The following is a 144,179-nucleotide window of genomic DNA, read 5'->3' on the forward strand; positions in this document are numbered from 1 at the left end:
TTTCATAAATAAATAAAATGCACTACATGCGATTCTGATACCAGAGGTCCTTTGTTCACACTTTAAAACCTTGCTGTGGATAGTAGATAAGAACAATGTGTTACCATCACAGTGCATTTTTAACTTTATTTTTATATTCTTAGTTTTAACAGAAAGAAAACTTCCTCTAGAGAATTAGTGCCTTCTATTTACCAAGACTTTTTGTTAAATACTTTAGAGTTGTGCTTCTCCAAATTTTACATGCACACGAACCACTTGGAGAATCTTGTTAAAATATTCAGTAGTTCTAGAGTGGGATCCAAATTCTGCATTTCTGGAATGGATTTTATTTTTTTTAATGTTTTATTTATTTTTGAGAGAGAGAGAGAGAGAACGAGCAGGGAAGGGGCAGAGAGAGAAGGGGACAGAGGGTCCAAAGAGGGCTCTATGCCAACAGCAGAGAGCCCGACATGGGGCTCAAACTCACAAATCGTGAGATCATGACCTGAGTGAAGTTAGTCATTCAACTGACTGAGCCACCTTGGCACCCTCTGGAATGGATTTTATTTATTTATTTATTTTTTAATTTTTTTTCCAACGTTTATTTATTTATTTATTTATTTATTTATTTATTGGGACAGAGAGAGACAGAGCATGAACGGGGGAGGGGCAGAGAGAGAGGGAAACACAGAATCGGAAACAGGCTCTGAGCCATCAGCCCAGAGCCTGACGCGGAGCTCGAACTCACGGACCGCGAGATCGTGACCTGGCTGAAGTCGGACGCTTAACCGACTGCGCCACCCAGGCGCCCCTGGAATGGATTTTAAAAAGTATGATTCAGTACAGCCATTGTAGAAAACAATATGGAAGTTTCTCAAAATATTAAAAACAGAACTACCATATGATCCAGCAGTTACCTTTCTGGGTATATATCAGAAGGAAGTCAAATCACTATCTTGACATATCTCTACCCCCATGTTCATTGCAGCATTATTTACAAAAGCCAAGAAATGGAAGCAACCTAAAGGTCCATCAACAGAAGAATGAATAAAGAAAATGTGGTGTGTATTCACACACACACACACACACACACATACACACATGATGGAATATTATTCAGCCATAAAAAAGGAAGTCCTCACAAAAGGAAAAACCAATTTATGATGAGTCTTGAAGGAACTATACTAGATGAAATAAGTCAGACAGAGAAAGACAAATATTGTGTGATCTCATATGTGGAATCTAAAAAAATATTAATTGCTTTTCTACCCACTAACAATCAGGAAAGAAAATTAAGAAAACAATTCCATTATAATATTATCATAAAATACTTGGAAATAAACTTAGTCAAGGAAAGAAGACAGAAATGAATGAAAAGGCATTCTATGCTCATGGACTGGAAGACTTATAATATTATTAATATGACTGAAAATGATCTACAGATCTAAGAGGACTGAAAGTATTACTGAAAGTGAGCTACAGATTCAATGTAACCCGTATGAAAATCCCAATAACATTTTTTTGCATAAATAGGAAAACCCATCCTAAAAATCCTATAGAGTTTTAATAGCAAATAAAAAAACAATCTTTAAAAAGATAGCAAATAGCAAAAATAGCAAATAGCTGAACAATAGCAAAACAGTAGCAAAATGGGAAAGAGCAAAGATAATCTTGAAAATAGCAAAAACAATCTTGAAAAAGAACAAATTTGAAAGAGTCACACTTCCTGATTTCAAAATATTACACAGCTATAGTAATCAAAAGAATGTAGAACTAGCATAAAGACATATAGACCAATGGAATAAAGTAGCCCCAAAATAAGCTCTCACATATATGATAAAATGATATTCAACAAGGATGTCAAGACCATTCAGTGGAGAAAAACAGTGTTTTCAATAAATGGTGCTGGCAAAACTTGATATCTACATATAAAAGAATGAAGCTAGACCCTTTATTTTACACCATGTGGAAATATTAACTCAAAATGGATTAAAGATCTAAATGTAAGTGCTAAAACTATCAAACCTTTAGGAAAAAAAAACAGAAAAGCTTTATGACATTGGATTTAGTAATAATGTCTTGACTATGATACCAAAGCCCAGGCAATAAAAAGCAAAAATAGATAAATTTAACATCATCAAAATAAAAAACTTTTGTGCATCAAAGGCTACAATTACAAGACTGAAAAGACAACCCACAGAATGGGAGAGAGTATTTGCAAATCCTATAATCTGATAATGATTTAATATCCAGAATACATAAGGAACTACAAGTTAAGTATAAAAAAAATGTTTAATGGGCAGTGACTTAAATACACATTTCTTCAAAGAAGACATACAAATGGCTAATGAATACATTAAAAGATGCTTAATTTCAGTAGTCATTAGGGAAATGCAAATCAAAACCATAATGAGACCACTTTATACCTGTCAGGATTACTATTATCAATAAACTAGAAAATAAAAGTATTGGTGAAGATATGGAGAAACTGGAACTTTTGTGCTTTGCTGGGAGGAATGTAAAATGGTACAGCTACTGTGAAAAGCAATATGGCAGTTCCTCAAAAAGGTAAGCAGAATTGACATATGATCCACTATTTCCACTTCAATTCCAAAAGAATTGAAAGAGGGCTCCAATATTCATATACCAATGTTCATAGTAGCACTATTCACAATCACCAATAGGTGGAAACAATCCAAATGTCCATCAACAAATGAATGGGTAAACAAACTGTGGTATATGTACATATATACTATGCCTTAAAAAGGAAAGAAACTTTGGGGCACCGGGCTGGCTCATTCAGTTAAGCGTCCGACTTCATTTCGGCTCAGGTCATGAGCTCTCAGTTCATGAGATCAAGCCCCATGTTAGGCTCTACAGCTGCAGTGTGGTGCCTGCTTGAGATTCTCTCTCTCCCTCTCTCTCAAAATAAATAAATAAACTTAAAAAAAAAGGAATGAAACATTGATACATGACATATCATGGATGAAACTTGAAAACATGCTGAATGAAGTAAGCCTGACACAGAGGGAAAAATATTGGCACCATTCTACTTATCTGAGATGCCTAGAATAGGCAACTTCATAGAGACAGAAAGCAGAATGGTGGTGACTAGGGACTGGAGAAAAGAAAAAGTGGAAAGTTTTTTAATGGGTACAGAGTTTCAGTTTGGCATTATAAAAAATTTCTGTACTGGTGATGCTTGCACATTGTGTATGTATTTAATGCCACTGAATGGTAACTTAAACATGGTTAAAATTTCAAGTTTTATGTATATTCTGCCATAATTAAAAAAAATTAATTCTGCATGTCTAGTAAAGCCCCACGTGTTGCAGATGCTACTGGTCTTGGGACCACACTGAGCAGCAAGGACATAGGATAGAGAAAAAAGTGGAGGGGGGCATGTGAGTTCTTCAGGAGAAGGGAACATATGTTTTTAGTTGTATAAACTAGCAGCTGATACATAATGCAATCTTAATACCTTTTTCAAGGAATTTATGAAGGAGTAAGTAAAGAAATACAATCTAATAGGGTAACTAATAATTGTAATATAAGAATGTGTCAGTGGGGCGCCTGGGTGGCTCAGTCGGTTAAGCGTCCGACTTCAGCTCAGGTCGCAATCTCGCAGTCCGTGAGTCCGAGCCCCACGTCAGGATCCAGGCTGATGACTCAGAGCCTGGAGCCTGCTTCTGATTCTGTGTCTCCCTCTTTCTCTGCCCCTCCCCCGTTCATGCTCTGTCTCTGTCTCAAAAATAAACGTAAAAAAAAATTAAAAAAAAAAATAAGAATGTGTCCGTGAACATGATACAGATTTGAGAAAAGCACAAAAGAAAATTAAAGACACTACATCTTTAAAAAGTATTTCTTTGGCTCAGTGGGGGTGTTTTTTGCTCACTTTGTTTCCCATGTGCAGTATGGCATGAAGAACATTGTGTGCTTTACCTGGAAAGTCACCATTGTCATAATCAGATATTACAGCATGATCAGAAAATAAGCTTAGTAAAGCACAGTTTAAGAGTACACTTAGGTATTTGCTGAGGAGAGAAACCACACACAATTTTGGTTTAAATGAACAGATCATGTACTCACTGAGGTAAGCCCAAATTGTTTTGATTTCTTTTTATGAATTTGTAAGGTTTTTAGTATAGCTGTTAATTTCTGTAAAATTCAAATGATTGGTAGAGTCTATTTTATTATTTCCCTTACGTATATGTCAAATAACTGGAGATAATGTAAAGTCAAGTATGGCAGTTGTAAATATTTCTTATGTGAAATTATGACCATTGATTTATGAAAAAGGAAAAGTATGCCAATGTATTCATATCATGCTTTATTTATCAGCCACTAAAAATTGACTCATTGAGCCTTATTCCTTCATGGAGAAGCTTACTATTAAAAACGGTACTGTTTGTTTGTTTGCTTTTTTCAGACACTTGGGTAATATTTCATTAATTAGTAACTCTACTCTACAATTTAGATCCATACTATTTATAATTATATCAATATAGGTAATATGGTATATTTCCTAACAAGTAAGATTCAGTCAAAATATCTCTACATTTGCAATGAAATGAAAATTTATGTACATAATTCCAATCTTAAGACAGGCTAAGATTCTGAAGTATCGTCCCAAGGAAGTATACATTATTCTTAATATAATTTTAATGATGAATGGGTTTTCAAAATATTCTAATTTTTTGATAACTGTACATGAGAGAAGCTCTGACTTGCTTATATTTGGTAAGTTAGATACCGTATTCCTTCAAACTGGTGGCTAATATGGGTGCCTAGCTGGCTCAGTTGGTTAAGAGGCAGACTTTAGCCCAGGTTATGATCTCACGATTCATGAGTTTGAGCCCTGCATCCGGCTCTGTGCTGACAGCTCAGAGCCTGGAGCCTGCTTTGGCATCTGTGTCTCCTTCTCTGTCTCTGCCCCTACCCTGGCTTGCACACACTCTCTCTCCCTCCCTCCCATTCTCTCTCTCTCTCTCTCTCTCTCTCTCTCTCTCTCTCTCTCTCAAAGATAAATAAACATTAAAAACAAATTTCAAACTGCTGGCTAACAGAAACTGTTGCCTCAACTTTTTAAAAAATGTTTATTTATTTTGAGAGAAAGAGTGCTAGTGGGGGAGGAGCAGAGAGAGAGAGGGAGAGAGAGAATCCCAGGCAAGCTCCATGCAGTCAGCAGAGCCCAACGCGGGGCTCCATCTCATGAAATGTGAGACCATGACCTGAGCAGAAATCCAGAGTCGGTTGCTTAACTGACTGAGCCATCCAGGTGCCCCCTGTTGCATCAACTTTTTATAGAGAAAACTAAACATGAGATACATTTAAAAGTGTCATGAATTACAATCAAATCAGTGGCAGTGTAGGAATACAATCCAGTGTCCTGAAAAAACATGCATTGTGCACAGGATCTGGCTTTCCTTTTATTTCATTTCTAGAATTTTTATTAGCTTCAAATCTAAGCTGAGAATAAAGCAACAAAACTGTAAATTCAATGATAAAATCTGAATAAATGAGCTACCTAACCAGATACTTCAATTAGGGTGCAGAGTGGGATGGCAGGGTGAAACTCAGCATCATACTTTTTCAGAAGCTGTTAGGGATGTAAAGAATGCATGGTCATGATATATTTATTAATATTTCAGAAGAATTAAATTGTGAAAAGATGGCAAATTCTGAAAGAGCTGAAGAGATGCGAGAAAATTATCTGAGAAACGGGTAAGCTTTGTCTAGATTCTACTGAAAGCCTTCTGCAATTTCAGATATGCTTTATCCTTTTCAAAGTTATAGCAGAAATGTTTGTAATTTTTTCCAAAAATAGCAGTGCTATTTTTGTGCTGGAATTCAACATAATCAGTGAATTTCTTGTAGCTTACCAGTACAAGAGAAGAAATACCTGAATATTTTCAATTCAGTTCTCTAGGGATCCTTCAGTCCATGTGGTACATTTAATGCAGGAAAATACTGGATTCTGATTATTTTTTTCACTGAATAGATGTCTGTGTGTTTATGTATGTTTGTATGTTAGAAAAATTTCCTATACCTATAATCCATTAATTTACAGATTTAAAATTGAAATAGCTTAAAGTCTATTTGTTTCACTTTTATTATAATAATGCCCTTACATTTAGATGTATAAGCTGTAAAAGTCAAGAGGACCTCTTTTGATAGCTTGTTTCCTTAATGCAGGGCTACAAATAGCCAGAAAGGCAGTTCCCACCATATCTGCTCATGTACTATTTTCTGCTTTAAATTCTGGTAGAAAAGAGACTTTCAAAAGACTACCCAAACCCTCCTTCAGAGGCTTTTCATGAAGGTCAATGAAAGACAGAAATATTTCCCTGAAACAAATTTCAAAACAGAGCTTACTGAGTCTTAGCTAAAATCAGCATTTGTTGGGGGGATGTAGGGAGTTCATGGCTGGCTCAGTCAAGAGGAGCATGCCACTCTTGATCTCAGAGTCATGAGTTTGAACCCCATGTTGGAGGTAGAGATTACTTAAAAAATAAAATAAAAAACTTTCAAATCAGCATTTGAGGTAAAGGAAGGGCTTTACAATCTTAAAGCACTTGTTGTCATCTGTGAAACATCTCAGAACAAAATGGCCCAGTATTTAAATGAATTTTTAACCTCAGAGGGAATAAAATTAAGTGACTTGACATTTATCAAAGTTGATGGAGCTATGTTACAAAGCTGGAGAGGAGAGTCAGAAGTTCATCCTTCTGTGATGTCTTTTTTTGAAAACTTAATGTTGCCTTCCAGTCTTCCTTTAATGTATAAGAATGTTGTATGTGTATGTGTCTTTAATTGACAGATTTCTGTGAAAGCAATGAATAAAACCTATAGTTTTCATCTGGACTTGAAATGTGAGCTAAGAAAGGAAATTTTCAGTGGGGGACAAAATTCATGTTATACTTATTTAATGCATACTTAATAGTACTTCTTTCATTAAAAGTTTACATTTCCTCTTGTTACAAATCTTAAAAATTCCAATCTACCACCTTATACCCATTAAGATGTATGCTATTAAAAATAATAATTAAAAAACAAAATATAACATAGCAAGTATTGGTGAGGATGTAGAAAATCCTTGTGCATGGTTGATAGGAATATAAAACAGTGCAGCTGCTATGGAAAACAGTATGATGGTTCCTCAAAAAATTAAAAATAATCATGTGATCCAGCAATTTTGATCTTAGTTATTTACCCAAAAGAATTGAAAGTGGGGATTTGAAAAGATATTTGTATACCCATATTCATAGCAGCATTATTCATAGTAGGTAAAGAGTAGAAGCACTCTGAAAGTGTTCATTGACTGATGAGTGGATGGATGGATAAATAAAATATGTTATATACATGCAATGGAATAGTAATCAGCCTTAAAAAGGAGAAAAATTCTGACATGTGCTGCAACATAGATAAACACTGAAGGTATTTAACCCTACAGAATAAGGTGAATAAACCCTACAGAAAAGAACAAGATACTATATAGTCCTACTTACATGAGGCACCTAAGGTAGTCAGATTCATAGAGAGAGAAAATAGGATGGTAGTTGCCAGAAGCTAGGGCCAAGAGAGAAGAAGGGGAATTACTGTTTAATGGGTATAGAGTCAGTTTTTCAAGGTAAAAGTTCTGTGGATGGATGGTGGTGATGGGAGCACCATATGAATGTACTTAACCAACCGCAATTAAAAAATTTCTATTCCAGAGGTTTGCCTTCAGTTGTTATCCTAACTAATGTAGACATAGCCAGTGACAACTTAGTTTTCCCATTGATTATGATAAAAATCTTGTACTGTATATCCTTAAGCGTGTTTTTAAAATTTCATTGTTGATGTGGATTTGCTATCAAGAATGAGATTTGATAGTTAGGAACAATTTTAATTGGAAAAATCTGCAGTTATATTTACATTGTAACCTTTCCATCTTCAACATTTATTTTCCAGAAAACTACAAGAACTCCCCAAAGTAAGAAAACAAATTGTTGGACCTTTTGAGATAGTAAGTGAAATCAGTTAAAAAGTACATATATCATACAATTTTAGGGAATTGTCAGTAGTGCTTAAAATGATTGATAGTTCACATCTATTGTGGGGGGAAGAAGGGGAATTTAAAAGTAATTACAATATTACCTCTCATAGGAAAAAATACAATTAACCCAACGTTTCCATAATAAGGGATAAGAAAAAAAGCACAATATTTACACAATGATCCCAATTTTGCAAAAAAAAAAAAAAAGTGTGTGCATGTGTGTGTGATGCATACATTGATAAAAGTCGCTTGGTTATTTTCAAAGTGTATAAATTCTTTTAAATAAAAAATAATTATGTAAATATTTTTATAAAACATATACCTAAAAAAAGTATGTTAGCATATGTCTTTAGGATTATGTTCAAGGACCATTTTCAGGAATGTGTTCCCAAAACAATTCCTCTACCTACTCTAATCTGTATGTCATTCTGGCTATCAGTGTCATTAGAAATTCACACAAAACAGTACCTGCTTTTTCAAAAGTCAAATTCTAAAAAACCTGGGAAGTAGCAGAACATGACAAACTTTTCAAAGACATAACACACTGTTATGGAGGAAGGTGGATGAACAGATGCCCTCTTATCATCTGTAGTACCAAGTACAATGCTGTGGCAGTTACTCCATAAATATTTATTAGCTATCATATGAATAAATGGTAATACATTAAATTTTTTCAGTCTCCACTCATAAAATATGTACTAAGTTCCTCTTGCTGTTATACAAATCTAATTTCATTTCAATACCACTATACATTTTATCTTGACCTCTCAGTAAGATAAATAATCCATATTTTCAAGTTTTGTTCATGTTTTTGTTTTGGAATAGCATTGTTGGGATCTGCTATAGAATAGAATATAAAGCATTCAGTATTTGGCTTTCAATGATTTCTTTCTTCTTTTTTTCAGTTATCTTTTTCTTATTCCAAACAGACTTACAAATTATTATTATAAATAAGTTTATAGAATAGATACTGCCCCAGCTAGAAAAAAAATCAAAGGAATTTAAAATAAGAATGAAAAATATAATTTATTATATTTGGTGAACTAATTTTTACCACATGGTTACCGTTCACTGCACTTACTTTTATCATTGCTATGATGTTGATAAACCTAAAGAATTGAAGGTTTGAAGTTCAACTGTCCATAAGCCAAGATATTGTCATTGCAGTGTTTCAAAATATATTAATTTATTTTAGAATCAACCAAATGGAAGGAAGTTTCTGATTCATACCCACATCTATCTGACCTGTGTCACAGATGCATAATTTGTACAGATTTTGCTACTTTATTTTTTTTAATTTTTAAAAAATCTTTTAAATGTTTATTTTAGAGATAGACAGAGCTACTTTATAGCAACTTCTTCAACAACCAGCAACAACTTCTTCAAAATACATTGTTAATCGCTAATATCAGGGATCCTTTTTTTAATTTTATATATAAAATACTTTTCCATGATTTTATACATTTATTGAGTCTCTTAATTTATGAAATAACATTTACTTGATGGCAAAAACTGTAGGTTGGTTTTATTTTTGTTTTTTTACAGCTGTAATGCTACTATGTTTTGTTTTCCTCAGTTTCGCTTTGCTGACAGACTGGACATCACACTCATGATCCTGGGATTACTGGCATCACTGGTAAACGGAGCCTGTCTTCCTGTAATGTCACTGATTTTAGGAGAAATGAGTGATAACCTTATTAGTGGATGTCTAGTCAAAACCAATACAAGTGAGCACAGTATTTACTTTTCTATGTTTCTGGGGACTCAAAAGCATTAAATAAAACAAACAGAGAGCTCATAATACAGATTTGTATATTGTCAAACAATATCTACATGATATGTATATAAGTCCTTTATTCTTCCATATTGCCAGGGACTAAAGAACCAAAGTCTGTATTAGTATTTGTCAAAGAAACAGAACCAAAAGGATGTGAGTGCATGTGTATATATTTATAGAGAGAAAGAGAAAGAAATTTTTGTTAAGGAATTGGCTCATGCCATTATGGAAGCTGATATATACAAAATCTGCCAGGTGGGCCAGCAGGCTGAAGTCCCAGAAGAGAACCATTGTTGCAGTTCAAGTCCAAAAGCCATTTCCGTTCATAGTATATAAAAATCATCTGAGGGGCACCTGGGTGGTTCAGTTGGTTGAGCGCCCAACTCTGGATTTCGGCTTAGGCCATGATCCCAGGGTCATGGGATTGAGCCCCAAGTCAGGCTTTGTGCTGAGCGTGGAGCCTGCTTGAGATTCTCTGTCTCTCTCCCTCTGCCCCTCTCCCTCACTTGCTTTCTCTCTCAAAAAAAAAAAAAAAATCATCTGAGACTGAGTGTACCTCAACTTGTCTCTCCAGGAAATTAAATAATTTCCTATCAAAAGTGATCATCATATCGTGATTTAATCAAAGGCTTGAGCCATTTCAGGGCACTTATTTATAATACACACTTTATTATTTTTTTAATGTTTATTTTCGAGAGAGAGAGAGAGAGGAGAGAGAGCATGAGCAGGCGACAGGCAGAAAGAGCCAGAGACATGGAATCTGAAGCAAGCTCCAGGCTCTGAGCTGTCAGCACAGAGCCTGACAGGGGGCTCAAACTCACCAGTCATGAAATCATGACCTCAGGTGAAGTCAGACGCTTAACTGACTGAGCCACCCAGGAACCCCCATAATACACACTTTAAAAAGAAGAAATCAAAAGTGACAGAATCTCTCAGATAACTGCTTCGAGTTTCATTAATAGTATATAGACATGCATGAGATTGTAGAACATAATGCAGCAAGGAAGCCAAAATGAGCATGCAGAAAATTACGGTACTAGAGACAAATACCCTGAATAAAGATAGGAGGGAAATCTAATAATCAGGCATAGGGGAAAAGGTGTTTTTATATTTCCCATAGTTACAGATGTCTTTCATGTATCATTACCTTTGTAGTATCCTATTTCAGGGTCGTGTTCTTCAAGGTAACATTCTTTAGAGGTAAATCCAGTAATTTTATGCACTGACATAGTATCCATAGCCTTTTTTTTTATCTGAAGGATATTAAAAATATTAGTAATTTCCTGATTTTATGTTTTCCACAAATTATACAATAAGAAGCATCCTTGTAGCTGTTTATTATAACTGAGATAAATGTGTCATTAAAACTTGGACTGTCTTTTAGACATAAGCCTAGCTTTATGTACTGTACTCCCCCTCTCTGTCCTATTTAAATTTAAATACTAACATATATCCTCTTGTTTTCCATCTAAAGGCTAATCTTTTAAGTGTCCTAGTCTTGTTTGAGCAAGATAAAGCCATTGCTTCCACTTCTTTGTCTTTTCATGTGATGATCTCCTGTCTACACAATTAATTTTTAGTATTTTAATGATAGAAGCTAAATTAAGGATGCTATTCTGTTTGTTAAACAAATGAAGCCACCAATTCACTGAGTAAATATTTATTGACTGCCAACTGTGTCTCTCTCCAAATGAATGAGTGAAGGAAAGAAGGAGGGAAGGAACAATCTAGCAACCTAAGCCAATATGCTTAGGAATATTCATTTTGTTAGAGCTACTCTATAATTGATTCTCTTACCAGCTTTAGACAGGATGGGAAGAACATAACTACTGATATTGCTTTGAATTTTGACTTTTGATTTTGGTTAGGCCTTCTCCAGGTTTTTTAAATTTCATTGTGTTGTTTGTCAAATGTGATGAACATTTACCAAACCATACCAAAAGAGGTTTGGTAAAGGTTTAGATAAATACATGGATACTATTGGTACAACATATTATTAAAGAGAAGTGAGGACATTAAATTATATACTTTCAACTTAACATTGATTTTCTGGAGAAATGTAGAAGAGGATTATTTGCTCCAACAAATGAAAATATGAATAATAACTGTCACTGATCAAGGGCCCATTTTTGTGCCAGCACTTAACTTTTGCACATGCTACCTCTATTACTATAATCTCCAAAATGAGAATATGCCATTTTTATGTGATTTTAGGTACCATTTTTACAAACAATGTTTATTTTCTTAATTAGCTCAGTAAATTTCATTAAAACTTTCCTCTAGAGTTTAGTACTTCTGTATTAATTCTAATATGTGGAATAAATTGCTTTAAAATGTTTTCTTACCATAATTCCATAAATGGAATAAGGAAAAGATTATTGTTTGCATATAAAGATCATAGACATTATCATATGTGATGATGGTGCAGTTATGTAAAAGATGAACAGATGAGATGTCTAGAATTCATTTCAAATGTTTATTGAAAAAGTTTTAAGAAAGAAAATTATGATAGTGGATAGTGGATATTGACCACTGTTTTGTGCTGTTTGTGAAATCACAACCTTGATATAATAATTAATGTATGGTGTATTTTTTACCAGAAGATGTATAGAAAAGTGTACATGTAGAGGCGCCTGGGTGGCTCAATATTTTGGGCATCTGACTTTTGATTTCGGCTCAGGTCATGATTTCATGGTCATGGAATCGAGCCCTGTGTTGTGAATCCCGTGGGATTCTCTCACTGTCCCTCCTCTGCTCATTTTCCCTTCTCTCTCTCTCTCTCTCTCTCTCTCTCTCTCTCTCAAATAAATAAACTTTAAAAAAACTCTTAGAAGAGTTTACATATAAAATTTATAATCCAAAGATTATTTTAAATACTGTTTTATTATGTTGCTATCCTTGTTTCACCCAACATATTTCAATGAGCTTCACTTAAATTTTTACCATGACTGTTACTTCTAGAATTTTTCACATGTGTTCCTGCTTTTCTTGGACTTCCTAAATTATTCCCTGGGATATCTCAAACTGAATTCTAAATGCATAATCTCAGCAGGAAAGGTGAATTCTATTACTATTACTTACACAACTTTTGTCTGGAATCAGAGATGTCCTAAAGAATTTTTTCCAGATATGAGATACATAGTTAATATTTCCTTACAATTTTTCACATTGCATGAGTTCTTTTTGAGAGGAGCAATAATAGTTTCAAACTTTAGGTTAAAGAATAGAAAGTTAAGATGATCATAAACCGTAAGATATTAAGTCCATTTTCTTGAGAATGCATTATATTTCATTTGGAGGGCTATGTATGAAACAGTGTGGCCAATTATAAATTAATTGCCTTCATAATTTAAAAAACTGTGTTACAGCAAATCACCAGAATTGTACTCAGTCTCAAGAGAAGCTGAATGAAGATATTACTGTGTAAGTAATGTTAATGTGTTACTGTGTAAGTAATGTAAAATATCAGTATCATGTTTATTGCATGCTGCTTTATTCAGTACTTACAAGAAAAAAACTAAGGTTTCATCATTAATATTACATATAAGTGATTAAAGCAAATGTGTCCTTTTCTTTTTTTTTAATATTTATTTATTTTTGAAAGAGAGAGAGAGACAGACTGTGTGTGAGGGAGGGGTAGGGAGAGAGGGAGACACAGAATCCGAAGCAGGCTCCAGGCTCCGTGCCATCAGCAGAGAGCCCGATGCAGGGTTTGAACCCACAAACCATGATATCATGACCTGAGCCTAAGTCAGACGCTCAACAAACTGAGCCACCCAGGCACACCCCATAAATGTGTCCTTTTCTTTCATTGGATATACAAAATAGAGTTATTATATAATTTTTCTTCTATTTGAAAGTCACTAAGTTCATAAGCCTTAAATTGTATTTGACAGAATTGTCATCAGTAGAAAATTCATTTTGAGATTTGTATTTTTAGACCAATTTTGCCTTCTAGAACTAAAGGAACATATCCTAAAGACTAAAGAACTTATTTTTTTCTTTTTTTCAAATTACTTTCCTTACAAATCTTAGAGAAAAATGCTACTTCTGTAAACTTTAAACACCAAAAAGTCATGTGCAACAAATACTAAAAATAGTAAAATAATTGTTTAAATGTTTATTTATTTTGAGAGGGAGAAAGAGAGTGTAAGTGGGGGAGGGGCAGAGAGAGAGAGAGAGAGAGAGAGAGAGAGAGAGAGAATCCCAAGCAGGCTCCATGCTGTCAACACAGAGCCCAACGCAGGACTTGAACTCACGAACCATGAGATCATGACCTGAGCCAAAATCAGGAGTATGACACTTAATCAACTGAGCCACCCAGCTGCTCAAATAATGAAATAATTTCAAAAACAATAACAGTAAAGTTTCATTGACTAATTTTGGAGACTAATTATTGAGACTATTATGGTGATGTTGTATTCAAACTAAAAATTGTAAAGTCTGAAGTAAATAATTTATAAGGGCATTCAGTTTTTGTGTTTTATATATTAAATGGTATCATTTCCTCTGTTATGTGTTGAGTTTGTTAAAGCGAAGCTGTTTATTGAGTATATTCAATGGACTTAGTAGTGTCTCACTAAAATTATGAGAGTTTTTGCTACAGACCTAAGTGATCCCTCATTTTACTCCCAAAAGTGAATCCTACATGTTGCACAACCCAAGGGACACCTATCACATTGCAGTGAAACTCTCTGGGCCATAATCCTTGACCTGCCTTGTCCAATATGTTAGCCACAGCTAATGCCTATTTGAATTTGAATTAATTAAAATTGAATAAAATTACATATTTAGTTCCTCATTTTCAGTCACAGTTCAAATGTTCAGTAGCCACATTTGGCTGGTGTCATCTTGTCTATCACAGATATGGAATATTTTCTTTGACACAATAAATTGTATTGGACAGCATGCAGTGTAAATGTACCCCCTCCAGTTGTACTTTGCTGCAGCCTGAACTCTCTTTGAATGTTGATTCTGTTTTTTAGCAACTCTTACATAAAATGTCTTTATAGTGGGTCTTTTGAAAATTCCTTGTTGAGATCCAGTGTATTGCCTTTTACTGAATTCTATTCTTACAGTATTAAACTGAGGTTCTGATGTATAATGATGAGGTTTGAGCTTTTTACAAAGAATTTTGGAATTTTGAAAAATAGTAGCATCCATTTAAAGAACAGATAATAAAAGGGAGAATAAAATGAAGAGATATGTCTGCATACAGTTATTAAAAGATTTTGAAATTTACAAACATTCTTAACATTTTTGATCTGTTGTATTTGTTATGCTATTGTTCCTCAAACCGGTGTTCTGTTTTGGGATATTTGAGATACACGAAGAGAAAAGATTTCATGGTCAAACTGATTTTGACAATATCATATGACAACGTCCTTTTGTATATACACAGGACAGATAAGTGTAGTAAAGCTCCATTTATTCCCAGTTATTACTATTTGACTATAAAACCCATTTTTCTCCAAACACCTAGTAACATCCTGTGGAACTAATGTTTTGATGAACACATTTCTGAGAATCATTACTTTATATCCTCTTTTTTGGATGAGGATAAGGTAAAAATACTTCTTTCAGCTGTAATCATCAGGAACCAAAGAATTTTATTCTACCTATGTTATTATCTACAGATAATGACTCATAGCTTTATATAAGTTTAATGTTTTTGATGTTCAGCCTGTATCCTTATTTTATTTACCAAATATTCTGAAAATAATTGAATATTTTCTTGTCGAGTCCAAATCATAATGATTAAATAGTCCCAAGATGATTGATGGTAAGTATGATGCCCCCTCATCTGTCAAGGGTTAATTAATTAATTCTGTATGAACTTTTAAGCAAGTTGTTCCCTCCTTTTTGCTACTTCTAATATATCTTTCATAATCTACTTGAAAATGAAGGGGCAAACTAGATTACCAAGGCTGTGTTAGATTTACTTCAGTTGCATTTAATGTAAAACCCATGGTAATAGTTGTTTAACCATGATAGGAATTTATTTCTCTTACATGTAAATATCTGAAAGTTGGTAGTCTAAGGATGAAATATGGTTCAAAAGGCATTAGGGACTCAGCATCTTTCTGTCTTTGTTCTAGTCATAGGACCACATCCATTTTAGCTGGGCATATTGCCACTTCAAATAAAATGAAGGTTCTCTTATTTAGGAGGAAGATAAAATCGGATATTGGCTGATAGATTAAGTAGCTAGCAAATTCTGCTGCATCAAGTAAGGACCTAGAATAATTCCTAAATTGTGTAAAATGGGACTGTTAATATGTGGTACATTTTAAAAGGAGGTGAGTATTCATAGTTAATCGGTCTGAGACATCCTGCATTGAACAAAGTTAATATCTTTAGTTTTTGATTTCTTGATATGTTCACATGTTTCCAAGGAGGAATGACACTAGGTATACAGGGTTTCCTGAATCTATTTGAGAATGCTTTCTCCTCAGAAATATTGCTAGAGTGATTCAGATCATATATTCAGGATTCATATCATGGGTTCAGGATTAAGGTGATGGATTTTTAACCACTTTTTAACTATGGAACCTTTTGGGGATCTTCTGTAAGCTTCAGTTTCTTCATATGCAAAATGAAATGTTAATACTTCCTGAAGATTCAATGATACTCAGATATGTCAAGGGCCTGACATAATATTTAACACAAAATAAATGCTCAATAAATGAAGTTATTAAATCAGCCTTAATTTGCATGTGGTTTTGAATCAGAAGACTTAGACCATGAAAGTAGTTTCATTTACTGGTGCAAAATAAAGTACCTGGACTTTGGGACTACTGGGGCTTCTTCTTCTGGGTCCCAGGTAGTTTGGAAGTTTGATTACTCATAAATGAGAGGTAATAACTATAGTATCTTCAATTTGCAATAAATTGAATGTGTTATTTTCTTTGTTCTTAAGGAAAAGTCTATTAAAAAGTGAATCAGTGCTTCTGTAAAAATTATTTTAATTACCTTTTCTGATTAAATGCTTAATATTTTCATTGTACATAACATGAAAAGAAAAAATGCACAAAGAAAATTAAATCACTTATAATCCTGCCACTAATGGATAATAAACATTAGTTTTGTTTTTATTATTATAATCTTTTTACATGTATGAGTACACATACATAATTTTAATATAATTAGAATTATACTGTTTATATGATTTTAATAGCTTTATTGAGGCATAATTTACTTATCATAAAACTCACCAGTTTTAACTGTACACTTCAGTGATTTTTAGTAAACTGACAGTTGTGCAACCATCATGACAATCTATTTTTAGAACACTTCCATCATTCTGTAAAGATCCCTCCCTTACAGTCAGTCCCCATTCCCACACCCAGCCCCAGCCAACCACTTATCTGCTCTCTATCTCTAAAGATTTACATTTAAGACATTGCATGTGCATGGAAACATAATATGTAGGGCACCTGGCTTCTTTTATTTATTAGCATAGTGTTTTCTTTTAATGTTTACTTATATTTGAGAGAGAGAGAGAGAGGGAGGGTGACAATGCATAAACAGGGGGTGGGGGGTAGAGGGAGATGGAGACGCAGGATTCTGTGTCATTAAAAAAAAAAAAAAGGCTTGAGTCATTCCAGGGCACTTATCTATAATACACACTTCATTTTGTTTATTTTTTTAATGTTTATTTATTTTTGAGAGAGACAGAGAACAAGCAGGGGACAGCCAGAGAGAGCCAGAGACACAGAATCTGAAGGAAGCTCCAGGCTCTGAGCTGTCAGCACAGAGCTCCAAGCAGGGCTCGAACTCACAAGCCATGAGATCATGACCTGAGCCAAAGTCAAATGCTTAACCCACTGAGCCAGCATAGTGTTTTTGAGTTTCATCCATGTTGTAACATGTATTAGTAGTTTATTCCTTTTTATTGCTTAGTAGTAATCCATTTCAGGGGTACACATTTTTTTTATCTGTTTACCAGTTGATGGGCGCTTAGATTGTTTCTGGTTTTTTACTATTTTAAAAATAATGCTTCTATTAACATCAGTATAGTTATCTTTGTGTGTATATATGTTTTTATTTCTCTTGGGTGGTTACCTAGGTGGAATTGCTGGGCCATATGGTAAGTTTATGTTTATCTTTTAAAGAAACTGCCAAACCATTTTCCAAACTGGCTACACCATTTTGTTTTTTCACCAACAATGTATATGGATTCCAATTTCTCCACATCCTTGTCAACATTTGTTTATTGTCTGTCTTTTTTATTATAGCCTTGGTAATAGGTGTCAAGTGGTATCATATTGTGGCTTTAACTTGCATTTCTCTAGTGACTAATAATGAGAAGTTTTTTTCAATACATTTTAAGCATTCATATATTTTCTTTGGTTAAATGTTCAAATATTTAGACTATTTTTAATTGTGCCTTTTCTTATTGAATTATGAGAGTTCTATTTTATAAGTTCTGGGATACAAGTTTTTTGTCATATGTATGATTGGCAAGTTTTTTCTTCCAGTTTATGGCTAGCTTTTTCATTTTATTAAAGGTTTCTTTTGAAACACAAAAGTTTTAAGTTTTGATGATGAGGTACAATTTATCAAGTTTTTTTCTTTTATTGATTGTGCCTTTGGATTTGAGAATTCTTTGCCTAACCCAAGATCTTGAAGATATTCTCCTACGTTTTCTTCTAGGACTTTGAATATTTTAGCTTTTATACTTAGGTCTATGGTCCATTTTCAGTTTATTTTTGTGACTGTTATGAGGTAAGATTCTAACTTTTCTGCATGTGACTATATCCATTTGTCCCAAGCACTAAGTCCTTGAAAAACTTATCTATTCTCCTTTCTCAATTTCCTTGGCACCTTTGCTAAAAATCAGCTGTCCAAATGTAAAGGTTTCTGTTCTGTCAGTTTTGTTGCATTTATTGATATGTTTGTTCTTATACTAGTATCACACTGTTTTGATTAGTATAGTTTTAGAGAATGAATGGATAAATAAACAAACAAACAAATAAATAAAATCAGGAAATGTAAGTCCTCCAACTTTGTTCCTTTTAAAAATCATTTTGGCTCTTCTGAGTTCTCTTCATTTCTACATACATTTTAGGATCATCTTGCCAATTTCTGCCAAATAGCCTACTGGGATTTTTGAGATGGATTGCATTGATCAGTTGGATTGCATACATCAGTTTGGGGATATTGTCACCTTGAAAACATTTTTGAGTCTTCTAATCCATGAACATGGATCACCTCTCAATTTTTTTAGATCTTTAATTTTTCCAAACAATGTTTTATAATTTCCAGTGTGCAGATCTTGCATTTCTTCTTCTCATTTGTTTTTACAACCCATTTTTACTTATAATATTATAAACATTTTCCCCACAACAGTAAAAAAATTCAGTAAGGTGATTTTCATTAAACCTCTTGTGTTTTATGCTGTCCTTATAAAGCCTCTCTTATTAGAAAACATCCAGTTCTGTTTATTTGCAATATGTTTGTTTTATTAAAGTCACGAATACTGAATTAGAAATATTAAACTGTTGTTCCTAGGTTAAACACAGGGTTAATTAAGTTCCTGTGAGCCTCTGGTCACAACTTTTTCATCAGTCAACACATAACCTCATTTTGTGCGTATTAACGTTTAAAGACATCTTATCTAATATATACTGTTGACTCATTAACATTGAACTGATAGTCAATAGCAGTATAACTCATGCCTACACAACACTTATCTAACACATATATTTTCTCCATAGGACTCACCACAGCCTTCTTACACTTAGAAACACTAGATAGCCCTTCAGCATGCTGCTTAAGAGTCACTTTAAATAGTGAAATCATCAAGAAAAAATACAAAAATTAGAAAAACGTCGTACTACATATGCCACAAAAAATGACACTTGTTTACAATGTGAGAACTAAAACAAGCAGGCAGAGTGTTGCCTTGTTCAACTTCAGCTGGGATCATCTTTGTTGAGCAACTCAAATTTTTTGGCACTCTATGCATGTCCATGAGTAACAATGAAAACATCTGAGTATTCATTTCAGGGTTAAAAATAAGCCTTAGTGAGCACACAGATTTGCCAACACAGAATCTGGGAATAATGGGGATCAGTTGAATGTTTCTCTCTGTTTTCCTTAGTACTTCACTTTCTTGGCTTTCCACCTACCTCCTTGGCCACTCCTCAGCTTTCTTTGCAGGCTTTTTCTCTTCACCCCAAACTACCATGTTTGGAGAGTACCTGAGCTCATTCCTTGGTCCTCTTATCTTTTTTATCTGCATTTAACTCACTCACACACACACACACACACACTCTCTCTCTCTCCCTCTGTGGGTGGTCTCAGTCAATCCTTTAATTACCACTTGTAAGCTGATGCCTTTCAAATTTACATCTCTAGCCTAGACCCTGTTCCAAGTACTCCTAACTCTCATTTTCAGCTTCTTACTTGATCTCCACTTTGATGTTTACTAAGCATCTCAGTCTTAAAATATCTAAATCAAAACCCTTGATATCTCCTACAGATCTGTTCCATTCCCAGCCATCAATGGCTGTACATGGCACACCTTTCACCCAGTTGCTCAAATCAGAATCTAAGTAGTTATCCTTAATTTCTCCCCTTCCTACATTCCTCGCATCCAATACATTGGCAATTCCAGTTTGTTTTATTTCAAAAATGTAACTAGAATCTTTCCACTTCTTTATACTTAAGCTGCATCTTTATCCAAGGCCCTATCCTTCTCACGTTGGCCATTGCAATATCCTCCTAACTAAACTGCCTGCTTCCATTGCTTTCATTTCCATTCATTCTCCATAGAGGGGCCAGCTGATCTTTTTAAAAGTTGAACTGATAAGGTCATCCCATGCTTAGATCCTCCAATGGTCTACTTCTTCTCTTAAAATAAAATCTGTGCAATGCACCATGGTCACCCTACAATATTTGCTAAATTCTCTGGCCTAATCATTTCATACCACTTTGGAGTTCTTTTGTTCCTGGAACATGCTAAGCTTTTTTTCTGCCTCAGACCTTATTCTTCTTCTTTTCCCTAGAATACACTCTTCTTGCTATTTTTATGTGTGGCTCCATTTTACCTTTTGTATCCCAGCTCTAATATCACTTCCTCAAAAAATGTTTTCTTAACCGCTCTATTTGCACCAGCTCTCCCGACTCACCTTTACCCATTGGTTAGTCTGTGACTTATCACCCTGTTTATTTCCCTCATAGAACCACCTGAAATTATTTTTCTATATGTATTGTCTGTCTCCTCCCACCAGAATGTAAATTTTTCATGAATAGGGCCTTATCATCTTGCTCATGACTATATCTCTAAAACCTCACAGATAGAAGGTACCCAGTATACATTTTTTAAATGACTGCATTTATCTGGTCTACTGTTAGATTGTTTTCAGCTTTTCTTTATTGTTGTTAATGCTAACATGAGCATCCATCTAGATTAATCTTTTTTATATATTTCCTTATGGTAAATTCCTAAAGTTGAATTTTATATTTAATAGTATATATACATATATATATTAAATATTTTATACACTGTTTTTGACTACTTTCATTTCTTTATCTACCTGTTCCACATACAGCTATCTTAATTATGTCAATGTAACTTTTCAAATGAAAATTTTAAAAATTACTGAAAGAAGATATAAATAAATGTTTTAAAATACTAATTTCTACTAGTAATGTAAGAAAGACATATTCTAGACTAGGGAAACCTAAATTTTTATATTCAGTGTATTTTATTTCTTCTTATGGAGGTTTATTTTTAGTTATTTTATAGGCTAAAGCACAAATTCTCTCAATCAAATATTATGGTAGATTTCTTTTGTTGTTGTTGATAACAAAGGGAAAAAACTGCACTTGAGTCTCACTAATGTTTCCAATAATCTTTTTTCAGGTTGACCCTATATTATATTGGAATTGGAGTTACTGCCTTGGTTTTTGGCTACATGCAGATTTCCTTTTGGGTTATGACTGCAGCACGACAGACCAAAAGAATTCGAAAACAGTTTTTCCATTCAATTTTGGCACAGGACATCAGCTGGTTTGATGGTTGTGACATTGGTGAACTTAACACTCGTATGACTGAGTAAGAGGATGGATTTGTAGTATATCAACTTTGTTTCCATATATGATATATCAATGACTTAAATGCATTTATTTATTTGTTTCAGTGACATCAACAAAATCAATGATGGTATTGGAGACAAGATTGCTCTGTTGTTTCAAAACATGTCTACTTTTTCTATTGGCCTGGCGATTGGTTTGGTCAAGGGCTGGAAACTCACCCTGGTGACTCTCTCCACCTCACCTCTTATAATTGCTTCAGCAGCCATGTTTTCTAGGGTAGGCAAAATGGCTAATGCAGTGTTGACTGGAAGCAAGAATATGAACTAGGTTTTTTATCAAGTTTGTCAAAAAAGTCATTTCTATTCAGTTCCTATGTCTAAAAATAGGGATGTTATGCATCACAAATACTTTTGATTTTGTTCACTATTAATCACCCTTTTGTCTCCAAGTTATTTGGCTACAATAAGGTTAGTTACTAACATTAAAGAGGTTACTAACATTAAAAAACATTCCTCTTGGGGCACCTGGGTGGCTCAATTGGTTGAGTGTCTGACTCTTGATCTCAGCTCAGGTCTTGATCTCAGGGTCATGAGTTGAAGCCCCACATTGGACTATGCATGGGGTGTGGAGCCTACTTACAAAACAAAACAAAACAAAACAAAAGCATTCCTCTTCATTTGGTAGCCTACTGCAACTTCAAATGATAGCATGGATAAAGAATTACACCATTATACATTGGATTTTGGAAGAGCCTTATGTGTTCTAAATGTCCAGATAAATGTGTGCAATTCATTTCATTAAAACAGAATAAGAAACTGCTAAAACTGTAAACATTTTTTTATGTCAGCCATTTCAAGTTCATATTTTTATAAGACTTGAATTACATTGAAAATGTCTGCTTAATGTCTACTTTTATGTACTATATAAATCTGATACAATTTTTAAAATAAATTATGCATTTTCATGTTAAATTATGTTTCTAGTGCTGGTGTGAGCATAGCACAAGATATTAATCATGTATAGCCTGGATTTGAAAGCAGTGCTCTTTGTGAAGTCCAAAAGCAACACATAATGTCCCTAATATCTTTCTCTAAATCAAGCCTGACAATTCAACCAATGTATATATCCATCTCCTAGATTGGAGGCACCGTGTATTCTTAGGGATAGATGGGGTTTTTAATTTTGCAAAGCCAATTGTTCTTTATTGAAATCAAAGCCATAAAATTCAGAGTTTATTTGGTAGCAATATACAGATCCAATCAAACAAGAATTTACAGCAATAAAAATATTCTATAGTTGAATGATTTCTTGATAGACTTCAATGTTTAGACAAGAAATCTTTATTTAGTATGACTTTTAGGATTGACCTTGTAACCCTTGTCAAAATCTTCATCCCCAGCATATTTGAAATTAGGACCCACTCAGTAGGAAGATTACCCACTATGTGTTACTAAGATCAGAGCCTAAACTTAAAATTGCTCAGGGAAGCAAAGTGGACAAGAAGTTTCAAAGGAACAACAGTGGGAAATACAGTTCTGCTACTGTATGAACTGGTTGTAAGGAAGAAGCAAATAAGGTCAAAGTTATTCAAATGACTAAAGAAGCCAGGGTGGGTGGTTTCCAGCTTCCTTTGGTTCAATTTAATTTGGCAAACATTTATTAAACACCCACTATGTACAGTGGTTATTGCTAGGTGCTGCTTCCTCTCCAATGAGATAGGAATAATTATCTTTAAGTGAATTCAGAAAATAAGTATTATTCAGTTTATGCTACCTTCTGACTTTAACAACTGTCCAAGCATGTCTTACATAAAATCATCTCCAATTATTTGGAATGTGTTTTGAAAATGGATAGATTTGTTATTTGAGTAGGTAATAGTTTAAGACTCACAGCTCAGTGGACAATTCTCCTCCTATTCCATTTCATTGAACCATTGTGCTAATTACTAAATGAAATCTGTTACTAATTAAAGGAGTAGTAAGTGGAATGTATAATAGAGAAAAAAGCACATTCTGATTTTAAAATTTTGAAAAATTTTAAAACCTGCCTAATAACGATAAGAATGATATTCTCCTTCCTCTCTGTCTCTGAAATCTCACCTCTTAAGTGCTGGAGATATAGCACTTACTAGGTAGGCTGTGTTATGCAATAATAGTTTCAGGGGTCACACTCCAGACATATGCAGGATTATCTTCTTCTGCCTGGTACTGTGATCCATAGCCTCTGGAAGACTTGCTTTTTACATGATAATAAATCAAGTCAAATCAGGCTCACCAGTTTCCATAGTACACCTGAAAAGGTCTATGTCCCTAAAACCCATCTCCAAATCGTCTTTCCCAATTGTGTTAGCATAAGTACACATATTCTAAATTTTTAAAAATACAGAGAGAAAACAGGGAAGCTCTGCTTGTAGAAGACAGAGTAGAGATTTAGATTGAAGATTTTGTCACACTAAATTCTTTCACTGCTGTGAGACTTTAAAAAGTCACTTAATATCTCTGGCCATTGCTTTCCCCGTTTGCAAACTGAGAAAATTAGATTAAATGATACTAAGTACCTTTTCAATAATAAAATTCTGCTATTCTAGATTCCACCTGAATTAAGTTCTCTGCACATTGTTACTGCCTCAGGGTCATCTTTTGGTTAACTGTGGTCATGGTTTGTTACAGATAATGATCTCATTGTCCAGTAAGGAATTAAATGCCTATTCCAAAGCTGGGGCTGTGGCAGAAGAAGTCTTGTCATCCATCCGAACAGTTGTAGCTTTTGGAGCCCAGGAAAAAGAAATTCAAAGGTCTGTTCCTTTAATTATGATAATATTTTCGTGGTTTTATTTTCCCCAAAGTCTATTACATTGTGTCTTGTCTTTTTAAGGTATACACAGAATCTAAAAGATGCAAAGGATGTTGGCATAAGAAAGGCTATAGCTTCAAAACTCTCTCTTGGTGCAGTGTACTTCTTTATGAATGGAACCTATGGACTTGCTTTTTGGTATGGCACCTCTTTGATTCTTAGTGGAGAACCTGGTTATACCATCGGAACTGTTCTTGCTGTAAGTCTTATTTAAGAACAAAGGTAACTTGCCTATGTAATCTCTTCTTATCTAGAGTTTAGACAAAATCTGTCTTTGAATAATTATGAATATTCAAAGATGAATGTTTTTAACAAACAAATACTTGTTTCTTTCAAATTATCTGGGTATATCTTTAAATTATATCTATGAACTGGCAGGATTTAGTCATCCAGCATATCTTTAAAAGCATCATACTTTTAGAAGAATCATAACTGAACTCTCCCCTGGGATGTAGAGTTTTTTTTTTTTGTTTTTTTTTTTTAATTTTTTTTTCAATGTTTATTTATTTTTGGGACAGCGAGAGACAGAGCATGAACGGGGGAGGGGCAGAGAGAGAGGGAGACACAGAATCGGAAACAGGCTCCAGGCTCTGAGCCATCAGCCCAGAGCCTGACGCGGGGCTCGAACTCCCGGACCGCGAGATCGTGACCTGGCTGAAGTCAGACGCTTAACCGACTGCACCACCCAGGCGCCCCTAGAGTTTTCTTAATCCAGCAGTCAAAAAGGCCATTCTCTCGTGAGACTTTCTCCTTTCAAGCTTGCTGAGGTAAGACAAGACTCTACATTCACCTTGCTGAATGGCTTCCTCTGGTAATATTCTGGAGATAAAACTCTCCTGACCTTCCTCTGTCCTTTCAGCATATACTAATGTTAAAAACGGAATTATCATCTACAGTTCTCTCCAACATCACAATTTAGATTTTTTTTTTAACTCTTAGGGTTATGCATTGAATTTGAGTTTATTCGGTCATCCTCCCAAATTTCAACAATAAACAATTCAGTTCAGGATTAAAGACAGTTTGTCTTGCTGAACTGAGTTGATCTGGTCTATATACTTCAGTTCTCATTTGGCCTTCCCGTTTTATGTAGATTTCTGTCAACTAAAGTCATCTTTTAGATTTGAGACTTTCATAATTAAGACTTTTATATAAATGAAATTTGAGCATGAGGAATTTGGGGCACATCCTTACTCCTCAATTTATATGTGACTTTAGGCCAATGACTCGCTAAGCCTTAGCTTCCTCATTTGTAAAAATAGGGAAAAAGCACCTGGCTTATGGGATACTTTATTTATTTGATTTTTTGCCGAGATATATGTGTCTGAAACTGAAAGATGTCCAGTAATATAAGAATTCAGAAGTTTGGACAGAAATAGTACAATGTCTCTATGTAAGTGAAATGTATCCCATCCTTCTCTGTAAAGTTTAAGGAATTGACTGACCAGCAGGGAGGGAGTGCAGCTTACCTCCTCACTCAACCAGTGAGCCTTCCTCAGTAAACAGATTTTCGTGCTCAAGCTTCCCAGCAGGTGATAATGAGACTGTGAGACAATCAAAAGTTGTTCCACATTAAGAAAAAGCCATGTAAAATTGGATTAACTTGTGTTTCCTTTATGTTTGGCAGCAGCTTGCATTCTTTCCTACCTAATTTCTCTAATATATCTCTGAGTGTCAACCAAATATACACTTTATTCTATTGTGTCTCATATATTTGAGGAAGATTAAATATTATTTTCTTGTTCCTATAGGTTTTTTTTAGTGTAATCCATAGTAGCTACTGCATTGGAACAGCAGCCCCTAGCTTTGAAACCTTCACTATAGCCAAGGGAGCCGCCTTTAATATTTTCCAGGTTATTGACAAGGTAAGACTTCACATTGCTTTGAAAGATAACTACAATTACTGCAAGAAAGAAACCAAAAAAATACATACATTCATTTCATTAAAACAAAAGATGGGCAAAATCCACGTTGGATAATTAGATATGCAAAGAGATTGTTTTAACTCTTCTACAAGGGCATTGTGTTTTATTGAAACCTTTATGTCTAACTCAATGTAGTTTGGAAGCAGAAAAGAAAGCATTGTAAAAGTAAACCATCTTTAAATTGTTTTTAGGATGTAGAATGTCAACTTAGTCCCTTGAAGATTTGTAACATTCTCTTTGTTTTTCTAAGAAACCTGCTATAGATAATTTTTCAACAACAGGATATAAACCAGAATGCATAGAAGGAACTGTGGAATTTAAAAATGTTTCTTTCAGTTATCCATCAAGACCATCTATCAAGGTAGGTTAATTTAATTACAGAATTGTACAGTACTCTGATATTGTCTTTTATTGGCTAAGATCTCTTCTTAAGAGAGTATTTAGGATCATTTTGACCAAGATTTTGCTACTCTTCTTTGAAAAGAGAGAGGAGAAAGTAAGATAGAGAAAGGTGGGGAGGGAGGGAAAGAAGGAGGGAAGGAAGGAAAGGTAGATCAGTAATGGACAAATAACTCTGGAAGAGCTAATTACATTTCACAGCCTCTTTTTTACATTCAGCTTACTAAAACATTTTCAACTCCCTGAAATTCCTTCACTGCATTTGGGAGCACACCAAAATGTCTTGGATTGATGGCATCACCTATTGGTGGTCCCCAAATATTATCCCACTCAACAAAGGTAACTCATTTTAACCTCAGAGTCTCTAACCTGAGGAATTATGCATGTGTTGTGCCTTTTCCTTCTCCTTTTCCTAAGAGCTTTACTGGACCAGCATTTGTGTCTCAGGTACTTTCTTTCTCACTTTTAGATACATGCAGACAATCACACGTGTGCACAGGTGCACATGCAGCCCAGAGTTTATTACCCTCCATTGTTCAGTCTTTGACAAGTTCTTGTGAAAACGTTTGTCTCTTCTGTCCTCCTTTTTTCATGTTATTAGTATATTTATCCAAAAAAGTAGTTACAGTTAAAAATTGCAAAGAGTAATTACTAATAAAACACTTATTTTATACAAAAAGGACAATATTATTTTAAATGAAATTGATAAAAATTACTCTTGCCATCAACCTTTAATGCCTATAAAGTGCCCAAATGTCCCCTGCATAATTTGCATTCAGAAAAGATCTACCTACTCCTACTTCTTTATTTTTCCCTATGTCTTTGAAATTCTCTTTTCAAAGCTCTTTTTTGAAATCTTTGTTACTTAATCACCATTGTTGACATAGTGTTGCCTTCTACCATTTTTCTCAACAGAAACACACATTTGCAACTACATTTGGGTTGGCTCTTAGAGATTTAAGTACCAATTGTGCCATTATATTGCATGGTAAAGTGTTCTCTGGGTTTCAAACTATTTTTCAGTGAACATTTGAAATATATCCCTTTTTACTAAGCTAAAGAGTGAATAATTTCAAACAAAGAAATTCGTTACCACTTTAAATAAATAAAACATATTCTTCCAATGAAAGTACAGAAACCAACTCCAGGGTAAAAGTGGAGATGATAGAGGAGGTACTCCCACCAGGAGTCCTGAATTTCTCACCTCCTTCAAAGAATTCTTCTCTGCTTGACCCTTTGCAAGTTTTATGTTTAAGTTATTTAAAGGGTCTGTTTATTTACAAACAGGGAGATCAAAGTGAGAGCCCAAAGAGAGATTCCCATGTTTTTAAGCTGAGTACATAATAAATGCAAGCAAAGATAGATGAGAGTTTCTCAACGAGATTGCTGTTGTCATTTTGGTAGGGCTTCTGCCATTCTGTCATTATTTGTCAGGCTTCTCTCACACTGCAAGTCCTAGGACACTAAAAGCTGGTAGCAACCTCCAGGCATTGAGAAATATTTTAAAGTGCTACCCTGAGTTTCAATGTCCCCATGAGATCCAGCACTAGAAAAGGAGGGTTTCTAATAGTGGAATTCATTCATGGGAGCACCTAAGGAGTCTTGCCAGTTGTCTTACTTTGCTACAGGAAAACCTTGGATTGCAAGTAACTTGTTCTATGAGTGTTCCGCAAGACAAGCAAACCTTTGTAATAAATTTTAACTTGGTAAATGAGCAGTGTCTTGCAATACGAATAGTATGTGAGGCCAAATGTCACATGATCACAACGAAGCCAATGGTTTCTCTCTCTCTCTCTCTCTCTCTCTCTCTCTCTCTCTCTCTCTCTCTCTCTTTCTCTTGCGGGATGCGGGATTGTGGGTGACCATCTCCCATGCTTGGATGCTGAGTGTCAGGCTGTAGTGTTTGGCAGAAATCAGTGATTTTTCAGAACATGGGAAGGTGCTCACAACTGGCGCTAGTGTATTTTTTTGTCACCTCAAAGCCCCTATGGATAGCCCTTTGCTTTTTCATACAAGAGTAAGCTTAGGAATGCTTTGCTTCATTCTACGTCAGGCTGCCTGCAGATACAGACCCTTTCCTCTGCTGCCTTATTGCCAGTTACATTAAATACAGTATGACAAGAGTTTATTAATACTTTACTGTAGTCGACATCCGTGTAAGTGTAACAGTGACCCCCATGCAGAAAAAGATTCCATTGAGTCAATAGATAGCAGTGATTCCATTAGTGATAGTGAAAGTCGTCCTGCACAATAAGCCTCCTCTCTCTCATCTCCCCCACACCAGCCAGGTAAGTGCAGCTTAATTTGTTTATTTTTCTTTCTATTTTGTATTTACTTTGTTATTTTATATTATATTACAGTATTGTAATCATTTTCATATAAATATCTTTGGGGTGTGGAACGAATCATCTGAGTTTCCAGTATTTCTTATGGGGAAATTAGCTTTGATCAACAAGTACTTTGGATTACAAGCATGTTTCTGAAATGAATTATGCTCACAAGCCAAGGTTTTACTGTATTTTTCAATAATGTTAAATATATATTTTTTTAAGAAAGAACTTCCTTAAATAGCTCATGACGATATCTGGCAAGATTTCATTCAATTGTTGCAAATTAAAAGAAAAGAACTTTTACTAACTTAGTAGTCATGAAATTGATATAAAGTATTTTAGCCGAAAATGTGAACAGTTTGCTATGGCTAGTTAATATTCTTTGTGTACTTTTAATCTAGATCTCCTCTTTATAGAGAGAGATGGTAAGACATTTTTAAATATTATTTTCCAAAATTATGTAGACTTTTATTATACATGTACATGAAACAAAACAAGGTCTAAATTTGTTTTTAAGTGTCACAGAATTCTTTTTCTGTTTATAATTCTACATTAAATTTCTGAAAATATGTGAATCATATTCTCACTTATCCTAGTTATATAGAATTTTTCCCCCTACATCCCAATAGATCCTAAAAGGTCTGAATCTCAAAATTAAGTCTGGAGAGACAGTAGCCTTGGTTGGCCCCAACGGCAGTGGGAAGAGTACTGCAGTCCAGCTTCTTCAGAGGTTATATGATCCTGACAACGGCTTTGTAAGTGTACCTAGCAAAATGAAATTAGGAAATACCACCTACTATAGGGAACTTACAGCTATCTCAACTTTGATTTAACAGTGGACCTGAGAGAAGCCATATCATTTTCTTTCCTGCATATTCATTCATCCACCAAATATTTATTGAGCACCTATTGCTAGGCACTGTTCTGGGTACTAGGGAACATAGATGAGCAAAGCATAAAAACCTCTACCCTCATCGAGTTTACATTGTAATAAGTAGAGAACCACAAATAAGTAAATTATATAGTATTTTAGAAGGTGATGAAAGCTGTGGAGGAAAATGACATAATTTGTAGTACCCAGAATTTACAAGTTTTTCAATTTCTCAAAACATCCCAGCAGAATATCTGCAGAAAATATGCTCTCTCATTTTTTTCTGTCATCCATAATGTTGCACTTGACTTTGTTACCCTTGTAAATATCATAGAGAACAAGACTATGATAGTCACAGAAGCATAAATCTTAATGCTTCTATTCAAATTTTCAACTGTTATTTTTAAAAGAAAATCTATTCTCCTAGAGCCTGGTTCATTTAAATTTGACTTCCTAAGTTTTCATTTGGAGTATACTAGATTCATGTATCCATGTTAATATTAAATAAATAAATTATGGTTAAGCATTCCATATATAAAGCAGTTGCATAGAATACTCATGCCCAGAGAGAATTCCAGAGTTGGTGATAAAGAGAAGCTCCGGGAGTTATAATTATCAAACCTCGGCTTCTGTCATTGGAATATGTGGGGTAATGGGTAATGGCACTATTTATGGAGAAGACAGTATTCTTTTACTATTATTTATATGAAAGAATAGAAGACACTTTTGACTTTTGCAGCAGAGTGAGGTGTTGAAGAAAGGGTATTTCCTAGAAAAAGAATGCAAAGGTCACATCAGTCTTAAGTTAACAAAACTGAAGTTTGTTACATGTGTCTACATGACAACATTTGTGGCTCCTATAGCCAGGGATCTATGTAGCACCTAATTTGTGGATCTTAAAATAAGGATATTCAAGTGGTTTGGCAATATTTTAAGCCAGTGTTTTTTTTTTTTTTTTTGAGGTTTTATTGGTTCACATCTACCAGAAAAGGCTGTTGACAGTACACATGCTATAAATATTTTATCAAAAGAAGCCAATCGTTGATTCCTGAAATAGCCTGCTTCTCAGCTTACACTTTGAACTAAAGAAAAAGACTCTAAACCCAGTGCAGTGTAAGGTATCACCACATGATTTATTCCTTTGGATTGGCAGATCACAGTAGATGGGAATGACATCAGAACTTTAAATGTTCAGTATTATCGAGAACATATTGGAGTGGTCAGCCAAGAGCCTGTTTTGTTTGGGACCACCATTAATAATAATATTAAATATGGACGAGATGGTGTGACCGATGAAGAGATTGAGAAAGCAGCAAAGGAAGCAAATGCTTATGATTTTATAATGGAGTTTCCCAATGTAAGTACACTATGTAACCTGTGTCCTTATTTAGAGCTAAAGCAGTTCAATGTTCCAAAATAAGGTAACAAAACAATAACTTCTACAGAGTAGGAGGAGTGTGAATAACTGCTGAATTGTCCTAGATGAAACATCTATGAATGAGAAAGCATGGCAGCAACCAAAAGAAGAAATGCATCATTGAAGGTCAGTTTTTTAAAGCCATATTTAGTTCTTACTGGCTCTCACTGCAAATGGAAAAGAAAAATAAATGAAGGATATATTAAAATATAACAAAGAAATATGAAACAAATTCATCAGTCCAAGCTGAGAATTGATGTCTGCCAAATGTTGATTTGCAAGGCCATCTTGTGGCTAAGAGTGGGACTGTCACAGACAATGGTAAGGCAAAAGGAAAACTATGACCATTTTTAGAAGCACATAGATCCAATATTGGACAGGAAATGTATTATCATACTTGGAAAGAGATATAGTAAACTAAGATTCTTGATATTAGGACATATCATATCCTAAAAGGTATTTAAAATTGATAGCTATAAAGCCATTTATTTACATTTCCCAAAGTATTCATTCCTCAGTATCACGTGAAACTATTGTGGGGAGCACCCTGTAAAATATGAAAGGATGAGATTTGAAATAAAAGTACAGAATAAAATTCTACTATATCAAAAAGCAACAATAACAAAAAAACTTTATTTTAGTGTATATGTTTTATAAACCATACTCCATGGGTCATAATAATTTTTGCTCTTTCTTTTTCTTTTAATAAAAACTTTTGTTATATCAGTAATTACCTTTTATCCCCATTATTTATGGTCATAATTGGAATAGCAAACTCATTAATGGCTTAAGCTCATCCTTTGCCTTGTAGTTTGCGAAAACAAACTTCCTTTCTTTGACCTTTCTTTTGGCACTTTGAATGACTTCCCTTCGTCAAACACCAAAGATCTTTAGTTTCCCACTTGGAATTAGGAATTTTCTGGGACATCTTAAATCACACTCTGTAAGTTACTACTTGCCTTACTAAAAGTCCAGTATTTATACAGAGATGCCCCTTGCTATATAATTAATAATAAATCTTAAAAATATAATCCAAAGAACAAATTAAAGATACTGGCTCATGATGGAAACTAAATTTCACAGCCATGGTTGAGCAGAGAAATAATAGTAAGCACAGGAATAAATAAAAGTTCCAGACATCCCCAATGGAAAAATTGGGGAAATATGTGTTTAAATAAATGCCATTATTTCTATGATATACACATATTTTAAAATTAATGTATTAGGATTAACTGATACTTGCTAGCGTTTTCCCATCAACAACCAGAAAAGCATAGGATGTATGTTTCCAAGCATTGGACAAGAGGTAGCACAAAATTGTGATTCCAGAGAGAAAGGAAACTCATGAGGAAACTCCATGAATTTGCAGCAATTCTGCAGAGGAACACACCTCTGACCCCCATCTCTATGAACTAGAATCCAGACAGAACATGGCACTTCACTAAACTGAAAGACAGAGATAGAGTTTCAGGACAGCATAAGCAACTGGAGAGGCAATGAGAGACCTGTGGAGTGAGGTGTGGAGGTAGAAGTCCCTGTAAGCACCACTTGGAAATCCTTGTCTGAAGATAAGACTTCCCAAGGCTTACTAGAGAGCAGCTGCTACAAAGCTGAGAGTAGAATAAAGATACTGGACGTCTGTTGAAAGCACAGCCCAGCCAGAATGGAGAGATTACATTAACATTTTTTAATACCCCAGACATATAGCTGAGCCACCAAAAAAAGCCACACCTTAAGAGTAAAGCCATACCTTAGAGTAGGCTGACTCTAGGCCTACCCTAACAAAATCAAGCCATGACAAGATCCCCAGAGGAGACAGAACTTACCGGTTGGGTGCTGCCAAATTTTGAGACTTTCTACAGATTCCCTTAACAAAGCGTAAAACCAGAATTACACATGTTCAAGATGATCAGGCAATATTTGAATTGCTTACTAAAACAAAAATTAACTTTGTTTTCAGAAGAAAACAGAATTCAGAGTTTCTGCAACGTAACATTCACAGAATTCAGTGTACATTCTGCAACAATTAGATATACAAAGAAATAGGAAACTATGATCCATAAGCCAGAAATTATAATCTAAATGCTTAAGCACTTAAGAAAAGCTTCAAAATGCATGAAGCAAAAACTGCTGCTCCTGAAAGGAGAACCAGACAAACACACAATTTTAGTTGAAGCCTTCAGTACTTGGTAGAACAAGTAGGCAGAAAATCAGTACAGCTGTTGATGATCTGAACAATACTACTGACCATCTAGATCTCACTGACACTTATGGAACACTGCCCAATAGCAGCAGAATATATTCTACTCAAGTACACATGGAATGTTCACAGAAGTAAACAATATTCTGGGCCGTTAAAAAAACAACTTTGCAATTTCAAAGAAAACATACAATATATGTTCTCAAACCATAATAGAATTAAAGTATAGAAATCACTAAGAGAAATATATCTGGAAAATCCACAAATATTTGAAAATTAAATAACTCACTTCTAAATAATCTCTGGCTGAAAGAGGAAGTTTCAAGGAAAATTAATGACTTTTTTAACTAAATAAAAATGAAACTGCTGTGTATCAGTATTTGCTTTTAGAAAAGAAAAAAAGACCTAAAATCTATCAACTAACTTTCCAACTTGAGAAACTAGAGTAAGAAGAGCAAGTTGAACCCGAAGCAAGCAGAAGAAGGGAAATAATCAAGATTAGAATAAAAATCAGTGAAAGCAAAAAGAAAAATATTAGAAACAATCATTAAAATCAAAAGCTGTTTCCTTGAAAAGATTAATAAAATCAGTAAATGGTAGCAAGGCTGATGAAGAATCTGAAAACAGAAGAGAAATTACCGATGGGAAGAATGAAAGATAGTACATCACTATTAATCTTAAAGACATTAAAATGTTGTAGGAATACTATGAACAAGGCTATGCCTTTATATAAATTTGACAACTTAGCTGTGGGTCAGTTCATTGAAAGACACAAACTACCAAAAGTCACTCAAAAAGAAGTAATATTAGGAGCACCTGTGTGGCTTAATCAGTTAAGCATCCAATTTCAGCTCAGGTCATGATCTCACTGCTCGTGAGTTGAAACCCCATATGGGACTCTGTGCTGACAACTCAGAGCCTGGAGCCTGCTTTGAGTTCTCTGTCTCCCTCTCTCTGCCCCCCCCCCCAAGCTCTGTCTCCTCTCTCTCTCTCTCTCTCTCTCTCTCTCTCTCTCAAAAATAAACACTAAAAATTTTTTAAAACAGAAATAATCTTAGTAAGACCTATAACTATAAAAAAAAGTCAACTAGATCTCTAAATCATAGCAACAATTACAAATGAAATCAATTAAAAGCGGCATCTACAGAGCACCTGGGTGGCTTAGTTAGTTGAGTATCCACTCCTCATTTCGACACAGGTCATGATCCCAGGGTCATGGTATCAAGCCCCATGTCAGGCTCTGCCTGCTTAATATTCTCTCTCTCCCTCTGCCCTTCCCCTTCTCTCTCTCTCTCTCTCTCTCTCTCTCTCTCTCTCTCTCAAAAAAAGTGGCATTTACAATAGCATCAAAAAATATTAAAATAGACTAAATTTTATGTAAGGTGTAAATCTTCTGTATAAAAATTATGAAACATTGCTGAAAGAAATTAAAGATCTAAATAGAGTGTAACTTATTCATTGATTTAGAAATTCAGCATTTTTAAAGATACATGTTTTTCCAAAATTAATAAATTTGATGCTATATCAATCAAAATCCCAGAAGTCTTTTTTGTGTCTAGAAATCAACCTGCTAATTCCAAAATTTGTTTGAAAATTTAAAGGACTAAAAATAGACAAAACAGTTATGAAAAAAAAACCAGCAAAGCTGGAAGACCTACAATATATAATTTTAAGACAGCATTAAGAAAGTAGAAATGGCACAATGTAGATCAGTGGAAAAAATAGAGTCCAGAAAAAGACCCACACATATCTAGTGAAATTATTTTTGACAAGGCCATTGTTAATTTGTTGGGAGAAAGGAAAGTCTTTTCAACAAATGGTGCTGAGAAAATTGGATATCCTTCTGGAAAAACAAATAAAATGTGACCCTTCCCTCATACCATGTATACATATTAATGTGGCATGGATCTTAAATCAAATATAAAAACTGAAACTATCAAACTTCAAAAACAAAAACTTAAGTGAAAAACATTTGTGACCTTGATGTAACCAAGCCAAGGTAGCTTTTCTTAGGTAGAAAAGCATTTACTATTTAAAAAATGATAAACTGAACTTTATTGAAATCAAAACCTTTTAAAAGACACTATTTAGAAAGTAAAAAGGCCAAACACAGAGTGACAGAAAATATTTACAATACACAGGTCTGACAAAGGACATGCACTCAGAATATATACAGAACTTTTATAACAAACACAATAATAAAACATAAAAATGGACAAAAACTTGAACAGACATTTCATTTCACACACACAAAGAAATGAACAATATACCAATGAAAAATATTCAGCATTATTAGTCACCAGGCAAATGTGAAGTAAAACCACAATGAGATACCATTTCATACTTGTTAGAATGGACAAAATTAAAAATAATAGCAATAATAACTTCTGATGAGAATGTAAATCAATTAGATCTCTTATTCATTCTGAATAAAGTGAAATTGGTACAGTCATTTTAGAAAGAAATTTGACACTTTATTATAATGTTAACATAATAACCTTATAATACATTTATGACTCAGCATTCTATTCCCACATATTTTTCCAAAAGAAATGAAAATGTGACCACAAGAACATTCTGTACATGAATGTTCATAGCAGCTTTATTCATAATATTCAAAAATTGGAAATAATGCAAATGTTCAGCAGCAGCTGAATAGATAAATTGCAACTGATATAAAGTTGTTGGATAGAATACAAGATTTTCAGTTCATTTTGAATTTCACATAAACAATGAATAATTTTATCATAGGTATATCCCAAATATTATATGAAATGTACTTACACTAAGAAAAGTATTCACTGTTAACTGAAAATCAGAATTAACTGAGCTCTTTGGTTTTTTTGTGTTTTTATTTGTTTTTGCTGAAGTTGGTAGCTTAAGGTAGATTCACATTGTGTGAAGCACTACTCAGAAATAAATAGGAGTGAATTGCTGATACACACAATATGAATGAATCTGAAAACTATTATGCTAAGTAAAAGAAGACAGACCAAAAAATACCCACTGCAATTATAGCAAAGCTCCAGGATACAAAGTTAATATACAAAAATCAATCATTTTCCTATATATATGCAATGAACAAGTGGAATCTGACATTAAAAGCACAATGCCATTTACATTAACATCCAAAAAATGAATTACTTAGGTATAAATCTAACAGAATATGTACAAGATCTATATAAAGAATGAAATCAAAGAAGAATTTTTAAAATGCAGTGCTATTCCATGTTCATGGAAAGATAGACTCAGTATTGCCAGATGTTAGTTCTTCCCAACTTGATCTATAGATTCAGTGCAATTTCAATCAAAATCTCAGAAAGCTATTTTGTGGATATCAACAAACCAATTCTTTTTTTTTTAATTTTTTTAATGTTTATTTATTTTTGAAAGAGAAAGAGAAAAAGAAAGAGAGACAGAACACGAGCAGGGGAGGGCCAGAGAGAGAGGCAGACACAGAATCCAAAACAGACTCCAGGCTCTGAGCTGTCAGCACAGAGCCCAATGCAAGGCTCAAACTCACGAACCGTGAGATCATGACCTGAGCCGAAGTCGGAGGCTTACCGACTGAGCCACCCAGGTGCCCCATGTGTTTTTTTTAATGTAAAGGTCAAACTCTAGAAATCAAAGGTTTAGAAAACTATTTAAATTTATATCCTTGAAGAAATGAGCTTTGGGTCATGGACCTAACCCAATACAATATTACAACTATGCTTCATTAGTTCTAGAAATTACCTCCAACCTCAAATATCTCATTTGTTAAAGAGGTATATCCCAAAAAATAAAAAGTAAAGGAAATAAAACACAGGTCCAAAAGTGTCCCAAGACTGAAAAAAATTTTGAGAAGTTTGTTTTGCATTAATCTTTTCATACCTTTTTTCAGAATATCCAGGAAGGAAATTGTGAATAATATATTAAATTGCTGTTAAACATTTCAGATAGTTAAGAATGTGTTTGTATTACAGCAGTTCTTTTAAAGATATCAGTACATTTTAAATTGTCTTTAAAAACTTTCAAGATTGGTTCAAATATTATTAATCTCCCTAAAAATCCTGACTATCATACATTCTCATTTCTTTTAGTCCTAGCCAAATTTTCCTTTGGTCATCTCTTTATTGAACTCTTTTTTTTCCAACAGTTGTTTGTTTTCACAAAGGACAACTCAAAGGTCAAAAGCAGCCAGGCTGAAGTAGTGGTTAAGGTGGTATTAAAACACAACTGTTATTGCCTGTCATTGCCTATTCTAATAATTTGATCATGCTGCCTTCTGTTTCTGTGCTCTTTTCCTATTTTTCATTAGAAATTTAATACCTTGGTAGGAGAAAAAGGAGCACAAATGAGTGGAGGACAGAAACAGAGAATCGCAATTGCTTGAGCTTTAGTTAGAAACCCAAAGATCCTGATCTTAGATGAGGCTACATCTGCCCTAGATACAGAAAGTGAATCAGTTGTTCAAGCTGCATTGGAGAAGGTAAGTGAGCAGATCATTTCTTATTTCCATATTCCTGGCTCAACATTGTTTTTAAATACAAGAAAGTATGGCTCTGCACTGGATTATTTCTTGAGTTCAGAGCCCTCTTTAAGGTATTGATGCAGAATGTTCACCCTTGTAAAAACTTATACATGATAGTTATAGGAAGTGATTTGGATGAAAGAAGAAGATGCTATAGTTGGTGCTAAAAACATACAGGGCTGATATCCACGCAGTCATCCCATATATACTTCCTTTCCAATGGTCTACACTTTACACCTCCCCCTAGTAACCCCATACCACTACCACTATCACAGTTATAACCACATCCATTCTTGGCCTCTTGCATACATACCTGTAGGATTCTCTTCTCTGACCACTTTTTGTCTTTAGGGCAACCCCAAAGTACTCATTTTAACTCAATTTCATTTCCAGGGTGGAAGCATACAGTGTGGTTTGCCCTACCCTTGAATCATTCTCCTATAAGAGCCCTTGGCCCTCTAACTTCATACTAACCTCCTGCTTACTGCATGCTACTGACTTGCTTCAGGACTTCAATTCAGTGATGGTCCTTTATGAAACTGCATTGCATTTGGGACAGTAGTTGGTGGCAGTGACATGAAAAACCATGAATATTTTTTTCAATGGCCAACCCCTCTTTTAAATCATGGCCTTCAGGGATGCCTGGCTGGCTCAGTAGGTTAAGCATCTGACTCTTGATTTTGGCTCAGGTCATGATCCCATGGTCATGAGATCAAGCCCTGTGTTGGGCTCTGCACTGAGCATGGAGCCTGCTTGAGATTCTCTCTCTTTCTCCCTCTGCCCCTCTGCTCCACTTGCATGCATTCTCTCTCTCTCTCTCTCTCTCTCTCTCTCTCTCTCTCTCTCTCTCTCTCTCTCTCTCTCTCTCCCTCTCTCTTTCTCTCTCTCTCTCTCTCTCTCTTTAAAAAATCAATCAGTTGGGGCGCCTGGGTGGCGCAGTCGGTTAAGCGTCCGACTTCAGCCAGGTCACGATCTCGCGGTCCTTGAGTTCGAGCCCCGCGTCAGGCTCTGGGCTGATGGCTCAGAGCCTGGAGCCTGTTTCCCATTCTGTGTCTCCCTCTCTCTCTGCCCCTCCCCCGTTCATGGTCTGTTTCTCTCTGTCCCAAAAATAAATAAACGTTGGAAAAAAAAATTTAAAAAAAAAATCAATCAGTCAATCAATCATGGCCTTCAAACCTTTCAGAAGGCTTAATGACACAAATTACTTTGAACTTGTTTGAAAACATGTTGTGTTTTTGTGTCTAAGAAAATTACAGACTTTTCTTGTTAAATACTAATTTTGTGCAACCAGAAATGGATACTGACAGCCAGAGTGCACACTGCTTATTGAATAATCTGTTAGTTACTATTATCAACTTGCAAATTAAATTGTATATGTTTTTACCCTTGTTTTCATCCCACAATGAGAGTGCCACCTGTTGTTCGTGATATTTCTTATTTCCATAAAGTAAGGAAGTGATATGAAAGTCCATGTTTATTGTAGATACTTTGCCAGTTTGGTTAATTTTAGTGGAAAAGAAACAATGATTCCCTCAAGGGTATGGCTGATGCTTTACTCATTTTTTTAAATTTAGTAACTGGGACTGGGCTCTACAGAATGCACTCAAATTGTATTCGGTAATGGTGATGCTTAGTTACTTAGGGCTTGAATGTACCAAAAAATTATTACACTTAATATAACCAACCATCTTTTAACTTACATAAGATTTTTCTTTAATTTTCTTGAGATACAATTGACATATATATAAGATATTTAAAAACATTGTAATAGGTTCCAGAATTGTTAAAGGTTAAGTGTCTATTATCTTTTCAACCAATGTGTTAATCACTTCAGGTGATCAGAACTTGTTCAGACTTTTAAAGTAGTTGATTAGTGACATAATAAACTAATAAAAGGTTTTTTTACTAATGGTTAAAATTAAATCTGTATCATGATAAAAACAGAAGAACACAAATCGTTTGTAAACTATGATTACAATTATATATAATAGGTGTGCATGTGCACAAAAATGAAGACAACATATATGAAAATACCAGCAGTTGTGTGACAGAATTATGAGGGAATTTAAGTTTTTAAAAATGTATTTACTCTTATTATTTTTCACTTTTTAAAGGTGAGAGAATTATTGACATTGTAGAGACATATAGGTGTGAAACTGCTTTAAGTTTGGTTTGCTGGTCTTTTATGGGATGAAGGTAAATGGTAACAAAGGGGTGACAAGTAGCACAATAAACGGAATTAATTATATATGCATCAGTTTACTGGAAAGTGACTCATAGCAAAGAGGAGAGTTCAAAAAAGGCCAGGTAATGAAAGCTCCAGTGCCCTGAGAGTCCTCTGTACATTCCACACAGAGGGCGATTGTGGAATCAAACCTTTGGAGAGGTTCCTACCTAAGGAGGGTAGGGCACACAGCACATCTCATTTCTGCTCCTCTAAGAACTCTCAGACCTGCTGCATGATATGGCCTAACCCACTGCAGTTAACAGTTCCAGCTCAAAATATCTTCCAAACTACAAAACGAACAAAGAGGGAACAATAAAATATATCTCTTCTTATTGGTGAATGCTGTATCCACCCCCTCCATGCCCAGCCTTCACTTGTTCCTTTCCACCCCTCCTCTCCATTACTCCCATTGTCTTCCACTTATATTGAGTTCTAGAACCACTAAAACTAATCTATAGTGATTTTTAAAAAGAAATAAAATCAGTAGTTTCCTGGAGCAGAAGGTAGGTTTTGACTAAAATGAGCATAAGGGAACTATCACTCTTGTCCTCAGTTGGATTTTTTTTTTAACATTTATTTATTTTTGAGAGAGAGAGCACGAGAGAGGGAGGGACAGACAGAGAGGGCACAGAGCTTCTGAAGCAGGCTCTGCGCACAGCAGCCCAATGCGGGGCTTAAACTCAGGAACCGTGAGATCATGACCTGAGCCAAAGTCGGACGCTCAACTGACTGAGCCCCCCAGGCTCCCCTCCTCACTTGGAATATTGCAACAGTTACTCCCTGCTTCAGCCCATGCCCAATCAATCTGTTTTTATCACATCAGTCAGGTGATGCCACTAAAATGTAAATCTGATCCTCCAGTGGCTTTTTAACTCACTCTTCAATCTAAGTAAATACCAAATTCCTTACCAGGCACCTAGGTGGCTCAGTGGGTTAAGCGTCCAACTCTTGATTTCAGCTCAGGTCAGGATCGCATGGTGAGATTGAGCCCTGCATGGGTCTGCGTCAGGAGCCTGCTTGGGATTCTCTCTCTGCCCCTGCCCTGCATGCATGCAAGTGTGCTCACACTCACTCTCTAAACAAACAAACAAATAAACTTAAAAAAAAAAAGATCTTTACAGTAAGTGACAGGTTCTATGGAATCAGGCTCTAAGCTCCTGGAACCTCACACCCCATCATTCTCCTCCACATTTGCTGCTCCTTAAACATGCCATAGTACTTCTTATCAGCTCTCATACTGTGTATGTTTTTGTTTATTTTATTGTCTCTGTTCCCCTACTGGAATGTAAACTCAGTAGTGGCAAAGGCTTTGATTGGTTAACTGCAGTGTCCCCAGCACTAGAATGAGGCCTGGTCCTTAGACAGCCAGTAAGCATTTGTTAAATGCATTTTGGATGAGTTTGGTACAGAATAGTTCCAAGGTCTAAAGTTCTCTTTTCTGGAATTCTTAAGTTAGACTTACTGCAAACTAGTTTTGCTTCACTTATCTTATTCATGAGGAGGATCAAGTGTCAGTGGGTAAAGATTTATGCCACAGACTATGTGGTACCACTCTGCTACTGGTTTGGACCCAGCATGCCAATGCAGCAGGTTTCTATTCTGTCCCAGTACAGAAGGCATGGCAGTAAAGACCTGTAGGCCCCTGTGGAAGCAGGGGAAGCCCACACTGACTTTGGGATAAAGCCTGTGAACACTCTGAGATGTTAAAAGTGGTATGCTAATCTAGGCATAATTATTATTAAGGGAGGTTCAGCTACACCACATCAATGGAGAACCTTTAAAAAGACCCTTTGCTAATTATGAGGGAAGGGTTTCCATCACAGTTTTATTCTTTAAAGAGATAGAGCTGCTTTGTTGCAGGCTTCATGGGCTTTTCTTTATCATTACTACTCTTTCTCACTATGATGCATCCCGTTGATCTTCCTCAGAGGATCTTAACATACTTATATGACTTGAAGAATTGAACAATAAGAAAATTGGTATGCTGCATTAAGCTGTGGGCTACTTTATTAAGTTAAGCCCAAACAAGTGGTTATCCAAAGTTAGGTTAATTATTACACATTTTGGTGCGTCTATGACAATTAAATATTTTACTTTTTATATATGAAATTAGGGATTTATTCAATTTTTTCTTCTTTCTTTTCCTTTCTCTTTTTCTTTCTTTTGTTTTTTTTTTCTTTCTTTTCAAAACCATTTGTAGCAACATGATAATAGTTGAGAACAGAAAGGGAATTTCTGCAAGGGGATTTCCTTGGCTGGAATTTAGCCAGAAGAACAAAGGTAGCATAGAGACTATCTCATCCTAAAAGCATCATGGAACATTTTATAAGCCTGCCTAATCAAGCTCACATTTGTTAGGCTTGGTGTTAAATTATAGACCACTAATTTATTTTAGGGCAGTGCTTCTTCCCCTTTGATGGATCAGGGCCCCATCTAAGAATCTAAGAAAGGGAAAAATAAACCACTAACTTTTTCAGAAAAATCTACAAATGCTCTTATACACAAAAATTTACCTAAAACATTGAGAGGTTCATGGATCCCTCTAAAGCCATTCATGAGTCATTATTGTAGGCATAATAAAGGAACAAATGGGTGATAATAGCTAATCCTTATACGAACCCAGTGAGATCAGAACACTTATTTTCCTATTACACAGATTTGCACACTGAAGCACAGACAGGCCGAATAACAGCTAGGCAACAGTGAAGCCAGGATGTGGACCCAGACACATTTCTTGAGCTCATTCACATAACCACCATGCTATATTCCCCAAGATTATGCATCTGCTAGGGATTTAAGCTAAATCTGAAACTGGATCATTCTTCAAAACTAGCCTCTTCTTAAGGATAGTATTACCATATGATCCAGGATTCCACTTCTGGGTATATACCAAACAAAATTGCAAGAAGGAACTCAAACAGATATTTGTATACTAGAGTTCACAGCAGCATCATTCACAATAGCCAAAAGTTAGAAACAACCCAAATGTTCTCTGACAGATAAATAGATAAGCACATTATATGTGTGTACAGTTCATAGTATTCAATATTAAAAAGGAAGGAAATTCTGACACGTGCTACATGGAAAACCTTAGAAGATATTATGCTAACTAAAATAAGACAGATGCAAAAGGAAAAATATTATGTGATTACACTTATATGAGATACCTAGAATAGTCATCTTCATAGACAGAAAGTACATTGGATGTTACTGGGGCTAAGGAAAGGGGGAAATGGGAAGTTATGGTTCAGAGTGGTATAGAATTTCAGCACAGGATGAAGAAAAAGTTCTGGAGTTAGATAGTAGTGATGGTTGCACAAAAATATGAATGTACTTAATGCCACTAAATTCTACACTTTAAAATGGTTGAAACTGGTTAAAAGTTTATGTTATGATTATTTTACCACTAAAAAAAAAAGAATAGCAATGTAAGTCTGAGTATAAAATAATAGTGACACAGAAGGAATTGGCCTCTCTGATCCAGGAGAACACTAACCTTAAAAATGACTAGAATGATAAATCTCATGTTATGTATATTTTACCAGAATTAAAAGAAAAAAAAACACCATCCTTTTTCTAAAACCATATTGCCTCATTGGGAAAGAAACTCAAACCATACCCCACTGAAATTGAGGATCCCACGTAGGCTTGTAATAGACTCACTTTTGTCCCTTAAGCCACTTATTTTTATCCTATTGTATTTGTAGCTAGTGGGTTTTTCTTTCACGAATGGATTTAAATCATTATTAGTTAACAGGAAATTTCAGAGTCTTAAGAAAATACAAGAAAAGCCTCAAACATATGGTACAATATTTTTCCATTATACAAGGGTGGTTTCTTTTTTTTTCAATATATGAAATTTACTGTCAAATTGGTTTCCATACAACACCCAGTGCTCATCCCAAAAGGTGCCCTCCTCAATACCCATCACCCACCCTCCCCTCCCTCCCTCCCACCCCCCATCAACCCTCAGTTTGTTCTCAGTTTTTAAGAGTCTCTTATGCTTTGGCTCTCTCCCACTCTAACCTCCTTTTTTTTTTTCCTTCCCCTCCCCCATGGGTTTCTGTTAAGTTTCTCAGGATCCACATAAGAGTGAAAACATATGGTATCTGTCTTTCTCTGTATGGCTTGTTTCACTTAGCATAACACTCTCCAGTTCCATCCATGTTGCTACAAAGGGCCATATTTCATTCTTTCTCATTGCCACGTAGTACTCCATTGTGTATATAAACCACCATTTCTTTATCCATTCATCAGTTGATGGACATTTAGGCTCTTTCCATAATTTGGCTATTGTTGAGAGTGCTGCTATAAACATTGGGGTACAAGTGCCCCTATGCATCAGCACTCCTGTATCCCTCGGGTAAATTCCTAGCAGTGCTATTGCTGGGTCATAGGGTAAGTCTATCTTTAATTTTTTGAGGAACCTCCACACTGTTTTCCAGAGTGGCTGCACCAATTTGCATTCCCACCAACAGGGCAAGAGGGTTCCCGTTTCTCCACATCCTCTCCAGCATCTATAGTCTCCTGATGTGTTCATTTTGGCCACTCTGACTGGCGTGAGGTGATATCTGAGTGTGGTTTTGATTTGTATTTCCCTGATGAGGAGCGACGTTGAGCATCTTTTCATGTGCCTGTTGGCCATCTGGATGTCTTCTTTAGAGAAGTGTCTATTCATGTTTTCTGCCCATTTCTTCACTGGGTTATTTGTTTTTCGGGTGTGGAATTTGGTGAGTTCTTTATAGATTTTGGATACTAGCCCTTTGTCCGATATGTCATTTGCAAATATCTTTTCCCATTCCGTTGGTTGCCTTTTAGTTTTGTTGGTTGTTTCCTTTGCTGTGCACAAGCTTTTTATCTTCATAAGGTCCCAGTAGTTCATTTTTGCTTTTAATTCCCTTGCCTTTGGGGATGTGTCAAGTAAAAAATTGCTACGGCTGAGGTCAGAGAGGTCTTTTCCTGCTTTCTCCTCTAGGGTTTTGATGGTTTCCTGTCTCACATTCAGGTCCTTTATCCATTTTGAGTTTATTTTTGTGAATGGTGTAAAGTGGTCTAGTTTCAACCTTCTGCATGTTGCTGTCCAGTTCTCCCAGTACCATTTGTTAAAGAGACTGTCTTTTTTCCATTGGATGTTCTTTCCTGCTTTGTCAAAGATGAGTTGGCCATACGTTTGTGGGTCTAGTTCTGGGGTTTCTATTCTATTCCATTAGTCTACGTGTCTGTTTTTGTGCCAATACCATGCTGTCTTGATGATTACAGCTTTGTAGTAGAGGCTAAAGTCTGGGATTGTGATGCCTCCTGCTTTGGTCTTCTTCTTCAAAATTACTTTGGCTATTCAGGGCCTTTTGTGGTTCCATATGAATTTTAGGATTGCTTGTTCTAGTTTCGAGAAGGATGCTGGTGCAATTTTGATTGGGATTGCATTGAATGTGTAGATAGCTTTGGGTAGTATTGACATTTTGACAATATTTATTCTTCCAATCCATGAGCACGGAATGTTATTCCATTTCTTTATATCTTCTTCAATTTCCTTCATGAGCTTTCTATAGTTTTCAGCGTACAGATCTTTTACATCTTTGGTTAGATTTATTCCTAGGTATTTTACACTTCTTGGTGCAATTGTGAATGGGATCAGTTTCTTTATTTGTCTTTCTGTTGCTTCATTATTAGTGTATAAGAATGCAACTGATTTCGGTACACTGATTTTGTATCCTGCAACTTTGCTGAATTCATGCATCAGTTCTAGCAGACTTTTGGTGGAGTCTATCAGATTTTCCATGTATAATATCATGTCATCTACAAAAAGTGAAAGCTTAACTTCATCTTTGCCAATTTTGATGCCTTTGATTTCCTTTTGTGGTCTGATTGCTGATACTAGAACTTCCAACACTATGTTAAACAACAGTGGTGAGAGTGGGCATCCCTGTCGTGTTCCTGATCTCAGGGAAAAAGCTCTCAGTTTTTCCCCATTGAGGATGATGTTAGCTGTGGGCTTTTCATAAATGGCTTTTATGATCTTCAAGTATGTTCCTTCTATCCCGACTTTCTCGAGGGTTTTTATTAAGAAAGGGTGCTGGGTTTTGTCAAAGGCCTTTTCTGCATCGATTGACAGGGTCATATGGTTCTTATCTTTCCTTTTATTAATGTGCTCTATCACGTTGATTGATTTGTGAATGTTGAACCAGCCCTGCATCCCAGGAATGAATACCACTTGATCATGGTGAATAATTCTTTTTATATGCTGTTGAATTCGATTTGCTAGTATCTTATTGAGAATTTTTGCATCCATACTCATCAGGGATATTGGCCTGTAGTTCCCTTTCTTTTACTGGGTCTCTGTCTGGTTTAGGAATCAAAGTAATACTAGCTTCATAGAATGAGTCTGGAAGTTTTCCTTCCCTTTCTATTTTTTGGAATATCTTGAGAAGGATAGGTATTATCTCTGCTTTAAATGTCTGGTAGAACTCCCCTGGGAAGCCATCTGGTCCTGGACTCTTATTTGTTGGGAGATTTTTGACAACTGATTCAATTTCTTCGCTGGTTATGGGTCTGTTCAAGCTTTCTATTTCCTCCTGATTGAGTTTTGGAAGTGTGTGGGGGGTTAGGAATTTGTCCATTTCTTCCAGGTTGTCCAGTTTGTTGGCATATAATTTTTCATAGTATTCCCTGATAATTGCTTGTATCTCTGAGGGATTGGTTGTAATAATTCCATTTTCATTCATGTTTTATCTATTTGGGTCATCTCCCTTTTCTTTTTGAGAAGCCTGGCTAGGGGTTTATCAATTTTGTTTATTTTTTCAAAAAACCAATTCTTGGTTTTGTTGATCTGCTCTACACTTTTTTTAGATTCTATATTGTTTATTTCTGCTCTGATCTTTATTATTTCTCTTCTTCTGCTGGGTTTAGGCTGTCTTTGCTGTTCTGCTTCTATTTCCTTTAGGTGTTCTGTTAGATTTTGTACTTGGGATTTTTCTTGTTTCTTGAGATAGGCCTGGATTGCAACGTATTTTCCTCTCAGGACTGCCTTCGCTGCATCCCAAAGCGTTTGGATTGTTGTATTTTCATTTTCATTTGTTTCCATATATTTTTTAATTTCTTCTCTAATTGCCTAGTTGACCCATTCATTCTTTAGTAGGGTGTTCTTTAACCTCCATGCTTTTGGAGGTTTTCCAGACTTTTTTCCTGTGGTTGATTTCAAGCTTCATAGCATTGTGGTCTGAAAGTATGCATGGTATGATTTCAGTTCTTTTATACTTATGAAGGGCTCTTTTGTGATCTATCTTGGAGAATGTTCCATGTGCACTCAAGAAGAAAGTATATTCTGTTGCTTTGGGATGCAGAGTTCTAAATATATCTGTCAAGTCCATCTGATCCAATGTATCATTCAGGGCCCTTGTTTCTTTATTGACTGTGTGTCTAGATGATCTATCCATTTCTGTAAGTGGAGTGTTAAAGTCCCCTGCAATTACCACATTCTTACCAATAAGATTGCTTATGTTTGTGAGTAATTGTTTTATATATTTGGGGGCTCCTGTATTCAGCGCATAGACATTTATAATTGTTAGCTCTTCCTGATGGATAGACCCTGTGATTATTATATGATGCCCTTCTTCATCTCTTGTTACAGCCTTTAATTTAAAGTCTAGTTTGTCTGATATAAGTATGGCTACTCCAGCTTTCTTTTGACTTCCAGTGACATGATAAATAGTTCTCCATCCCCTCACTCTCAATCTGAAGGTGTCCTCAGGTCTAAAATGAGTCTCCTGTAGACAGCAAATAGATGGGTCTTGTTTTTTTATCCATTCTGATACCCTATGTCTTTTGGTTGTCATTTAGTCCATTTACATTCAGTGTTATTATAGAAAGATATGGGTTTAGAGTCATTGTTTTGTCTGTAGGTTTCATGCTTGTAGCGATGTCTCTGGTACTTTGTCTCACAGGATCCCCCTTAGGATCTCTTGTAGGGCTGGTTTAGTGGTGACAAATTCCTTCAGTTTTTGTTTGTTTGGGAAGACCTTTATCTCTCCTTCTATTCTAAATGACAAACTTGCTGGGTAAAGGATTCTCGGCTGCATATTTTTTCTGTTCATCACATTGAAGATCTCCTGCCATTCCTTTCTGGCCTGCCAAGTTTCGGTAGAGAGATCGGTCACGAGTCTTATAGGTCTCCCTTTATATGTTAGAGCACGTTAATCTCTAGCTGCTTTCAGAATTTCCTCTTTATCCTTGTATTTTGCCAGTTTCACTATGCTATGTCATGCAGAAGATCGATTCAAGTGACGTCTGAAGGAAGTTTTCTGTGCCTCTTGGATTTCAATGCCTTTTTCCTTCCCCAGGTCAGGGAAGTTCTCAGCTATTATTTCTTCAAGTACCCCTTCAGCACCTTTCCCTCTCTCTTCCTCATCTGGAATACCAATTATGTGTATATTATTTCTCTTTAGTGCATCACTTAGTTCTCTAATTTTCCCCTGATACTCCTGGATTTTTTTATCTCTCTTTTTCTCAGCTTCTTCTTTTTCCATAATTTTATCTTCTAGTTCACCTATTCTCTCCTCTGCCTCTTCAATCTGAGCCATGGTTGTCTCCATTTTATTTTGCAGCTCATTGATAGCATTTTTAGCTCCTCCTGGCTGTTCCTTAGTCCCTTGATCTCTGTAGCAATAGATTCTCTGCTGTCCTTTATACTGTTTTCAAGCCCAGTGATTAATTTTATGACTATTCTAAATTCACTTTCTGTTATATTGTTTAAATCGTTTTTGATCGGTTCATTAGCTGTTGTTATTTCCTGGAGATTCTTTTGAGGGGAATTATTCTGTTTGGTCATTTTGGATAGTCCCTCGAGTGGTGCGGGACTGTGGGGCACTTCCCCTGTGCTGTGGTATATAACTGGAGTTGGTGGGCGGGGCCGCAGTCAGACCTGATGTCTGCCCCCAGCCCACCACTGGGGCCATAGTCAGACTGGTGTGTACCTTATCTTCCTCTCTCCTGGGGGCGGGATTCACTGTGGGGTGGTGTGGCCCGTCTGGGCTACTTGCACAGTGCCTGGCTTGTGGTGCTGGGGATCTGGCGTATTAGCTGGGGTGGATCGGCAAGGTGCACAGGGGCGGGAGGGGCAGGCTCAGCTCGCTTTTCTTTCGGTGATCCGCTTCGGGAGGGGCCCTGTGGCACCGGGAGGGAGTCAAACCCGCCGGAGGGATGGATCCCCAGAAGCACAGCGTTGGGTGTTTGCACGGAGCAAGCAAGTTCCCTGGCAGGAACTGGTTCCCTTTGGGATTTTGGCTGGGGGATGGGCGAGGGAGATTCGGTTGGCGAGCGCCTTTGTTCCCCGCCAAGCTGCACTCTGTCGTCCGGGGCTCAACAACTCTCCCTCCCATTGTCCTCCAGCCCTCCCGTTCTCTGAGCAGAGCTGTTAGCTCATAACCTTCCAGATGTTAAGTCCCACTTGCTGTCGGAACACACTCCGTCAGGCCCCTCCGCTTTTGCAAGCCAGACTCGGGGGCTCTGCTTGGCCTGCAGGCCGCCCCTCCACCCTGGCTCCCTCCCTCCAGTCCGTGGAGGGCGCACCGCCTCACTGCCCTTCCTACCCTCTTGCGTGGACCTCTCGTCTGCACTTGGCTCCGGAGACTCCATTCTGCTAGACTTCTGGCGGTTTTCTGGGTATTTAGGCAGGTGTAGGTGGAATCTAAGTGATCAGCAGGACGCAGTGAGCTCAGAGTCTTCCTACGCCGCCATCTTCCCCTCAAGACAAGAGTGGTTTCTGTAAATTTAAATTATTCCTAAGCCTTGTCCTCCCCCAAAATAAGAAAACCTTCTATATATCGATTTTTCTAATTGCTAATTTTCTAATTGGCAATGTGATTTATTTGATACATTCAAACACTAATCATTCTATAATAAGTTAATCAAATGTTTAGAGTTTAGACCATGAGCTTAGCAGAGTAAAGATGGTGGACATGAGTAAGTGCAGGCCATTCCAGTCTGAGGGAACATCAGTGCTCACTGAGGAACAGCTGCAGAAATATCATCCCTTACTGTCTTATCTGGGCTAGATAAGATATTCTTCCCTCTTGGAAGAAAGATGAGCTAATTATTATAGGCTTTTCTCTTCTTGCCCACCATTGACTTCATCATTTACTTGTTATAACTTCTCCACAGTGAAGGAGAAAGGTATTAAATGACTAGAAATAATTTTATTACTAACAACTGTTAGCTTGTTTGTTAGCTTATTTAAAAGTAAGAATGAAGATGCTTCAGGTTATAAAAAGAAAACATTGTACTATAGGGTCTTATTCCATATTCCTAATTAGGTATTACATGTGTCCTCATCTCAGCAAAGAGTTTAGATTTTGAATATGTTTTACTCTCTAAAGAGTCTTAACTTAGGGGTGTGTGTGTGTGTGTGTGTGTGTGTGTGTGTACTCATGTGAGTAGATCCCTGAAAGTTGAAAAGAAGAGGTCAAGTAGGATGTGAGTCACTTATTAAATATGGCTTCTAAGGACCTGACATTTTGCTATTTGTCACTCCATTTTACAAAAGAGAAAGTATTTTCTTTTTTTATTATTTTATTTATTTATTTTGAGAAAGAGCAAGACAGTACAAGCAGGGGAGAGGCAGAGAGAGAGGGAGACAGAGAATCCCAAGCAGACTCTGGGCTGTCTACACAGAGCCCAACACAGGGCTTGGTCCCACACACTGTGAGATCATGACCTGAGCCAAAATCAAGAGTCAGACGTCTAACTGACTGAGCCACCCAGGGACCCCTGACAAAGCATTTTTAAACAGGTGAAGTGACCTGACAGTAATTCTACATTGTTCAGCTATGGAACCAGTGTTGTCCCACAGGAATGGCAAGCCAATTGGCTTTCAACATCATAATAAAGTAAAGACACCAAAACTCCTGTGTTTCCCATAAAACTACCATAAAGACCTTCTTATAGCAGATGGTCAATTAAAATTCAGTAGCTAAAAGAAGTGAAAATTTGTAAAATAGTAGTGAGAGGCTTTTCAGACTGTATTCTTGGAGTAGTAGTGTTTTAGAGTTTTTTAGGAGTCTGGTGAAGAGTGAAGGAGGGTAGAGAGATGGGGTGGATGAGCAAGTAGGGCTGTGCACCACCACCCCCAAAAATTCAAATACCAACTAACCATTAACCTGTATGGTTTATTTAGATCTGTTAAGTTCCCATATGTGCTATCTTTTGATAAAAGGATTTTGCAGCTTAAGAAAAAACAAATTTGAAGACCACAAGACTGCATTGCATCATGGAGTATGTGTCATCAGTGAGGACCAAGTTCACCTAAGCCTACCTGCTAGCAGGCAGTCAGTGGGAACTTGCATTCTTATTGGTTTCCCATCCCATGCTTGCTCTGAGACATGAGAACTCTGTTTACAGGCTTCTCCAGAGAGTATATTACCCCTGCTAACTGACCCATCAGTCAAATTCAGGCTTTCTCAAATGCTCACAACTTTACATTATTCTTTCTTTTCCTTTTGCCCACCTTTATTCAAAGCACATGACCACCACTGGTGAGACGATAGCTACCTTCCTCAGGCCCTTATCTCTGCCCTAGCAATTCTATGAGGGATATTTTAAAGCACCCTCTCTTTCAAAGTGCAAACTAATTGCTTGGTGATTTATTGTTGTGTATGGAATTGCAAAGTAATCTGAAAAATGCCAGCAAAGTGTCAAATAGAGACCTACCTTCCTGTTGACCTTTTTTTTGGTCAAATACCTAATTGTTTGGCTCTTAGCTGTGTTTAAACTATAAAGGACAGAAGATATTAGGAAATTCTTTCAAATTGGTACTACCACATCTACTCTGAGAATCTGAAAAATGGATTGCACCTCCCTTATTTTTACAGTAATTCTTGCTAGAAAATAAAGCATCAGCTCAAATTTCTTTGACCAGTTTTCTACGAGGGCTTGGCTTCCATAATTTCTTCTGTGTTTTAAGGTCACATGTATGATGTAGTGGAGTGGTATTTTTGTAGTGTACTTTATAGTACCTTGAGTATGTACAATACTTTTAGGCCCATTTTGTAGGCTTTTAGAGCATAGAGCATTTTTCCCTTTTAAAGTATTAGGCATTTCTGTAATTTATTTGATACACTCAGACATTAATCATTCTATAATAAGTTAATCAAATGTTTAGAGTTTAGATCATGAGCTTAGCAGAGTAAAGATGGTAGAGATGAGTAAGTGCAGGCCATTCCAGTCTGAGGGAACATCAATGCTCACTGAGGCACAGCTGCAGAAATGTCATCCCTTACTGTCTGTTTTCAGATGTCAGACAACAGCATGAACTTTTGCAAAATAAGTAAACTTGTTCCATAAGTAATGCCTAAGAAGTGAAGAAATATTAGTAGATAGGTCTGTAAAAATGCTTGCAAAGTAAGTCTCCCATGAAGAAAAGAAGGTCTAGAATAATATAACCTGCTTCAGGAAACCTTATATTCTGATTATGTCACGAGACTGCATACTATTCTCAAACCTTTTCTAATTGCAGTCTCCCCATTGTTTGATTTTACAAGTCCTTCTGTCCTACATTCTCCTTAGAGTATATGTGTTATATGTGCCCTTTTATATTTTTAAGTAAATTTCATACATATTAATTTGCTATGAGAAATATTTAATAGTATTGTGAAATCATTGAGCTAATTGGTAACATCTTATAGCTTCATCAGTAAGTTTTGAGATCTGGTTGCTTTTAAGAAATAACATTTGTCACCTCAAGGAAATGTAATTGAATAATTGAGAGAGATATGGGTCAGGAACCTGGGTGTCTTGAGTGTTTTCACCTTTGCACTGGTAGTCCTAATGAATGCCCACTCAACAACAGCATTCTTTTTTTTTTGTTTTGTTTCTGTATCTTTATTTTCTTTTTTTTTTATATATGAAATTTATTGACAAATTGGTTTCCATTCAACACCCAGTGCTCATCCCAAAAGGTGCCCTACTCAATACCCATCACCATTCTTACATTCATTCCCCTTTAAGGTGCTGTAGGCAAGTCTCAGGTCTCCAAGATCCAGAATACAATTCAGACTTGAAGTTCAAATGAGAAAAGTGGGATTAGTATAGGCTGAATGTCTTACCTCTAAAACTTAGGCACATCAGACAAATGCAAATTGAGAGACATTTTACAGAGTATCTGACTGGTATTCCTCAAAAATACCAAGTTCGTACAAAATAAGGAATATCTGAGAAATTGTCACAACTAAGAGGAGCCTGAGGAGACATGATGCCTAAGTGGCAATGTATTTTGAAGGGGATCTGGGAGCAGAAAAAAGGTAAATAGGTAAATATTAAGGAAATATGAATAAAGTATAGAATTTAGTTGATAAGATATTGATACTGGTTCATTTGTTGTAAAAAATGCACCATAGAAATGTCAGATATTGACACTGGGGGATACTGTGTGCAGGGTACATGAATACCGTAGTATCTTTGCAAATTTTCCCTAAATTGAAACCATCCTAAAATAAAGTTGATTTTAAAAAACTAAACTAGGGTTGCCTGGATGGCTCAGTTGTTTAAGCGTCTGATTCTTGGTTTTGGCTCAGGTCATGATCTCATGGTTCACAAGTTTGAGCCCCACATTAGGCTCTGTGCTGATAGTGCAGAGGCTGCTGGGGATTCTCATTTTCTCTCTCTCTCTCTCTCTCTCTCTCTCTCTCTCTCTCTCTCTCACTCTTTCTGCCATTCCCCTACTTACATGCATGTGTGCTGCCTCTGTCTCTCTCAAAATAAATAAACTGAAAAAAAAATTTTATTAAAAAATAAAACAAAAAAAATTGCCTATTGTATTATACCATTCATAAGCAAGACTTAGCATTACCACATAAAAATAATAGACTGAGGAAAACAAAAAACAAACAATAAAAACTCTCTTCCCAGTTATCATTCACCCATGTTTATATAGGACCACTTTCTTACACCATACACAAAAATATACTCAAAATGGATGAAAAACCTAAATGTGAGACAGGAAACCATCAGAATCCTAGAGGAGAACACAGGCAACAACCTCTTTAACCTCAGCTGCAGAAACTTCTTACTAGACACGTCTCTGGAGGCAAGGGAAACAAAAGCAAAAATGAACTATTGGGACTTCACGAAGATAAAAAGCTTCTGCACAGCAAAGGAAACAGTCAATGAAACTAAAAGGCAACCAACAGAATGGGAAAAGATATTTGCAAATGACATATTGGTTAAAGGGCTAATATTCAAAATCTATAAAGAACTTATCAAACTCAACATCAAAAAAATAAGTAATCCAGGTAAGAAATGGGCAGAAGACATGAACAGACATTTGTCTAAAGAAGATATACAAATGGCTAAGAGACACATGAAAAAATGCTCAACATCACTCATCATCAGGGAAATGCAAATCAAAACCACAATGAGATATCACCTCACATCTGTCAGAATGGCTAAAATTAACAACACAAGAAATAACAGGTGTTGGCAAGGATGAAGAGAAAGGGGAGCTCTCTTACACTGTTGATGGGAATGCAAATTGGTGCAGCTATTCTGGAAAACAGTATGGAGATTTCCTCAAAAAAGTTAAAAATAGGACTACCCCCCCAATTGCACTACTAGGTATTTACCCAAAGGATACAGAAATACTGATTTGAAGGGATGCATGAGCTCCACTGTTTATTGGAATGGGCTAAATGGGTGATGGGCATTAAGGAGGGCACTTGTTGTGATGAGTCCTGGGTGTTATATGTAAGTTTGGAATCACTAAATTCTACTCCAGAAACCAATACTACACTATGTGTTAACTAACGAATTTAAATAAAATCTTGGAAGGAAAAGAAGTCTATATTTGCACTATGAAAAATAAAGGGAGCACTACCCATTTTAGTGTTTAGACTTGTCTTCTTCAGACTATATCACATAAATATTACCTAGAGAAACTCACATATTCTAGTAATTGCCAATTAACAATATAATTATATGTGCTTCATCAGACTTTGCCAAAATTAAGAAAAATAAATCTTTCTACCTACAATAGTTAGTTGCTCCTCAATCTACTTTATCATTACATTTGCATAACATTCATTAAAATGCCTCAGTCCCATTCAGGATTCTTACAGAACTTCAAGAATGGCCACCTTGGGTGGTATAAATAAGCTGGTTCTTTTGTTTGAGATTCTTTTTCCTAACAGCTTTTTTTGAGGTTTAATTGACTTACACTGCACATATAAAAGTATACACTTAGAAAAGTTTGGGCATAAATGTACACCTGTGAAACCACCACAATCAACACAGCCAACCAATCATTCCTCAAAACTTTTACATGCTTTTTGTAAATACTCCATCCCAACCTTCTTTCTTCTGCCTGGCTCTTGACCACCCCTGGTTTGTTTACTTCCAGTATAAATTAGTATGTATTTTCTAGAACTTTGTGTATATAGAATCATTCATTATGTATTCTATACTCTCTGACTTCTTGCACTCAGCATACTTGTTTTCAGACCTGTCCTTATTGTGGAATGTATCAATAGTTTCTTTTTATTGGTAAATAGTATTCCATTTTATGGAATGTTTGAGCTTATTGGTATCAATGCCCATTTAAGTTATTAAGTTTGTTTGTAGTTTTGGGATATTACACATAAGGTTGCTCTGAACATTCATATGTAAGCCTTTCTGTGGACATGCACTTTTATTTCCCTTGAATAAATATCTGGGATTTAAAGGGATGGATCTTATGATAGGAGTATGTTTACATTTTAAATTACCAAATTATTTTTATTGGTCTTCCTAATCCATTTAAGTCCAAATTTCTAGATTCAAGGATTCCTTAATATTTAAAATAACAAGCTTTTTTGAATATTGCAAAGTTTGTTATTTCTATTAATTTCATATTTGTTTTCTATACTTACTGTTTTGTAGGCAAGCAAAGGTCGAACTACAATTGTCATAGCACACCAACTTTCCACTATTCGAAGTGCAGATCTGATTGTGACCATAAAAGATGGGATGGTGGCAGAAAAAGGAATACATGCTGAATTAATGGCAAAACAAGGTCTATATTATTCACTTGTAATGTCACAGGTAATGTTTATGTAACATAATGCTATGTTAGCACGGTTGTTTTTTTTTTTAACCTTTCAGAGATCATACCACAGAGGTCCTGAATCATAATCTTAGATTTCACAAAGCAACCAAGGCTTATTTATAATTCCTCTGTGAATAAATGCAATGTGACTAATATCCCCAGCATTGTGCTAGATAATATGATGAAAATTAAAGAATTAATGGGTACCTAGCACCTAATATTTGCCAGGCACACTGAAAACAGGCTTCCAAAGAAGACATCCAGATGACCAACATGAAAAAATGCTCAACATCACTCATCATCAGGGAAATTCAAATCAAAACTACAGGGAGATATCACCTCACACCTATCAAAATGGTAAAAATCAAAAACACAAGAAATGGATGCCTGTATGGCTCACTTGGTTAAGCATCCAACTCCGGATTTTGGCTCAGGTCATGGTCTCATGGTACATGGGGTCGAGCCCCACATCAGGCTCTACACTGAGAGCCCTCTCTCTCTCTGCCCCACACCTGCACACGCACTCTCTTTCTCTCTTTCTTTCTCTCAAAATAAATAAACTTAAAAAAAAGAAAAGAAAAAAGAAACAAGTGTTAGTGAGGGTGTGAAGAAAAACCCTCATGCACTTTTGGTGGGAATGTAAACTGATGAAGCCACTGTGGAAAACAGAATAGAGGGTCCTCAAAAAGTTGAAAGTAAAACTGTCCTATTATCCAGTAGTTGCACTACTTGGTATTCACCCAAAAAATACAAAAACACTAATTCAAAGGGATACATGCACCCCTGTATTTATTGCAACTTTATTTACAATAGCCAAATTATAGAAACAGCCCAAGTGTCCTTTGATTGATAAATGGATAAAGAAGATGTGGTGTATATATACAGTGGAATATTATTCAGCCATAAAAAATTATGAAATATTACCATTTGAAATGACATGGACAGAGCTAGAGAGTATAATGCTCAGTGAAAATAGGTCAGTACATAGGTCAAAATGTATGGAATTGTTGAATCACTATATTGTATGCGTGGAACTAATATAACACTGTATGTTAACTGTACTGGAATTACAATGGAAAACTTAATTAAAAATATTATTTCACAAATTATGAAATTTAGAAAGTTATGAGCCTCCATGTCCTCCTCACACTTAAAACTTCACATTCTGAACCCTAGCTTTCTCCACAATGCTAGAATGAATTATTTTTAAACACCTTCTATAAAGCAGTCATAGTAAAAAAAAAAAAAAGTTTGAAAATGTAATCTTATATAGATTCAAAACCTGCCAGTTTCAATTTTATTTCATATTAGGCCATATTTTTCTTTAAAAATAAAATTAGCCATTATATGACAGTTGAATCTGTATGATTTTCATTCCAGAGCACACTTAACAATTTATGAAATTATTAAGTTCCATACTTTCAAACTAATAAGGATACCAATAAGAGCAAATAGCTATGGTTAAATTAACCCTATTTTGATGTTTTTTAAAGCTACTACACTCATATCTTTCTTTGAACTAATGTGCCTTTATTTTTCATTATAACTAAACTAAAACTCCATTATTAGGTCTTATGTTAAAGAGTTTCACAATGTAAGGAAAACAAAAATGGAATGTTTGTGGTATAAATGTATAAGTATTTAAAACACCTTATTCAAAATTGATTAGTAGTCTCTGATTACCAAAAATAAGGTTCATTCTGATAAAACAATACCATTTCTAATACTCAGTGAACAACTACAATATTCTGGGTACTGCATAGCAAACATAACATCTGTGGTATCTACATAAACAGTGACACATTTCTGAAACTCTGGAAGTGCTTATTTGCCACTATACCTGTAATGTCCAAATGAATCAGTTTGTTAGAATTCGTGATGCTCATAAGTGTTGTAAAGTTACTGTTGTTAAGAGAATCAATCACAAGAAGCAGCATAGCAGTGGTTAGGGTTATGAGCTCTGGAGACACTGTAATTTGAAATTCTGACTATGCCACTTAATAGTTTTAGGCCCTTAGGCAAGTTATTTAAATTCCCTGTGCCTCAGTTTTCTAATCTTTAACATGGAGAAAATAAAAGTAACTTAGTTATGAATTACTGTAAGTCTTAAATGAGTCATTCATGTAAAGTATTTAGAGTTACTGTTGGCATACTAAATTTTATTATATTACTATTGTTAGTATTATCCAATCAAACTTTTTAGAAAAGTTCAAACCAGGAAGAGTAATGCTGTAATTATTTATCTTAAACATATATGCTTACTTACAGACATATTCCTTTAGTGATTTTTTTCACATGAAAATGAAATAAAGGGGCGCCTGGGTGGCGCAGTCGGTTAAGCGTCCGACTTCAGCCAGGTCACGATCTCGCGGTCCGTGAGTTCGAGCCCCGCGTCGGGCTCTGGGCTGATGGCTCAGAGCCTGGAGCCTGTTTCCGATTCTGTGTCTCCCTCTCTCTCTGCCCCTCGCCTGTTCATGCTCTGTCTCTCTCTGTCCCAAAAATAAATAAACGTTGAAAAAAAAATAAATAAATAAAAAATAAAAAAAAAAAGAAAATGAAATAAAAACTGGTAGATAGATACATACCAAAACTTCCTATCATAAGTATTTTGTCTAGCAGGCTTCTCAGGAAAAGAAATTGTCTTTGACCTGTTAAACACCTTCTTAGAAAAATTTATTATGAGAAGAGGTCAAAATTTCATTTTAAGCCTGCCACAAAATAAATAGCTCCTGAAAAAAGCCAAGTAAATGATTTCTTTCTTGGTAGAGAAATTTATAGAAAAAAAAAAAAAAAGAAAGTGATAGTATAAAAGAATGTCTGATTAAAGATGTTAAGATACTATAAAGCTGGTTAAAGCTTACCATACTTTGAAATGACTGATTAACAGTTGTTAAGCTTGTCAAAGAAGCACAGTGTCTGGAAAGCCTTCCATATGCATATGCTCTTTTGCACCTAAATCCACCTAAGACTGTCTGTCTCTGCTCCAACCTGGTCTGGGACACCATCATCCAAACTGGGCTCCTCATTTCTGTCTTGTCTCCCTCTTCATCTCTTCGTGGGGAAGTCACAAATTTACTCACACCATATTCAGTTGAGCAGAGAATGTGTAGTTTTTCTTTATTTCACTAAATCTGATCTCATTTCTCTGAGTAGCCAAAAAACCCAAAAACTAGACTTAGAGCAGTCTGGTTTAGAACTTCCTCCTTGCCCTATCATTTAAACAGTGTCTTTAAAGTTAACTTGATGTCTCTGCGATTTCTTATTCTCTAGGAGCTGGCCCATTGAGTTGCTTTCCAATCAGTTTGGAAGGGGCAGTAGTTGCAGGCCTAGCAAGTGTTATTGTCTCCTGACATCTCTCTCAAGCCTAGAGCCAGCATCACATTTAAGTGCCTAGCTATATGTTATAAATTTATAAGTTTCATGAAAGGCTAGGAATAAGGAATCAGAAAGAGTATCTTTGAAGTCTTCTCCCTTACAACGTTCTTTTTACTAAAATCTGTCCCTTCTAGTGGAATAGTTGTTTTCAACTAAGGCATTGTTCTCTCCAGTTAATTATACAGGTCTTTGGAAAAGAAAGCACAAGAAGCTATTGTCACCCACTAACATTTTAGTATAAGTTGGACTTACTAGTCCTCTATCACGCCTGAAAACTTCAGCAAGAACTGCACAAGAATATATCACTTTCAGTATCAGTTGCAATACAGTTTTAGAGGGATGCTTAATAAAATTCTTTTGAATTTTGAAGGCATTATTCTAATGGTGACATGTATATTCTTCATTTAAGGATATTAAAAAAGCTGATGAACAGATGGGACCAATGGCATATTCTACTGAAAAAAATACCAACTCGGTTTCTCTGTGCTCTATGAGTAACATCAAGTCAGAGTTTACTGGCAAGTCTGAGGAATCCATCCAATATAAAGAGGTAATGGTTTAACAAATATCAACAAGTTTTACCCACATGTTCTCCAATTAATTTTCATTTAATTCTTATAATATTTAGAATATATGATAAAATATTACTTTAGCACTAAGTGTATAAAGCAAATCTTTCCCAAACTTCACTGTAGTATTACAGTAATGCTCTAAGAAAGAGGTCCTCAATAAGACTGCATTTATGTCACAGGTCATTTTGGAGGCAAGAAATCTCTTAAGAATGGGCTTTGCTCTTCTTTTTCTAGTTCCTTTAGACATAGCAGTATTTGGCTAGTGAAAATTAAGAGAATTCTAAAGAATACAGAGGTAGCAGACAAAAGTAGCAACCACTAGTGAGGTTGAAATAGAGACCCAAAGAAGAGCCCTGATTCTTCCCCAGCCAAGGTTGAGATTCATGCCTCACTTCAAAGGGCACAGCTTTTGTTCACTGGATGGCAGAGAAGTTGATAAGATACCTCACTGGTGGGGTTTGCTGGAAATCTGTCCTGTGGCATGCCAGAATCCCTAGGTGCCAGGAGAAGCTACAGGGCACTGTTGGAACCAGGAACTGGACAGGTTGCCCTATGCAAGAGTCAAGTACAGCCCCATGTGTAGTAAGGTGCATGCGTTAGTGACCTGGCTGAATCACAGGCCAGTGCTGTGTCCCATGGTTAGGCCTCTCCTGGCCAAGCCAAGAGCTGGACAAAGCACTTGGTGGCCAAACACAAGAGAAAACTGCACTCAATTAACTCTGAAAAAAACTGTGCAAGCAGAGTAGCAGAGAGAAAAACTCATCCTGCAGGAGCCTTCCCAGTAAGCCACCAGAAAGAAAAACTCCCCCCTGTAGTGTTTTTCCAGTACCCTCAACTGACACAGCTTGACATCTTACTATCTGATAAAGGAAAAATATTTATCAGGTAAAAGGGTGCATTTGGACCCAAAAGGTAATAAATCAGTAGCTAGGACAGAGGTGGTATTATTTTAAATAGGGGGAACAGCTAATATAAGGGCCTGGCGTTGGGGGTCACAGTGACTAAGGAGAAAGATGGGCAAAGAGTTGTGTGAGATACTCAGGGGCTGGATCAGGCAGCACCTTGCAGACCATAGTAAGATTTTGATCTTGTCTTTTAGATTCTTTCCTTACTCTGTCAGGAAGCCATCAGAGGTTTTTAACCAGTGGTCCATGACCCACAAGGAAAGTCTGGACGGAATTCAGAGGCAATTAACCTGAATTAGAAAAAATATCATAACTTTTTTTCCCACCTATCCTTGATGAAAAATTAATTTAATTATGAATATGAACAACAAACTACAGTATTATGACCAGGGCCTATAACGTCACCAATGAAAATCACAGAAATTTTGATATCTCATTACAGTTGTTATAGACATGTTAGAATATCTTTATACTCATCACTATTATATCTTGTTATTTAATATGCTAATAATGAAACACAACCATAACTGTATCACAACTTTAAATTTTTTGTTAAATATTTTGAATACTATATTTCAATTTATTTGTTTTCTTTGAGACCCATGGGTTATTTAGCACATTGTTATAAATCCTTCTGGTAAGGAGTCCTCAGATTTCATCAGTCTTCCAGAGGAGTCCCTGACACAAAGCAGGTTAAGAACTGTTGCATGAGAGGGTCTTATTCAGAAAAGTGCATGAACCAATCTGTTTGATTTGGCTGCTGTGTGGAGAATGGTGTTTGGGAACCAAGGCAGGGAAGAGATGACAGTGGTTAAGCAATGGACCTGATGGACCTGATTAAAGCTGTCCAATTAGAAATAAATTATAGATGGAGAAGCAACTAGGACAGGATATTGAGAAGCAGGACCCAGCAAAATTTAAATTCAGGTAGAAAAGCAGTCGCCAACAAAGGAATCTAGAGAATGGCTAGAAAATAAAAAGAAAGCCAGGAGAGTATGGTATCATAGAAGCCAACAAAGGAAAGTGTCACAAAAGAGGAAGAGATCATTTGTGTCAAATGCTATGAAAACCAGATGAAATTAGAGATTTCTGCTTTCAGCCAAGATAGGTTAACAGGAACCGGGTTTACCTTTCTGCTTGAAACACCTAAGAAACAGAACAAAATATGTGGAACAATTTTCTAACATTGAACATCGTGATCCCTGAGGAAAAAGAAACAAATCAAATAAATCTTATCACTGATCCAGGTTACTGTCTGGATAGTTTCCAAGCCTCAGAGCTAGAAGGGGAAACCCATGCAGAGCCCAGGAAGCCAAACTAGGCAGCATCCTTAGAACAAAGAACTAAAAGAAGAGAGTTTCTCAGAGTTCCAGAGATCTTCATAGGTTCTCCACTGAGTCTTCATCTGGGTACTGATCAGCGCATTAAGAAAACTGCCGACAGCAGAGGAAAGATGTGCCGGAAAGGAGGAAAGAGAACAGTCCTTTCACAAAGGCTTACAAAGGGTCAGGAGTAGTTCTTATTCTTTTAAGTTTTTATTTTAATTCCAGCTAGTTAACATACAGTGTTATATTAGTTTCAGATGGACAGTATAGTAATTCTACACTTCTGTACATCACCCAGTGCTCATCATGATAAGTGCACTACTGAATCCCCATCACTTGTTTTACCAACCCCCGCCTCTGGTACCACCAGTTTAAAAGTAATTATTAGGGCACCAGGGTGGCTTCGTCGGTTAAGTGTCCAACTCTTGATTTCTTCTCAGGTCATGATCTCACAGTTTGTGAGTTTGAGCACTGACTGTGCACAGCCTGCTAGGGATTCTCTCTTGCTCTCTCTCTGCCCCTCTCCCACTCTCTCTCTCTCAAAATAAATAAATAAACTTAAAAAAAAAGTAGTTCTTATTAAACCAGCTCAAGTGAGCAGTCTCTAAATTCATGGGTCATTGAGTTGGATATTAAGGAATGTATTTCCTCAGAGTTTGGGGGAAAAGGGGGGAATAGTCCCATACTAAACACAGCTATGAGCCCAACTAACAAAGCTTAAAAGCAAACCTCAAAGGGATCAAACTATTTCCAAGTAATTTAAATGTGTTCCAGTACAAAGCTCCATAATAAATATTTAAGAATTCAAAAATACCAGGGCACCTGGCTGGCTCAGTCAGTAGAGCATGCAACTCTTGATCTCGGCGTTGTAAGTTCAAGCCTCATGTTGGGTGCAGAGATTACTGAAAAAATAAAGTATTAAAAAAATGATAATTCAAACATACCCAAGAAGTAAAATTTATAGTATTTGTCATCCAATCAAAAATTACCAGGCAAGTAAAGAAGCAAGAAAATAGTTCCCAAAATGAAGTAACTCAATCAATAGAAATAAACCCAGAAATGACACACTTGGTAGAATGAGTAGGAACATTAAACAGTTACTGTATTTCATATGTTCCCAAAGGAAGAGTAAAAAACATTTGAACAATGAAATTTTTTCCAAATTTGGTGAGAACTAAAAACTACAGATCCAAAAAGCTTATTAAATTCCAAATACAAGAAATATAGGGTACACTATGCCAAGGCACATCATAACCAAATTGCTTAAAACCTGCAATAAGGAGAAAAATTTTAAGGCAGCCAGAGAATATCAACATAACATGTGGAAGGGGAAAAAATAAGAAAATCACAGACTTCTTATTAAACACAATGCAAGCCAGAAGACAATAGAGTAGTATCTTGAAAGTACTAAAAAGAAAAAAATCAAAATGCTACACAGAAAAATATTTTTCAAAAATAAGACAATGTACAGAATTTTTCAGGAAAAAAAGGCTAGAGTAATTTATCACCACCAGACCTACAGTACTAGAAATGTTAAAAGAAGGCCTTCAAGCAGAAAGAAAGTGATACCACATGGAAATCTGAATCTACACAAAGGAATAAAAAATATTCAAAATAGTAATAAATGGACTAATATAATAATAGCTAGTAATGATTAATAATTTTTTTAAGTAGTCTCCAGGCCCAATATGAGACTTGAATTCATGACCCTGAGTTCAAGAGTCACATGCTTGGGGCACCTGGGCGGCTCAGTCGGTTAAGCGTCCAACTCTTGATTTCGACTCAGGTCATAATCTCATGGTTTGTGGGACAGAGCCCTGTGTTGGCTCTGTGCAGACAGTGCAGACCTGCTTGGGATCCTCTCTCTCCCTCTCTCTCTGCCCCTCCCTCACTTGCATGCATGCACACGCACGCTCTCAAAATAAATAAACTTAAAAACAGGTCACATCCTTTACTGAATGAGCCAGCCAGGCACCCCAATAATACTTTTGTAAGTGTATTTCAAAAATAATTTACTTTTTTAAGAAAAAAATAACATTGCAGTATAGGGTTTATTACAGAAGTATAAGTAAAAATTTGTAAAAACAGTATCCAAAAGACTAGGAGGGAGAAATGGAAATATTCTATTTTAAGGCTCCTAAGTGGTATGTAATATTACTTGAAGATAGACTGTGATGTTAATAGTTGTCAAAGTATATTTCAAAGCAATAAAATATTACCAGGGATAAAGAGGGGTTTTTTTCATAATTATATTAAAGGATCAATATATAAAAGGACAAAAAGAGAATAAAAATTTATAGTTTTACCAGAGATTTCAATACTTCTCTTAAATATTGATGAAACAAGTAGACTAAAATTCAGCAGGGGTGTAGATGACTTTAACAGCACTCTCAACCAGCTTGAACTAATAGACATTTATGGAAGACTCCACCTATCAACAGAAGAGTACACATTCTTCTCAAATGCGTCTGAAACATTTATCAAGACAGACCATATTCTAAGCCATAACACAGGTCTCAATATGTTTTTAAAAATTCAAGTAATGCAATATATATTACTTCACCAAAGTGGAATTATATCAGAAATCAAGAGCAGAGGGACACCTGGCTGGCTCAGTTGGTAGAGCATGCAACTCTTGATCTTGGAATTGTAGGTTCAGGCTTCATGTTGGATGTAGAGATTACTTAAAAGTAAAATCTGAAGAGAAGAGAAGAGAGAAGAGGAGAGAAGAGAAGAGAAGGGATCAAGCACAGAAGTGGACTGGAAATCTTGAAATATTTGGAAGCTAAGCAACTCCTAAATAATGCATGGATCAAAGAAGAAATCAAAAGAGAAATTCCAAAGTATTTTGAGCTGAATGAAAATGATGCCAAACATAATTAAAATGTACCCTATAATCCAGCAATTGTACTACTGGGTATTTACCCAAGGAATACAAAAATACTAATTCAAAGGAATATATGCACCCCAATGTTTATAGCTGCATTGTCTACAATTGCCAATTTATGAAAACACTGCAATTGTACATTAGTAAATGAATACTACTATGAATACATACATATACATACAATGGAATATGACTCCTCTATAAAAAAGAATGCAATCTGCCTTTTGCAATGTCATGGATGGAGCTAGAGACTATTATGCCAAGTAAAATAAGTCAGAGAAAGACAAATTCCCGTATGATTTAAGAAACAAAACAAATGAGTAAAGGGGTGGGGGGGAAGGAAAGCAAGATAAAGAAAGGCAAACCAAAAAACAGACTCTTAACTATAGAGAACAAAGTGATGGTTACCAGACAGGAGATGGATGGGAGGTGGATTAAATAGGTGATGGAGATTAAGGCGTGCACTTGTCATGATGAGCACCAGGTGATGTATGGAAGTGTTGAGTCACTATAATGTACACCTGAAACTAATATTACACTATATATTAACTAACTGAAATTTAAATAAAAACTTTAAAAAAATAAAAATAACTCCAGTTTAAAAAAAATGTGAGATGAGGCTTAAAGTATTACTGAGAAAGAAATTTATACATAAAAAGAAAGATCTCAAATTAATAAACTTACGCCTTAAGAAACTAGAAGGAAGAAGGTAATTATAAAGAAAAAAGTTGGGGCACCTGGGTGGCTCAGTTGGCTAAGCATCCCATTCTTGATCTCAGCTCAGATCATGATGTCATGGTCATGAGACTGAGCCCCAAGTCGGGCTCTGCTCTGAGCATAGAGTCTGTTTTGAATTTTCTCTCCCCCTCTTTCTGCCCCTCACCCCACTTGCATGTGCTCTCACTCTCTCTCTCTCAAAATAAATAAATTAACTTTTTTTTTAATAAGAAAAAAAAAATCAGTGAAATCCAAAACTGGTTATTTGAGAGCCTCAGTAAACTGAAAAACCACTGGACTGACTGAACAATTTAAGAAAGAAGATACAAATTACCAATATCAAGAATGAGCATGGTAACATCACTACAAGTTCTACCTATATTAAAAGAATAATAGGGGTGTCTGGGTGGCTCAGTCATTTAAGCATCTGACTCTTGATTTCAGCTCAGGTCATGATCTAAGGGTGGTGAGAGTTCCTCTCTGATCATGGAGCCTGCTTAAGATTCTCTCTTTCCCATGGAGCCTGGGTGGCTCAGTTGGTTAAGTGTCCAACTTCAGCTCAGGTCATGATCTCACAGTCTGTGAGTTCAAGCCCTGCATTGGGCTCTGTGCTGACAGCTCAGAGCCTGGACCCTGCTTCAGATTCTGCCTCTGCCCCTCCCCTGTTCACACCTCTGTCTCTCTCTCTCTTTCTCTCAAAAGTAAATAAACATAAAAAAAATTAGAAAAAAAAAGGAGAAAGATTCTCTTTCCCTCTCCTTCTGCCCCTCCCCAACTTACATGCATGTTCTCTCTCACATTCTCTCTCTCTCCCTCCTCTAAAGAATAAGATGATCTTATGAAAACATTTATGAAAATAAATCTTACAACTCAGATGAGATGGTCAAATTCTTTAAAAGACACAAACTACCAAAGTCCGCTCAAAAATAAATTAATAACTTAATCTTATATCTATTAAAAAGAAATTAAATTTGTAGTGAAAACCTTTCCTTAAAGAAAACTTCAGGCCTAATTGTCTTAACTGGTGAATTCTACCAAACAGAAAATTGAAGAGACAAATATTCTATGAGACCAATCTTCTATGAGATTCTAAGAGATTCTCTCTTCTATGAGACCAATTCTATGAGACTAGTATTACTCTGGTATCAAAATTAGACAAAGATGTTACAAGAAAATAACTTTATAGATAAATTTACTTCATGAACATAGATGGAAAACTTACTAACAAAATTTTAGGAAGTCTAATCAACAATGTATAAAAAGAATACTATATCATCACCAACTAGGATTTATCTAAGGAGTACAAGTATGGCCTAACATTAAGAAATTAATGTGATACTTCTTATTAAGAAAAAAATAATCATCTCAATCAATGTATAAAATTCAGTTGACAAAATGCACTGTCTATTCCTGATAACTCTCAGCAAACCAGGAATTAAAAGAAATTTTCCCAACCTGATAAAAGGCATAAACAACAAATCTATAGCTAACATCACTCTCAATAGTGAAGGAACTAAAATCAAGAACAAGGCAAGGATGTACACTCTCACCACTTCTATTCAACATTGTGCCACAAGTTCCAGCCTGTGCAATAAGGCCAGAAAATAAAAGGCATCCAAATAGGAAAGAAAGATAGAAAACTGTCTTTCTTCACAGACAACATGACTATCTATATAAATAATCCTATAGAATGCACCAAAAAGAAAGTACAAAAATCAAAAAATAGGAATTGAAATTTTAAAAATAATTTCATGTACAATATTGTCAAAAATATGAAATACTTAGGGATAAATTTGATAAAAGATTATAAGATCCATGCACTGAAATATATAAAATATTACTAAGAAAAATGAAAGGAGACCTAAATAAGTTGAGGAATATACTATGTACATAAATAAGAAGAGTCAATATCATTGAGGCATCTGTTCTCTCCAAATTGATCTATAGGTTCAAGGCAATACCAATCAATATTTCAGCAGGCTTTTTTGTAGAATTTGACAAACTGATTATAAATGAAAATTCAAAAGGATAAAATAATCAAAACAACTTTGAAAAAGAACAAAGTTGGAGAATTTGTACTACCTAATTCCAATTCTTAATATACAGCTATATTAAAATAGATCAATAGAGCGGAATAGAGTTAAGAAATAAACCCACACACAGATGGTTAATTGTATTTAGACAAAAGTACAGTAAAGGCAATTGAATAATTAATGTATGGTCTTTTCAAGAAATGATGCTATAGCTGTATCAACAATATACAAAATAATCATCTTCAATCCATGTCTCAGATCACAGATTAAAATTAACTCAAAATGGATTACAGAATTTACTATAAAACCTAAAATTCAAAACTTCCATAAGAAAATCCAGTAGGAAAACCTTAGCAAAGATTTCCTAGATGCAACACCAGAAGCACAATTCATAAAAGAGAAAAAAAAAACATATGATAAATTAGACTTCACCAAAATCAAGACCTTTGCTATTTGTAAAATGCTTTTAAGAGATGAAAAGATAGGCCATAATCTGAGAGAAAACATTTATAAGTCACATATCTAATAAAGGACTTGTGTCCAAAATATACAAAAACTCCCAAAGCACAATAATAAGAATACCAACAACCCAGTTGAAAAAATGGGCAAAAGGAGCACTTGGGTGGTTTAGTCAGTTGGGCGTCTGACTCTTGATTTCAGCTCTGGTCGTGATCCCAGGGTCATAGGATCAATCCCTGCATCAGGCTCCACATTAAGGCTTCGTGCTGAGTGTGGAGCCTGCTTGAGATTCTCTCTCTCTCCCGCTGCCCATCTCCCCTGCTCACTTTTTCCCTCTCTGGCTCTTAAAAAAAAATAAAAAAGAGAAAAGAAAAAGAAAAATGGGCAAAATATTTGAATAGACATTTTACCAAAGAAGATGTGCATATGGCAAACAAGCACACAAAAAGATGCCAAACATCATTAGTAATTAGAGAAGTGCAAATTAAACTCATAATTGAGATATCATGACACACCATTACAATGGTGGAAACTAAAAAGACTGACTCTAGCAAGTGTTGGCAGTGATATGAAGCCAGAAGCATTCCATATTTTGCTAGTGGGAATACAAAATGGCAAACTCACTTCGGAAAACAGTTTGGCAATTTCTTAAAGAATTAAACATACATCTACTATCTAATCCAAGCATTCCTCTTCTAGGCATTTACCTGAAAGAAATTAAATCATGTGTCCACACAAAGTCTTGAATATGAATATTCATAGCAGTTTTACTTGTAATAGCCCAAAACTGGGAATGACCTAAATTCATATCAAGAGGTGACTGAATATATAAATTGTGGTATATTCATACAATGGAATACCATTCACCAATAAAAATAATGAAATGTTAATTTATTCAGTATTATGAATAAATCTCAAAGCAATTATGTTGAGCAAAAGAAGCCAGAGGAAAAAAGAATACATACTGTATGATTTCATTTATATAAAATTTTAGGAAATGAAAAATAATATGTAGTAACAGCATGTCCGTGATTATAGGAGAAGAGGGTTGGCAGCTGAGAGGTGTGGGAGAGGGGGATTACAAAAGGCTGTAGGAAACTTCTAGAGGTAGTGGATATGTTCATTATCTTGACTGTGGTAATGGTTTCATGGGTGTGTAGTTATGTCTAAACTTACCAAGTTCTACATTTTAAACATATACAGCCTGTTATATGAAGACTATAATAACTCATTATAGCTCTAAAATACATGAAATTAGGGGTGCCTAGGTGGCTCCTTTGGTTGAGCATCCAACTCTTGATCTTGGCTCTGGTCATGATCTTACAGTTTGTGGATTTGAGCCCCATGTTGGGCTCTGTAGTGACAGTGCAGAACCTCCTTGGGCTTCTCTCTCTCCCTCTGTCTCTCTGCCTCTCTGTCTGTCTGTCTGTCTCTCTCTCTCTCTGTCTTAAGATAAATAAATGAACTTATAAAAAATAAAATAAAATGTATGAAATTTAAAATTCTTTAGGAAGGTTTGTTTAACTTTTTAAAGCCCTTCTGTATCTCTTTACAAAATGCCTATAATTTCATATATTTTTATATCGGATTCTCTTAAAATATGTAATAACCTATAACATATTTACATAACATAGAAACTCATGGTCTTACTTTCATTTTGTTCTTATCTTTATTCTTTTCTATCTTTATAACATTATTTCAGTAACACTCATTTAACCTGTTATTGTATATTTTTCAAAAGGTAAAAGATACATTATTCTGTAGGAGTGAGATAGCCCTCCTACATTTATTGTCTCTAATTTACTGGTATTATGTTCTGGCACACACTAAGTCTTAGTTTCATTGCAAAATGAGGCAATTTTATAAAGAATTTGACAGAAAATCTGTGCTCAGTGCTTGACAGAGTTGGTATGCAACTTTTTAAATTTCTGTATATTCTGAGGCACCTAGGGGGCTCAGTTGGGTAAGCATCCAACTTCAGCTCAGGTCATGATCTCACAGTTTATAAGTTCAAGCCCCCCATCAGGCTCTGTGCTGATAGCTGGAGCCTAGAGCCTGCTTCAAATTCTGTGTCTTCCTCTCTTTCTGCCTCTCCCCTGCTCACACTCTGTCTCTCTCTCTCAAAAATAAACATTAATTTTTTTTAATAAAAATTTTCAAAAAATAAAAAATGAAATACATTTCTGTATATTGGACAGTCACCTAACTGAAAAGTGAGGCTTTTTGTGATGATGATCTTCAGAAAACTTCAGAAAGGAAATAGATTATTCAGTAACCCAATATAATTGTGGTTTACCCATCCTAAAAATAGACCATAAATACCTTAGAACTTTAAAAGTTCTATTGTTCAAACAAAAGAGTTTACATTATAGTTGCCAGACTAAGATTAACACAAGAATTACAGACTATTTTATAATCATTCCCGAAGAATTCTCCTGTTATTAGGTTCACAAATGTCATTACTTCTAGAGTGAATGCCAAGAGACAATTTTAACATATGGAATGCCTAGGGACACCTGGGTGGCTCAGTCAGGTAATTGTCCAACTTCAGCTCAGGTCATGATCTCACGGTTCGTGAGTTCAAGTCCTGCATCGGGTTCTGCGCTGACAGCACAGCTTTTAGATTCTCTATCTTCTTCTCTCTGCCCCTCCCCAATTTGTGCTCTCTCTCATTAGGTGTCTCAAAAATAAGTAAACATAAAAACATTTTTTTAATTAAAATAAAAAAGAAATGCCTAGTAGTTTGCTGTCTACTTTCCTATTCAAAATAATTACTCACTACAAAACCGTAAGATATTTTAGATTTCTGAAATAAATCCACTATGCATGCTGGACAAGAGTAAGGAGAAATCATTATCATATTATTTATCCTCTGATCATTGTGACCGCTACCTCTCCACTGGGAGGGCTGACAGAATGGTTACTTGCATTGTGCTTTCTCTGTATAAAACCTAGGATTTTGCATCACATAATCCTTCTTCTGTAATAATACTGAGTTAAGCTTAATTCTAAAAACAATCCAAGAAGATAGGAAATGATATCATCCCCCTTGGAAAGACGAGGAAACTGAGGCTTGGTAAGTTTAAGTGATATGCTCAGATATTGCAGCATTTTATTTACAAATGGGAACCCCAAAACAAGCTTTAAATTAAGATATTAGATAAATGTTTCTGTCAATAAGTCATGAAACTAGAAAACTTTCAAGCTTGAAATGCTAGCTAGTAAAATTCTTGCTTTCTGTCTTGCTTCATTTCTACCTAGATTTTTGTCTTATCTTAGGGTATAATATTCCATCTAGTTTAACAGGAATAAAGAAAATATGACTGTCATTTCTTCAGTGAGTCTTAGCTGTCAGAACTTGTGAGTTAATCTGTAATTTTTAAATGATAGTAACAGTGAAATACCAAAAGGATAAATTGCTCAGAGAGTCACTTTGGGATAAGATTCCTGTATGTGTTGAGGACATCGGGTAATATGGGTGGTGAAATTTTTCTAAGATATATTCTACTTTTACTCTTGTCTCCTAATTATATTTGATATTTTACATTATTGGTTCTGTTTAAGATTGGTTAACTTCTCTAGGTTCCATTACGCTCTCAAACTGAGGTTTTAACCAAAGTATTTTATTCATAGACAAGTCTTCCTGAAGTTTCTATGTTAAAAATTTTTAAATTAAACAAGTCTGAATGGCTTTCTGTGGTCCTGGGGACATTGGCTTCTATTCTAAATGGAGCTGTTCATCCAGTATTTTCCATCATCTTTGCAAAAATCATAACTGTAAGTAAAGCTAATTTGCTAATATTTTTAACAATTTTAAACAAAGCATAGCCTGAGAGAACAGACCTGATGTACTTTGACTCAGCAATGGGGAAATTGGGACTTGTGGTGGGTCACCCATAATGTGGGATCCATGATAGGAAGGTTAACTAATGTTCTCAGGGGATAAGCCAGCCTCTATTGTGAAGTCTTGGCTGGGCCTTGTTGACTGGGCAATCAGTAAAGAAATTACTTTGTTTTCTAATTTTGACTCCACTGCCATATCAGCATTCCAAAGCACTGAAGCAATAAAATAGACAAAGACGACTACTCTTCTTTCAACTAGTCCAAACAATGGCCATTTTTTATTACCAGTCAGCTCACGAGGGAGAGGAAATAACAAGAGCTTGGGATTATGCTGAGGGACTCAGGAGAGTTGCTGGATTCAAGGACTGAGCCACGTTAAGTCTTCAGTCCCAGATTTGCACAGCTATGCTGTGTCAACATAGATGCCAATATATGTATAATTACTAATTATAGGAACAATTTCTAGGGACATGTATAAAGACCTCACACTGCAGGTTAATACCTTAAATAAAATAATATTAAGAAACCTAAGTTATTAGCAGTTAATAGAAATAGCAATTCAAACAAACTGGTAGTTTCTTTGAAAATATACTGTGATAATCTCATTGTCTGATCTCATATTTACATAGCCTAAGTGAGAAAATTGACAGCAAATCATTTTTTTATCATATGTAATGAATGTAGTGAATAGAATAATGGTGCAGTTCTTTTCCCCAGGAAATGTATATATAATCTTTTTCTTATGTTGAAATCCAGTCAAAAATTCCTGATGGATAGATGTTTTAGTTTTTTCTCTTTCTTTTGTATTTTCTTCCAATAACCTGAATAAAAAATCTGTTTTTTCTCAGATGTTTGAAAATGATGATAAAACCACATTAAAGCATGATTCAGAGATTTATTCCATGATATTTGTCATTTTGGGTGTTATTTGCTTTGTCAATTATTTCATTCAGGTAAGCTTTTAATGAATTAAACAAGTTTGAACATGAGTACTTTTTATGTCATCCTCTCTGAGTTGAAAATAACAACAAAATATAATAAAGTATAAATAAGTAAATATAGTAATTAACTGTTACAAAGAAATAGAAAAAAGAGTTAAGAATAAATATACCTTTCTTTTGTTTTCCAGGGATTATTTTATGGCAGAGCAGGGGAAATTTTAACCATGAGATTAAGACATTTGGCATTTAAAGCCATGTTATATCAGGTCAGTGTTTCATTTATCTTATTGTATTTAAAATGTGTTCTTAAATATTCTTGTAGTTTTTCAAGTCAATTTCTTCACATAATCTTTCCTTTGATCCTTTGAAAGCGTGCTTTTTGTGCTCCCATCAACACCTGACATTAGAATTCTTAGTTTATTTTTCTAATAGAAGCAAGTCCAAAATTGTTATGTTTGAAAATACAACTTACAGAAAACAATATTTAGAGTCCATTCCTTTTTCCTTGCGTTTATCTTGACAAATCTTTTTTTTAAAATGGATAATGTAGTGTACTAGGATCAGATTGAAAGACCAAATGAAAACTGAAAAGAAGAATTAAGAGCTACAGTATATTGGGGAACATCTTTTAAAAGGAGGAGTTAAGTTTCCTCACTCCCCACTTCTGAAAGCAGTCAGTCTCTCTGTCCTCATCAGAAGAGTCCTGAATTCAGGTAGCAGTCCAGCTGGCGGGTTGGCCTGCCATATATAGATGATCAGTCATACCTGTGAAATAACTAAAAATAGGTAGATCAAGTAGTAATCTTGAGAAGTGAGTCTTAGGGGCAAATGGCAGGAATGTCTCAGATTGGCACTTCTAAAATTCTTTCAGGAGGCTGAGATGTATTGGGTTCCCTGAAAGCCAGTAATCATTTGGAGCCCTTCATCATACTTTCTGTCACCAGAGCTCCCTGTGCAAGAGCAAATAGCTTCCTGCCAAGTTCATTTCTTGTCAGAAATAGAATTACTGTCACACCAGCTGAGTTGTCAAAACCAATTTTTACCTCTTGTGACTTTTAGCAGTAGCACTCAGAGGACTGCCGCGTAACAAAATGCCCAGGCCTTTGTGCTCTTGGGAAACTACAAGATACAAAATTCAACCCCACTAGTGCAAGGTTTCCCATAGCAACTTGATGCTCTGAAGAGGTTGATGCCTGACATTCTGGTCAAAGGCCTATCAGAGATAATTGGAGACTCTCCTTAAGCCAGAAAAAAATCTATTTGAGGGATTATAAAACCAGTGAATGCCTGCATAACTCACTCAAGCTAAACTTGTACTTTGATTTTTTTTTTTTTTACTTCTGAACATTTTATGTCTTTACCTCAAATCTTTGAAATAAGGTGGAATTTTAATTAGCTAATTAAAATTTCATACTTATTGACAGTTTCTGCTCATTTTTGTTTTTCTTTATGAGTTTATATGTTTCCATATTCAAGGAAATTTATTTTTAATTTCTAGGGATTTTCGACAGTGTTCTCTGAATGTCTGAATGTTTTGAACAAAAGAATATATAACTTAACCAAACATTACTTTGAACTGCCTTTCTAGAGATTCAGTGTGCTTTTGGTAGAAGAGTCTCAAGTCCAGCACCCAGTTTAACTAGTGGTTATTGTTAATCCAGTATCTTGATGGTTAATACTAGACATTAATCCTCTTCTTAATGTTAGTCATGTGAATAGCTGGATAGTAACACTCTAGGCTAAAGTAGCTTCTGCCCATAAGAAGCCCCCAGTTTTTAAGCCAAAAACTCTGGTCCTGCAAAAATACACACAAAGACACACACAGAAACTCTGCACTATTCATCAGATGTTATTATTTCCCCCATAAATTCAACTCAGCCCCTTCAGGCTGATTGTTTTCCCTCTGTATCCTTCAGCATTCTTTTTTGTTTCTTGTCTTAGCTTTCTTAAAATGGAGGGGGAACAATAGGATATTTGGCCTTTTCTTTATAAATATCTTCCCCATTTCAGTTTTGTCTATAGTAAGGGGTGCTCCCAATGTGCAGTTTAGCCTAACTCTTATTACCTGCGTTGTTGTCCTAAGGCTTTCTAAGGCTTAAAAAGCATGCTGAGACTTGTGTTGTTTTTATAACTAGTTTGGAACCTCATTTGAGGTAGAAGTATTTATGGAATCAGGTGTGGTCTTTTTATAGGTATAAAATCTGTATTTTATTTGATTAGTTGACATCCTTCCACTTGAAAAGAATGTTCTGTGTTGCTGACTTCAATGGTTGTAAATAATTCATTGTTCAAAGCTAAATTTATATTTCCTAATGATAAATATTGACCTGTAGATCTGTTGGGTTTGTGAACAGATACGTATTTTTGCCTGTTTCTCTTTACATTAGAATGGCTAGGGCTTCTTTGGGGGTCTTTAAATCATGAGATGATAGAATTAATGGTAAGCACTAAGGGATCTCAAAAAGCTACTTCCAAAAGCTTTTGAGGTATTAAGTCCTGACACAGGAGAAACAGGTAATGAAACTCAACTGTAATGCTTCAGTTCAGTGGGAGATAGAACAGGATAGTTGAATAAAACCTCTGGCATTTGGTTGCATAGGTTCAAATCCTGGCCTTAGCACTTGCCAGCTATGTGGACCTCGGTTTCCTCATTTATAAAATATGGATATTCATAGTATCTACCTCATACAGTTATGATGATTGATTGAGAAAATACATACCAAATGTGTAGGCATCATAGTGTTATTGTATTTTTTACTTCTAGTGTATTACTGACAGGGAAAAAAATGGATTTACTACTATCAAAAAACCTGATAGCCTTACTTACAATCATTTTACCATCAGAAAAAGAGAAAGCAAGCCAAATTTTATTTGACACCAGCTATGTTCCAGAAACTCTTAAATGTTTTAGCACATATGGCATATGCTGGAATACAGTGCCTAGAGTACACAATACTGACTTGTTGGAAAGTAATTTTGGACATTTTGCTGATTGAAGATCAGATAATGACTAAGACTAGTCACATATATATACTATACCTAGTGTGTTATAGGAAGATACTCTAGAATCAAGAATGTAATATTCCATAATAAATTATCTTTCTACATTTTTACTTTATATTGTATCTAAAAATTCTTTGTGTGTTCCATACCGTGTTTAAATAAAGAAATAATTAGAAAATGTAAAGTTTATCTTAATTTTTTTTTAGTATAACAATAAAAAAAACAGGTAATGTCTTCCAGTTCAAGAATGCTATAGTTATTATCATTGCTGATGTATGTTCACAATATGTTAGGCTCATGAGTGGGGCTGTGTTTTCAAAGGGACAATTGGTAGTGCAGATTGTGATTTCTGTAGGATGCCCTTTTGGGCATCTTGGACCCTCAACTCTTTGGGACAGCTTCCCAATGCAAGGGCTTACAGAGTAGTGCTGTCATGCTGGGGTTGTGCCCACCCTTGCTCTTGTCATATTCCTCCATGGGAACTTTCTTCTCACATAACTGTATGATTAATGCACAGCCTTCTATCTGTTATGCTTCTTTTTCCTTAGTTGCCTGAAACATGTAACCTGGGTGTCAGGGCTCTGGCTGAGCTGTAAGCCAACAATTCTTTGGCTTTTCACTTACTAAAAATAAGTCATTTTTCAGAGACAGGCTCCATATGATTTTAATCCACAAGAGATCTAAGTGGTTTGAGTAAGTGGGAGGAAACATTCAATAGCTAATAAAAGGAAATCAGAATGCCTCAGGTTGAGAACTGCTAAGAAGTGCTATCTCTATTTGCTGTTGAAAATGAAATTGGCTATAATGTTATGCTTTTATTGCTTGTATTTTTGACCTATCTCCTTCAGATTGCATGCTTCTTGGCCACAGGGGTTTTACATCAGCCTCTTTGCCTCTTTAGCCTCTCGCAATGCCCAGTGGTTATAGGATCTCAGGAGTAATATGAAGTATCAGGGAAAATCTTGCCTAAGTGGGTCCTAAAGAGGAGATAGACTTTTTATCATTAATCAGTTTAGATAGAGAGCTTTGAAAATATTTCTAAATCATGTTGTGCATTACCTTTTTAAGTAGTCTGCTCTTCACTGAAATTACAACTTACTTAGTGGTTCAAAATGACCATTTTTGATGTTGATTATTATACAGTACTGTAGCATTGGTAATGGTTCCAAGATATTGGGCTTACGTTCTTCATTTTGTATCTAAGTATAGATCTTTGTGAAGTAAGAAACAAAAGTCATTTGATCCATACTATTTATAAGAATTAAATACCTGTGAGTGAGGGAGAAGGTAAATGCCTTCTGACTTAGAGCAAAATCATAAATCAGAGAACAATCTTTTTGATAACAATGTTTGTTTTGTTTTGTTTTGTCTTGTTTTTGATAACCGTATATTAATTCTCCTTTTTCTCTAGGATATTTCCTGGTTTGATGATAAGGAAAACAGCACAGGAGCCTTGACAACAATATTAGCCATGGATATAGCACAAATCCAAGGAGTATGTACATTGTTTTTATTTTTAAATGGAGTGTGTATTCTGTGTGTATGTGTACACACATACATACCTGTACACACACATGTCAGTGCGTATTTTTGAGCTATACTAAGATTACCCACATCTTTAAGGGGACCAGGCAAGTCTCAAGACTAACTGGGAGCTCTCAATAAAGGAAGAGGGAAACCTTTCAGTTCTGGATATTTTTAACAAAACAAAACAAAAAAAAAAAGATTTCATTGAATCACTACATTGTATACCTGAAACTAATAATAACATTGTATGTCAACTATATATATTCATATAAAAAATAGGAAAAAAGGGGGAAAAAAAGATTTAGCAATTGTAATAGGATAAACAGAGGACTAAAGAAGATACTACAAATGAGTTAGAGAAAAGAGCTCTGAATTAAATAGTAAGACTAGAAAAAGTAACAAAATGAAAACACACACACACAATTTAGAAGTTTTAATAAAAGAAGAAAGTGTAGTTTTTCCTTTTAAGGGTAGATTTGTATTACCAAATAATAGAACAAGTTGGTTACAGTTAATATTCATGTGCATCCATAATGGTTTGCAAAACTAATGTTTTGATGTAGAAAGAGTTCAAGAGGAAAAGTGGCATCATCTTTTTTTTTTTTTCTGAACTCTTTTTCATTATTTGGAAGACAATGCCCTAAATTTATTAGATAGAATTTAAATTTTAAAATAGGGGCGCCTGGGTGGCTCAGTCGGTTAATCACCTGGGTGGCTGAGGTCATGATCTCCTGGTTCATGGGTTCGAGCCCTGCATGGGGCCCTGTGTGACAGCGCAGAGCCTGGGGTGTGCTTCAGATTCTATGTCTCCCTCTCTCTCTGCCCCTCCCCTGCTCATTCTCTGTCTCTCAAAAATAAATAAACATTAAAAAAAATTTTTAATTTTTTTAAATAAGGCTAAGGAATCAATTTTACTCGCATAAGTGGAAAAAATCATGAATAATATTCACTTAATAGTTAAGTAAGGAGCGTAGCATTAATCTTACATAGCATAATAGAATGACAATTTCTATGTTTAGGAATTATAGGGTTCACATATTAGGCAGAAATATCCCTATAATTCCAGTTGAATCCCCATTCCACAAAATTTGCCATTTTTTTTTCTTTTTCTTTACTGTGCTCTTTTTTTCTTACTATCTATCATTCAACATTTTTACAATCCCAGTGAAATTCTGCTAGCAGCCATATTTTATATATATTATATCATCTCTTTTAGCAAGTATTTGCTTCAGCCAAAAGAACAAATTAGAACTGAAAGACCAACATTACTTTCCTTACATTCATTAGTTGTTTTTAACAAATAGTGTTGTCTTTCATTGAGAAAAATTAATGAAAACATTTGTCAGCCTGATTGCTTACAAGCATCTGACTAATTCTGTTTGATCACTGGAAACTTTCTTGTTCCAATTTGTAAATGTTGGTCTCATAATAATTTCTGGGCAAGTAAGACCATTTGCATTGAATAAAAAGTAATAGCTAAAGAATAAATGATTGAATTACTGATGGCAGATTTTAAAGCTGTTGAATTTAGAAAGCAGAATAAGAAAAGAAGTTTTGTAAGAGTAAGTCTCTGTCTACTACCATGTAATTAATTCACACAAACACTTGCTTTGCAATATAAAGGTAGGTTCATATCTAACTTGAATGGATACTCTTTCTGCAGAAGGAAGAATTATTTACCAATCCTGTTTATCTACTATGTATTTTCTCACAAACACACACTAGACTAGAGATGAATTAGGAAATAATTATTCGGGGTCATATTTCCTATTGTATCAATTTAAGGCATATTCCATTTCAGTTTCTTCATCATGTAATTTCAGTTAAATTTTATTTTATCATACATATTAGCATAAGTGTCCACAAACTAGCTCCTTAATAATAGTAAATATTATTTTGTAACCTTTACTAATGGCCAAAAATATATACACCCTTAGCCATTTTTAGAAACTCTGGTACTTTGAGAGTCATGAGAAAAACATGTTAGTAAAATAAAGTCATGGAACAACATGATTCCTGAAATGGTTTACTGAATACAACCAATTTAACTGATATTATTTCAGCCCAAGGTTATGGCTTATTGCCATACATCTGTCAACAGACTATTTTCTGTGTAACATATAGTGTTATTAAAGGTACAAAGCCATTTTAGATTCCTTGGGAATCTAGGTTCCACAAAATTACAAGGTATTATTTCTGTATATTTTAGCAACCCCTTTTCATCACCCAAAAGTGTTACCTCATTTTTGTCCACAAGAAAGTGTGTTATTCATGCCACAATGTGCACTTGATATACCACTGACAGATACAATGTTAGTTCCAAGAATTCTTCTCATCAGAACTATAATTATATAGCCCCAAGAAATCATAAAAACTTCATTTATTAATTCCAAGAACCAGATGAATTGATTAGGTAGAACTAGAATATCATTCCCTGGACAGGGGTGACCTCATTTCCTGATTTAACTTTTTGACATAGGAAGTATATAAAAACAGTTTGATATTTTTTGTGATTCAAAAAATGTTAGCAATCATCAAAATGACTTTACCATAGTATAACATTGGCAAGTAATTGTTGTTTTGCCTTACCATTCTAGGTTGAATTCATTAAGAAACATTACCAAGTCTACAGCAAAAGCTAATATCCAAAGCCAGAGTGGTTAAAGGTAGTTCTTGTAAAGGAAAATTTCAGTCTCAACCCTGAACTCAAAATATTTCAGTGAAACCTTATCATTGCTAAACCCTCAAACTGTTGTGTGGTAAGACAAGTCAAGATATTCATCTTCCATATTTCACAAAAATAGAAATAAAAATAGTTAAATCTATAAGAGTAAATGAACTTCACCATTGACCATACTGGTCCAATAAAGTGTGATGTTATTTTCCACAAAATACCTGCTGATAAACAATACAGGAAATAAACTTAGGCTTTAAACATCTTACATTTTCACAGTTTGTAAATTTGTCCAACTAAGCTTTTTTTTCTACTCTATAAATCTTACCACCATCAGTTGTAATATATCTTAGTAGATTCCACTTCAGTTTATACTGACTTCATTTTTTCTTAACTTCTTTGAAAATATTATCACCTGTAGTTGCTCCACACAGACCATTCATAGTAACAAATTTTTTAGTCACTTCAAACTCAGCATTGGCTCCTGATTTACCAGTACCAGTACCAGTAACACATGTCAACTCATCAAGAGCCAGGGAAAACTATTCAAAAAAGCTACCTGGTTTTTTATTGCTGTTGGTGTTGCTGCAGTGTTGTCCACTTTTTGAGCAACTGTTCTTACCAAAAGGTTAATCATCATCTGATAATAGGTTTAAGCTCACTAAACACATTTCTTCCTCTGCTGCAATTAAACATGATTTAATTAACTCATTATCCATAACTGATTTTCTTTGCTTAACTAATGAATGAGCCACTCAGAAACTTACTTTGGTGTCAGCTTCATTTTCACTTTTCAGTTTTATGAAGAAATTCTACTGAAATCAGATATTCCACTTAAAATTTTCCAAATTTTCTGAATGTTGGTTTCTTGTGAATTAAGAATATAATGATGAGTGCTTCATCTGAAAATGTTGACCTATTTTATATATTTTTAGTACTATGTAGTACTTTATAGCATAATAAAAACAACACTGTGATATCTGATCAGAAAAAGTAATCCACAGTCCATTATGCCTTAAAAGGACATTCAAAGTCTACTTTTTTTTTTTTTTTTTTTTTTTTTTTTAATTTTTTTTTTCAACGTTTATTTATTTTTGGGACAGAGAGAGACAGAGCATGAACGGGCGAGGGGCAGAGAGAGAGGGAGACACAGAATCGGAAACAGGCTCCAGGCTCTGAGCCATCAGCCCAGAGCCCGACGCGGGGCTCGAACTCCCGGACCGCGAGATCGTGACCTGGCTGAAGTCGGACGCTTAACCGACTGCGCCACCCAGGCGCCCCCAAAGTCTACTCTTCTCTTCCTTTCTTATTTTTAGATGATGTACATACAATGGTAATTTTTAAAACTAAGATAAAATGTCACAGTATAGCAATTCATGTGGCATTCAACATGCTGTCAAATTATAATTGCATCACAGATTTGTAGCACACTGAGCAACAGTACAAAGTGAGGAGAGTGGCACATATGGTTTCTCTAGCAACTACTCAATTCCATCATTATAATTCTAAGATAGCCACTGACAATAGGTAAAGAAAGACCATGACTGTGCTCCAATAAAACTTTATGGACTCTGAAATTTGCCTTTGTAAAATTTTGATGTGGATCTTTTTTGTATGTTCCTTATCTCTTAACTTCTTGAATATATGTTATACCATGATAACTTTTAATATCATTATCTACTAAGTCTAACATTTGTGTCAGTTGTGGGTTAGTTTAATTGATTGATTTTTATGCCATCATGGGTCCTATTTTGCTGTTTTGCATATCTGGTAATTTTTTACAAGATGGCACACATTGTAAATATAACATTTTGGGGTGCTGGATATTTTTATATTTCTAGAAATATTCTTTTTTTTTTCCTCTGGAATTCAGTTACCTGGAACAGTCTAATCCTTTTGGGTCTTATTTTAAGGTTTGTTAGGACAAGAGCCTACTGAGGTAAGACCTTTCTACATACTCTACCCAATGGCCTATGAGGACATGAGGTTTTCCAGTCTGACTGGTGTGACTGGAAACTATTCCCAGCCCTCACACATGCACTACTTAGCTGAATATTCAAGAAGGACCCTCTGCAGATACCCATATTTCTCTTTCTGTGTACCTCTCTCTTCTCTGATGTTCTATACTGCAAACTCTAGCTTCCTTGAGATTCTCCATGTCCCAGATTCTCAGTTTTATCTACTTAACTTTGGGAGTCTGTTAGGCTCTGTCTTAGTTCACTTACCCTCCACTTTGGCCTGGAAGCTCTTTCAAGGGCCAAACTGGGGCAATCATAGGGTTCACCTTGTTTGTTTCCCATCTCTGCCTTTGTTTCAGATGGGAGGATAAATCTATTTCCTGTTACTCCATGTTAACCAGAAACAGAAATCCTATCATATGGAATTTTATTTCTACAATTGCATACTGAGTTTTCTGTCATTTATTTTCTTATGCTAGCCATCCCTCTTTGTACACTATCATTTTCTTACAAAAGTTGTATTTTCTACATTTAGCAAAATTCCATATAGTAATAATCCATAAATAATTCTTATCTCAAGAATTATTTAATCATGACTTCCTGTTTTTAATTTCCAAGAAAAATTTGTATATTCATGCATGTTGCTAAAGAATCTATGGAAGTTTAACTAAATTTCCTCTGATTCCAGTCCTAAATTCTTTTCAGAGTTACATTATCCTCTAGGTCTTTAAGACTCTGTTCTATTTTCCTTCAGTTCTTGTAATATTTTTCAAGGCCAAATGTCTGTTTTTTCTGTTAATTCTTCCTGGAACAGGAAAACTAATTTCAGATTCTTCTTATTCTACCACCATCCCTAAAAGGCAGCTAGGTGGGAGGAGAGGAACATGTTAAGTGTATTCATTTGCTAGGGCTGCCATAACAAAAGTTACCACAGACTGGGTGGCTTACACAACAGTAATTTATTTCCTCACAGTTCTGATTGGAAGTCCAAGATCAAGGTGTCAGCAGGATTGGTTTCATTTTGAATCCTTTGTGCTTGACTTGTAGATAGCTATCTTCTTACTGTGTCCTCCTATAGTCCTTCCCATATGTGAGTACATATCTGCATTCAAATTTCCTTTTCTTTTTTTAAATTTTTTTTAAATTTTTATTTACTTTTGAGAGAAAGAGAAAGAGGGCGAGATAGAGTGTGAGCAGGAGAGAGGCAGAGAGAGAGGGAGACACAGAATCTGAAGCATATTCCAGGCTCTGATCTGTCAACACAGAGCCCAACATGAGGCTCGAACTCATGAATTGTGAGATCATGACCTGAGCTGAAGTTGGATACTTAACCAACTGCACTACCCAGGTGCCTCAAATTTCCTTTGTTTATAAGGACATAAGTCATACTGGAGTAGGGCTCACACTAGAGACTTTATTTGAACTTAACTTACTTTACCTCTTTAAAGACCTCATTTCCAGGGCACCTGGGTAGCTCAGTCAGTTAAGCATCTGACTTCTGCTCAGGTCATGATCTCACCAGTTTGTCTGATGCAGGGTTTGAGACTGCACTGGGCTCTGTGCTGACACCACAAAGCCTGAAGCCTGATTCGCATTCTCGCATTCTCTCTCTCTCTCTCTCTCTCTCTCTCTCTCTCTGCATCTCCCCCTACTTGTGAGCGCTCTCTCTCTCTCTTTCTCTCTCAAAAATAAATAAATAAACGAAAAATAAAGATCTCAAATACAAATATAGCCACATTCTGAGAAACTTGGAGTCAGGACCTCAAAATGTAAATTTGGGATGGGGGAAACACAATCCATCCCATAATATACAACATCTCAACATCTTTTATCTCCGGCATCATCCTTCAACTGTCAAGAGACAGAGTGTAAATCAGTATTAAGTAGCAAATGACATTCATATTTCAGCCTCATAGGTCTTAGAGTTAATGTATAACATGCTAAGACACTTAAAATACTTTATGTGTTGTCTTAGTTTTCATTATTTAATGGTTTGTTTGATGTTTGCAATTGTTACTTGTTTTTACATTTTTGGAGTTTTCTTTAATAGTTTATCAAGAAAAGGGGAAATAGCAGATTACCAAATACAGTCTTGAAGCTGAAGCCAGAAAAATTTTTTTTAGGAATAAGACAGAGCCTTTAGGGAGGTAGAGCTTTTTATTGTTGTTATTTGTAATGATGATACTAATTTGGGGGCACTTTAGTAAAAACTGATATAATCTTCTAGAGAAGAAATTTGACAATATCTATCAAGAATGTAAGAATGTATACCCTTTAACATATACCTCTAGTCTAAGTTTTCAACATTAGGAAATAAAAAATGAGCATAAAAATTATGCACAAAGGTGCTCATTACGTCTCTATTTTAGTAAAGTTGGAAGCAATCTAAATATTTTTTGAAGACTATTCAGTGACCCAGGAAAAAGCTTACAGTATAATGTAAAGGGATAAAAGCAGGATACAAAGCTACATATACACAATAATCCAATCTGAATATGTTTGTGTATTTGTTTGAAAGGATGTAAATTTTAACATAATCCAAACCTTTTCCAATGGTCATATTTTCATGATCATAACAAAATAAATCTTTTAAAATATGAATTGATATCTTTGTTGATTATACCTGTTTTTCTAGGTAAATGGGGTTCTCATTTTTTCATCCTAGCACTAAAGGAATTTAACATTTCAGTTTATTACTTATCATGTGTCCCACTGAAAGTTGATTCATAAGACATTTAGTTCTTGTAAAATAGTTATAAAGATATTTCTACTTATTTTGAGATTTTCTTTTAGAATTTCTTTAAGTTACCTTTTACCATGATGTTTCCAACTCCTTTTCTATCTTGATAATGCTGCTTTAGACTTTTTCTCAATGAAATCAAATTATAAAATGCTCAAAATGGAATACGAGATACAATATCCAAAGCATACCTCTTAATATATAGTATCAATCATTCAATTCAGCACTACTGTGGTATAGTGACCAAGAGTGCCAGCTCCTCCATCATTGTAGGAGAAAGGGGAATGTTGGGTTTTGGAGTCCACATATGGTGAGTTACGCTTCCTTGTGTGGTGGCAGCCTGGTGTGGGAAAGCCACGCCAGACCAGAATGAGAAGGGTATCCCTACAGGAGATAAATAGGGGCCATGATGTCAGATTGGTTATCTACAGAGAGCTTGATCACATAAATCTATTAAAGATGGGAGCCAGGTTTATCACTGTTGCAGATGGGGGTAACAAATATAAGAAGGCACAAAACTGAAAATAACTCTGTGGTGTTGGATTGGTATTGGAGATATTGATGTGAATTCATGGACTTCAAGATACGTATACAGAAAAATACAGATTTCAGTTTGTGCATACATCTGTACACACACACACACACACACACACACACACACACCCCAGTTCTGTCCACTGATATTCCATTAATAATTAGCACAACTAACACCATATATTTACTTCTAAATAACTTTGTCCACCGAAAGAAACTAGGACATCTTGAAGAAATGTTAGATTCCAGGGATAGAGTCTGGAGAACCTTTTTGTGTCAGAAAGTAAGGACATATTCAGAGAATGACAGGGACATGTCAAAGGACAATGATATCCAACATAAAGTAAACAAAGCATAATCATTCCTTAGTAGAGGACAGTTTTTAAAGTATGGGTATTATTTAATCTCTAAGTACAAGCTCAAAATAAAAATGTAAGTATAAATCCTAAAAAAGAAAGCCTGTCTTGTTTTGTAAGAAACTATAACAGAAATTCTTGTAAATATAAAATTAATTGACTTTTTCCCCCCAAATCTGTCTGATTATAGGTAACGGGTTCAAGGATTGGTGTCTTAACACAAAATGCAACTAACATGGGACTGTCAGTTATCATTTCCTTCATATATGGATGGGAGATGACACTCTTGATTCTGAGTATTGCTCCAATACTTGCTCTGACAGGAATGATTGAAGCCACAGCTATGACTGGATTTGCCAATAAGGATAAGCAAGAATTTAAGCGTGCTGGGAAGGTAAAATAAAGACTTGTTACCATCATAACATTTTAAGAGGAAAACAATGAGAGTTCCCATTTTTACAGTATGTTAACTTTCTTTCTTAGGAATCTGTAAAGTACATTCATTGAAATGCATACAGACTAGTTTAGGATGGGGTGTAGACATGCTATAGTAGTAGGATTCATGATTTAGAACATAGTCCCTAGAGTCAAATTGGCTGAATTAGAATTCAGATTCTATCACTAACAAATGTATCATATGAGCAAGTTATGTCAACCTTTCTGAACTTCAATTTCTTTCTCTGTAAAGTGGTAATAATAATAATACCATTTCAGATTTTTGTAAGCAGTACATATAACATTTAGCATTATTCTATGTAAGACATTTTAGGATAGTGTCTGGAAGACAGTAAGCACTCAGTGGTGCCAGCCATATTACCATGGGGGAATTTGCTAACATCATGATTCCCCATTCTCTGATTGTTGGGTAATTAAATTTTCTTAAATGATTTTAGTTATTTTATTTTTCAAAATGAGGAGGAAATATAACAGTTACTGAAAATAAGGCAATTTGCTACTATTGATAGTGCCTAAAATAAGGCTTTAGAAACAAGGACCATCTTTATACCGATTAAAATGAACAATAATTTAAATACTGGGAAAATGCTTCGTCATATTTAAGCTTCTCAGGATCAATCATTACTTATAAAAATAAATCATTCTATTGGAGATTTAGGGAAACATTAGTATTATAATATCATAACATGTAAGAATTAAAAGAAATATCATTTAATCTAACCACTTACCTAAAGAAGGAATCCCTTGTCTGTCTTTTACCTGTCCTTTCCTTCCAGTGGTAGGCAGTGCATTACTTTCTCAAGCTGCCTACCTTTGAATAGCCTTTGGCTCGTAGGCAGTTTGGGGTTGTTTTGGGGGTTTTTTTGGAGGAGGTTGTTTGTTTACTTATTTGTTTTTGGTGGCCTTCTACATTGCTTGGCTTTCATCTCAGTAGAGGTCCAAAGCCTGTTTCTTGTGGCAGCTTTTAGGAAGCCACATCGTTAAATGCCAAGTCTCCTCTTAGTCACCCATCCCCAGGTCTTTAAGCTATTCCTCTCATGATATAGTTTCAAAGACCTTTATCACTTGGGTGAACATCCTCTGATTATAGAAATGATTTTAATACCAGTTATGGTCTATATCACAGTGACTATCACCATTGGCACACTATAAATAACATGAATATTCACAAATAGGGATGCCAAGCACATGACTCATCAAAATTCGGCTTGTGTGACCCTTGGACCTTTCTACCTTTCTTGACTTAGATGAGGACACTTGGAATCTCTGGGCAGTAGAGACTGAATTATTTAGCATACATTTGCCTCAGAGACAGTGAAAAGTTGTTTGGCCCTCCCTGTGGTGAAAATTATCACAAATTCCAAAATTAATGGGGCCCTAATTGATTGTATTTTACTCATCCTAATTTTTATGTCATGAGCTTTAATTGTATATGTATCCTTAATTTTTCCTTTTCATATTATTAAAATAACTTCAGACTATACAATCAGTAACTCTAATCAAACAAACAGTCTGTGTCTTCCTCAGTAGCTTTTAATCTATTTACCAAATACCAAATAAAGCACATTGGTCCTTCTTCAGTTGCATATGTAGATTTGGACAAATCATCAAATGTTTTACTTTTCAGACTTAAAGATCTTTTTGTTCATTTTTTTCCTCAAGGTTTAGCACTTTCACCTATTTTTCTTGCGTACTACATAGTATTTTACAAATGGAGGTTTCTTTGAGTTTACTTTGAAATTAATGAGAATTTAGAACAACTCAAAGTCAAAATTGAGAGCAGAATCTGGATGTCCTGCCCACCTCCAGAAATCTGATTCTGTCCTGTAACCCAAGCCATTCTTTAAATAACACTGGGCGTCCATCCAGGTCTTCCTCTGTCCCTCAATCCACTCTGCCATTCTAGAAACAATGTGAAAGCAGGAAGTTTCTCTTTCAAGTCAACGTGTGTTCTCATGTCCAACAAGCTATTCTAAGCCAAAAGTCTCTTCCATTTTGGATCCCATGTGATTAAAAGAAGGAATCTTCTTTTCAAAAATTATATAAATATGGAAAATCATTAATTATATATGAATTAAATATCTTTTAAGTTCACAAACATCAAAATGAGAAATGGCTGTATCTTATGCAGCATTTAATAGTCATACCCATATTACTTTACTGCAGTGTTTCTGAGTTTTTTGGGGGGTTGCTATTCGCATATCTGTGCTAGAGTCAGACAATTTCTCAAATAATTACAAGTAAGTAATTATCTGATTCTTTTTACTGTCTTCTTGAATTATCTCATAATTCCTTTGCACAATTGCAAATGACATAATGCTAATGTTTGATCTCTCTGACTATGGAACCAGTTTTAAAAAATTGTTTTTAACATTTATTATTTCTGAGAGAGAGACAGAGACACAGAGACAGAGTGTGAGCAGGGGAGGGGCAAAGAGAGAAGGAGACACAGGCTCCAGGTTCTGAGCTATCAGCACAGAGCTCGATGCATGGCCCAAACCCGCGAACTTCGAGATCATGACCTGAGCCAAAGTCGGATGCTTAACCGACTAGGCCACACAGGCACCCCTGGAACCAGTTTAAATAGAAATTCAGTGAAGACCTGAAGGGGACTGAATTTAGATCTGCCAACTAAATCTTTTTAAAAATTGTCCTTGAGCCTATTATCCTAAAATGTTATTTTCCTGTATTGTTTTTGGGAAAGAAAAAAAGAAGCTAAGAAAACTTGTCAGGAAAACTTATTGACTTAATGCTTTATTTAATATGCCCCCAGTATAAGTGACTGGAATTCACAGACAGAGAAGTTAACCATTACTAATCTTATTTCTCTATCTTATTGTCCTATTTTATAAGGTAGCAACTGAAGCTGTGGGAAATATTCGGACTATAGTGTCATTAACAAGAGAAAAAGCCTTTGAGCAAACATACGAGGAGATGCTTCAGACACAGCACAGGTGATTGTAGATTCATACTGAGTCCATTCACTAACTATAGTTGTCCCTGTGAAGGCAGCCTTCCTGGATGACTGCAGTGGTTTGCCTGCCAATTCATTTGCTCTGGAATCTTTCCTAATAATGGCATATCAGAATTTCTCATATGACTGCATCAAGAGGAGAACTGAGAACAAGCACAAGTAGAAAATTTTAGGTCCTCCCACATTGCTATGAACTATGCACATTTTTATTATTTTCCTGAAACAAAATTGAGGAAATAACATATTCAAGAAAGAAAATAAGATTGCTCAGCACTTTATACTGAATCTCTAAAATAGTTCATATTTGAAAATGAATGTATACATAACAAATGTGATCACTCCTTTTAATTTTAAACTAGTCCTCCTTATCACATTTACTTAATGATACTATTTGTATTACTTTATCAGAGAGATAGCTTTGTACTATTTTATTTTACACTCATGCTTGTGATTGATACCACCTTTTAATTTCCACTATTTGTTGTGCTAGTGAAAGATTACAATAGAAAATATTTCTAAATGCTTCAAAACCAAATCTCTTCAAGTCTCATTAGCTGTTCATTCACAGACTTGTCCTCTCATTTGAAAGTATAGAGAGGCAACTGTTACAATGAGCTATAGAGTGTATAGCTATAGAGAGAATCATTATGTTTTCTGTTTTCTCTATAATAATTATTATTTTAAAAAACTCACTTTCTCTCTCATTCTTAGAAAAATGTATAACATGGCTTAATGATATATAACATGGCCTTAAATGATAATATGGCTAATCTTCTGTATTCATTACTCTACATTTATTTAAATTACCTTGCTATACCTCATGTCCCATTATTTAGTAAATTTTATGCTTTTCAGAAATACTTTGAAGAAAGCACAGATCGTTGGAAGCTGTTATGCATTCAGCCATGCTTTTGTATATTTTGCCTATGCAGTGGGGTTTCGATTTGGAGTCTATTTAATTCAAGCTGGACGAATGACCCCAGAGGGCATGTTCATGTAAGTTGTGCAAATATTTAAGCCCTGTAAATGGGTTATGTACTTAAATTAGCCAGAAAGATGCCTAGTTTATAGTACATTCTCATCTAAATCACATGGTGGGAAAGACATGCTGGGAAAATTTTTAAATGTTTTTTGTTACTTAATATCTCTAAGTGCAGTCTACCTGGTAAAATACTGATACTGATATAGTACAGGCAGTCTAAGTTAAACACCCAAATAAATTTCCCCCTACTTCAGTTTACTGAATGTGGGAATGTAGGGGTAAAATATGCCTTCTTGTCATCCATTCCTTTGAGAATTTGTAAGCCTTCATGGAACTCCCAGGATGGAGATGGCATTATCAAATATGATGTAAAGGTTGAGTTCTTTGCTAAGCAAATTGCTCCAGAAGAAATACACATAAATATTTCCCTTTAGAAAAATCACATTTGGAATTAATCATGGCATCCCATTGAGGCTGCCTCTTCCCAAAGCACTTGTTGGAGCTTCCATTTTGGAATTCTGTTCACACAGTTATGAGTTGCATTACTTTCTAGGAACACCTAACTTCAACCTCTGAAATCAGAAAAATTAATTTTGAATGTTAATTCTGAACTTCTTAAGACTCTGTAAAATAACAGAACATTGCTAAGTTGTATCATAAATGCCACTGCTAGGGGCACCTGGGTGCCTCAGTCAATTGAGTGTCAACTCTGATTTCGGCGCAGGTCATGATCCCAAGGTCATGGGATCAAGTCCTGCATCGGGCTCCATGCTGAGCATGGGGCCTGCTGAAGATTCTCTCTCTCTCTCTCTCTCTCTCTCTCTCTCTCTCTCTCTCTCTCTCTTTCTCTCTCTCTCTTCCTCTGCCCCTCTCCCCTGCTTCCATACTCTCTCTCTCTCTCTGTCTCTCTAAAAAGAAAAAATAAAATAAAATTTTAAAAAGCAGCCAGAGTGAAAAAGCTTCCCTGAATACAGACTATTCAGTAGTGATCCAGGAAGGATAAAACCTCAGAAGAGAGCTAAAATATAGCTGTAGTAATAACTACTCTAGATCGACCTTAGCAAAGCTTAAAAACCTACCACTGATAAAGCTGCTCCACAATAAACCTAATGGCTGCCAAAACAAATTCAGTGTTCCTTAAAGAGGGACAGCAGTATGCAGACACTTACCAATATAATATTTATAACATCCACTATGCAACACAAATTACTATAGACATTCACAGCAAAGGGAAAATGTGATCCATAAATAGAAAAAAAACAGTTATAAAAATAGATCTATTAATGACAGAGATGATGAAATTAGGGGGCAAGCACATTAAATAAGTTACTATAAAAATGTTCAAGGATATAAAGGAAAACATAAATATAGTAAGAAAAAAATGGAGAAAAAAAGGAACTACAAAGAAAGGAAAAATAAATGTCACTGCTAAATATTTAGAGCTAGAGAAATCTATACAATATTTGACTCCAAATGTAATGTTATGTTTTTTTACAAGCCTCCCAAAATATACACATCAAAGCAAGGATCAGCCTCTTCAGAACACTGACTTGGGAGATGACACCTGTACAAAACATGCTGCCATTTGGCAAAATATGTTGGGAACTCCTCTTTGGGGTTCACCTCCCAAGACTCAGGCACATTCTTTTGAATTCCTCAGTGATGGCACATATTTGTATTTTGAGAATATATATTCAATATGAGGAGATGGCAAAAAATCATTTGAAGCCAAATAATTTCAGAATAAGTTGCAATATTTCGTTTCCATTCATATGATTATGTATGTATTTATCAAATATTAACTGAGTTCCCAGGAAGCTTTTTTGCTTGGGACTCAGAAGAAAATAGTCCACAATTCATCAACCCAGTATTCCTGAATCTTACCTGACTATAAGTCCACTTAGCAGTTTCCTGGAAGCAGATCTCCTGGTAAAATGGAATATCTGTATTTAAAATTTCAATAGAAAGTGTATGCTCCTTGTTCTGTGTTTTCCTACACTTTAAAACAGTGTACAGTATTGCCTGTATAAACATATAAACCACAGTATAACATTTAGTATTGGGCTTCATTCTGATTACACAGACTAATTTACTTAGATTAACAAGAAACTAAATGTAGAATCACTTACAGTAATTTATTCAGCTTGCCAGCCTGTTAAATTAGCATTTTTCCCTTGGTTCTAATGTGATACAAGCAATCACAAGCTTAAAAGTTGGTTGTATTCCAGAAGTTTGTTTGCAAGCCAAGTGTTTGAACATATTTTCTTCGTTTTGCTCTGAACTTTCTGCAGCCATCTTTAAATTCACAGGGTCTCATTTCTTCAGGGTTACTGGTCCTTAGTATTAGCAGAGACAAGCCAGTTAAGTATATCCATACTAATGTAGGATGTCTGATGGTTTTACCAATTCTCACAGAAGAAATTTAATATTTGAAAAACATTGTAACCCTAATTAATTTCCAGTGGGTTTACCTGAAGGTAGTATAACAAAGCAGTCAAAGGAGAACTACCTCATCTTTCCATCACCAAACTCACCACTACCATGTGGTCCACCATGCCAGCCATCTCCATGGAAGAAATAACTGTCTCTGCTTATGATGAGTTTCTGCAATCATCTTTTCACACTAGTTTTTCTGTCACTACTATTTTTTGTTTTTGCTTTATAATCATCTGTCTTGAGAAAAAGAAATCTCTCTCATGACCCTAAGTTCCCTTCTACCTACTTCTAGTGACTCTCTGGTCTCCTTTGCAGCAAAACAAATTCCAAAGAGTTGCCTATTTTTGTTCTCTACACCTTCTCATCTCCAATATCTTTTAAATTCATTCCAGTCAAGCCTTGGTTCCCACCATGCCACTAGAAAGATTTATCAAAGTTACCACTGACCCCCATCTCACCCACCCAGACAGTCATCCAGTGGTCATTCTCCCATCTACCTAATTTGACCCCCTCAGCAGCATTTGACACTCTCCTTCCTGAAACATTTTCTTCCCTAGGCTTTTCTCCTTTTTCACTGACCCTTTCTCCTCTGCTCCTTGATTGGCTCCTATTTTTCTGCCAGGCCTCCACATGTTGGCGGGCTTTAGAGCTCTCAGCATTTTTCATCTACACACTCTCATTACTGATTTCATCCAGTCTGGTAGTATTACTTGTATCCTGAGGACTCCCTTCTGTTTATTTCCAGCTCCCTGAACACCACATGCTTATCCAGCTATCTGTTGGACATCCCACTTAGATGTCTAATAATATCTTATTATGTCTAAAACAGAACTCTAGGTTTTTTCTTCTCAAGGGTTCTCTTCCCCAAGATTTCCCTATGTTAAGTAAATAGCACCACCATTGCATTTGCTGAGCCCAAATATTGGGGTCATACTTGTTGCTTCTCTCGCTTTTACCTACCACATATGGCAGCAAGTCCTGAGAGCTCTAACTACAAAATACTCCTCACCATCTCTGCCCATGTCACCCTCATCCTTACCTCCTAACCTTGTGACTGGCTCACTCCAACAACCTGCTCACTAATGTCCCTGTGTTTATTCTTGCTTCCCTGTAATCCATTATTGGCACAGTAGCTAGGCTTATCTTTTAAAACACAAATCTAATTCCATCAATTTATTGAAATATTGTAATGACTTCCCATTGAAATTTAAATAAGGCCAAATTCCTTACTTTAACCTGAAAACCCTACAGATCAGGCCTCTGCCTTCTTGTCTAACCTCAATCACCATTTTTTGTGAACTGTCAGCCCCATACTTGCCTTTTTTTTTTTCATGAAAATTCAAAAGTATTCTGGTTTAATTTTAAATTCAAATAACTGAACACTAACTATATCACACATCCACAACCATAAATACAGTTAGAAGATGTCCCTGCATTAATTTGCCGAAGTTTTTTTTTTTAATGTCTTTTTCTCTTTTCAAATTTTTATTTAAATTCTAATTAGTTAACATACAGTGCAATATTGGCTTCAGGAGTAGAATTCAGTGATTCATCACTTACATACAACACCCAGCCTTATCATAACAAGTGACCTCCTTTGGGGCACCTGGGTAGCTCAGTCGGTTAAGCGTCCGACTTCAGCTCAGGTCATGATCTCGCAGTCCGTGAGTTCGAGCCACACATTGGGATCTGTGCTGACGGCTTGGAGTCTGGAGCCTATTTCAGATTCTGTGTCTCCCTCTGTCTGTGACCCTCCCCCATTCATGCTCTGTCTCTGTCTCAAAAATAAATAAACGTTAAAAAAAAAAAAAAACACAAGTGCCCTCCATCCATCTAGCCCATTATCCATCTAGCCCATCCCCCACCTCCCTACTGCGATCAACCCTCAGTTTGTTCTTTAAGAATTCTTAAGAATCTTTAAGATTCTCTTGTGGTTTCTTTCCCTCTCTCTTTTTTCTTTTTTCTCCCCTCCCCCATATGTTCATCTGTTTTGTTTCTCAAATTCCACATATGAATGAAATCATATGGTATTTGTCTTTCTCTGATTGACTTATTTTGCTCAGCATAATATACTCCAGCTCCATCCACATCGTTGCAAATGGCACACACTTGCCATTTCTGCCCCTAGAACTCCCATCTCAGTGTCTGTACTTGGTTTTCCCTCTTCCTGCAATGTTCATTCCCCAGGTCTTTGCCAGGCTGCCTCTTTGTCACCACCCTGCCCTCTGCTGGTAAGTCCACTCCCTGGAGAGACTTTTGTTAACTAGTCTCTTTACCCATCCGCCTTATCACTCTATATCCCATTACCATGTTTTATTTAGTGATAGCACTTATCACTACATGAATTGATCTTTTCTGTTGCTGTATTGAGTGCACCGACTGTAAGCTCTGTGGGGGCAGGGCTTAGCCTGTTTTGGTCATTAATATTTCCCGAGAGCCAAAAACAAGAGCTTGGCATGTCGTAGGCATGCAGTAAATATTTATTGAATAAATAAATGAATCAAAAATAAAGAGGGGGTGCCTGGGTGGCTCAGTCAGTTAAGGGTCCAACTTCAGCTCAGGTCATGATCTCGTGGTTCATGGGTTCAAGCCCTGCTTTGGGCTCCGTGCTGACAGCTCAGAGCCTGGAGCCTGCTTCAGATTCTGTGTCTCCTTTATGCTCTGCCCCTCCCCCACTCATGCTCTGTCTCTCCCTCTCTCAAAAATAAATAAACATTAAAAAAAATAAAAATAAAAAAATAAAGAGGAAAATTTGGATTGGTGCATAATTAGGCAGTCCAGGTTTTCCTGGAAATGTGCTTCCAGAGTCAATACATTACTCCTGTTTTTCACGGATTTTTCTATTTTTCTTCCCTTCTACATTGATATATCTAATACCAGCTGCTTTGGCAGAAGGACTGGGTCTAAGTCAAGGACAACCATTTATATAAAAATAGGATGGTTGTAACTGGGAGTCCACTTCTTTACTGAGATTTGTTTAGGTTAAAAATAAGCAAAGAATTTTCTTAGCTGAAGAATGATGCAGCCTCAAAATCATGTTAAATATAGTCATGCCTGCAATTGACATCATTCTGTTTCATACAATAATCACTATAACAGCAAATCTTGACTGAGTCCTTACTCAATATTAGTGATTTGTCATATATTAACTGCTTAATCCTCTCAACTACTATGTGCAGTATGATTCCCAGTTTACAGATGGGGAACATTAAGCCTCAAGACAACAGTTAGCTAACATGCCCAAAATCACAATTCAAGATGCCACAGGCTTTACTTAGCAGACATTTTTTATTGTTATTGTCATTATGATCATTATTATTACTAATTCTGTAGGAAACGTTCATAGAATCTCCTATAAACTTTTCTTTTTATTCTTTTTTAGTTTCCCAACATGTGAATACCCAGAGCTGGGCTGTTTCTTAACGTAAATGGAACAAGTAACTTGCTTAATGTTATTTTATGACTCTGAAATAGAGGGAATCAAAAGGCTCCAATACAAAAACTCCTCCTACTACTAACCTATCACACTTCCTGAATCTCTTTTCATTAAATTCATTAAAAACGGTCATTTCTGGAACCATGGAGACATTTTTAGCTGTCAGACTTACGTTGGACTATTAATATAAGGGCAGTGGTTAATGAACAGTATCACATTGGTATTCCTCTCTTCCTGAGGAAAGGAAGAAATAGGGAGCTATCTGAGCTAGGGTCACTGGTATCATTTTTCATTTCAGTTTCATTCAACCAGACTACAGGCAAAGTAGGGATACCCATACTTTTATAGTATGGACAAAGGAGAGTATCTGGGAAATATGGATACCGGTCTATGCAAAATGTGAATGGATGAGATTTGCCATCAACACCAAAGTCTCCAGCCTTCTTAAAGACCCATTGTGGCCCCCAACTACCATGAATATGTTACAAGTGTCCTTTAGACACACTGAATTATACCTGGCCTAGTAGACTCTATGCCTTTCAGAATCTAGGGTGACAGACAGCTTTCTATCTAATCAACTAACTGAATGGAAGAAGTTTACAAAGAAAACTTCCTCCCCCTAGAACCTCCTTAAGTGAAAAGAACTTTGTGTGTTCTGTAATCAGTGGTTTCCTAGCTCACCAGTCAAGAAGCTGGTTAAAAATGCAGATACCCGCATCTCCCCTCACAAACTTAACCCAGAGATTTGTAGATTTGATATAGGGCCAGGAAACTACATTTTAGGAAACATCCCAGATTATTCTGAGGCACAGAATTTGAGGACCACACTTTAAGAAATACGAGCATAGGGACTAAATCCCAGGCTGCTCTCCTTACCTGCTTAAAACCATGGGGTTTTCTATTGGCCACTACCAGAAACTTTTCTAGAATTGTATAAAAATTAGTGAAGTCATATTTTAGTTTATTGTTTAAAAAATAAAGATATGTTATTCAGCCAATAAATGTGAATGTATCTTCATGATTTATAGCTACAGGAATGGGTGAGCTGTCTCTGTCAGAAATGACAGTGTGCCCTTTAAAGGAAAATGCATAATTGTTAACAGCAAAATCCTTTTGATGTGCTCATAATATTAGTTTATCAGCAAGGCTACTATAAGCGTTAGCTTTTTCCTCTTAAAAGAAGGCAACATACAATTCTTATGGTAGAAGCTGTCTTCCTCCATCTCGGTTACTGTAAACGTTTCTCTGAGATAAGCATTTTAAAAAGGTGAGAGCATTTTCATTCTGCTGCCCTGTAGCACTGTGTAGGCATTTGGAAAATCTCTTGTTTAGGTTTTCACACACATATGTGTAGTAAAATTCTCCCCTTCTGCCTGTTAACCATGGCAACACTTTCAATTTACTTCACTATAAATGTGCACATTTTGAGAAATACAAAATAAGTTTATTTTCTCCTGTCTGACTTTCCATTAGCACCTTTAGGTTTGTTTCTAGCTGACTTGCCCTTTGCAATATAGCTCAGAAACTTTTAGTGTCCAGCAGAGGGTTTCTGTAACTTTCCATACCTCCACTTCTGAACTTCCCTCTATCTCTGTTTCCTCCTTCTTTGCTCTGCATATTAGCAGGAAGCAGATGGGCATGGTAACTTTAAGTACAGTGATAATAAAAACCACAGCTTTGAAAACTTGCTGAGAAGCAGAGCCAGGTATTTTTTGTGTTGTGGCCTAATCCTCCAAAAGTCCAAATAAAATTTTTGACAAGTAATCCTTTGAACTTTGAATATTAAATGTGACTATTGGCCAAAAGAGCAACATAGATGGGTTTTCAATGAATATTAGTAGTTAGTTGATATCTTGAAATACTAAGGGATAGAAGGAAGCAAGCCAGGCCTCCACCACCATCTTTACTCAGGTAGACCAAGCAGCCATGGAAGAACTGTGTGTGTCATCATTATAATTGGGTAGGAGAGCAGCCTTAATTAGCCAAAACAAGGAAAACAGGAAAGTCTTCTCTCAGTGTTATTGCCATGGCAGCCACCCAACTTGTACCAGGCTCCTCCCCAGGGATTATCCAGAAGAGAAGACAAGATAAGGAGAGTAGATAGAGGGATCAACCACTGAAGGTATCTAAAGGAGACAAATCAAGGCAGGTTTGATATCTAGGACCCTCTGAAGATTCTGAAATGGGATACAAGTGGTAACGAGCCCCAATATGCAGGGAGAGACAGTTCGGGCCAGCTTTCCACTGGAACGAACACCAGGTAAGGGAAAGTACAGTGAATAAGGAGATTCCAGTCCCAGCCCTACAGTTTTATAACTAAGTGATCCTGGACAAATTGTTTAATTTCTCTGAGCAAGAGTCTCCTCATTTGTTAAGAAGTGATAAGAGTCCCTGCCCTATTTATCTCCTAGGTGATGAAGTGGTAACAAGTATATGAAAACATTTTCTAAAACCCAGAGTGCCAAATGAATATAAGTTGTGTATTTTTCTGTCTCCCATGTGTTGAAGAAGGGATTTAGGGTCAGAAGAAAAGGATCTTTGGAGTGTTATATGGATGTTAGGGGAAAAGAGTTATGAGTATGGGTATAATGATAATGGCCACATCTGTGAGGAAAAATACTCTGCTTTCCAGTAAAAAAGAAGAAACTTACTGAGCGAGGACTTTAGAAGTTGTGCTGGTGTGCTAATGTATCTCTATAGAAGTGTGAGAGCTGATTTTCAACAGAAAGTGTCCCATTAACTTTCAATTCTATGAGAGGAATAATAATAATTTAAACATTTGTTGAGCACTTCACTAAGCATCTTATATTATTAATGTATTTAATTCTCACAACAATGCTGTAAGATGTAGCTAGCCCTATTATCTCCTGTTTGCCAATAAGGAAACAGAAGCACAGAGAACATGCCCAAGGTCACAGCTAATAAATAAACAGTAGAGTTTGGATGCAGTCCTGCTGGTCTGACTTCAGAGCCCAGGCTCTGAACCTCCTAGTATACTTCCTATTAGAGTAAGTCACCAAAGGTATACAAACTGGGTATGGAAGCAAGATTAAGGGGAAACAGATTAGAGCTAGTAACTATGCAGGGTATTCCTATTTGGATCAGTTGTGTTAAAATTAGGATTAATCATTTCTATACTTTTTTGTGTTATTCCTAGACAAAGGATCTTTGTAAAATTCCAATTTGATTTCAGCAGCCATGATGGGCAAGGGGATTTCCCCATTGTTTGGACATGCTTAAAAGAATCATTATAGTGAGGATGTAGTGTCAATGGCCCCATGAACCCAGGAGAACCCATAAAACTAAGGAAGCAGAAGCCCAGCCCCTGAAAATCCTTCCCAGACCTCTTCCTGCTCAATATTCTTCTCACTCAACCCTAGCCAACCCAGAGAGTTGCAATAAATTGTACAAAAAGTTGTGCAATAAATACATTTTGAGTAGAGTTGAACTGCAGGTTAGTTCATTCTAGCTAATTGGGCCATAGTCAGCTAAGGCATGTTCTGTGGCAGACCAGCATTGGCCTATCTTTATACAGAACCCACCTGGGGAAAAAATATATAGGAGATGAATGTCCCTGATTCACCCTGATTGATGGTAAGAGTTCCATCACCACAAAATTAGGTTCCTCAGTATAATCCTCATGAACATCAACCCCTATCTGGAGTTATCCTCCCCTCAACACATACACAATTAAGAAAGACAGCATCAGGGCTTTTAGCTGGTACTCTCCCTCCCTCCCTTTTCGACTGAAATTTTCCTTCCTCTACTGTGCATCCCTCAGGTCGTATATCTCTCACAGATAAAAGTTCTGAATGGAATGCCCTTCTCCTCATCTCAGTAAACTTCCATTTTAAGAGGGATGTAACAAAGACATTGCCCTGTTTATATGTATCCCTAATGCTTAAACTGACTTTTTTGGTGGAAATTTTAGGACAGGTAGATATTTTGCCATGTCTGAAATATTTTCTGTATTGTTCTGAGAAGCCTCTATCTCTTTGGGACTAGAATCCAGGTCTCCTGACTCAATCCAATGATCTTTCCATCTCACCTGCTGACTCTTGCATCAGATTAAGACTTAAGTCTGACTCAGTCAGATTTTTCCTTGCATTAAAAAAACAAAAACAAAGTGCAGCTCTCCCTTGAGCCATCCCACTCTCACAGAGCATATTTTCACTTTAATAAATTTTCCTGCTTCTACCACGCATCCACTGTGTCTGGTCCGACCTTGAATTCTTTCTTGCAATGAGACCCAGAGCTTCCAGGAACATCCTTGGAACAGGCTGGATGGAGGCCTCAGGGCCCAGGTCTCCCCACTCCACCCTGTAACACCTTTTTGGTGAGCCAGCCAGGAGGAGGTCAGGGCGTGTTGAGCAACCCTCTTCATTGGAGTCAACTCTCTCCCTGAAGACAATGGAAAATTTCACCTCATCCCCAAAGACACCCCTCAGGGATGTATTTTGAGACAGTGGGATCATCTCCCATTAGAAAGTCTAAATGTGGGGGAGGGGACACCTGGGTGGTTGAGTCAGTTAAATGTCACAATCTTGTTGATTTCAGCTCAGGTCGTGATTTCACAGTTCATAGGAATGGCCTCTGAGTCGGGTCCCACACTGATGGTGCGGAGCCTGCTTAGGATTCTCTCTCTCCCTATTGCTCTCTGCCCCTCCCCCACTCACACACACAGGCATTTTCTCTCTCTCTCTTTCTCTCAAAATTAAAAAAAAAAAAAAGAAACAAAAACTCTGATGGGTTACCTAAACTCAGTAATCACTTCTGATATTTAGTGAGTATTTTGAATGGCATTTTGAGCTTTAAACAATTTCTGTAAACATCAGTACTAAAAATGCCTTGACATCACAGAACAATAAGCATCCAAGTAAACTGGTTGTTTTTATATTTCATACTGTGCTTGACCTTTCAAAGGCAACAAGATTCAGGATCTGAGGTCTAGGTCACTGAAGAAAGTTCATCAACATCCACCAGAGAAATTCACAAGGAGATCAGAACATGTTTACCTTGCTATGATCCAGCATAGCAAATAAGCAAGTGGGCTCCGTGATGTCCTTTTACTTACCAGTGAGGGGAGAGGGGTAGGGGGATGGGCAAAAGAAGTGGAAGGTGATTATGAGATACACCCTTCTAGTTATAATATAAATGAGTCACAGAGATGTAAAGTACAGCATAAGGAATAAAGTCAATAACATAATAACTTTATATGGTGACAGATAACATACTGATCATTTTATAATGTATATAAATGTTGAATCACTATGCTGTACACCTAACTAATGTAACATATAATAATATGTTAACTACCCCTCAATAATAAATAAATAAATAAATAAATAAAGCCACTAGAACTTGTCCAGTCTTAGCTGAATTATACCTTTAGTTCTGCTATGGAGATACATTATTTTTTATTCTAGTAAAATGTTTTCATGGCTAAAATGAACATAGAAAAATATTTAACCATGGCCACATGGTATGCCACATATCTGTGAATATTCTGTATGCTTCCAGACATCATTTTCATACTTGCTATTTTATAATTAAAACAGATCATAATCTGTATAGCATACCTAAAAGATCAAAGCCCTTCATCCAGGTTTGCTAAGGTATATTTTAGTCCTATTTTGTTTTGAGGACCTTAAAAAGTGCAGTCTCCATTCTTTGCTCTCTTTAAACCATGTAGTACTTCAGGCAGATAACCAATCATCTGACATCAATTATCTGTTCTAATTACATTATATGCAAAAAAAGAAAAAAAAGGGAAAAAAACATTCATATCTACTGTGTAAATTCAGATCTCATTACTGCAGACTCATTCTTCCCATTGTCAGTTGAATTCTCTGTCAAATCTCCAAGCAAGTAAGCCTTGTATCAAAGTGGCTAGAAAGTTTTATATTTACTTGTTAGGGCCTTTGATCTTGGTCTCTAATTGGAAGAGAAATTTTTAAGATTACCTGAGCTCCAAAGGTTATTTTGATGTACAACGCTACAGATGATCACTGTCTGGTAGAAAATTATAAAAGACATATCATGGTTGGGGCTCTAGCATTAGTGGTATTGTCTGGACCAAAAGGTTATATTCCTGTGCCTGATTTTTCCTTTATTTTTTAGAGTCCTATTGTTTGAAAATGGACCTAAGATTCAAATGTTTTATCTTTTGACAGAGTTTTTACTGCAATTGCATATGGAGCTATGGCCATTGGAGAAACACTTGTTTTGGTACCTGAATATTCAAGAGCCAAATCTGGGGCTGCACATCTGTTTGCTTTGTTGGAAAAGAAACCAACTATAGACAGCTATAGTCAAGAAGGGAAAACACCAGTAAGCACAACTATGATTTTAAATGTCTACATTATTAATTATCTGTATGCATGATCTCTAGAGACTTAAACGAAGGCGTTATGTGATAACTTTTCAAAAGATAGTGCTATAAAGAATTAAAAACTTGTATAAAGTAACTGTTATAGCTACAAAGGGAAAAAGGGGGTTTTGTCTTAAGCAAATTTTTACTTCTGCTACTGAAACCTCTACATATTTTATATTGAAAAATACATACTTCTAGTTTATTTGCTTGATGCCTTGAGAATGTTCTTGAACAAAGAATTAACATATATTTAATTTTATTTAGACAACAGAAGCTTTAGTCTTGGATGAAGATTTGCAGTAGAGTTAATTCGTTTTTTTCTCTGATAATATATACAAAGTGAACAATGCCTCCTGGTTCAGACCCCATATTTTATAGTTTACATCTGCAAACAGAAGAGGGAAATAAAGGAAGTATATTTATTAAATTCATACATACACAGACACACATATTTAGCCACAAACTTTAAAAGACCATGAATATTAAAAGAGAAATAATAGTGAGATTATATAATTTCAAAACAAGCCTCTTAATAGTATCTTATATATTAAATATATATCATATATTTATATAATTCAACTTTAAGATTTTTCTAGACATTTTAATTTTTTTAACATTTATTTTTGAGAGAGAGAGGGAGCGAGCATGAGTAGGGGAGGGGCAGAGAGAGAGGGAGACACAGAATCTGAAGCAGGCTCCAGGCTTTGAGCTGTCAGCACTGAGTCCGACGCGGGGCTTGAACCCACAGTGAGATCCTGACCTGAGCTGAAGTTGGACGCTTAACTGACTGAGCCACCTACGCACCCTCTAGACATTTTAAATTTAAAAGTAAGAATAGCCATTAGGTATATACTTAAAAGAAATTTTTCATTTAAAAATATTTCCCACTCGAATTTTAACAGTCGATTTTACGTATGATAGCTTAAAATAGTACATTAGTACTAAAGCTACATAATTCTTAAAAGGGATGCCAATGCCAGTCATTAGTTAAAGAAATAAAAAGATCTTGAAATTCTCAAAACAGAATGCTCAACGATGCATCACAGTCAAAATAAGATTTCATACTTGTCTTTTGGAAAGTAAAGGTTGTAGAAAACTTCTTTTTAATTTTAGGATTTAGATGGATAATAACATTGTTACTCATTTCTTTCAGAACCTTACAGTAGAGGATTTGAGTATCTCACTGATAAATGTCTTCCTAGAACTACATTACATGGCATGGAATATGGAAACGTTTCTAATAAAGACTGTAAAATTAATTTACTTAATCTTCATTTTATTTAATATACAGATACTTCTAAATTTCACTCACTGTGCTTTTAAAAATTAAAGCCTACTAAAACAAAACTGGCAAATGTCAGAAATTATTGAAGCTGGGAGACAGTTCATTACATTATTCTCTCTACTTTTTCAGTTGTTTGAAATTTTCCATAATAAAGTGTTTAAAATAGTAAGAATAAATTTTAAAATGTATTAAAGTCTAGAAGTGTAGAATATCTCTCTCTATGCCTTTCCCAAAGGCACAGAACATACACAAAATAATACACTCTTCATTATTCTCAATTTCTGGGTTTATTTTGTCAAACATTATTGCATAAATAATATTCATTTTGGGGCAAAACAGAAAGCACTAAATAAGCTAAAAATAAGCTATTACTACTACTGCACTTAACTTTTTGGCATATCTCCTAACAGTTCTTTGACAATAGAATATCATTTTCAAACATTTTTTGATGCCCCTGTCCTCCACCTACCTCTGCCTTCTACCTGTATGCTGCACTCAGAATATGCTGAGCATGACTATTAAACCTATTTAAAATGTAATTGATTGAGGGCAAACATAAAGTTCAAAAAGAACCTAGATTCTATGAACCAAATATATAAAGGAAAAGTTAATCATTTAGTGATAGTTCTGGAAAGTCTTTTATAAACATCCCTGGTATATAGAAGTATTGGTTTACAAATTATCAACCCCTAAAATATCAAAGCATACAGAGAAAAATAAATAAGCTTTTAGGCATCACTGTCAAATAATAACCAGTCAAAAACAAAAACCCAATTCAAAGTATAATGTATATTAACTGTAAAACATGGTCCAACTTACAAAAATAACATTTGTACATATAGTTTATGAGGATGCCAGCTATTATGAATTAAGTGATAAAGGTCTGTAAAACACAAACTAAATTTATATATATATATATACATATATACATATATACATATATATAAATATAAATATATTTATATAAATATAAATATAAACATATAAATATAAATATAAATAATAAACATATATAAATACAAATATATGTATATATATGTATGTATATATGTATATATATTACGTATACATATGTAATTATTTTGTCAAACAGCGAATCTGCAGATTAGACTATGTCTAGGTAGTGAAGCCAGAGGAAACCAGTGCTTTTAGGGAAGCTGGTGAAGCCCGGTAATGAAGACAAGAAGTACAGATATAAAGATCCATACAAAAGTGAAAGAAACAATCATGCAGTCAGTAGCTCTTCAATAGGAATACCATTTAAAATAAAATGATGTGGAAACATGCATAATTTTCAGAAAACACTCGGCCAGTGTGCTATAATGTGTTACAATCTTTTTAAGTCATCATTCTAAACCCTGCTAACTTTCTTTTCCAGGATACATGTGAAGGGAATATAGAGTTTCGAGAGGTCTCTTTTTCCTATCCATGTCGCCAGGATGTTCTCATCCTTTGTGGCTTATCCCTAAGTATTGAGAAAGGAAAGACAGTAGCATTTGTTGGAAGCAGTGGCTGTGGAAAAAGCACTTCTGTCCACCTTCTGCAGAGATTTTATGACCCTATGAAAGGACAAGTGGTAAGACTGATTTTAAATACAGCTTATCTCGTTTTTGGTGGTGCTATTCTTAAACATTCCCTTGGGCTTAATCATCCTTACTGGTTTGAATAGGGCAAACAGGGCAGTAGTTTAAAAAAAAAAAAAAAAATCTCTCCCTTAACTAATCAGACAAGCAAGCCAGTAACAAAAATGATGGATAAGACTTTGAGGGTAAATAGAAAATATAAAGACTCAAAGATTCTTCTGTCGTGATGGTGACAGAAATTTTGATCTTAAACTGAAGATGATACAAATGGAAAGATATTCCACACTCATGGATTGGAAGAACACATATTGTTAAAATGTCTACACTACCCAGAACAATCTGCAAATTTTTTTTCATTTTTTTTAATGTTTATTTTATTTTTTGGGAGACAGTAAGACAGAGCGCAAGCAGGGGAGAGGCAGAGAGAGAAGGAGACACACACAAAATGTGAAGCAGGCTCCAGGCTCCAAGCTGTCAGCACAGAGCCCAACACGGGGCTCAAACCCACAAAGCATGGGACCATGACCTGGGCCAAAGTTGGATGCTTAACCAATTGAGCCACCCAGGAACTCCACAATCTACAGATTTAATGCAGTCCCTATCAAAATACCAACAGCATTTTTCACAGAACTAGAACAAACAATCCTAAAATTTTTATGGAACCACAAAAGACCCTGAATAGCCAAAACAATCTTGAAAAAGAAAAGCAAAGCTGGAGACATCACAATTCCAGACTTCAAGTTATATTACAAAGCTGTAGTAATCAAAACAGTATGGTACTGGCACAAAAACAGACACATTGCCCAATGGAACATAATACAGAGTACAGAAATAAAGCCACACTTATACAGTCAATTTTTGATGAAGGAGGCAAAAATATATAATAGGGGAAAGACAGTCTCTTCAATTACTAGTGCTAGGAAAACTGGACAGTTACATGTAAAAGGATGAAATTGGACTACTTTCTAACATCATACACAAAACAACTTAAAATAGATTAAAGACATACACATGAGACCTGAAACCTAGCAGTCCTAGAAGAGAACACAGGCAGTAATTTCTCTGACATTGGCTATAGCAACATTTTTCTAAGTAGGTCTCCTAAGGTAAAGGAAACAAAAGCAAAAATAAGCTATTGGGACCATATCAAAATAAGCTTTTTCATAGTGAAAGAAAACATCAACAAAACAAAAAAGAAATCTACTAAATGAGAGAAGGTACTTTCAAATGATATATCTGATAAAGGGTTAATATCCAAAATGTAGAAAGAAACTCTACAATTCAACACCAAAAAAAAAAAAAAATCAATTTAAAAATGGGCAGAGGACCTAAAGAGATATTTTCCCAAAGAAGACATACAGATGGCCAGCAGACACATGGACAGATGCTCAGCATCACTAATCATTAGGGAAATGCAAATCAAAACCACAATGAGATATTACCTTATATCTGTCAGAATGACCCGAATCAAAAAGACAAGAATTAGGGGTGCCTGGGTGGCTCAGTCAGCTGAGCGTCCGACTTCAGCTCAGGTCATGATTTCATGGTTCATGAATTCAGGTCCCGTGTTGGGCTCTCTTCTGTCAGTGCAGAGCCCACTTTGGATCCTCTGTCCCTGTCCCCCTCATGCTCTCTCCCGCTCATGCTCTCTCTCTCTCTCTCTCAAAAATAAATAAACATTTAAAAAAAGATAAGAAATAACAAATGTTGGCAAGGATGTGGAGAAAAATGAACCCTCATGACCTATTGGTAGGGATTTAAATTGATATAGCAGCTGTGGAAAACAGTAGGGAGGTTCCTCAAAAAATGATATATACAAATACCATATGGTCCAATAATTCCATTACTGAAATTTACCCAAAGAAAATGAAAACACTGATTCAAAAAATATATGCACCCCTATGTTTATTGCTGCATTATTTACAGCACCAAGATATGGAAGCAACCCAAGTGTCTACTGATAGACAAATGTATAAGGAATATATATGTGATATATATATCTATATAATGGAATATACGTATATGGAAGATATACATATGTTATGGACTATTACTGAACCATAAAAAAGGATGAGGTCTTGCCATTTGTGACAACATGGATGGACCTAAAAGATAATATGCTAAATCAAATAAGTCAGACTGTAAAAGATAAATACATATGTGGAATATGTGGAATCTAAAAAACAAAACAAATGAATAGAATTAGACTTATAAATACAGAGGAACAAACTGGTGGTAGCCAAAGGGAAAGGGGGGATGGGAAGAATGGATAAAGGGGGGAGTGGGAGATGCTTCCAGTTGTAGAATGAGTAAGTCATAAGAATAAGGGGCACAGCATAGGGAATATGGCCAGAAATACTGCAGTAGCCTTGAATGGTGACAGATGGTAGTAACACTTGTGGGGAGCATAGCATAATGTATGAGAAGTTAAATCACTATGCTGTACACCTGAAACTAATACTCAAAAAAATTTTTAAAAAGTCTATTCAGCTCAGGTCACAATCTCACTGTTTGTGCGTTTCTGCCCCGTGTCTGCGCTAACAGTGCAAAGCCTGCTTGGGATTCTCTCTCTCTCCCTCTCTCTCTGCCCCTCTCCATCTCTCTCTCTCTCTCTCTCTCTCTCTCTCTCTCTCTCTCAAAATAAATAAATAAACATTAAAAATGAAAATTAAAAAATTAAAAGTTTACAAATTAGAAATTTTTAAAAAAGAAAACAGGAATTTTGATCTTACAAGGCATAGAATTCTTTTAGAATACAGGTGTTGGAGGAGGGGTCTAATATCCATACCTGGGCTCTTTTTATACCATTCTGGTGTAAAACAGAGATAAGTTTCCTCTGCCAGCTGATACAGGCTTCCTGCTATTCCCACCGGCCTTTTCTACCGCCCACCTCTCAAAACTTTATGCATGGTTAGGGCTTATCTGAATCAGTTCCATTAAGTCCTGCATCCTGTTTTCAAAAAAATGCAACCTCTTCATCCTTAGCATTCCAGTGACTTATTCTCACTAGCGCCTTTCTTACTCTCCATATTTTCAGGTTTTCAATTATCCTTTCCCAGCAACACAACAACCACCACATCCACCCCCCATCCCCCGCTACACACACACACACACACACACACACACACAGACTTCCTGTTCTGCCTCCTCTTCTAATCCCCAAAAGTCAAAGAATGTCATATTAGTCCTCATTCTCCTCCAATTTACAGGGTTGGGGTTTTTTTCCCATCACAGATTCTTAATGACTATTTGCAAAATAAAATGGTCCAGAATGGCTCCCTATTACCAGTGATAACAATGAGTTAACAGTGAGTCCCACAATAGGTAACAGTCATCTATTTGCACATAGCATAGCACACCCTCTCCTTTAAACCCTCCAATGATTTCCTCCTGCAGTTTGTATAAAATGGAGTCCATCCCATGATCTGGCCTCTCCCTCTCTCACTAAACTCCCCTATCACTCCCCACCTCATTGTATACTATGTGTCAGTCTCACTGGCTTCTTAGTGTTCTTTAAACTCACTTAGTGGGGCACCTGGGTGGCTCAGTTGGCTGAGCATCCAACTTCGGCTTAGGTCATGATCTCACAGCTTGTGGGTTTGAGGCCTGCATTGGGCTCTGTGCTGACGACTTAGAGCCTGGAGCCTGCTTCAGATTCTGTGTCTCCCTCTCTCTCTGCCCTTCCTGCACTCATGCTCTGTCTCTGTCTCAAAAATAAATAAACATTAAAAAAAAATTAAACTCACGGCCTTTGTTCTCGCTGTTCCCCTGCTTGGAATTTTCTTGCTTTAACCTCTTTGTGGACTCCTTCTTATCACTCGTCTCAATCTAAATGCTACTTCCCTAGGTAAGCCTTCTTAGATTACTCTGTAGAAAATAATGCATCTACCCACCTGCTTTCCACACTCTCCCCACATCCTCGGTCAGTCCCCATCCCATTATTCAGTTTTCATGACACTTTCTTTTTCTGATTATTTGTTAGTATGTTTATTGTCTGTCTGTCTCCACTAGAATGTAAGCTGCAGGAGGGCAAGAGCTTTGTCTTGCTTACCACTATTTCCCTGGCACTTGAAGAGTCCACATCAGCTAGTAGATATGCTTATCAAATGTCGGTTGAATGTTAGTATATGTTCATGTGAATAAGTACGGCTATGTATAAAATGACATACACCTATATGCAGACTACTGTATAGGTCCCTACCTTCTCTCTCTGGGCTTTAATAAAGTGGGGTCCTATTACATTGGAGGTTGCTCGTTTTCCATCAGACTTCAGCACAGAGCACCAGCCTTGACTCTAGACTCCAGGCAAGTCTCTAGAATATGTGGCCATTCACAGCAATGTCAAATAAGTTTAGGAGCTGGCATTTTAGGCAGTTACACTATGCTTCTATACAGCATATGATTTATGGTCCATCCTTGGGTAGCATTTTACTGTGAAATACCTTGAATTCCTATTTTTCTTGTTACGATTTGTACATGTCTGAATACAGTGAACTGCAACAGAATACAGTTGTTGGATCTTCACATGCCACTCTCCATTCTGCTTTTGGCAGCTATTCGATGGTGTGGATGCAAAGGAACTGAGTGTACAGTGGCTCCGTTCCCAAATAGCCATCGTTTCTCAAGAGCCTGTACTCTTCGACCGTAGCATTGCTGAGAACATTGCCTATGGTGATAACAGCCGTGTTGTGCCACTCGATGAAATAAAAGAAGTAGCAGATGCAGCAAATATCCACTCTTTTGTTGAGGGTCTCCCTGCGGTAAGAAAAATATCTGAAATCTTGAATTACAAAACTGCCAAGTAAGCTAAGTGGTTGTCTTTATGTGCTCCTTGAATTATACAATTTATTTATTGCCAGTATCTAATCAAGTTATGCATAAAAAGTGAAGATTGAGATTTTTCTGTGACCAATTTTTCCAAGACCAAACTGTATTAATATTCACCGAATTCGTTTTCTTATTTTGATTGCTTACCTTCTATCCATATACACTCTACTTAGGTCTACACCACCATCATCCCCCCACTCTGATTACGTAGCATCTTAATCTGCCTTCCTGCTTCCAGTGTGCCGCATCATAATTCTTCTTCCTCATAGTACCTAGGGGGACCCTTTAAAAACATAAATCAGATTCTGTCCCTTCCTGCTTAAAACTTCCTAATGGCATCCCTTTGCACTTAGAATAAAGTCCAAATTTCTTACGTAGCTGGCAAGGCCTTCTGTGACGTGGTCCTGCTCGCCTCTCCGTCTCCTTCCTCACCACATGTTCATTCTGCTCCAGGCACACTATCCTCTTTTCTGTCTCAGAAGCACACCAAGTTTTTCCCTACCTCAGGACATTTGTACTTGCTGTAACCTCCCTTCCTCTGGCTCTTTGCAGAGCTATCTCCTTAACTTTCAAGCTCTCTGAAATGCCATCTTTGCAGAGACTCTCCCTGGCCACCTTATCAAAAGGGTCCCCACCACTCCCATCACATACCATATAGTCTTCAAGGTGCTTATCACAATCTAAAGTTACCCTGAGGGATTATAGACTTATTTTAGTGTCCTCTTTCCCCACTAGAATGTTAAGTCCTTGCCTGCCATTTTTGTCACTTCTCTGAAATGACGAACACAATGTCACTTCTCTGTGACAGCTGACACAGGAAAGTTAAAATCTTGGCTAACTGTAGAGAGAGCTTTAGTATGGCAAGCATTAATACAAATCCAGAAGTCATGAAGAGAGATGAGTAATTGTAACTTAAAGTGCTTACAATATCTGAATGTTTATACCTGCAAAATTAAATTAAAATATACATACCTACTTTTAATTAGAAACAAACTTCTACAACGTTATTTTCTAGCTCACCTTAAAAGGGAATGCCTAAGTTTAATAAACATTAAACAATCTAGTATCCTGTTCTTTGGGGGAGGGTAATGGTCACCATACTCTCTGACTTTTATAAAAGTAGATCTTCCCTCACCATCTCCTGTCCACACTAAATGGTGCCTATAACTAGAAAGGGGCCATAAATAATACAATTTCTCCTGCTCCAGTAAGATTCTACACTACTAACTATAATGAAAGGATTGATGTATTTTTATAAATATTGTGACCCTATGAGTATCTTTCCATGGTAATTCTCCTTTTTAACCAAGGCATTTGCTGTATTGTCAATTTGTGGTCAGATTGTTATCCCCATAATCCTGATAGGTTTGTTTCTTTAATTTATGTGTGGTAAAATGTTAACCATTTTATATTTATACCATTTGACTTTTATTCTTAAACTGTTTATTATCTTTCATTATTTTTGTTGTGCTAGTTCCCACATTTACCCAAAACTACATAGTTCAGAGATTCAGTGCACTAACTTTTTACAGTAAAAAACTTTGAGAACCAAGATGATATTATTTCCTAAAAGAAAGAATAACTAGTTTCTCACTGTTTTTGTTTTTTTTTTATGTTTATTTATTTGTTTTGAGAGAGAGAGAATGCAAGCAGCGGACAGAGGGAGAGGAAGAGAGAGAATTCCAAGCAGGCTCTGCACTGTCAGTGTGGAGCCCAACACAAGACACAATTCCATGAACATGAGATCATGACCTGAGCCAAAATCAAAAGTCAGACACTTAACTGACCCACCTAGGCACCCCTCAGTGTTTTTAATTTTAACTTTACTTATCACTGTTACTCCAAAAAAAAAAAAAAAAGTAGAGCCATGGTACCAAAATATCATTTTGAAATAGGGCATTGAACATTACATCCAGCAGTAATGTAAATGATCATTTGTAGTGAAGAAAATACAGGGAGTTGGGAGACCACTTAGGAGCTATTTCCAGTGTTATGAATGCCTGAATTAGTAATTATAAAGTGAAATAAAGCAAGGAACAGGATTTAAAAGATACTGTAAGGGTAGAATTGCCAAGACTTGGCTGAGGATTGTGGAAACTGGGTGAGAAAGTGCATGATACACTGGACAGCCTGCTGGAATAAAAACACACAGAGCATATGATGAGAGTACAAAAGAAGGAATGACAAAGTCTCTAGGAGCTCAGAGAAAACCATACAGAAGATATTGTTTTAAACTGGGTTTTGAAAGGGTGCCTGGGTGGCTCAGTGGGTGAAGCATCTGAGTTTGGCTCAGGTCACGATCTCACGGTTCGTAGGTTCCAAGCCCTGTGTCAGACTCTGGGCTGACAGCTCAGAGCCTGAAGCCTGCTTCAGATTCTGTGTCTCCCCCCACCCCCCGCCCCTACCCCTCCCCCACTCGTGCTTTTTCTCTCAAAAATAAACAAACATTAAAAACAAACAAACAAACAAACTGGGTTTTGAAGAATGAGAGGAATTCACCAGGCCGAGAAGGGACAAATACATTCTTAGAAGACAGAATAAGCTTGTGTGGAAACATATACACATAAAACAGTTTTAGGTGTTTGGAGCGAAAGAAATTTAAAATCCTGAGCAAAAGGCATAAACTAGGGAATTGAGAAGAGGCCAAAATATGAGCAGAGACTGAATGTGAAGGTTCTGATATACCAGGCCAAGAAGTTTGGACTCTGTCTTATTGGAAATAGGAAATCACTAGACATTTTTAGGCAAAGAAATAACATGATCATTTTAAAGAAAAACAATTGCTGCTGAGCTCAGCCTTTTGTTTGCTCATCCAGAAGCCATTGTGGCCTTTGAGGTATGGCAGAGACTGGCATTAAAAGACAAGTCCTGGTGCTTTACAACATTCTGGATGAGGACAATGCAAGTCCACATTTTCTTTTCCCCAGTTCCAATTTCCAAAAGCTCTTAAACTCCATGCCTGACACACAAATTTTGCATATTTGATGGCCAAAATGATGTGAGGCTATATGTAGCCCTTATTAATCCTACTTAGAATGAATAATCCAATATTTCTGCATAAATACTCATATATTTGATTACCACTTGCTTCCCCAGACGTTTCTGGGGGTGTTAATACATGTCACGTGTTAAATATATATAATACATAGTATATACAATTTATGGTATATTTTTTTCTAATGTTAAACAAACAGGGGCTGGATGGCTCAGTTGGTAGAGCATGTGACTCTTGATTTCAGGGTTGTGAGTTTGAGCCCCACATTGGGCGGGGAGAGAGAGAGAGAGAGAGAGAGAGAGGGAGAGAAAGTCAAACAGACAAATAAAAAACAGAATTCTTAAGTGGATATATCCTTAAGGGTTTCTAGTAAAGGATTGTGGACCTGTCTGGCAACTCAACCTAGGAGGGCAAACAGCAAGTCAGTTTGGAGTGTGTTAAGGGTAACACGTCTATTCTATATGCCATGGAGATGACCTACAGATATTTGGAAATATTGGCCTAGGAGGGGAGTTGAAGCAACCCCACCTTGGTCTTAGGGATCCTCTGAGAAACACACCGAGTGTAGCTGCAGCTCTCAGTCAAGTCACATCGTGACTCCTTGGGTAAGACTTCAACCACTGAAATCACCCTGAAGTTCCTCCCAAGAGCCTGCAGGGATTCTCTAGAATGTAGTTGGTTTAGGATCAGACTCTTTTTGGATATTCTCTCCGGGACCCAACTGGCTTTTAGCCCCAGGTTCCTATCAAGGAGCCATTGTTCCTTGAGCATCTCATAAACAGGTTGAATATTCCAGGACACTCACCATTCATCCCACTGATTGCCAAAAACTTGATTGAGATTTTCAGTTTAAACGGGAGAATAGAAGTCTATAGTTCTTCATTAAAAAATAAAAACCTCCACTTTAAGTATCTGAAAATGTTTTTAGGTTGGTATTGAGACCATGTGTATACCCCCATTTATAATCTGTTCTGCTTAAAGATGGACAAAACCATCTGAATTTAATTTTAATCCAATTCATTCTTGAGACTAATATCTTCCTGTAATCCAGAGAAGGCCAAGAAATGCAAAGTGACCTCTAAGCTAGTATTGTGTCTTCTTTAGCTACACAAGAAGAATCTATGTACAATTTAAGCTAGACTGGCAGAAAGAGCTACAAACCATTATCATTCCCACCCAATCCTCTCTCTGTTTTTGGTTTAGGATTGGATTCTCTAATTTGGATGGGAACTATGTGGTGTATGGAAATGAATGACAGATTTATCTGTTATCCTGCCCTATGGTTCCAAATTTCATAAAGGGAATTTTTAATATTTATTCATTTATTTGGAGAGAGTGTGTGTATGCATGTGAGTGGGGAAGGGGCAGAGAGGGAGCGAGTGAAAGAGAATCCTAAACAGGCTCCACACTGTCCAATACAGGGCTCAATCTCAGGAACCATGAGATCATGACCTGAGCTGAGATAGAGAGTTGGACGCATAACCAACTGAGCCACCCAGGCAGCCCTAAAATGCATTTTAGAGGGAAGAGTCCCAGCCTGCTGACAGTCCTAAATAAAATTACAGAAGTGATAAAGTCTGTTTTCTTTGGGCAGCATTCACTTCAGAAAAGACACTTTTACTGGGCTGTGGTAATTGAGACACCCATTGTTTTATATGAAGCAAAAAATCACATTTTAAATTGAAAAATGAACTTTGAGGTGAAGTAGACACGTTTATCATAAAGCTGTGTCACAGGCTCTCTCGATACCCACTCTGCCCAAATGGTACCCCTTGAAGGCAGTCAGATATGGAGGGAAAGGCAGTTAATTCAAGCTTCTCTAAGGCACTAAGACAAAATGAATAGCATATTAATCACATGCTGCATGTTTTCAATGATGCTGCTATAGGATCCACCTTTAGAAGGTTGTATAATTAGGGGCGCCAGGGTGGTTCAGTTGGTTAAGCATCCAGTGGTTTTGGCTCAGGTCATGATCTCACAGTTTCCTGAATTCAAGCCCCGCATGGGGCTCCATGCTGACAGTGCAGAGTATGCTTGGGATTCTATCTCTCCTCCTCTCTCTGCTTCTCTCCCACTTACTCCATCTCTGTGTCTCTCAAAATAAATAAACTTTTAAAAAATTAAAAAAAAAAAAAAAGAAAGTTGTATAATTAGCCTTGCTTTTCCAGTGGAGCAGATCCATCCACACATTCTTGTCTGGATACCAGGAGTATATATTTGTTAGACAACTAGCAAGAGCTAGTAGAAAGCAGTGTCAAACCTCGGAGGGAAGTAGAGTCAATGGGACAATCTAAAAAGCAATCGGGAGCCTGCTTGCACCAACTGAACTGACAGTCATCATTTGGCAGACTACAACAGCCTCAGGATACTCCTCCCGTAGTTTCTTTATCCTTCTGTGGAGGAAAACACTGGAGAAGAGGACATTAGTAAATAGGAGGGCTGTAGAAACATTGGGAGTGCCAGATATCACTATTATGGGCTGAAAAGGTGAACAGACTGTCTCCAGACATCAGCCTTATTTATTGTCAGGAAGTTACCTGTGCCATTGAGAACAGCATCCCAGTACCTGGAGAGATGCGCCCATAGAGGTTTGGCAAGAGGCAGTGTGAGGAAACCCAGTGATTTCCTTTAATTGTTTTGACCTGAAAATAGAAGGTAATGTAATTTAATGGAAAAGATTTGTGTTTACTGAGAACTTTTTTTGCCAATAATTTTTTTCTTATGCTTTAATTCGAACAATTCCTTTGTAGAAGCATAATGGCAAAGGTCTGCTGTTTGCGATCAGATTAGATATGTAAATGAGATGGTAGTGCTTACTGCTGGTTTAGCATTTATTTGCAACAAAGGCCAAGAATAGATTTCAGAACTTGTTGGGACACAAATTTTTAAGAGAAGCAAAATTTGAAATATTTAGATGGTTCTCGCCCACAGTTGCCATGCTAATTTAAATAACCAAGCCTTGCTTTCTTAATTGCATGTTCCTGTAATAGAAATACAACACACACATTGGACTAAAAGGAACACAGCTTTCTGGAGGCCAGAAACAAAGGCTAGCTATTGCAAGGGCTCTTCTCCGGAAACCAAAAATTTTATTGTTGGACGAGGCCACTTCAGCCCTTGATAATGAGAGTGAAAAGGTAACATTCTCTTTATTTCATCTCAGAATATAATATCAAATAAGAGAGTGGAGTACTGTGGAAGAAATCAAGGTCAGCTTGAGGAAAGAAAAACCTGGAGAGAACTGCAGTCATAGGTCACGAATTCTAATTAAGGTTTTGGCCTTTAAAAAAAAGTTAGACGCTGGTGGGGAGGTGGGAAAGAGGTGGGACATAGGGCAGCTCATGTTCTACAAAGGTCTTCTCACTTGAATGGGTTTAGCAAAAAGGCCCAATTCTTGAAATGTTTCTCCAGTCAAGGTAAAAGCCCAAGAAAAATAACCTTCCTATTTTATTATTCTTATGATACCAAACAAATTCATAAGGCAATCTGCATGCATAAAAGAGTAATCTACACTGCAGTGTCAGAACCTACAGTTAGTCCATCTTTAATAGACTATTAGTTACATTTGAGAAGGAAACAAGAAAGCAAAGAGACACGTGACAATAGACCTACACTGCAGGCTCCTTCAGATGTTTAATTTTGCTATGTCCTTGTCCTCTAGTAGTTTCTTGCACATACTAGGCACTTACTTGTTAAATGAACACTGGTTGAATGAATGACAATCTTTAATATTTGCCAAGTGTCCATTATATGCTATTATCTCAATCCTCACAACTTAATGAATTAGCTTATTTTATTAGCATGCTCATTTGAAAGGCTAGCTCAGTAAGGCTTAGAAAAATTAAGTAACTTCTCTGAATTTTAAGAGAGGATGTCTGATCTAAGAGCTCATGTGGTTGACCACCACATGATTGCTATTTACAAATGATTATCTTTGATTTCTAAGGAAACAGTCTGTTATGAAAGAGAAAAAACATGATTTTTAGAATCAGACATGCCTGAGTTGTAATCCTGGATTTATCAGTTACTAGCAGTGTAACCTTGGTCAAGTGACCCGGACTTTTGGAATCTCAGTTTATTTATCAGAAAAATTAAAAAATAAATAAATAAATAACCCACCTTATAGAGTTATTGCAAGGATTTAAGTGAGATATCCATCACCGGAATGAACATTTTGTATGTTCAACAAATTTTGAACAAATTTGTTGAATTTGTTCAAGAGATTTTGGTTTTCACCCTCCACTCCTATTTCCTCTATACAACATTATAACCCATTGCATCTGAGATTTTTGCTAGGACAGTTTTCTAGCTAAATTCTACTAAAACAAATGAATGCTATGAGAAGAAATGAAGTAAGTTAGGCATTCTGCTTAGGTTTAGAAATACTACTTTCTGACTCTGAGTTTAGAACTGCTTACATATATATAAACAACCATCTCATTTTTATTCATTATCACAAAAGCTTTTCTAGTTAAAAGTCTTAATGTGTCTATGGTTACTTTTGCTAGATTCCTATTGAATACGGTGAATATTTCACAGAGCTGGGCAGTTTTCCTTGGGGATAAGCAAATACAGAAAGAATGTTATTAGATTACCTTTACCAATTTGAATTGGATAAGTATATTAGCATCTAACTCAAGCTAGCAATCATGGGCCCTTTTCTCTTCTAGGTGGTTCAGCACGCCCTTGATAAGGCCAGCCAGGGGAGGACTTGCCTAGTGGTTGCTCACAGACTGTCCACAATACAGAATGTAGATTTGATAGTAGTTCTGCAAAATGGAAAAATAAAGGAACAGGGAACTCATCAAGAGCTCCTGAGAAATTGAGATATATATTTTAAATTAGTAAATGCACAGTCAATGCAGTGATACTGTTAGAATTAGCATATATTTTGATCTTTGTGTAATGCAAAGAAAGAATACTTAGTAATTATTTGGCCTGCTTTGATCTCTTTTATTACATATATCAATAACTAGAATCATGTTATTCAAGTACAGACATGTTCTGTGTACACACCATCTTCTCTTCAGATTTTTTAAAGGAAACAAAAATTTGCTAAACTCATGTAAGTGAGATAATGCCTGCAACCCTCCTTTATAAAAATGTTCTGTCACATTTGCTTATAAAACAGTTTTCTGCAAAATCAACCTATTTTCCTATCAACTTCTACTATAAAACTGGGAATATATTCCAAGAGGGAAAAAATTATCCAGTTAACTTAAATTGAAAGATTTTAGTAAAGAGAAAGATGTCGTTGGGCCAGACATTGTAGAGAGAATGATTATAATTTGGAACTTTCAGCATTTTGCAGCACATATCAAAGTACTTTGAGTGAGTCCTGTTCTCCAAACCATAGGACTTTCTCTCATAATCTCTCTCTCAATGTTTCTCTTAATGAATATCCACTGTTTCCCAAAACTCCATTATATCCCTTTGTTAGGGGGATAAGAAGGACTACAATGTAGGGGCGCCTGGGTGGCGCAGTCGGTTAAGCGTCCAACTTCAGCCAGGTCACGATCTCACGGTCCGGGAGTTCGAGCCCCGCGTCAGGCTGTGGGCTGATGGCTCAGAGCCTGGAACCTGTTTCCGATTCTGTGTCTCCCTCTCTCTCTCTGCCCCTCCCCCGTTCATGCTCTGTCTCTCTCTGTCCCAAAAATAAATAAACGTTGAAAAAAAAATTAAAAAAAAAAAAAGGACTACAATGTAAAATTCCCAGCAGGATTAGGTAGTTATCTTCTAGTTTGCCAGTAAGTGAAATGCTTCACATGATCCATTCTGAAGATTTCATTATTCCAAGCTTTGAGTTTTGCAGAATAAATTATAGGCATACCAGTGTATGACCACTTATTAAAATAAAAGCTAGTTTTATTATGGGTGAAAAATTTTTAAAGCATTTTCTATTATTCAATCAAGTAATTTGTTTAAATTTTATATGTACTTCATTTTATGTAATGTATGTATTATCTAAAAGTTAAGTGTAAATAACAGTATTGGTAAACTGAGTCACATTTTCTCTTTACTTAAATATGTAATTTCATCTAGTGATTTTATCTCTATTTTTAATTGTATTTTCTTCCATTTATTGACACAGCCACCTTCTCTAAAGTACACAATGCCAATGATCAGAGTATTATAAAAAAAAAAACTGAAACCATTTGTGTATTATGCCTCTTTGTTTTAAGTGGAAAATAAAAATAGGAGTGGGGGGTTGGGGACAGATGTATTGTTTAGAAGCATTAGCACTGAAAGCCTTGTGGCTATTTTGCTATTATATATGGATATAGAACTCTTAGTGGTTTCTGTTTCCAGAGTAGAGTGGGCAGGAGGAAAAGGGCAGTACCATATGGATATGCTTAAAAGCCTCAGAGCAGGAGAACCTCAGGCTCTAATTCTGTAATCCCTCCTAGATTAGCAAATATGGGCATACCTCATTTTATAGTGTTTTGCTTTATTGCACTTCAATGTTGTATTTTTCTAAACTATGCTCCACGCCCAGCATGGGGCCTGAACCCACAAACCTGATATCAAGAATATGCTGTACTGGCTAAGCTAGCCAGGCACCCCTCGATACTGCATTTTTTACAAAATGAAGATCTGTGGCACCCCTGGCATTTAGTAAGTCTATCGGTACTATTGTGTGAATAGCATTTACTCACTTCATGTCTCTGGGTCACATCTTTTTAATTCTCACAACATTCCAAACTTTCTCATTATTATTCTTGTATTTGTTATGGCAATCTGTGATCACTGATCTTTGATGTTGCCATTGCAATTGTTTCGGGTCACCACAAACTGCACCCATTAAGACGGTGAATTTATTTGATAAGTGTTGTGTGTGTGTTCTCATTGCTTCACCTACTAGCCATTCCCCCATCATTTTCCCTCTCCTCTAGCCTCACTATTCCCTGAGACACAATATTGAAATTAGGCCCGTAACCCCACAATGGCCATAAGTGTTCAAGTGAAAGAAAAAGTCACACATGTCTTACTTTAAACCAAAAGCTAGAAAAAATTAAGCTTAGTGAAGAAGACATGTCGAAAGCTAACAGAGGCCAAAAGCTAGGCCTCTTGCACCACAAAGTCAAGTTAGGAATGTAAAGGAAAAGTTCTCAAAGGAAATTAAAAGTGCTACTCCAATGAACACACAAATAAGAGAGTAAAATAGCCTTCGGAAGGAAATTTTAGTGTCCTGGATAGAAGATCACACCAGCTACAACATTCCCTTAAACCAAAGCCTAATCCAGAGCAAGTTACTAACTCTCTTCAATTCTGTGAAGTTTGAGAGGTGAGGAAGCTGCAGAAGAAAGGTCTGAAGCTAGCAGAGATCGGTTCATGAGGTTTAAGGAAAGAAGCCATCTCCATAACATAAAAGTTCAAGGTGAAGCAGCAAGTGCTGATGTAGAAGCTGCAGCAAATTCTCCAGAAGATGTAGCCAAGTTCATTAATGACAATGTCTACTAAACAAAAGATTTTCAATGTAGATGAAACAGCCTTATATTGAAAGAAGATGCCATCTAGGACTTTCATAGCTAGAGAGAAGTCAGTGTCTGGCTTCACAGACTGACTCTTATTAGAGCTAATGAAGCTAATAGGTGACTAAGTTTTAAGGTGAATGTTCATTTCGCATTCTGAAAATCCTAGGGCCCTTAAGAATTATGTTAAATCTACTCTGCCTGTGCTCTGTAAGTAGAACAGCAAAGCCTGGATGACAAGAACATCTATCTACAACATGGTTGTAGCCTTATGTGGGGTTCGATCCCACAACCCCTGGATCATGACCCGTGTCAAAATCAAGAGTTAGATGCTCAACCGATTGAGCCACCCAAGTGCCCCTGACTCCAATTTTGAAAAAAGTTCTACTATGGGTAAAATGCTAAAGAAAAATCGTTCATAAAAGGAAGAATCCATCTATTCGGCAAAATTATCTTATTTTAAGAAATTGCCACAGCCACCCCAACTTCAACAACCACCCACCCCCCTGATCAGTCAGCAGCCATCAACATCAAGGCATGAACCTCCACCAGCAAAAAGATTGTGCCTTGCTGAGAGCTCAGATGATGGCTAGCATTTTTTTAGGAATAAAGTATTTTTTTAATTAAGGTACATACATTTTTTGGAAATAATGCTATTACACATTTAATAGACTACAGTATAGTGTAAACATAACTTTTATATGTACTGTGAAGCCAGTATATAATTAAAAAATTCATTTGACTTACTTTATCATGATATTTGCTTTATTGCAGTAGTCTGGCACCAAACTCACAATATCTCCAAGGTATACCTATACCTATACCTGCAATGCCCACTTTCCCCTTGAACCTATCAACACCAATCTTATGGTCATACCTACAGATGTCAATAGAACACTTTCCTTTCTAATTAATAGTGCCGCCTAATTTTTATTTGCATTTTATTATGAAAGATTTTAAAGGATGCTCCACAGGCAGCATTCTCTTAAACTCACTGCTCACCAGAACAAGCAACCATGCTGAGAACTGGTGTCTCAAACAGTTTATAAGTATCTGTGGGCTTATCAGCTAATAAAGGTAGAAAGTAAGTAGAGACTAGCTGCTTTGGGACTGCCACAATTTAAAAGTTTAAAATTGAGTCTTACAATAATTGAGATACTAATGACGGTACCCATGGAATACAAACAATTTAACAAGGATAAGGTATGGCACAAATGTTAGTGAAAAGAAAAAAACAAACAAACGCCATTTACGTCTGTTGTATAACCCAACCAATCTACTTTATATCCTACTATTTTAAAATAGGCTGTAGTGTGTTTCTGTGTTAAGTCAACTTAGGTCATAGCTACTAACCTGGTTTTTAGTCTGTGGTTTCATAATATACACAAAGTTCTTTGGGTATTACCTATTGTATGAAAATAGTTCCCATTAGTGTCCACCTGTGTATTCATTGTTTTAATTCTGAGCTCTTACTCTAAAACATTTGTGAGGTGGAATCATAGGTTAATTAGAAAGCTCACTCATAAGAACTAGTGAAGGGAGGAAGCTGGAAGAATTGGAAGTGAAAGAATAAGGGCAAGAGGTGTTGGGAGACACAGTAGTTTTCAAGCCTTTATTAATTTTTCTACCATTAGTAAGAATTAGCAGAAACTTCAAAGTTCATTTAAAAGCCAAAATTATATATATATAATATAATATATATGTGTGATCGTGGATCACCAAATGTCTCTATATAGTACAAGTAACACAATTTGCCTCCTTTTAGCAAAACCACACTGATAAAGTTTGTATTCTATTGCTGTGGTAACAAACAAACTACCAGAAACTTAGTGGATTAAACAACATGGATTTACTACCTTACAGTTCTGGAGGTCAAAAGTTTAAAATCAGTTTCTATGGGCTCTGGGGACAAATCTGTCCCTTGTTCTTTTCCATCTTCTGGCACACATCTCTCTCTGCCTTTGACCTTCCTCTCTTCCCCTTATAAGGTCCCTTGTGATTACATTGGGCTCACATAGAAAATCCAGGATAATCTTCCCATCTCAAGATTCTTAGTCACATCTACAGTCTCTTGTGATAAGTAAGGCAGCATATTCACAGGTTACAGGAATGAGGACACGGACATCTTTGGGAGGCCATTACTTAGCCTACTACTTAAACTACCCATTTAAATATTTAAATACTATTTAAACATTTATTCCACGTAGAAGACAATTCTTCAGATTTGCATTAAGTAACACCCCAAAGAGAACCCTGAAAACATCCAGCCCAACATCATTATATGTTGATGAGAGAGCAAACACTCACATATCTTACCTCCAAGCACTGTGCTTTGTCCATTGTAACATGTTACGTATCCTCATTGCTAGTCCAGGATTTGGGATATATTTGCCCTTCACTCTTTACTTTTGCTACTGGGATTCTGCTATTGCTGCTATTTCCTTTTATTCTAAGACTAGATTTATTAAATAGAAGTTTATACTAAGTTCTACTTTCTTAACCTTATTCTCTTTCCACTGAATAACTTTATGTGCCAGAAAGTAAAAACAGCATCCTTAATACTGCAAATATATGAGCTTTCACACACTTCTGACCCAGTGCTCTTTGGATTTTCCTAAAAGCATTTTAAACAACTGCTTCTAGTGAGCTGACATTTTTTTTGAAATTTTCCAGGTAGGTATGAGATAAGCACTTTATGTATATTATCTCATTAGTCCTCATATCAACATTATAATGGTATTTATTATTAATATTATCTCTCTTTAAAACAAAGAAAACTAAAGCATAAGGAAATTCAGTAATTTGTTGAGACCTGAGCTCTAGGGTTCATACCCTTGTCTAACTCCAGTCTCCATCATCACCCCGAGGACCTCTGTCCACAATTTATTCAGGAAGATGACTAGCTGAATTGAGTTGCAGTCACTGCTCGCAGAAGTACATTGGGTCATTGTGAGAATCAAACCAAAGTTTTGGCAGCAGTTACCTAGCCTAGTAAAACTAACTAGCCACACTCTAAAAATATTTTCTACATCCACACCACTGGAAGAACACTGAATTCAGCCCAAGGTAGGAGATCTGTTTTTCCTTTAGTGTTTACTCATATATACAAGTATGGTGGATTTGGATGCTTTTTCATGGGCAAAATTACAGAAATATTCCAAGCAAAAAAAAAAATTTTTTAAGAGACACACTTCTTGGACAAAAGCATAGTATCTTTGGGGCGCCTGGGTGGCGCAGTCGGTTAAGCGTCCGACTTCAGCCAGGTCACGATCTCGCGGTCCGTGAGTTCGAGCCCCGCGTCGGGCTCTGGGCTGATGGCTCAGAGCCTGGAGCCTGTTTCCGATTCTGTGTCTCCCTCTCTCTCTGCCCCTCGCCCGTTCATGCTCTGTCTCTCTCTGTCCCAAAAATAAATAAACGTTGAAAAAAAAAATTTAAAAAGCATAGTATCTTTGATTAAAATGTCTGTGGAAATATGCCAAAAAGCATCACCAATGTAACTGAGTTTGTTGGGCATATTTTATTAATGATTTGTACTTAATTATCAAGGTTCAGTTTAATCATACTAAAATGTTTTTCTTTTTAAACTGCTTGAGGATCTATTTTTTTAAGATTTTATTTATTCATTCATGTATGTAGGTAGGTATTTTTGAGAGAGAGAGAGAGAGAGAGAGAGAGAGAGAGAGCAGGGGAGGGGGACAGGGAGAGAAGATCTTGAGCAGGCTCCACGCCCAACACACAGTCCCACACGGGGCTCAATCTCAGGACAGATCATGACCTGAGCCAAAATCAAGTGGGACACTTAACCGACTGAGCCACCCAGTGTCTCAACTTGAGGTTCTACTTAAAGAAGTTTACTGAGATTTCAGAAAAGCAAAAGTTTGACAACTAGGTGTGAAAAATTATAATGAATGCAATTATTGTTACATATTAGACTGAGGGAAAAATATGATCTAGTAAACTCATTTGTAGATGTAAGTGACAGAATGATGGAATGCTATTCTTTACATGCCAAGTAAAATTTGTTATTGAATGGAGGTACTTTGTTTGATCATCAACTTTACCTACATCACAGTAATATAATACATGACTAAAATATTTTCTGCCCAGTTGAAAGTCAAGAAAAGATTCTGAGAAAAAGGTTGAAGTCGTTAAATTCCTAGCACATTCTGGACAACCGTGAAGCAGAAATGAAAACAGAGAGAAAGAAAAATAAAAAAGAAGAAAAAAATATTGGAAAACACTCAAACAATAAAGAATGTAATATGCCCTTAGCAAACAGTTTAGGATGGAAGAAAAAAATATTCCACCATCAGATCCTCAGAAAACCTCAAAAAGAGATACAAATTTAAATTCCTAGTTCCATGGCCCCATTCAGGCAGAATTATATTTTTGCCCACATTAGTTTCTTAAATTCCTGTAGTCCCCAGTTTCCTAGAGCTAAGTGTCCTAAGGAGAGAACGGTTAATAAGAGACATGGTAGCCAAAAAGAAAAAGCCTGACCCTCACAGATGGTTCGTACAGGACACCAAAGGAAGGCAGGAGCAAAAGTAAAGTCATCAAGAATAACAACAAGGTCATCAGGATTCCCAAGTACAGGGAAAGGAGAAAACCTCCAAAATAACAAAGAGAAGGTAAATGTCTTCCATTATAAAATGGAATGGGCGCCTAGGTGGCTCTGTCATTTGGTCGTCAGACTTCGGCTCAGGTCATGATCTCAAGGTCCCTGAGTTCAAGCCCCGCATCGGGCTCTGCGCTGACAGCTCAGAGCCTGGAGCGTGTTTCGGATTCTGTGTCTCCCTCACTCTCTGCCCCTCCCCTGCTCTCTGTCTCTGCCTCTCTCAAAAATAAAGATTAAAAAATAAATAAAATAAAATAAAATAAAATAAAATAAAATAAAATAAAATGGAATGCTCCTGTTAGCAGCAGTAACAATAATATGATCAAGAATAAAAAGAAAGCTAGAACTACTAAAAAGAAGTTCACACTCATTGAGCACTCACCTATCAGGCACTGTGGTTGAGCCTCATAGGTGTTAACTTACTGACATTAGGATACATTCTATTATTATTCAGATTTTACTGAATGAGGTAAGTGAGGCACAGAGTAATTAAAGAAACTTCCCAAGGTCAAACACCAATGAAACAACAGAAATCAATCTGTTTGATTCCATAGCCCACACTCGGCTAACCTATTACCCTGCTAAGATGGAACTGGAACTGGAACTGGAAATGGTTAAGATACTTTTGAGCTGTTCACATAGGAAACAACTTGCTATTTGCCTCCTCCTAACACTACAAAAATACATAGGTACATGGTTCCTCGTTCACATTCTGATATGAAGCTGGGTTTTTTCTGCCCACCCACACTCAAAAGTTCTTGTACGCAGCCCAGTTACAACTTGAAAGAGTTAGAAATACAGCTGCTCCAGCAATAGCACATTTTCCCCACAGCCCTGAGTCTTCCCCTTCACACCACACACACACACACACACACACACACACACACACACACAGTATATGGGAAGATTAGACCCTGGCTGGTATCTACACAGATTGTCTCTCATTGTTGAATCATCCCTGCTATCTTTATTTTCAGGGTGTTTATCATAACTCTTTTGTTCCATTTGCAACCCACTTACTGATGCATCATTCCTTTCTTTGGTTAAGATAAAAAAAGATCTTGACAGCTGTATCATGCAGAAACCAAGACAGATTTACAAATGTTGTAACTGAAAAAAGGAGTAACATATGTATTGGGTAATGTGCTGGCTAATGTGGAGTCATTAAAAGTCATTCAGGTATGCTTAACCCAGGCTCCCATTCATACAAATGACTTCCCAAATATTCTAAAATAAATACTGCTTCAAGTGATGAAATTGTTTTAAAACTGGAGTTTTTAAACTTAATTATAAACTGTAAAATTCTATATATATTTTCATATTTGCAGAAGGCCTTGTGACATTAACCTAGAAAAAAATTAAAACATTTGGAGCAACCAGTACTAAATTATACCACAAACCTAGCATATGCCAAACAAGCAAGAGAAATGCAAACATCACAAAATTTTGATCAGATTCTTGTGAAATGTGTGGGACAACACCCCCACAGTTTTTCTCATGTATTTCAAGTTGCTCCTCCAGTAAAATTGGAATCTTCACAGAAACTCCACATTCTGATAGCCAAGAGTTAACCCTTCTCCTTTCTCCGTGTTAATTTTTACCAAGGTAGATGACAGAACCAAAGATAAAAGAAAGACACTTTCTTTGATTTACTCAAGTAAAATTCTTCTAAAATGTGTAATATGCTAGTCGAGCATACAAAGGACTCAAGAGTACACCTCTACCTCTAAATTTAAGGTCCATTTATAGTCATCAGAGAAGTGTTGAGATGAGTACTTTTTAAAGATAAGATCCATAGCCTGCATCAGAGTCTCAAAGGAGTTTGTTAACCAAAAAAACAACCAAAAAAGAAAAAAAAAAGTTGAAAAATACTGTTCTAGACAAAGAAAAAAAAGTCTCAAAAATCAATCACTTTATGTACAGAATTTATGAATACTAGTTATAAGCTTGAGCATGGATAGAACTATTAAAGAAGTCAGATAAGTATTAACTTATTTTCTCTGTTGCACTACAGTTTTAAAAAGGCACAGGCTGTTGTCCTCATGTTTTGGTCTCTTTTTAGTGTGTTTAGAATTTTCTGTATAGAGTGAAAAGAAAGAGCTCTTACTTTTCTAAATCTATTTAGCACCATCCGTGAGCTCTCTTAGTTTGTTATACACAGCAGAATATTTAAATTTACTTAATAATCAAGTAACTTTATTTGGAGTACAAACAAAATTAATCTTTGCCCCTTTGTAACAATGTGAGGATGAAAATAGATTGGCTTAATTCCTGGTAAATACATATACGTTCAAATTCCAAGGTTTAAGTTATTTTAATACACTCTGAGCATGTTAAAATTATAACACTATAATGCCTACATATTTTTAAATTTTTAAGTAGTTAATTTTAGAGTCATAAGGGCAGGAAGAGGGGGTGATTATTTTTTTCAAATTATAATTTTTTCCTTAAAGAACTCAAGAAATATTTTACTTTTGTTTTACAATTATAAGTAAGTTCTCAAATTATGACTGTGATTCATGATCATGCTCAAGGCATATTTTTAACCCAAAGTACTGCACACAAAGTTGGCATTTAATATTTGTTGATTTGATTTTTAAAATTTTTGAACAAAAGCAAATGTATCATTTAAAGCATCACTATAAGATACAGTTGTCTGTCCTATGAGTTGAAGCTATATTAGAGATATATACATCCAGTCTACTCTTCTTCTTCCCTTCCTTCCTCCAACAACTCAAGAGTTTAAGACTCTTCAGTGGTTGTATATGTCACCTAGGTATTACAAAACTTCAAGCTTTCTAAAGAATAACTCTCATATAGAATTATGTAAGAAACTTAAAAAACTTAGAATTAATTAGTAATTGAGTAGAACAGACTGTACTCTTAGACACTATTTCTCCAATAGCCATAAAAGATTAAAGTTTTAAAATAGATCTTTTTGTACAGCTATCATGGCTCCTTCAAATCAGAGTTATCTATGATGACCATGAAAAATGAATTTTCTTTAAAGGTCAGTTCTGTGGCTCTATGCAGCCAGATGCCAAAACACCTGGCTAACTCAGTTAACAAATTACAAAAACCTTAATTTATTTTTTTGGTTATTCTATAAACCTATTGATCCTTTTTTTTTTTTTTTTTTTTTTTACTTTTCAACCAGTTACAGCTAATATGTTCAACTGAATCTATATTTCTGTACCATATGACAGTACAAAACAATGTCCATTCTTTGGGAAATAGAACAGGTTGTTTTCTCAAAATTCTTCTGTAAAATGATAGCATAAATAAGGTTCTATTCTGCCCACTTCCTGTTGCTAATCCAGTAACTAATAAAAGGAAAACAATTTTCAAATTCCAATTTAAGGAAACTGTATGGTACGAAGGCGCGAAAAGAATTTCTGCTTCCAGAGGCAGCACTCTTTCCCCAAAATGTTTTCTATTGGCCCAGATCATCTGTTTCATTTTGCAATCAACTGGACTCTCATTCAAAAAAGGGCATAACTGGGGTGCCTGGCTGGCTCAGTCAGTGGAGCATGTGACTCCTGATCTTGGGGTTGTGAGTAGAAATTAGTTAAAATTAAATCTTAACAAAAATATTATTTTAAAAAGTGCATAACCACAGTAGGACAATTCACAAAAGAGGAAATTAAAATGGCAAATAAATGGAAAAAAAGTTTAGGAATCTAAAATTTGCAGCTTACAACAGTAATGAAATTCAGGGGAGCCTGGGTGGCTCAGTCGGTTGAGCATCTGACTCTCAGGTTTAGCTCAGATCATGATCTCATGGTTTCATGAGTTCAAGCCCCATGTTGGACCTGTACTGATGGTGTAAAGCCTGCTTGAGATTCTCTCTCTCCCTCTCTCTCTACCCATCCCCTGCTCACACTGTCTTTGTCTCTCTCAAAATAAATAAATAAAACTTTTTTTAATTAAAAAAAAAACAGTAATGAAATTTATTTCTTCCTTATTAATTCAACAAAGATCAAGAATTCAGTGCATCTAGGGGCACCTTAATGACTCAGTTGGTTAAGTGTCTAATTCTTCATTTCAGCTCAGGTCATGATCTCAGAGTTTGTGAGATGGAGCCCCACCTTGGACTCTGTGCTGGGCATGGAACCTGCTTGGAATTCTCTCTCTCCCTCTCTCTTGGCCCTCCCCCCATCAAAATAAATAAATAAACATTAAAAAAGTAATAATTCAGTGCATTTAAAGCTGGTTCTCTCAATCCGTTTCCTGGAGTATAAACTTCTACATAGTTCCAGGACAGTATTCTGGTCATCTCTATCTAGAACCTTTATTTTTTAAGTTTGTATTTATTTCTTTCAGTAATTTCTACACCTAAATGGGGCTTGAACTCATGACCCCCAGATCAAGAGTCCTATGTCCTTCCGACAGACCCAGGCAGGCAGCCCTTTATCTAGAGCCTTTAATATGTTCTTATTCTTCAAGAATTCCTTTCTCCTCTAGCATCTAAGGAAATAATCAGAAATTAGAACAAAATGTGCATAAGGACGTTCAATAATTTGGAAACGACTAAATGACCAGTACTAGGGAAGCAGGTAAAATTTTGATATATATGGTCAATACAGTATTTTATACTCATTTAATATTATGTTTGCTTATAATTTTTAATAGGGAAATTTATTTTAATATTAACGGGAAAAAGGGTTATACCCTTGTACATATATATAAGAAAAAAACCACATAAAGACACAATTATTACATGTCAGAAGTAGGGTTAAGATAATTTGTTTCCTCGGCTTCACAATTTCTTGTACTTTCTAGAATATCTTCAGTGAGCATCTAATTATCTCCAAAAACAAATGATTTTTAAAACTTCTATTGAAATGGAAAGTATTTGGATTAGAATGCATATAATATGATTTGACAAATTTGCACTTGTATGTGAATGCCTCTCTTAGAATTCGGAGGGATAATTATAATTTAAAAAATATTTATTAATCCAAATGAATTGGTTTTATAAAATAAGGGGGGAAAAAAGTAGAACGGTTTGTGGGAACCTACTTACAATTTAATTTTCCAAGGAACACTCATCAAGCCAGCCTCCAAAACTTCCTAAACTTCCCACTTACCAGTTTCTCTGAAGCCTCACAGTAATAACTGTGTTGCCTAGTGAAAGCAGAACCGAAGAGGTGGTTACTCTTTACGCCTGATCCTTGATAAATTTCCTGTTTTTGGATAAAAAAAAAAACTGCATATACTATTTCTAATGATTTATCTGATTGGTATACATGGCCCGGGTTAATACTGTTTTCAGTTTCTGAGTTATGTGAAGGCAAGATGGATAAACCTTAGATGCCAGGTTCATTCTCCCCCTCACCCCTTATTAGCCTGTATTATATATAAGCCACACAGACTTTTACCCATTATTTCTGAGGATAATCACAAACAATAATTATCAAAAGATAAGAAAGTATTAGAAAAATTAACATCAAGATGAACCACAAGAAGAAAACTATTATATTAAGAGAAAATATCATAAATGAGTAAATATTACCTCCATTTCCTATAGCAATGCTTCCACAGAAGGAAAAACAAAATCTCCTAGGATAGAGAACTCTAACATCTTATTATTTAGTTATAATTTTATGGAATACCTAGCAAGTCAATTTTATTATTTTTTTAAATGTTAATTTTGAGAGAGAAAGAGCGCACCTGCAAGCAAGGGAGTGGGGGAGGGGCAGAGAGCGAGGAGGACAGAGGATCTGAAGCAGGCTCCATGCTGACAGCAGAGAGCCTGATGTGGGGCTCGAACTCATCAAACATGAGATCATGACCTGAACCAAAGTTGGACACCTAATTGACTCATCCACCCAGGCACTTCTAGCAAGTGAATTTTATATACAGTACTGCTGTTACAACTTATACATGACTTTTAGAAATACAGGTGTCCATGTTTGTGCAGTTCAATGAAGTAAGAGTGAAACCAGGAGATGGGTGTAAAATACCTACGGAATAGAATTTATATGAACAAACTTCAGTATAGCTAGCTTCTCAACTGCATGAATCTAAAGAGTAGAAATTAGGATTTTTTTTTTAATGTTAATTCATTTTTGAGAGACAGAGAGAACAGAGCCTCGGGGCAGGGAGGTGGGGGGGGGGGTGGGCAGAGAGATAGGAAGACAGAATCTGAAGCAGGCTCCAGGCTCTGAGCTGTCAGCACAGAGCCCTATACGGGGCTTGAACTCACTGACTGAGAGATCATGACCTGAGCCGAAGTCGGACACTCAACCAACTGAGCCACCCAGGTGCCCCAGAAATTAGGATTTTTTACAGATACTTCCTTTTTTACAGCATTAATATTACAAAGAAATGTGGAGATACTGACCAGCAAACATCAGCATAATAATACTTTCTTGAAATGCTAGCTAAACATACCATCTTGGTGCACAGGATAGCACTAGTATTGTAAATGTGTAAGGATAACTCAGAGTGAAGCCAAATGAGCTGAAAAATAAGAAACACAAAAGAGCAATAGGAAAATCAAATTTATATTTTCACCCTTCAGGTAACAAGTAAATCTTAATTTCATTATGTCCGTAGCATTTTCATGAATAGGCACAGGTTATTTTGTCTTTATGCATATATAAATTTCATTTGAAAAGAAGAGAATTAAAAATCAGGACATCCAGTTAAAGTTGGATTTCAAAAACAAACACAACAAATCATGTTTAGTGTAAGTATGTTGCCAATATTGTATTGGGCATACTTATACTAAAAAATCATTTGTTACAGAGAACAAACTGAGGGTAGATGGGGGGCTGGGGGAGAGGGGGAAATGGGTGATGGGCACTGAGGAGGGCACTTGTTGGGATGAGCACTGGGTGTTGTATGTAAGCCAATTTGACAATAAATTATATTCATTAAAAAATCATTTGTTGTTTGTCTAAAATTCAAATTTAACCGTGTATTCTCTATTCCTCTGGCAACCCTAGGTATAGTAAAAATACATTCTAAATAAAGAATACTTTCCTTTTTTTAATGAAACTCCTTATAATCTTCCTTAGGACAAAAACCCATGCAAATGTATTACTCCTACAGGACATACATTTATCTGTGCTTAAAAAAAGAAAAACAGACAATCATTAGGTTTTAAAGCTTTCTATACTGACAAACTAGTTCCTTCGTAAAAATAACCCTAAAATTTAACTTGAAAAATACGGTGGGAATAAATAAAATTATTAAATTATTTGTATTTTGTAGTTACTACATTAAGGACAATAATAATGAATAAATAAATCATTTTAAATTGAAGAATTAAAAAATAGGTCTAGGCTGCAAATAAAACATTGCTAAGAATACATTTTTGATAATTTGAAGTGAAACTGTCAAACTTTCAAAATTTAATCTGATGCTTCTATATGTGAAAAAAAATTGAGCTAGATATGTTTTCTTAGATTTTAATTAACTATGAAAGAAATAAAAACTTTCATTCTAAGAAACTATACTTTAAAGGGATATTCCTGAGGAACAGCTTTCTATATAACTTACGATTATGAGGTCAGCATTTTTCTAAGCTACAATCTGCCACTGACTGACATGCAATGAAACATATGTTGCCTTTCATTCTTCATTTTAAAAAATTACATACCAATATTGATTTCTTAGGTTTGACAAATATACCATAGCAATGTAAAACGCTAACAATAGGGGAAACTACCAGAACTCACGGTACTATTTTTACAATTTTTATATAAATGTAAAATTATTTCAAAATGAAAAGTTTACTTTAAAAAATGAAGTTAAAAGAATGATGCACTGCTTTTGGACTATAATAAAGGTAGTTCCAAAACAGCTTCACAGATATAAATCCCATTTCTTTGCAACAGAGACCACTAGCATACCCCTCTTATGAAACTAAAATTTTCTCTGCAAAACAACAGATGGAATTTTAAGAATGGAACACTTCACTGATTCTGATTTTCCTGGATATACATACTAAAACACTCAAGTGAACATGTCACTAAGCAAAGTATATTCATGTTTAATAATTACACCATATACTAAATAAATTATATCATATGCTTTTTACAAAGTGCATGCAACTGAAGAATATATGATGTCGTGTTGCCAAAATATTTACAAGGTTGTTTTTCTGCTCTCTCTTCACTACTATCACAACATTTAATTGTGATAATGAACTAAAATCTGTCACTAGTAAAGGCATAGGAAATAAAATATATGTGTACCTTACTCAAAACTACTACAGTTTTAAGCAAAATAGTTATTTATTAGGAGAAAGAACAAAATTTAATCTGCATCACAGTATAAAAAGTACTGAATTGTCACCCACAAGAACTTTATTTTCTTAAAAGTTTTGGGAAAGATATAATTTAATGTTACTAAAATGATTATCTTCCCCAAAATAGAAACTTTACTTTTTAAAATAGAAACTCTATATATCTGTAGACAAATTCTGTTAAAGAGTATATTTATAACTTAATATTTTTAAAACATCACTAAATTAATGTGATTATCTTTTAAATGCATTTCCACCTGCCACCAGGTTCCCCTCCCTTACAAAGGCCATTGTTTGTTAAATTGAAAGGGGAAAGAAACTACTTATGCAAAGAAAAAAAAAGCAAAAATAAGGGATAGGTATGTAGGAGAGAAATGAAGCATTGATCAGTGTAGAAGAATGAGCACAAAACTTCCTGAAATGATAGGAAACCTGATGATAGGGTACCTGCATAATTAGGGACATTAAATTGGGTGCAAAATTGCACAGTACAAATCCTTTACTTTCAGTTGAACTACACAATCATCTGAACTCTAGGGGGGAAAACATCTACTTTCTTCCTTCTATGTCATTGCTTAAAATGGAGTGGCTAAAAACTTAAAGCTTGAAGGATCAGTTGCCTCAAAGATATAAAGATAACCCTGGGTGAATTATTGAGTTTTCTTTTTTTTTCAACATTCACATAGAGTACAGAGTGAAATGAGCATAATGTAAATCAACTCATTGTTTGGGCCCTTTCAAATTAGTTGCCAAAAGAAAAGTGAAAACTTGATAAGCAGGCTCCAATTTCTATGTGTTGATTTAGAAATCTTAAAGCTTGTGGGAGCTTAATTCATTTAAAGAAAGAAATGTAAAGGGAAGAAAAGTAAACAAGGAAAATGCTATGCAATGAAACACTGATGAGAATGGGGCATAAAGTCTTTTCTGAAAAAAAAAAAAAAACAATAAAGAGTTCCATTGTGCTTTTAAATTACAAATTTAGATTTCTTTGATTTAGGTTGAGTCTAATTTCCTTTTCAGCATCAAAACGTCATCACCATTTAAATATTCAAGTGTTAATGCTGTTTCATAATACCTTGGGGGGAGATTAAAAATCTTAAAAAATTAAGTCCACATTTTCTAATAGTAGATGACTATTTTTGAATAAAGCAGCAAAGGTATTTTTTCTCTTTTAACCTACCCCTCTGTGAAAAGTCCATTTCTGAATTTGCAAACTAGGTAGGTTCAGAAAACTGATTGTGGCAGCTCCCAGTCTTGACCCTTTTTCTCAGGATTGAAGCAAAAAAAGCCTAATTCACTAAAATAAGCGAAGAGAAAAGGCAAACCAAGTTCAGATATTCAGAGACAAATCCCAGGTGGTGACTCTTCCCTTTTTCCAGGAAAATGTGGCCCCAGCTTTCAGTAATGTGTATGCTGTCTCAATAGGAATGCATGTTTAATCAACAAAGCAGTATTTTCTAACCCTCAAATATAAGATCTTTAGAAAAGTTTTTTAAATTATTTTTAAACCACAAACTTAAATGGAAAAATGTAACGACAAACTGCTTTGCAGGAGGAAGAAAGGTGAGAGCAGGGAAGAACTATCATCTGCACCGAGATCTGAAAGACACTTGTAGCTTACTTGAGAAGCTTCATTTAGCAGAGAGCGTACCGGGGACATTCTGTTCCTGGTGGCAGCGCAGTGGGAATCCCCACTCCAACAACCCATGAAATGTTACTGCATAATTATTCACCTTCTGAGGCCCAGTAGAACTTATCAGTAAAGAAAGAAATTTAATTTAAACTCACCCCTCTGTGCTAAAGAATGACTGGGACGTGAGATCAAAGCGCGAAGCTCTGTCCTCCAGTGGTTTGCAACACCTAGGCACAATAGGGTGAGAGAACACGGAATTCCAGCGCTTGCCGGCTTTCCGGACCCCGGAGAGAGGGGTGGGGGGCGGGGGCTCGAGTCACCGGCTACTCTGAGGGAGGAGAGTGGTGGCGGATACAGAGGTGGTCGCGGCAAGTATATCCTGGAGCTTCTGGCGATCAGAATTTTTATTTCGGGGGGCTGCAGGGGCTTGGCACTCGAGGCCCTCACGGCAGATCTGATAGGTCATTCCCCTGCGTTACTCGACTCGCTACGGGGATAGGCGTCGATAGAGCTCCTGGATTTAGCCGCTGGCGCGACGAGGATGGAGCCCTATCGTGCGCAGGTGTGCTGCCCTGAGAACTCCCTGGACGCAAGCGTGGTGCAGCAGTATCACAGGGTGCCTTAAACGCATATAGACGGTGCACGCATAACCATCAATAAGCACCAAATTTAATCCTTGGCATACCTCCATAGTACAAAGCGTAGCCCATGAATCCAAACCTGTGCAATGAACTTCCAAGACGAGAGGGACTAAGTCCTAGAGAAGCCTAGGAGAGCAGCGGGAAAGACGCTTACGAGCCAGCTCCTCAGGCTGCCCAGGGAGAGGCAGGAACATTCTCCAGGAAAGACCTTTTAAAGGGTGCCCCTGTCCTCCCCTTACTTCAAGTGTCACCCAAATATGGGCCCCGGAGAATGTTGCTAGCGCTCCCCAAATACCTAGGTGCCAAAGGGTCAAGAGGCAAGGTGGGAGAAGAAAGCCCAAGTTGCTGGGTTTTAGCACAAGGCGGTAAGGAAAAGTTGAGTATTGTTCAACAGGTACAGTGATTCATATTTTCTCTCTCTCTCTCTCTCTCTCTCACACACACACACACACACACACACACACCTTCGTTCTCTCCCTCTCTCTCTCTCTCCCCATCTGTAAAATGCTCCCCTAAGTAGTCACTGAGGCGGCTATACTGTTCTTTGATTCCCAAAATCAAAAAGAGCAGTTTTTTCACAGCCAATCAGACTTGATTTTTGCTTCCTTGATGACAGCAGTGTGGTTAAAGGTGCGGAAGTTCCCTGATTTGAGTGTGGCAAACCAATAATAAAATGACAAGACTAAAACTTCCCGCCGACGGAGGACGCTGTACTTTGTGGAACGCCGCGAGGGATGGGGGCGGGCGCGAGTGAATGCAGCAGTCTGGCCAGAAAAGAATACCGGGGGTGAAGGAGGGCAGGGAGTCGTCGCTAAGAGAAATCCAAACAAGTTTGGGGAGAACGACCTGGTCCCGTCCATGCCGGGGAAGGCTCGGGTGGCACTGGCAGGATGCAGTGCAGGGCGTGCCACTCCGGGACGGGGGGGGGACAGAGAGGCTCGAGGTCCAGGCGCTCGAGGATGCTGAGAGTTTGGAGAGCAAGGAAAGAAGGGAAATCCCCAACCCTCTCCGGCCCTGTGTTTTTGGAGAGCCAGGAGGTGAGCTCCGGCCCTGTGTCTTTGGAGAGCCAGGAGGTGAGCTCCGGGAAGCCTCACCACCGCGATTCCCACGGGCTCGAGCAGGGCCGGAGTCTCTGGGAAGCTCAGGCCCGGTCCCGCCCGCAACGCAGGCGCCAGGCGCGCTGCAGAGAGAGCGCGGGCGCATGGTGGCGCTCGCTGTCCGCGCAGCCAGCGGAGGTGCCCGCGACGCCTTTGTGTGCCCCGACGCTAGGTGGGCGGCTCCGGCAGGCAGCACTTAGGAGGACAGCGGGCGGGCGCCCGGGCTCGCGGGGAGATCCCAGACCGCGGCCCCACCCTTCGCTGCAGTCCCCGAGTGGAAGACGTGGCCCGCCCGATCGGAATTCTTCCCTGGAGGTCTCGGAGTGTCTTTCTGAGGAGCAGCCGGCACGTCAAGCAGCAGAGAGAGGAAAGAGGAAGTAGAGTTTAGAAAGGCTGGGAAATTCTCCGGGGCTCAAACCTCCCCGTGAATTCACCGAATATGAGTATTAGGGAAACTTTGGGCAGCCCGGACCTCAGCTAAGAGCCCTGCAAGGGAAGCACAGGGCGCCTCCGCCGTTCTCTCCCGCGCAACAAGAAGTGCTTGCCTGAGAAGCAAAGTTAGGGAGTGGGCTTAAAGGAAGCCCCCCTAGATGGGCTCGAAAGAATTGCTTTAGAACAGCAGTGAAAAGCGGCAGCTTTGAGCGGGCGCTTTATTCCTGGCTCTCAGTCACTGCAGGCTCTCCTCGCTGTCCCTAGAGCTCTGGAAGCCCCGACTGTCCTTAGGAACCAAAGCTAAATATATAAGGCTGCTTCCTCACTACCAGGAGACTCCGCAGAAAATTAAATTAAATTAAACACGCGCCTAGGGACCAAAGAAAATAGATTTCCCCCCTCCCCCACGCTACAGCAAATCAACACTTTTGCGCACCGGGAATGCAGCGAACCTAAAGAGATGGCCACTGACGCGCATCCCCTTAAACCGCAGCGATTGGAGCCCAGGACAGCGAGGAATTACCGGCTTTCCTTTAATCCGGAAGTAGGGAATAAATAGGGCGTAAGGAAATTCTGAATCTTATTTTTAAACAACAGCAACAATTGTATAACAAGCAAAGTCCTCAAAAAATGCCGCCCAGAACCATAGTCCTAACTTGAAAAGGAGTACACCATTACTCCACACCCCACTCCTTTTGATTCCTTACTTAACACGATTTTCTTTAAATACAGTGATAGAATTAATCTGCTGGCCTATGTTAGAAAGAAAGAAAGAAAGAAAGAAAGAAAGAAAGAAAGAAAGAAAGAAAGAAAGAAAGAAAGAGAGAGAGAAAGAGAGAGAGAAAGACTGTGGAAATCATATATTTTTTTTTAACAAAAAGCATTGATCATACCTGAGTTTTTCTTACAGATGTAGGGAGAAATAATAATGCCTATTTGGACAGAAGCAGCAAAAATCAGCAGGAATATAAAAACCCCAGTTTATTCAAAATACCTACATCAAATTAACCTCTCTTTGAGGCTACTCATATGAAAAATTGAACAAAATGTAGAACTTCTTTCTTTATAATATCTCTCTCTACCATTTTAGGCAACCAGAGAATAGTCATATCTACTATTTTGTTTCTTTAAATTTTCTGCCTTAATTTACCAACCTAAAATATCATTTAACCTTTGAAAGCTAATCCTATAAAATAAAATATTTATTTTAAAGAAATTCCTTCACAGGCCTTCTGTAACATTCCATTCAGCAATCTCACCAAAAGATCCATTGGGAGATGAACATGTTGATGGCAGGATTATCGATCTGACCACTCAGGAGTCCAGTCTCATCACCTGTTTGTTTTTTAATTTTTAATTTCAGCATTCTCTCCCCAAGGGAAGCCCAGCTGTGAAGTTATATCAAAACTGGGGTAAGAGGAAAGTCTATGGAAGGCAAAACCATCTAAGAACTTTTTCGAATATCAGTTGATAAGGGAGAGTAACTCATCACATCGGCTTAAGTTTCTAGCGTAAAATATTTTTGTTGATAGTCCAAAATCAACAAGTCACAGTCATGTCCCTAAGATGAAGAGCACAGAGAGAGACAGAGAGAGAGACAGAGAGAAAGAGAAAGAAATTGAACCAGCAAAGGATAAAGAAAGCAAGGGAGGAAAGATAGTTTGAGGAAGAGATAAAGCAGATCAACTGAAAGGCTGGGTTCAGCCATAGCCCTGTTCCGGTCTCTAGAGGGTGGACTGATATAAACTGGCCTGACCTCTGGGTCAACAACTAGTTTAACTCTACCTTGATCTGCAAGCCTGGAAGCTTGTCCCTTGGTTCAAAGTGAGATCCAGCCTTTGGCTTTATTTGAGTGAGCCTTCAGGCACGGTTAAAAGGTTTTTTACCACAGACAAAGCAGAGAGAAATCACAGTTTTGCACCTTATCTTCTGTCCTCTGAAGAGGATGTTCATCTCCCAAAAAGAATACTGCCCACCCTCCACAAAGTAAATCTAGAAATACTCTCAGTAACCATCAAAACAAAATAAACCAGAGCTAGAAGGGGGACGAGGAGGGGATGAAGAAAAGTGAAAGTTTGTAATCTGTCCCCCCTCAACTAACCCAAAGAAACCTTTCAGAAATATCTCTTGTCATTAACCACTTCTTAAATCAAATGGGATTCTGTATGCAATGCAAGTTATATTACAAATGTACCAAGCAGCTTTCCTCTTACCTGCCACTACATTTAACTCCTTCAGAACCGTTTTCTCCGAATCCCTCAGCATTGCAACTTTCAATAAAAAAGAAACAACACTTACACTGTGTTCTGCATATTATTCCTAGGAAGAAAGTGACAGAAAGAGACTATTTTACTTTTCAAAACCATTATTTAGAGCTATAGCATACCAAAAAATCAGGGCTAACTTGCTTGCCTAAAACCATAGGGAAAGGATGGCTCAAGTACCTACATAGAACAGGATTAAAGCAGTCTTCTCCTTGGGAACAAATTGCATTATTCTAAAATATTGTATCCCTAATTGTTTTTTCTTCTGGATTTACAATATTCATAGTATTCTGTATTTTCACTTCAGTTTCTATGGATAATAATGACTTTACAGAAATTTCATTGGAAAATTTTCAGGTCCAGATGTACACCAAGACCGAACTTGGCGGGGAGAGAATGCAAAGAGAAAGAAAGAAGCTAAACTTAGAAGAATCTGAACACACTAACTTTTTATTCAATTTGATTCAAAATAATAATATTAATCTAATAATGAAATAGTTTGATATAACATCAGTCAACATTTAAAGTATTTTATGTTTCAAAGTATGGCTCAAGGAACACTCATTGCTTAAATGCACTTAGACATAACAAGACAATATTTTTTATTGGCATCATTGACACCTATGAACAATAGCCTAGTAAATAGATTAAGGTTTAACCTTCCTTTTCTTTGGTGGCTGTTTAGAGACTTTAAAAGAACAGATAACTCATTTCAGCAGGAATCTACTACTGATATTTACTTCTACATAATCTTTAGCTAAGACATGGAATGCCAAAAACAAGCTTTTGTTCGCTTGACCTCCTCCACCCCCTAACAACAAAAGTTATCCCCAAACCCATGTTTTTATTTTAGATGTATTGATCTTCCAATGTAAGGCTTGGCCTTTTAAATACCAAATACAATCAATGGCCAATAACCTGACTCCTTCTGGAAAGAAGAAAGCAGAACAGGGAAATTTCTTTGAATTGTTTGGTGACTTAGTACAAATTTTAAGAGGTCAGTAAATCCTGATGCTTTGAGCTAAATCTACTGGTAAATAATTAATGACATTTCTTAGACACTATAATCTTAGTCTTGGTAAATAGAGTAACACAGCTTTGCCAAATAGATCATTCCATCTAAGTAATATCTTAAAGGCAATTATTTAAATATTCCTACAAAAACAGGGTTATACTTTGCTTAAATTAGACATTTAACTGAGATAAAATGCAAATGTCCATATTTTAAAAAGAAAAAAAATACAAATTAACTGGCCTAGTCTTTTATCTGAGTTTATTAATACCATTTAAAATATTACAAATAAATCAATTACATCTCATGCATTTAAAATGCAAGTCTAAAATGTTCCAGAGAAAGTCTTTTCATTTCAATGTGAAATATCCAAATTATTTCAACATTACAATGAGCAATTAGTTTGCAAAATCTGCAAACATTTAAATGTAGTGTCAGGAGTGTTTATTAACAGTTAACAATATTACCTTCAGGAAATACACAAAGGCCAAAGTTAGTTGAGTTTCACTTGGACAATTTATTTAATACATGGGTTTTGGCAGACCCAGTTATTATGAAATATAGGAGAACTCTCACTTTAACTATGCCTGAACTGCCAGCAAATGCAAATAAGTACATGCTCCATTAAATTAAATGTCATCCCACATTTATCAAATATTGTCGTAGTTACAGTTTGATACCTATCTAAATTCATATTCGAGCAAAACTAAGCCCCGAAAGTGCGTTTGTGGCTCTGCACCTCCAGAAGTGAGTTCAAAATACCTGCAGCTCTTCAGCACTGCAACAATAACTCTTAATATTTTTGTGACAAAATCAACTTTACTTCAATATATTTTCAAATATTTACTGGAAGTAATGTACAAGAAAAATACTATACAAAATCGTCTCCTGGACAGCTGCACCTCACACCCATACACTGGTGGAGTTATAATTAATTGGTAACTAATCTAGAACGATTCTCCAGTTGTACAAACCATTAGGTTCAGATATATTTTACAAAGGTTTTTTTTTTCCTATTTTCCCTCTTTTGGCATTTAAACTACAGCCTCGTCTTAAATAAACGATAGCTTCTTCACGTGTTTATAAGTTTAAATCACACACAAAAAAGTTTAACCCTAAGAATCTTGAATGAATTCCAAGAATTTACAGAAATGGGTACAATACAAATTGATGGCTGGACTACCAAAAAAAGATTGGGAGATTATGCTCAGGAGCGGTGAAAAACGAGGTAGAAAAGGACAAACACGGAGATAGTTAATCTGGTCTCACCGGAAAGGGGTATTTTTGCATAAGAAAAAGACACCTACCCTCACCCCACCCCCACCCCATAAGTTAAGTTAATGCAATCAAAATAACTTTGGGATCGATATTAGCAGTTTCGAGAGAAAGACTTGCTCACTGCTTAGAGGAAAAACTATCTAGAAGGGAAACGAAGTGGAAGAATGCTGTCATTTTTTTCTTTTTAGTTAAAAAAAAATGTTATAAAGATGAAAGAAGGCTGCTGCAGCGATTCGCCAAGACTGCCCTTAGCTGAAACTTGAATCGGTTCCACCTCAGGGAACAAAGGAAAGGAGGCAGAGCTGACGTTGGGAGAGCTAACTCCGCAAACTTCGGGTCTTGGTGCCGCCAGATGGGCACCCCAACGCAGTTGCAACAGCTCTGCGCAAGGAGGGCAGCGGCACGCAGCGGTCAGGCTGGACTCTCCGATGCCGAGCCCCTTGATACTGAGGTTCCGGAACCCAGTGGGCGGCTGCCCCAGCGGGAATGCCCTGTCCGGGCCTCCTGCCTTGCCCTCCCCACGGCGTCGCTCCACCTTGCTCAGCGGAGTTGTTCCCGCTCGTGCATAGGCCCCCGGTCTCCCAGGCACTATGCTCGTCCAGCTCTACCTCCAGCGGCCGCTTCCCTCTAAAAGATACGCCCGTCACAACCTGGGGATGGCAGAGAGAGGACGAGGAGAGGATGAGAAATAAAGACCCGGCGGTTACGGCTTCACGGGGCTCTGACAGTGTTACCTGGTGGAGAGGGAAAGCCAGGGCCCAGGAGAGCGTGTTACTTACATGTCCATATGCCCTTTACAAAGTAAAGTCACAGAATGAGTTAAGTGAGAGAGAAAGAGACAGAAAGAGACAGAAAGTGCGAGCAGGATGCAGTGGAGAGAGGCTGGAACAGAGGCTGGGGCAGACGGGGCCCAAGCGGACCGGGACGGGAGGGGGTCGAGGAGATGGGCAGCCACGGAATGGGCGTCACTCTAGGCCATTGCGGTGCCCGGGCTCCGGGGGCTGCAGCAACTCCGGGGAGTGGCAGGGCGGGCTGCCAGCGGCACTGTGCTCGCTGTCGGTGTCGCTGCCCTTCTTGCCGCCGCTACCCGAACCGGCCGAGCCGCCGCCGCCACCGCCGCTGTGCGTCTTCACGTGCTTGCTGAGGTGGTCGCTGCGCATGAAGCGTTTGTTGCAGACAGGACAGGCGAAGCGCTTCTCACCGGTATGGGTCCGCAGGTGCCGCTGCAGCTCATCGGAGCGCGTGAAGCGCTTGCCGCAGAAGAGCCAGTTGCACACGAAGGGCCGCTCGCCCGTGTGCCAGCGCAGGTGCGCCTTGAGGTGCGACGTCTTGCCGTACACCTTCCCGCAGCCCGGTATGTGGCAGCTGTGCAGGCCCTTGCGCCGCAGGCTGGCCCCGGCCGGGCCCAGCCGCTCCGCCTCCTGGCAGTTGGGGCAGTCGCAGGTGGCGCGACCGGAGTAGCGGCGTGCGGAGGAGCGCGGAGAGCCCCCCAGCGGCGCCGACGGCCCAGCGCTCAGCATAGAGCTCCCAGCGCCGGCCAGCGGCGACGGGGCCGAGTCCGGGTAGGAGCCAGGCAGCACTGGCTTGAAGCCGTCCATGAGGTGCTGCCCGGCGGGGCTAAGCAGGTGCGAGGAGGCGCCGC

The 144,179-nt window shown here is 36.5% G+C and overlaps 2 protein-coding genes across 2 annotated transcripts in view; one reads left to right on the forward strand and one right to left on the reverse strand.

Moving 5' to 3' along the window:
* Positions 1–5,650: 5,650 nt before the first annotated feature.
* Positions 5,651–118,701, forward strand: ABCB5 (ATP binding cassette subfamily B member 5). Its single transcript, XM_030294967.1, is given in 27 exon segments — positions 5,651–5,703; positions 7,933–7,987; positions 9,594–9,744; positions 13,163–13,217; positions 21,667–21,858; positions 21,944–22,115; positions 24,509–24,633; positions 24,714–24,891; positions 26,441–26,554; positions 26,865–26,975; positions 29,973–30,098; positions 31,368–31,571; positions 38,132–38,302; positions 56,472–56,633; positions 60,422–60,562; positions 72,544–72,687; positions 73,602–73,706; positions 73,883–73,960; positions 78,109–78,192; positions 86,677–86,880; positions 89,796–89,896; positions 90,772–90,912; positions 102,944–103,100; positions 105,807–106,004; positions 110,565–110,771; positions 116,824–116,970; positions 118,504–118,701. Coding segments are annotated over 27 exon segments (3,774 nt in total).
* A 24,801-nt stretch (positions 118,702–143,502) lies between these two features.
* The window catches only part of SP8 (Sp8 transcription factor), a 2,542-nt gene continuing 1,865 nt past the window's right edge, over positions 143,503–144,179 (reverse strand). Inside the window, exon 2 of the mRNA XM_030294980.1 lies at positions 143,503–144,179. This exon is cut by the window's right edge and continues 826 nt beyond it. Within this exon, the coding sequence (XP_030150840.1) occupies positions 143,503–144,179 (677 nt within the window).

Source organism: Lynx canadensis, chromosome A2, assembly GCF_007474595.2.
Source record: "Lynx canadensis isolate LIC74 chromosome A2, mLynCan4.pri.v2, whole genome shotgun sequence".
In the NCBI taxonomy this organism is placed as follows: Eukaryota; Metazoa; Chordata; class Mammalia; order Carnivora; family Felidae; genus Lynx; species Lynx canadensis.